Source organism: Trachemys scripta, chromosome 2 (genome assembly GCF_013100865.1).
Source record: "Trachemys scripta elegans isolate TJP31775 chromosome 2, CAS_Tse_1.0, whole genome shotgun sequence".
NCBI classification, from domain to species: domain Eukaryota; kingdom Metazoa; phylum Chordata; order Testudines; family Emydidae; genus Trachemys; species Trachemys scripta.
Genome location: NC_048299.1, coordinates 179,579,239 through 179,701,134, shown reverse-complemented (window position 1 = coordinate 179,701,134; position 121,896 = coordinate 179,579,239). Strand labels below are relative to the sequence as shown.

The window sequence follows — 121,896 nt, the reverse complement described above, 5'->3', positions numbered from 1 at the left end:
TGATATTCTTATCAATAAACTAGGCAAATACAATTTAGGTGGAGCTACTATAAGGTGGGTGCATAACTGGCTGGATAACCATACTCAGAGAGTTGTTATTAATGGTTCCCAATCCTGCTAGAAAGGTATAACAAGTGGGGTTCCCCAGGGGTTTGTTTTGGGACCAGCTCTGTTCAATATCTTCATCAATTACTTAGATATTGGCAAAGAAAGTATGCTTATTAAATTTGCAGATTATACCAAACTGGGAGGGATTGCAACTGCTTTGGAGGACAGGGTCATAATTCAAAATGATCTGGACAAATTGGAGAAATGGTCTGAGGTAAACAGGATGAAGTTTAACAAAGACAAATGCAAAGTGCTCCACTTAGGAAGGAACAATCAGTTTCACGCATACAGAATAGGAAGAGACTGTCTAGGAAGGAGTACAGCAGAAAGGGATCTAGGGGTTATAGTGGACCACAAGCTAAATATGAGTCAACAGTGTGATGCTGTTGCAAAAAAAGCAAACGTGATTCTGGGATGCATTAACAGGTGTGTTGTGAGCAATACATGAGAAGTCATTCTTCTGCTCTACTCTGTGCTGGTTAGGCTTCAACTGGAGTATTGTGTCCAGTTCTGGGCACCACATTTCAAGAAAGATAAATAAATTAATGGAGATATCCTATCTCCTAGAACTGGAAGGGACCTTGAAAGGTCATCAAGTCCAGCCCCCTGCCTTCACTAGCAGGACCAAGTACTAATTTTGCCCCAGATCCCTCAGTGGCCCCCCCTCAAGGACTGAACTTATAACCCTGGGTTTAGGAGGCCAATGCTCAAACCACTGAGCTATCCCTACCCGCAGCTCCACAGAGGTGGAGAAATTGGAGAGGGTCCAGAGAAGAGCAACAAGAATGATTAAAGGTCTTGAACATGACCTGTGAAGGAAGGCTGAAAGAATTGGGTTTGTTTAGTTTGGAAAAGAGAAGACTGAGAGGGGACATGATAGCAGTTTTCAGGTATCTAAAAGGGTGTCATAAGGAGGTGGGAGAAAACTTGTTCACCTTAGCCTCTAAGGATAGAACAAGAAGCAATGGGCTTAAACTGCAGCAAGGGAGGTTTAGGCTGGACATTAGGAAAAAGTTCCTGTCAGGGTGGTTAAACACTGGAATAAATTGCCTAGGGAGGTTGTGGAATCTCCATCTCTGGAGATATTTAAGAGTAGGTTAGATAAATGTCTATCAGGGATGGTCTAGACAGTATTTGGTCCTGCCATGCGGGCAGGGGACTGGACTCAATGACCTCTCGAGGTCCCTTCCAGTCCTAGAATATATGAATCTATGAATATCCTTCACCTCCTGGGTTCCAATCATGCTTCTCAGCATGGCAGGCTTCAGTAATATCCGTAAGGCCTGCTTTTTCCTAACATATGGTTGCTGCAGTGACTCATCCTTAAAGTGTCAAAACGTATTAACCCAAGAAGGGGTCTGGGCAATATGCTAGAATGCTCAGTGTTTGTACCAACCCATCTTGAATGGAGCTCATTGCATGCTGATCACCTCTCCTCCCAGTCAAAAATGTTAGATGATGATAAAAGTGCATGTTTAAGAACATTCTGTGTCCATTCAGCCCTTGTTGGAAAAACTATAATTCATTTGAAAGTTGGATTTTCATTCTGATAAAGGTTAGTGTAGAGATAGGAGTAGCTAATAGATATTAGAACCATCATTTTAATCTCCTGTAGTGAGCTATACTGTAAGACCTGAAATGTCACATTTTCACTATTCACAATCTTTAATTAAACTTCAAGTTGAAAAAGTTAGTGTCCTGTCTCCCTGCTGCCCACACACTAACAACCTGACAGCAGTGAAGAAGCGGCGTAGTAAACAAGCCTCCTTCTGACATGAAAAGAGCTAGATAAGGACTTATGCTGCTGTTCTACCTCTTGGCTATAATGCATAGAATAAAGAACAAGCAACTGTGAATGATGTGTTGTTTATCACACACCATATAAGCAATCATCAGAACTCTCCCCTCCCACCCCCATGAAACACTTGCAGTCTTTGCTTGTTTTATATAATCATAGAAACATAGAGCTGGAAGGGATCTCAAGGTTTTCTAGTCCAGCCCATTGTGCTGAGGCAGCACCAAGTATACCTAGATAATCCCGACACGTGTTTGTGACCTGTTCTTAAAAACCTAACAGATTCCCCAATCTCCTTGGAAGCCTATTCCAGTGCTTAACATGCCTTATAGTTAAAGTTTTTTTCCTAATATTAACCTAAATCTCCCTTGCTGCAGATTAAACCCATTATTTCTCATCTTACCTTTCATGGGCATGGAAAATTGTTAATCTTCTCTTTATAGCAGCCATTAACCTATATGAAGACTCAGTCGTCTTTTTCAAGAGTAAACAAACCTTTCCTCATAGGTCAGGTTTTCTAAATATTCTATCTTCTTTTTTTTTTTTTTTTTTTTTTTTTTGCTCTTCTCCGGATTCTTCTCAGTTTGACCACATCTTTCTTAAAGTGTGGCACCCAAACTGCATCTGGTACATACATCTGATTCCTGCCCTTGTGTCCCACACCTATTACCCACTCATCCTCTCCTCCCTGTGAACTACTCTTGTTTTGAACATGGGTTGCTATGTGCTTTTGCACTCCAAGTTGTGGGTGCCAATAAATTGTCAGTTGTACACAGAATTTTATTCTGTTTCAGTCTGTGCAATTTCTTGTTTGTGATGGTGTCATCATTGTCCATCTTACATAGTGTTGGTCCTTAGGCATTTCAAATATGTGTTGCTATGGTAATCTACCTTGCTGTGTCTGGCTGAAATTTTTCTTAGCATCATCAAGTACAATTTTCTTACTTCTATCACCATTCATAACAATTATTCCAGTTTCAACTCAAAGAAAACTCCCCAAAACCCTCCTTCTGGTTTCTGCACCTCCAAAGTCCATGAAAGGCTTTGCAGATCCAGAACTTTTGAATGAGCATGGCATGGAGCACAGCCACCTCCAGACTTAATCTGGATAGCCAGAGTTTTCCATCCTGAATCTGATTCAATGTCATTGTCACCAATTTCCACACTATGCATGAAACTGGCAATGCGCTTCATGCACAAAGGGCATCAACACAAACAGGTTCGCTTGTGCTATGCAGCTATATGACTTCATTTGCTGATTCATCTTTGAAAATGATATTTTATGTTTTGAAAGGAAAATAGTTACTTGAAAGGACTCGCCACAAAATTCATGTTTGGCTTGTTCATATAATTTTACTGAATCCATTCAAAAAATAAACAGAACTATAAGGTGGAATGAATTGTCAGAGAATACAAAGGTCACATCATTCTTTACACATCATTAATTTAAATCCATAGATTAAGAGGATGAGCTATTTACCTCATATGAGAACAAAATTAAGTTTCTTTAGTGAAAGGACAAATATTCAGGTAAGCAGCCAGACAAATGTATTCCGGTTAAGGAGAGCTTACTCTACTATCTATAAAAATAGAACAACATTTTAAAATTTCTTTAGATAGATTCTTTAAGGTCAACTAATGGGATTATGTAGAGACAGGACACAGCAGGCTAGGAATTTCACTTTAAACCCGTGGTCTCCAACCTTTTTACCCCCAAGATCACTTTTTTGAATCTAAGGACAACTCAAGATCTACCCCACTCCATTCCCCCCTCTCCCTGTCGCTCACTCTCCCCAATCCTCACTCACTTTCACCGGGCTGGGGCAGGGGGTTGGGATTCAGGAGGGGATGTGGGCTCTGGGCTGGGGCTGAGCGGTTCGTGGTGTGAGAGGGGGCTCTGAGCTGAGCCTGGGGCAGGGGGTTGGGGTGCAGGAAGGTGTGAGGGGTCCAAACTCTAGGAGGGAGTGTTGGGGTGCAGGCTCCAGGAGGGAGTTTGGGTGCAGGAGGGGGCTCCAGGCTGGGGCAGAGTGTTGGGGTGCAGGAGAGGGTACAGGGTGCTGGCTCTGGGAGGGGGCTCAGGGATGGGGGTTGGGGTGTGGCCTCCCGCCGGGCAGCACTTGCCTCCAGTGGCTCCCAGTCAGCAGTGGGCACAGCGAAGCTAAGGCAGGCTCCATGCGTACCCCGCCCCCCCCGCTGCTCCCGGAAGGGGCCAATGCGCCCCTGCTGCCCCTGGGGTGTGGAGGGCAGAGGACATGTGGCTCCGCGCCCTGCCCTTCTCTGCAAGCACCGCCCCCCACAGCTCTCCCAGCTAATGGGAGCTGCAAGGGCGGTGCTCGCAGGCAGGAGCAGCAGCACACACGGAGGGAGACCCCTGCCCCTGGGGCCACAGTGGCCGCTTCCAGGAGCGGTGTGGGGGCAGGGTAGCCTTAGGCAGCCATACTGTGCTGCCACCGGAAATCGCGATCGACCAGTTGGTGACCACTGCTTTAAACCATAGTCTAATTCCCATCCTGCCAAGGCCCAAATGTGCGTTATGAGTTTTAAGAATGTTTGGCAAAGACTCATGATGAGGGACACCACACCAAACAACCAATGGGGAAATGTGGAGTTTTTTCTTAATTAAAATAGGATGTTTCATAATCTTGCTTTCCTTATTTTGTATTTGTTAATAAAATTTGGTGATTTTAAAAAGGAGGGATGGTGACAAATTTGGGCCTAAAATTATGTTTGTTTCCCATATGGAAACACTGTTGGCTGATGTGCCTTAATCAAAATTGGGGCAGCATAGGTTCTTCTGTGTGAGAGACCTAGAATGTGTACATGTACACTCTTATTTTTATAGAGACTATTGAAAATGACAGGACTACAAACATGGGTAAAGAGGGCAGGATATTACCCCATGTACAGCAGGACTGGAAAGTGAAAGAACACCAAGTCTAAAAAAAGTTTTAAAAACTACCATAGCTAAAAAAAGAACACACCACATTTACTTTAAACAGAGCATAATTTTGGATGGCCATGATACAATTGGTATAAAAATGCCCATTTTTCTCAAATGACACAAACTGATAAGAAATTAAAAATCTTTTTTTTCCCCCTCCAGTGTTGTTGTAACCGTGTTGGTAGGTTGACCTAGATCAACATAGGTGAACACTTGTTTACACAATTCATATATTTGAACGTGTATACATTATTCAAAGCACTAATCACCTAAACTTCCCTCATTTGCCAACATTTAAATTCTGCTAGATAAGGTTTCCAATCAGTTCCCCTCTTACAGAGCAGAGTACTTGAAGCTGTACTGTAAATACAAATTCATATGCTCACAAAGGCTGACCTTTTCAAATTAAATGATGTATAAATTAAAAAGGGAAATGTCAGGTTTCTGATAAAGGTTGGACGTTTTGAACTTTGGACAAAGTGACAGGTATCTTCGATTCTCCTGGTGCTGGTGCTTTTGTGACTGGGTGTGCATGGGCTTTTATATCTGCTATTCTCTCTTTAAACCTTTGCTGAAGGTACTTTTCTTCTTTGGAGTAGCTTTTAGCAAAAGCAGACATCAACAGGCATGCTGCCATTGTGGTCCCGCCAATACAAAATAAGATCGCTCCTGCCAGCTTACATATATCAAGGGCTCCGTTAAACTGAATGGCATGGTTATCCACAACAACAAAATCATCTTCCTCAAGGGCTTCGATTTTCGGTGGCACAAGAAAACCTACTACAAGAACTGTTAACCCGATCAGCATAAAAACCACCCCAGAGATGAGTCCGACCTGGAAAACAAACAGGGTTAAAAATTAATGTGGCCTCATGGTTTGTAACATTTTCATTGTCTACACAAATATTTGTCAATCCTACCAGGAAGCAGACGTTGTCTTCTGAGCCCTGATTCATAGAATTCAAATATGTGGATGAATTGTTATGTTAGAATTGTTTCTACAACTGATCTTTGTTTAAATCCACATATATATGGGAGCTTTCAGGAAAAAGAAATAAGCATGGGTAGAGGCTGTAAGCATGTATCATCACTGGATGATTATCCGTTCTGTTCATTCCCTGTAAAACACCTGGCATTGGCCACTGTCTGAAGACCGGATACGGGGCTAGATGGACCATTGGTCTGACCCAGTAGGGGCGTTCTTATGTTCTTAACCTATTACTGCTACTAGGTGACAAAGCTCCTTCTTTAGCGCAGGTAGTGGAGGTCTGAGCTTTGGCACTGAAAGTCTTGGATTCAAACCCTGCTGAGGACCCATGGTGGGGTCATTACGTATGACCACCTCCTGTTTTCTGTCCATGAAATGTTTTATCTTGCAGAGGTTAAAAGGATGGTGTGGTAGAAATAAGTCACAATGTTGCATTTCCTTCCCAGTTTAAATAATAAGTGCAAAGATTGATTTCCACAGGATCCCTAACTTTTTAGTAAACCAAGCCCTTATTGTTTCCCTGATAGTTTGATCATACACCCACCTATGCTTTTATGAATGTCAATGAAAGCTATGTGTGAATGTGTTGAGAGAGTCATTTCTCTACACTTTTACAAATTACAGCTAAGATTTCAAAAGTGACTTGAGTTTGTGTGCTTCAATTTTTGATGCTTAACGGGATATATATGTTAAAAGGGCCTCATTTTCAAAGGGTGGATGCTCAGCAATTACTGAAAACTGGGCCTGTACCAAATAATAGTTTCTGTAGAGTGATGAGTTGTACCTTCCAGAATGCAGAGCTCCACCTGCTAGGTGACCTCTGGATCTGAAAATCCTCCTCATGCTCCCAAATTGAAGCTGTGCAGTCCTCATAAAATTGATGCAGATAGGATCGAACTCCATAGCGTTGATAACTTCCCTCCGTGCCGCTCTGCGCTTGCTTGGAGCTGCAGATATCCGCATATGAGCTCATCCTTCTCACCTGCAATGAGAGATTTCACACAAGACAGACTCAATCAAAATGGGCTGCAAATAATCCCTTGATATGAGCTCTAGAAAGAGAAGAAGCCCTGTAGAGTTATCTCCATCCCACACTCCCAAACTAAGGGCTCAATCCTGCTAAGTGCTGAGCACTCCTGGCAGGTGTGAGGGCCCTCAACTCCTATTGAAGTCAGTAGGTGCTGAGAGCCCTTGACACCTTGCAGGATTACACCCTAAAGATGGATCCGTGAACACTCAACAAAGTTGTTTTTTACACGTAGCATTTCCAGTGCCATAATTCATGATGGAACATCATTTAATTTCATGTAAATGTAGAGACATTGCATGACTGCGGGGCTGAGTGCCTCGATCTCTGATACAAATGCCATTACTATTAGTCATGTTAGGCATCACTTGCTAGCTTTATCTGCTAATTTGGAACATTTCACAAACTCTTCTTGATGGCTTCATTTTTTCTTAAGCCTGTAAAACAGAGACATAACGGTGGGATTATATATAACTGTGACATAAATAGCCATGGGGGACCTGGTCATGAAGACTAGCCTTAAAATTAGTTTTTCTGAATAAAAATACACTCAAGGATGGAACATTTGTTCTATTATCTATAAATCAGAAAATGAAAATTATTACAAATTAACAAGCCTATTTTAATTTACTAGATGCAGATAGTAAATTTGTGAAGTAAAGTCTGGCCCCATTGACTGCACAAGGATTAGGATTTCACTCACTGCAAAAAGTAAATGCAGTGTTCTAAATTCTTTCCATTGTAATAAAGTACTAGTAAAACAAAGATTTTCTGTTTTAAATATCCAGGGCCTGACTCTGACCTCACTTATACAGGTGTAACTCCACTGAATTCAGCAGAGTTGCAGTAGTGTAAAATGAGTGTAAGTGAAATCAATCAGGCCTTTTAAAAATGAGTATGCCACTTTAATATGACATCTGTAGATGAGTATTTTAGAAGTATTATAATGCTTTTGTTATGGATTTAGTAGGATTATATGAACCAAAAGGTATGAATGAGACCTAACATCAGCTTCAAGTAACACACCTGACTTCATAAAACAGTGCAATGCAAGCATACCTAACCTGTTTGTTTTAACAAGGTTCTCCCACTCCAGCCCCCTTTTCTTGCATTTTATAGGCTTCTATCCCTTTCAGTAACTAGTGCAATATCCCAAATGCACATGATTTCACTCACTATAGAATACCAGCTCCCTCTATGTTAAATGAGATGGACAAATACTGCATCACTCACTGAAATTATGTAAAAATCTGGAGCATGCTAATTAAAACCAATGGCAGAATTCGGCTCTTGGTAGGTACAGAAATTGGCATCGCTATGACACTAATCCTGTAATCCACTGGTTGCTTTCATCCCTGACTGTTTTCATGGCTCAGTGTTGAGGAATCTTATGCACTTTTCTCTGATAGTAGTAGCTTTTCTATTCCCCGGATATTAATGTATTCCTGCCATTCTAGTTTCATAAGAATTTCTGTGGAAAGGCCTCAAAGCATTCTGATATATCAAGGCCAAATGGATCAAATCCAGTATCCAGGAGGCCTGCAAGCATGTGGAAGTTCTTTGTCCAAGGAGATTTGGAGCCCACTCCATGACCACCTCCTGCACTGGAGAGTGGAGGTGCTGGTGAACAAGCTTTGCAAAGCTGCCACCCAGCATTCCTAGATCCTCTCTGTTAAGCATCCGGATGTCTGCAGATGCAGCCCTTGACTTCAGAGTGCTTAGAGCAGCGCTTCTGTGAGAAGCTCTCCCTGTGGGGAGTGGGATGGGAGTCCAAAGATTCCCATTCTCTTTTTTTCCCCTTCAGCCTCAAGACTCTTGTTCTTCCTCCCTAGGGTGTTTCCTCACAGACCAAGCCAAAGAAATAATATTCTCATTTTTCTGACTGATTTTATTTCCGTTGATTGGTTGAGATGGCACAGACTCCCAGCCTAATGGTCTTCAACAAGAGACTCCCCTTAGTTAAAGAGGAAGGTAGATGTCTTTAAATCAGACATAATAAAGCTGGAGGCAGCCCCCAGAAAGCAAGACAATTCTATATGATTATTGGTCATTATCCTGTCTGTCTGATTCAAGGGAGAACCACACATCTGAAACACAGAAAGCAAATTAGCTGGTACACAGGTACATGCCTTTCCCTGGTGATAGAGTTGCAAGGATATCAAGATGTCTTCTTACAAACCTTTTGAGCAACTGCAAAGCATTACTAGACAGGCATTGCAAATAGGATAATTTTTTCACGCAATGCACTGTCAACCTCTGGAACTCCTTGCCAGAGGGTGTTGTGAAGGCCAATACTATAATGGGGTTCACAAGGGAGCTAGATAGATTCCCGGAAGATAGGTCCCTCAATGGCTACTAGCTAGAATGGGCAGGAATAAGTTAATGGTAGAATCCAAAATGGACCCAGGAATCATGGCCTCTAATCCTCTGCACTTGACTGTGTACTGCACTAGACTATAAAGTGGCTGTATGAATAACCATAGCTTCCTTATCTGCACAGCCCTTTCATAGCTAGATTCATACTGTCATATATTCCTTCAAGGATATGACACAATAATATCTTATAATATACCTCAAACTGCCTTGCAATGAGGGGTAAGCATTATTATCCCCAATTATCAGATGTGGAAAATCGAGGCATGCGCAAATTATTATGAGGCTTAATTAGTATTTGTAAAGTGTTTTGAGATCACCTGAGGGTGTGCCAAAAGAATTGAAGTGCACTCACACAAATTAAGGGATTGACTAAGGTCAATATAGAGCATCACTGGCAGAGCAGGAAGTAGATTGCCATCCCTCCAATACCAAATAATCTCCTGATTCCCAGTCAAGTCCCATATCTCGCAGGACAAAACTGTGTCCTCATATAAACTGTATGTGTGAGTCTCCACTGACTTGCAACTTGTACAATCATTTTTAATTTGTGCATAGTGAGATCAGAATGGAAGTATTTTACTCGACTTTACACAGATGTAAAGGACAACACAAGGTCAGTGGTAGGGGAGAATGAGGCCTAATGGGTCAGTTTGATTAGTGTGTCTGGCTGCTTTGTGTTGCTCTGGTTGTGCACAGCAGTCTCCTGGGGAAGTTAAGCTAGGCTGATAATTGCTTTGCATCAGCAGAATCATGCAAAGCAACTGGAGCATATCAGTGAATCTGGCCCAATATCTCTAGTGCTCTTCATTCTCCTCTGTAATTTACTGTAATTAATTCAAGAAAACATAAGGTAATATGGCACAGATTGACTAATTTGTAAAGATCAGCATAAATTAACTATGTACCACATATAAAAAGGTACTGTATAGTTATTTTGCACTAACCACATTGTGTATCAGGAGATATGTTATAAAATCTAATTCCTCACTGTGGGATTAACCCATGATAACCACACAATCTGGGATTACTTATTTTATATGTAGATTGTTTTCTATACTAAAACAAGTTTAGAGTGGAAATCTAGAATGTTTATAGTTGCATTTGATTATTTATGAGTTAAAATGTAGATAAGTGTATCACAGAATGAAGGGTAGCAGACAAAAAAGAAAATTTTAGTCAAAAGAGTGGAGCATAGTGTTACTGTTTTGACAGCTAGTTCATCAAATCATGATCTTTTTTTAGAATGAAAAGAAATAAACATCTGATTCAATTTAGCCAGTGCTACTGGATGCTTTCATGAACACCTTTATAACCCCTGCCCCTCCCCCCCACACTCACCCTAATCACTGCTCAAACACACAGACAAATAAGCTGTTACATGTGGGCAAATCTATCCTGGCCTCTGGTTCTTCATGTAGAGATACTATCAGTTCCTAGACAGAGGAAGGAGAGGTTGCAGAAATTTTCAGTCCCCAGTGGTGATTTGGAGGGGTGTAGTCTGTCTTCTGAGCTGCAACATGAATGTGGCTCTTGCTATATGAGAATGAGGCAGTGGAATTGAACAGAATGCTGAAGGGAGGTGAGGTAAAGGAGTCCACAATAAATAGGTAGGGGAGCGTTCAAAAGCACCCATTTCTACCAGATCCATATAAATGACAGCTACTGTGTTGGGTTGTTGAATGTATTGGCATAGGCTTCACGTTTGTGGATGTGGTTATGAAGGGCCAGATCCTTAAAGGTACTTGGGCACCTCACTCCCATTGAGGTGCCTAAATACCCTGAAGGATTTGGGCCTAAAAGCCTACGCTTGGGGATCTTTGGCCCGAAAGTGGGGTAAACATTGTTACCCTATATCAGTGTTTTGGTCTGAGCTTAGAGCTTGTATAAAACCAAGGGACAGCTGTTCATCTTTAGAACTATTCACAGCATAACAGCGGACCAATGTAATCATTATCCATCTCTAGAAATACAGAGAAGATACAATCAGAACTTCAGAACATGCAACTGCAGTGTAGCAATCCCCTAGCAACTTTATTCCATGGGGAAAGACTATCCTGTGTTTATTTTGTGCTTTATTACACTGCACGGATACAGCAGGCGAGGGGGTACGAGGGTAGTGATCAGTTTTGTGAATAGATGGGTAAAACATTGAGCATATTTCAGGAGAAACTACTGAATGAATTTTCAAACTGCTTCATGATAAATTAATTGTTTTAAGTATTAAATGTTTACCTTTTAGAAAACTGAATTTGAAAGCTATGCTAAAACTGAAGAAAATTACTCTGCAAATGTAAAACACAAATTAAAATAGGTTCTTACGTTTTAAGTCCTTCTCTTCTTTCTGATGTTAGACACTCTGACCTTTCTGTTTAAAGGCTCATCTTTCCAATCTTTACCTACAGGAAAAAGAGACCCCCCCCCCCCTAGAAATAGTGAATTCTGGAGTAAATAACATAGATACTGGATAATAATTCATGGGATAATCTTGATGCTTACAAAATCTAATATCCATACCTAATGTTCCCTTAGGATAGAAACCAAAACAAGGCAGGCTGGGCCTGATCCAAAGTTCATTGAAATCAGTGGGAGTCTTTCCATTGACTTTAGTGGGCTTTGCATCATGCCTTTTATGTACAAGCTTCTTTTCTTGTTGAGGAGTCAATTGTGAGCTCTGTCACACATCCATACAGAGGGGAATGTGGACATAAGGCACCCCATTAATTTCCTGCATGGACTACACCCTTTTGTGCTCAGGGGATTGAACAGCTGCTATTCCCCAGTCTGTGCAGGTGGGTGGAGCCTGACTTCAGCTAAGGCAGCACAAAGGAGGAAGTAAACTACACCAGGGAGAGAAATGGCACAAATTACTTCCCTTAGTCAAGAAGGGGGAAGCAAAGACCATATTGTGATTATGTGAGGCCCCTGGTCTGCTCTGAGATCCGTGCAACTAGGCAGTACTCTTTACTAAGGGCTCATGGTAATGCCACAGTCTCACACTTAGTGCATCACAACTTTTAAATAATGCTTCTTGCAACAGGTTAAATCTATTTTATCCTGGTGAGTAATTACAATACAATGCACCATACTGTAAATGAAAGTAATCATGATTTCAAGTTTCCTATACTTACACGCCTTTAGGAACAAGTAAGGAAGGCTATTTTTTACTTTTTCTTTGTTAAACAAGGTCGATGGCATCCCCCCAGAAAAACGTCTGATGTACTTACTGTATAGTATAGCTCCTGTGAATATCTGTTGCAAAGGAATTCAACCCCCCATTCTAATCACATCAACAATCCCCACTCATTACCCTTCGTCTGCCCCAGGAAGGCAGGTTAGCCCCTCTTTAAAGAGATTTGTTTACATTTCAGTTACTACTTTCTCCACCTTCCATAATTATATTCACTAAGGTATCAGCAGAATCTCAGAGATGGCTGAGGTTTAGTTTTATTTTGATTAGCTGATAAACATTCCAGCTGCAGAACGCCCTCCAACAATGGAGAAGACCATATTTTCCTCTTCAGGTTAATCTACAGAAGACATAAACAACGCCTGAATTACTACTTGTTTTTGGAGCAGGGAGAGGAGTAAATCTCCAGTGCCACCGCTGGCACCAACAAGGAGGGAAGCAGTGCAACCCCCAGAGCAACTGGTTTCCTTGCACGCTTCGGATCTGCAGGAGGAAGTGGCCTTCAGTGCCCTTCACTGCTGCCTGGAGCGCGCTCTCCATGGTGCTGAAACCCAGCAGCGACTCCCGGGAGGCGAGCCGGCCTCACCATTTGCTGTCAAGCGCTTCCAAAGCATCTCGCGAAGCAGCCGGCTCCCAGCAACTGGTGATTCGTTTTCACTTTGTTCTGCGGGGGGTAATTTACCGACGCACCCTTCCCCCAATACGGTCTGCTCCCAAAGACCAAAATATGAAACGAAAACGCCCTGGGCTTGTCCTGCACTTTAGCCGGCGCGGTCTCCAGTCCCAGCTGTGGAACCAACCCAAGAGCCCCTTTCCCATCGCAGGGCTGCCGTGGCGCCCAGGTTAGCAACGACGCCGAAGCGTTTTGCAGCTGCCCTCTCTCCGGGGGCAGGGAGAAGGGGGCTAATCTGGAAGTTCAATACCGTCCTGTAAAAGCCGGCGGCGGGATCTGCGGTCTGACCCGCCGGTTACTAGCACAGAAACGTGCCGCCTCCTCAGCTCAGCCTCCCCCCTTGCAAAACTGCCAGGGGCAAGTGCGTCCGCACAAGCCCGGCCCAACAGAGCCTGGGCACAGAGGAGTCCCCCCCCCTTCCTCACCCCCGGCCCCCCAGCACTGCCCGCGCTCGGCGCTGGTTACCTGAGCCTCCCCGCTGCCGGCTGAGCAAGTGCAGCTGGGCTAGCTGCAGATCTCTCGCGCGGCTCCCATCTCCGCTCTGAGCCGCTCCGCGCTCAGACACCGCGTCTCATGTGTCCCCTCCCGCCGAGCCCGGCTCGCCCTGGGCCTGCGCACTCAGCCGCCGCTCCCGGGCGCTGCCGCGGCGGAGAGGGCGGGCGCAGCCGGGGTTGAGCGAGCGGCTCGCTTAACCTAGCCCGCTGCTGGAGACCCGCTCCCCGGCGCGTGGGCTCTCCCCTCCCCATCCCTGCCATTGCCCCACAGGCGCTGTAACTTCCTTTCCCATTGTTCACAGCGCCTCACAACCCGGCAGGCGTGAGAACTAACCGGGCAAAGCCCCGTCCCCTGGGAGGGTGCACGAGGGGCACTAAGCCAGAGATTCCCCCCTTCTCCCTCCCGTGCAGAAGGATCACAGGTCATGGATTTGAAACACAAGATGTCTGGCTTTGGCTAGGGCCCTTAAAGGTGCTCCCCTGGTCCTGGAGAAGAGGGGCTGCTCGCCTGGAGCCCTGATCGACAAACTCTGTCACTCAGCATCCTGTGCCACCACCCAGCCGCTAGGGCTCAGTGGGAAATGCAAGATCAGGGGCCTGCTCCTTGGTGGACTGGGAATCAGCAGACTTGAGTTCCAATCCTGGCTTCTGTCTCTACCCCACTGTGTGATGTTGGCCCAGTCACTTCCCTTTTGTGCACCTATTTCACTTCCTTTGTCCCGCCGGTCTTCTTAGACTGTAAAATCTGCAGGGCCAGGACTAGCTCTCAGGATCTTATAGTTTATAGCCTGCCTACAACAATGGGGTCCCCGTCGGGGAGGGGGGGATATCTAGGCACTGCTGCAATATAAATAATAAATGATTAAGTTGTGTATCTGTCCATCTCATTGTCCACTTATGGTGTGTTAAACCCAAAGGAATCCACGCTCAGTAACGCCCAAGCTTGCAGGGCTGCTTCCATATTGTGAGCAAGAGGAAACTGTATCATGTGTCTTTATAATAATGATCCCAGACCAATGGTATCTCGTGTATACAGGGCGCTGGGGCACTGCCCCACCTGTGTGTGTTTAAGTATGAATCACAGCTTGCTATAGATTTGCTGTGTGTGAATCATATGTAGTAGTAGGGCATACTTCTCCACAACCCCTGTGGCACATGCCGTCAAGGCCTGATAGGAGGCAAAGCTGTGGCAATCTGTATTGGGATTTCGGCCTCTGGCTTCACTATCCAAGCCACAGGCTGCAATGACTGTAGAATGCTCCCACCCCCACAGTGGTGTGTCAGGGAAGCACTGTGTGCTAGGACTGGCTCTGGTGGTAGGTTCTTGCTCATTCTCTCAGGATCTGCTGGCTGGGGTTGTGTGGCTCACTGCTGCACTGAAGGCAGCAGAGCTACTGGAGGGAGGCCTTGCCCCTGCAATGAAGGTGGAGATGCTGCTGAAGGAGGCTTCACCAGGCAGGGTAGGAGGAGGCAGCAGTGGAGAGGGGGGATGTGACAAGAGGGAGAAGAGGAGGAGGTTCCCACGAAGGAGGTCCAGGCAGTCCCGGGACTGGCCCAGCTAAGCCAGGGCCCTAGCCAGCATAGGAAGGCAACTTTCCTAGGGCTGATCCTCCCTTTCTCTAGGGTTGGGGGTGGTGCCAAATCAAGTGGCCATGATTTTTATTGTCTGCTACACCCCACTTGCCCCAAAGTTCACCAGCTGCCACTACCTCAGACGTAGGACTTAGTAGTGCCATAGTGGCAATGAATTTGTCAGGGGCAACTAATTAGAATCCTAGTCTGGATTTCATGTCTTCAGGTTGGTTGGCAGATAACTTCTGTAGAATGGCATTGACAAAGCAAAGGAGAACAGTAGTGTGCCAGTTCACCACCTGTACAGCACCTTTCATACCTGATAATCCTTTTTGGCCTCTGCTTGCTCCCTCCATCAGTGCAAATAGCACAAGTCCATTGATTTTGGTGGCATGACACCAGTTTACACCTGCTGAAGATCTTGTCTCTGGTGTTTCTGTTGGTCTGTCACCATGTGGTGTGGATGGGGAAGCAGTCTCTGGTTTAAATGGAGCTACTGCTGTCTCAGCCTGAATGTGCAAGGTCTACGTTCTTTAGTCCTGTCTGAGAATGCTTCTTAAAACACAAATGTAATATTTTAAAAGTGCTGTAACTTGATGCCTTACAACATTTTTCTAGAACACTAGAAGGGCAGCATCATTGTGGTTCCTAAATTACATTGCAGATAGCTTTGAGAGTCAGAAAAAGAAGACTGCAACTAATGGAGAATCCATTCTGAAATAACTATCTTACAGATAAGGAGAAAAGGAATGAGGCTGTGAAAATATGTGGGAAGCTTTGCACCTGTGACCCCAAAAAGAAGTGGATTATCTGACAGCAAAAGGATTTCAGGAGAGGAAATCTGGGGGGATTAAGTAATCTAGTGAACGAGCTGTTAGAGAGGAAGCATTAAAACCCATGGATAGCCAGGGATTTTAAAAATGTGCCATAATTAAGATACAACTAACCATTCCTCTGGGAAAAATGAGAACGTAAAGAAAAAGAACAGACAATATAGTGTCACAAAAGACTGAAAAAGGATCTGAGGTTTATAAAAGCCCACCTATACTGAAACAGGAGAATGGGGGAGTAGTCAACCAAACAAGAATGCAGAGCGTGAGCCAAGGCTTTTAGGAAAAATATAAGGACACTAAAACAGAATGAATTAATGCTAGCCAAGGGGAAAGCAGGAAGATTTTATAAATATTTAAGCACTTTTAATAAATGAGGAATAAAATGAGATTAATGATGAGTTTAAAATAGCTGGGACACCAAACTCCTTTTCTAAAAATCTGTCTTCGCAAAGAAAGATAAAAGAAGTTTGGATAGTTTGGAAATAAGGAAGTCCTTGTTAAAATAGCTATTGATTATGTGCAAATAAGGGAATGAACATTTGAATGTATAAAAATGAGTTGGCCTAGATGTCATGAGTTGTAAATTAGTGTGATGCTTTTCATGGTTACATTGAAGACAACAGGGCTACAGGTAGAACAAGGTGCTACTCGGCATGAGTAATGGTATCACAATCTGACCCTAAGAGAATTACCTAATGAAATTTCTGCACCGTTGACAATTATTTGTGAAAAATCATGGAGATCTGGGAAGGTGGCAAATAGGAGAAAAGCAAATAGAGTACTAATCTTCAAAATAAGAGAAGAAGAGAGTTCCTGGTTATTTGTCCTGTAGGTCTAAAATCTGACTTTCATTCACTACCAACCTTTCTGGACCTAGGAATGAAAGATGTTCTATTCCATTCCCAACCTTATGAGTCATCTAGTCCTCTATAAATAAGTACATATGCTACTTTCACAAAACAAGCTATTTCTGCTCATTCACTTTATTGTCAAAAGGGAATAAATAGAAGAAAATATGAAATACCTGTGACTGCACATCAACAATCATAATGTCACTATATAAATACATAATAGGCCCACACCTTGAATATTGCATGGAGTTCTGGTCATCCCGCCTCAAAAAAGATATATTAGAAATGGCAAAGGTACAGAGAAGGTCTACAAAAATGATTAGGGGGTATGGAACAGCTTCCATATGAGGAGAGATTAAAAAGACTGGGACTTTTCAGCTTGGAAGAGAGACCGCTAAGAGGGTGTAGTGGGGCAGTTGCCCCACTTTGGCAGAAGAGGGGTTAACAGCAGCCCTTGGAGTGGCTATGCACAACCCAGCCAATCAGCGAAGGGCAGAAAGGCAGCCAGTCAGGGCCAGGCTTGGCTCTATATAAAGGCTGCAAAGCAGAAGCGATAGGAGTCTCTCCCTGACAAGCAAGGGAGGAGGACTGGCTCCCAGGGATAGCACCTTAGAGAGAGCAGTGTTGGGCAGGCTTAGGGGAGTAGAGGGAAAGCTCCATCCTGATACCTGTCAGGGTGATGCCCCTGAAAGAAAGGGCTGAGAAGGTGTAAGGGCCAAATGGAAGTGGCCCAGGGAGCATGAGCAGTAGAGGGGAGAGAAGGAGGGCAGGACATGGCTGCTGCTAGAAGGTCCCTGGGCCAGGACCCAGAGTAGTGGGTGGGCCTGGGTTCCCTTGTACTGCACCTGACATGGAGGAGTGTGGCTGATACAGACTGCAACTTGCCCTGAAGTGAGGGGCTAGACTTTCAGTTGTGGTTGGCCACTGAGGCAGGTACAAGCCGAAGGGCTGCCGTTACCCCTGGAAAGGGGTGTGTCCAGAAGAGGACACTGCAAGCTAGGGAGCAATGCAGGTCTCAGACAGCACAGCTGAGCAGGCAATGGGTGGGCACCACCTGCAGCGGGTGCTCTGCAGCTAGGACAGAGCTAATTCTTGGAGCGACCAGCAGGAGGTGCTGCGGGGGTGAGTCTGCAACCTGCTACAGAGGGGTTCTGATACAAGTCTATAAAATGATGAATGGTGTGGAGAAAGTGAATTAGGAATATTATTAACCCCTTCACATAACACAAGAACTAGGGGTCACCCAATGAAATTAATAGGCTTTAGGTTTAAAACAAACAAAAGGAAGTACTTTTTCACACAATGCAGCGTCAACCTGTGGAACTCATTGCCGGGGATACTGTGAACAGCAAAACTATCACTGGATTCAAAAAAGAATTAGGTCAGTTCCTGGAGGATAGGTCCATCAATGGCTATTAGCCAAGATGGTCAGGGATGCAACCCCATGCTCTGAGTGTCCCTAAGCCTCTGACTGCCAGATCCTGTGACTGAGTGACAGGGATGGATCTCTTGATGATTGCCCTGTTCTGTTCATTCCCTTTAAAGCACCTGACATTAGCCATGGTTGGTAGACTGGATATTGGCTAGCTGGACCATTGGTCTGACCCATTATGGCCATTCTTATGTCACTAGCAGTACTAATTTGTTTTCTGACACATGAATAATACTCAGTGAACCAAGACAGCTATTGGTATTGTATCAAATGGGAGAATTATAAAATCAGCTATTATTATTAAGCATAGGTACATACAAGGTCAATTTCAGCTCTCAGTAACACCAGTATAATTCAGAAGCACCTCCACATATCCTTACTGTTTACAAAGTGAACTCAGTGGAGTACACCCGTGTAAAACTAACGGGAGATGAGAACCAAACCCATGGTCTGATTCATGATATGACTTAAGGAAGCTGATTGCTATAGAAAATACTTTATAATGCCAAGCCTTTCCTGGCTTCAGTTTTAACTGAGCATTGAGGCTTAGGCCTTGGTTACACTGGGGAATTCACCCATCAATGGTGTAGCTGAACAGATGCAAATCTCTACTACAAACAGGCTACAATTATCATCACTTCAATTTTCCCTTGCTTGAAACTGGAGTAAACTACACCAGTGCAACTTGCAGCTTATAGCAATTTTGCCTGTCTACACTAGGGATTTGTCCTGGCCACCAATGTTTGTACTGGGGTAAATCCCAAGTGTAGTCAAGGCTTTAGAAATCTATAGGCAGTGTTTTCCCTGCAGCTACTGCTGCTAGATCCACTGGCATTTGCTGTTTTGGCATTTATAAGCCTGTCTCTGGTATTGAGAGGTGACGGGATTGCAACTGCTGGCTTGGTGAATGAAGCCTATTAACTTCTGTGAACCTATGTTCCTTCTTGTGTTCAATAAGCAGGAGCATCAGGTCCTGAAAACATCTTTCTTTCTTAAGCAAGAGGCTGCAATTGGTATGAAATTCATGTTCACTGAATTGCAGATGTCTGTCAGTATTTGCTGCTTAATGACAATGGCAAGCTTCCAATGACCATTATCCCATTTCAACAGGCACACCAGGGATTAGCAGTTCAGCCATAATAATATTTTTGGCACTGATGTTTGATTTTCTGATGCGCCTTGCTCTCTAGGTGAAGGTGAATGTAGAAATACATTCGGCCCATAATAGTCCAGCTTTCTGAAAAATTCCAGCATGTTCTCAGAGGATCCCTTTACAAAAGAAAAATGAACGGAAATGCTTTAAGTTCTCAAATACCTAGCAGAATATGGTCTACATTTTGACTAGTCTAACACAGAGGTAGCTTGGTGTAGGGTTCAGCTCCCTTTGTGCAGGACTCTGAGCACTCTCTGAGCTCCGAGTCCTCCCCATCCATCTCCCCAGCTGAAACTGAGTGGCTTCCTCACACAAGCAGGGGAGAAGCAGCAGAAATTGTTCAGAACTCGTGGGCAGTTATACAGAAAGCTTCTCCCTGTCCCCTGCAACCAGAAATGAGAGCTCTACCCTCCTGCAAAGTGGGGAGTTATTTAGACCCAGTGGAGGCAGGGTGGCTATGCAGGAGACCTCCACCACTACAGTCCAACCCACTGGAATGGAGAACTCCAAGTAGGGGAGAAATGTTTGGTTTTGATTTTCTTTTCAATATTTTGAGGATGTTTTTTTATTGATCATTCTGGCCTCTACCTCCTTCATTCCCTGCTCCTTGGCCACGGTGAGAGAGTAGGTTTTGGAGGAAGAAGAAATGTAGGTGGATGAAGTGGACACTGCCAACCTTGCTGAGCATGAGGAAGGGGCCGGGGGAATAGTTAAAACAAAGCAAAACAACAACCTAGAACTAAGAAGTGGACCTAACAACTTGGACCACTTTGCTTATCTGTCACTCTTCCTTTCCAATCCTTTGTGTCTTTCTCTTTGGATCACAAGGTCTTCAAGGTGTGTGTGTGCGTTGGGGGTCGGGGGGACGGACTTTCTTTTACTATGTGCTTGTAGAGACCTCAGCACAATGGAGTCCTAAATCTGACTGGGGCTTTCTGGGTGCTGCTATTGTAATATTAAATAACAATAGCTTGAGCTGGCTACCATGCTGAGAGGTATTCTACAGTCCAAGAGTGTGTGGTCAGCTGGATGGCCCATTTCTATATGCCTGGTGGCTTTCTTGAGACCTGAAATGCTGGTGAAACTTGTCTGGGCCCTTAGCAATGGCATCTGAGCATTCCCAAGATTCTCAGATCAGTGTGGTATTTTTTTGTCAGCCACTCCAGTTTGATCAAGCACTCCACATTGTAAACCTTTGTAGTCACTTGTTGCTCCATTAGATTTTTATAAGCTGTTTTTAGAACATGCTGGGACTGCACGCTCTGATACTAGCTTTATTTGTTCCAGCTTCCTAACTGAAATGTCTGTGATAGAGAGACATGCAGACATATATTAATCCATCAAACTCCATTTTGTTTTGTGAAGGACATTTTGATTGTAAACTTGTTCTGCACCTTCACCTTGGCTCTGTACGCTCCAAATTGAGCTGGAACACTCAGGATGTGTCAGGAGACATTCTTGCACTTAGCAGAAGGCTAACAATGGAGGGTTGTTAAACCCCGATGACCTATCATTCAAAGCACCCTTGGACAAAGAGCTGGCTGCTGCTCAAGGAAACCATCTCTCCCAGGTGAGCTAGTAACCAAGCAATGGATCTCCTGATGGGAGATTTTGATCACCTGAAAGGGGCTTGGGCTAACCAGAGAGGTCACCTGAGAGAGGGGACTGGACATTGAGAAAGGACAAGGCCTGTCTGCATTGCTCTCTGTCATTGATCAGGAAACAAAGGCAAGGCAGAAGGAATGAAAGAGGAAAGAGAGATAATAGAATCCTGGGCTTCCTGAACAGACGTTGACCAAATCCCGAAGGATTCTTGGCCTGATGAGGAACCAGCAGCAGGGAGTTGAGTACAGGTTTTATTATTTTTCCATAGATCTGTTTATAGCTTGTGCTGGCTGTGAGTAAAGAGTGATCTGTTTAAAATTTCTTTTGCAAAGTTCCTGCTTCAACTGTCAGGTGTCCCTGAAGGGTTAAACATAAGCCAGAGGATCCATGAGGGAGGAGCTCTGGGGAGGGTGTCCTTGACTGACAGTGGTGTCTTGGGGTGGCGGGAAGGAAGTCAACACTGGACGTGGGGGACTAATGCAGTTGGACCACAGGGTTCCATTCCCTAGAAGTGCTACAAGAGAGTCTGTTCCCAGGAAGTTGTGCCTGAGAGGCCAGAGACTGTGGCTAAAGTCTGCTGAGACCCAGCTGAGATCAAAAGCATGCCCAATCTGAGCCTAGCAGCCTGATGAGAGTACAGTAGGAGGAGCTTGACCAGGTGTGTGGGGGTGTCAACATGAGAAAGTATCAACATGTGCTTGTCTTCCACATGACATCTCTGACCATTGCCCTAATATATCACATCCCTCTTTGTAGTCTCAGAGATATTTGTGGTTGGTATGTGGTGGTCAGTAATATGAGTAACTTTGTTTGGTTCAGATCCACAATGCTGACTTTTGCAAAGTGATCCCCTCTTCTGCATTTTTTCTACACTAAATCTTTTCATACTGTAATGGCCTGATTTGCCACTGCGTTGTACCTTGTGTAGTTATTTTACAGCTGGGCTAAGTGAATGCTGGGTGGGGGTGGGGCTGTAGAATGCTACCAAATCAGAATTCTCCATTCCCTGACATCAGTAGCTGCACTTTACACCCCCTTTGCCCTCAAGTTTGCCTAGGTAAAATCACTATACAAGATGCCATACAAAGGAGAATCTGATCCACTCTATTTAGATATGGGGGTCTCGTCCTGCATAGTAACCACAATATTTCTGTTTCATTGGTGTTGTGAGGCTCCTTTTGTTATTGTGCACCTCTGTAGATGGTTTTGAATGATACTGTTTATACAATATATATGTGCCAGTGGTTGCACATCACTTCCCATCTATGTGGGCCTGCATATTCTTGGGTTGCATATGACCTGCAATGTTAAGGTTGTATCTGTCTGACTTCATGGTGCCAGGACTGTATCAACCTCCTTTTCCTAAGGAAAGTGCAGAGCTTTCATTGGACAGTCAGTGTTCTACTCCAATGGTGGTTTCACTTCAGTGCATTAAATTAGTCTTCTTTAGAGTATTTAGTTTATAAAGCATTTTGGGATGAAAGGTGACTTATGAATGGAGGATATTTTCTCAAACTCTGGGAGCATTACTGCCAATGACTCCCTTGCTAGTCTATCACTGATAGCATAAGCTGCAGTTTTAACTAAAATCTGAGTTTGGCTGCATGTTATTTAAATATCACTGAGACTGTTGGCACTTTCTTGACAAATTTCTAGCTAGCAAAAATTAAGTTAAACATGACTTAGCTTTGTACTTAGTACAATAATTTGTAGTACCATGGCATCTTTTTCACTGTGTATAGTGACTCCTGAGCTAAGAGTACAGTCGGCCTTTTCTTTCCTGCCAATTCAAAATCCTAAGTTCAAGCATTTTTCCATCCTGCCTTGAAAGTATATGGAGTAGGAATCATTGGTTTCCCATATTCTCTGAATCCATTTTATGCATTATAAAGATGGCTAGGTTCAAGTCCTTTCAGAAACCGTTTTTGGTGCTAATGGATTTGAACTATTCTGATCCTATGCAATATTTTGTGGCATAACCAATCTAAGAAATTGATAGACAACTTGCACAGCTGAGCTGTTTCATTTAATAACAAAAACAAAAACAACAGAATCTAGGACAGCAGTAAGCTCCTGTAAAAGGAGGAGAGTTAGCATCTGAGAGCTAGACTTGATGCAAATGGGCCTTGAGAAAGGAGCACAAGAAGTATTTCAGTGATGTGACTGTGCACAGCGGCTGGTTAGTCATGGCCCTTGGGTTTGCTGAATTCAGGCAGAAGATAATCAGTCAAACGAGACCCTTTTTGTTTTTCCAGGTCAGCTTCACAGTGACAATGTCTTCAGAGTTGTGTGCCTCGGCAAGTCCCCCTCCCCCCAGTAAGGGATACAATGAGCACTGGATTTTCAAAAGAACTCAGCTCCCCTTTAGGCACCTAATTAGGGCCAGATCTTCAAAAGTATTCAGCAACTGCCACTGTAGCTCTCAGGAGGGATTTTCAAAGGAGCTCAACACATAATGTGCTGAGAACTCTTGAAAATCTGTCCACTTATTTTGGTGCCTAAATGGTAGCTGAGCTCTTGAAAATTTGGTCCCAACTGTGAATGCTGAGAGCCTGGTCGTTAGTGACAATCATCAAAATGTTACATAATCGGAACACTCTTTGGCTAATCAGCATTCCAGAAGTCAGCATGCTATTACCTAGCAACTTTTGATAAACTGGCCACACTTTATAATACAGTGCAACTGCAATGTAATTATATTGTGGTTATGCTTTTTCATACCTATAGTTAACTATAACTAGAAGAGGAGTACTTGTGGCACCTTAGAGACTAACAAATTTATTAGAGCATAAGCTTTCGTGGACTACAGCCTGTACTGGGCTAGCTTGATTATCACTTCAAAAGTTTTTTTCTCTTACTTAATTGGCCTCTCAGAGTTGGTAAGACAACTCCCACCTGTTCATGCTCTCTGTATGTGTGTATATATATCTCCTCAATATACGTTTCACTCTATATGCATCCGAAGAAGTGGGCTGTAGTCCACGAAAGCTTATGCTCTAATAAATTTGTTAGTCTCTAAGGTCCCACAAGTACTCCTGTTCTTTTTGCGGATACAGACTAACACGGCTGCTACTCTGAAACCTATAACTAGAAGGTTACCTCCATAACTGAGTGAAATACAGTGCAAATACAATTTAATTAATGTTAATGGATTCTAAAAAACATATCTTAATTATGAAACCAAAAAGGTAATACAAAATAATGCACTCCAGTTCTGTCATTATTATCAACATTTATGTTGTGATAGCATCTATAGGCTAACCAGGCTGGGGTCCCATTATGTTAGGTTCTGTACAAATCTATAGAATGCCAGTCCCTGCTCCAAAGAGTGCCTTCTAGTTCAAATTATTGGTATTTAGTGATTAAAAAGCATAGCCATATTGATGTAATGATACTACAATTGTAATATCAACTACAGTATAATTGCAGTACCATAACTGATTAGTCCTTTGTTAATTACACACATCATGTTCAATAATACCACTGAATTTCTGTAGCTGGAGTGTGTGATTGTTTTTGTCTCTTTCCTTCTTGTTTTTTGAAAAATTCCTCTCAGAACAAAGTGCATGAGTCCTTGATGCAACACACCAGGTTACTTCCTAGAGAACATGTCAAATTACAAACAAAAAAGACAGTGCAGGTAGCATTAAGGGACTTTTTTGAACTTAACCTCTGTTCAAAAGTATTGTCAGCTGAAGAAAGCACATGCCAATACTTCATGTGATTTATAGATGTTATGACAAAATAAATGTCTCTCTGGTGTCTGAACAAAGAGATGAGAGAAACAATATTTCTTTTTATTCTGCATAGTAAAAATTTTGTTCAGCCTTTATCCCAATAGACTTTCTGAAGGCATTGGCCCAATGGGATTGCACACCGATAAAAGTAAGCAGAGGAGAATTTAATATCTTATTTCTGTATTAAAAGAATAAGTGAAGTTCTGTACTAGAATTATCACCCTTAATTAATTGATGCTGTTCAAACACAAACACATAGCAATTATAAGCTGTATCATTTCATTCATACAGTAAATGGGCACAAGTCCTCCTTCCATCTCCCTCTCCCCCCCCCCACACACTGTCTGGCTTATTAAACAGTGAGATTCCAATTAGACTATCATCCTGCTGACATTGTCTCCGGTTGCCATTTAAAACATTGCTCACTTTTTTGAGAAGATGTCATGGGGATGAACTGGCTGATGTAAATCTTGTGCCTGTGCCTGCAGAGTTTAAAAATCTCCCTTTTGAGGTTTGTCCTTAACCATATGTCAAATGACTGGCACAGTCAACAGAGCTAAATTCACTGGAGATTCTTTTCTGATGTTTTCTTTAAATCCTCTTGAAGAAAGAAAATATCATTGATTTTCTCCATATTGCTCCCAGAAGATGAGTTTTCTCCAGTGTAGCCTGAATGATATTTTTTTTCATTTACTGCTAAGGTATGCAACACTAAAAATGTCTTTGGATTGAGAAATGTAATGGATGCATACAGGCCTCATCTGGAGACTGCCCTCCTAAATAAAATCTCTGGTTATTTGCTGCTTTTCCTTTCCATTTCCCTCATCCACAGGGTATTATGAACCAGTTTCTCATCTCACTTATGCTGATGTGAATCAGGAGTAACTCTATTGAAGTCAGTGGTGGAATAACTAATTTTACACTAATATAAGTGTGAGGAGAATCCGGTTCTTTGTGTCACCACAGATCTTGCTTTGGACTTGGAGAGTAATTCCTTATTCACATACCTGTTTAGCAGCACTACGTTGAGGTTATCTCATGAGTTCTACTTATCTCAGGTTTTCTGAGTCATGAGGCTAAAGACCAAGGACTGGACTCACAAGGGGGACTTTGGTGCCTAACAGCCCCTTTCAGTGGCTAAGTCCAACATTTAGGCACCAATGGCATTCACAAAACTGTTCAGCTTCTGCCTAACCCCATAGGTACCTACATTCTCTAGGCACCTATAATGCAGTGTATAAACTCCACACTGGGACAGAAGGGTTATGGAGCCATTCTGGGCCCAGCTGACTCCACCCCACTGCACCTGCAGAAGCTGCTCTTCTTGGAAGAGGAGCCTAAAAGGGAGCCAGACAGCTCAGAAGGGGAAGACTGACCTATTGCATGCGAGAATGCCTGAGTAAGGGCATAGCAGAAGCCCTTACTGAAAGGGAGAAGCCTGCAAGCAGCAGCTACCACAGGCCCTAGAAGAGGGCCAGGGAGGAGACTCCGGTGAGAGATAGCTTGGAGCTTTGCCCCTGGGGCTGGGAGCTGAGAGAACCCTGGGAGCCTGATGGGAGAGTGGGGCTGATCAGGACATTTAACCTGCCTGAAACCCTGGGAAGTCTGACAGACTCAGGATGGAGGGAGGTGTTGTGCAGCCTAGGACCCAGTGTGAAGCTGGGGCTAGCCTGCAAGGAAGATGGCTACCAGCTGGGCTGAAGATTCAGTTGTTTTTTTCCCCTATTTTCTGTTGGACTTTAAGTGAAGGACTTGGCGCATGTATATTTTAATGGTAATGGTGCCTACGGGTCAGCCCACCCCATCCTGTGGTGTGGCCATTTTAAGATTTTGGAATGCCTAATATACCAGGACCTATGAAGCACTGGGAAAGAGGAAACTGTCCAGGGAGTAAGTAGTGCTTGGGGAAGGGGGGGATCCCCTTATGGTTTCCTTAAGGGCCTGGGATTAGGACAGGAACCTCACAGAGTTGGTGGGACAAGGTCCCTCCTCCCGTCCCCCCCTCAGGGATGAGTTTTAGGAAGGGGACAAGCATATATGCCTCCTCCTCCCTCATAGCAAGGTAGCCATCAAGAGAAGTGTGACTTGCTGAACCCTCGGGGCTTAATGGCAGGGAGGGCCAGCTGAAGGTGAAGCTGGTTAAGGCCCTACAGCTAGCCTAAGTTACAACTCCAGCTCCAAGAAGAGGTGTGGGGCTCCTGCCTTAAGGAGAGAGACAGACGGACTGTCTGAAATCCATCCACAGCTCCAGAAAGAGGGTTGGGACAGACCACGTCTTAAGGAGGGAAACTAGAAGGACTGCTTGAAATACAGCCCAGCTGCTGCCATAGAAGTTGGGAGTGTCTCCGAGGAGCTCTTCAGCAGCTAGCTGGGAAGGAGCCACAAACCTAGGGTGGGAATAGCTGAGTCTGTAGAGACCCAGTGAAAATGCTGACAAGTGGGGAGAGGTAGGAGCAGCCCATGGAAGTGGAAAGGGATTGAAGCAGGAGTCCTTAGCCACCTAAAACAGGGTCTCTGGGGTGGAACCCAGAGGTAAAGGTGAGCCTAGGTTCCCTGCCTCCCCACAAGATCAATACAGAGGGGAGGTATTGGTTTCAAGAGGGAAAGAGGCCAAGAATGATGAATCCCAGATGGGAGCCAAAGACCAATAGACTTTGGGTTTTCCTGTTTGTGGACTTTACTGTTAACCCTGGAAGGGGAGTGGACTGAGAGGTGACCTTGCTAGAAAGGTAGGCCACAAGTGGCTTACTTCCCCTAAACCAGGATGGGCAATGAGGTGCTAGAGTGGAAGACCCCTTCAGTGTTGTATCTGGACTCCAGGGAGTACTCTGAGGTGAGTGCACACCATAACAGAAGTCCAATGGCTGGAAGCGAAGGCTACACATAAGGCACACATTTTTAATCCAGGGTAACTATCCACTAGAACTACTTCTGCTTGAAGTCTTTTAATCAAGACTATGGGTGTGATCCAAAAAGCAACTTGGGTGTCTCATCTCCAGAGCTAGGTGCCTAAGCCCCTGTGTGTGGCCACTGCAATCTATGAGACTCTCACTTGGTTTATAGGTGCCTAAACTCACTCAGTGCTTAACTTTCCACTATAAAAATTCCCTAGGTGATTATATTTTAGAGATGGGGCATGCATGCTGTTGCCTGCCTCTAGATGCTCAGGTGCCCCTCTCCTTCTGAAGCCCCAGAGACCCACGGAAGATAAATGTTTGTCCACCTCAGTCGTGTGCTGGGCCCGATCTGGTAGATGTGCTCAGAGGCTGCCTACCAGATTGGGTCCCACTTCTCTAACCACAGAGCTAAGAGGCATTCCAATGGGGCTTTTCCAGTAACTCCCATTCATGCTGTTCCACTCTGGATGAATAATGAAAGAATTGCTGGAGCAGGGTGACTGGACCCAGAGTCACCCACCTTCTAGGTGGGTGCCCTAATCACTGGACTACAGAATAATTCTCTCTCCCTCCTCTGGCCCAATGACTCTCAGTCCAGTGTGTAGAGCACTCACCTGGGTGTGGAAGACCTCTGTTCAAATCCTCTCTCCCAGCCTCCTTTCTCCCACATTTCAGGTGAGTGCTCAACCCACTGGGCTAGAAGTAATGATGTGGGCTCCTTTTTCAGCTGTTTTGCATGAAGCAAGACAGGCACCTAACTCTTTCCTGCAAGAAGCACTGTAGGTGCCCAAGTTGCCTGACTGCAGGTGGCTGGTTCCCATTGGTGTCTCTCTAGCAGAAATAAGTGCCTCTCTGCAGCCTGGACTTGGGTGTCTATTTCTGAGAGAGGGGAGGGACTTAGCACACACCCTCTGGTCAGCCTCTTCCATTGGCTAGCTGAGGTGGCTCCCTACCTAGCACTGTGCCTTTTATGGATCATGTTCTCAGGCACCGGGGCTCCTTACATTGAGTGGGGAGAAATAGGCACCTAACTTGACTTTGTGGATCACAGTGCTGTTCCTGTGGTGATTTTGTTTTTTAGGTGCCTAAAAGGTCAGTGCTGTGAGACACAGCATAGCAGAATTACAAGTCCCTGTGTGAATTCCACCCTATTGCTTTTTTCCTAGAAGATATGCTCTAGCTCAGATAAGTTATGGGCTTGATGCAGAAGTTACGAGCTGGGGTTTTCTGGCCTGTGTCATGCAGGAGGTCAGACGATGTTATTATAATGGCTCTTCCTGGCCTTAAAACCTAAAACTCTTTCATTCTATGTGAAATCCTGGCTCCAGTGAAGTCAATGACAAAACACCCACTGGTGTCAATAGGGCCACAATTGCATCCACTGCCTCAATGGTAACTGCTTGTTATACTAAGGTAATTGTGTGCAATAAGAGCTGAGTTTACTTTTGCCTGAAGACAAATTTCTCATGAGGGGCTAAAAATGACGTGGTTAAAGGTTCAGCTCTCTGTAAGATTGCTGTAGGGCTGGGGTTTGTTTACACAGTTAAAGCAGCTGAGTGAAGTGAGATTCGTTCAGCACCTGATCCTCAGCGTTCCCAGGCCTGGCACAGAAGTACGCCTCAATCCATCTGATGCATGATGCTAGGTACTTTACCAGCCAGATGGGCTACCACAGGGTACTTGTAGAGCTGCCAGTGGTAAATAAATGATGTGGAGAGATATCCCAGAGCTTGCATTTTAGGCAGAGTAATTTATATATTGTTAGCTGGGTTTCTTCAGGGCTTTCAGTGTTTCTCCCGGGGATGTATCACTTTATTTTCCCCTTAAGACCACACTAAATAATAAATGTTTCATTTCTGTATGATAAATCACAAAGGAAAAACTGGCTTAATAGAAAACCCAATTAAAACAGGCTACCATGGTAGCTCAAGGCCTCTTCAATGGATGATTAACATTGCTACAGCCTTTGACTTTCCGTTAATAGGTATTAAATATTATGCCATCTAAACCCAAATTCAGAAGCCCTGTATAATGCTACTTAGTTAAACCTATTGCCTGCGGTGTGCTTCTACTTAGCAAAGTCAGCAGTAGGGTTGGGATGGGATGGAGGTGGAGTTGGCAAGGCAACACTTTCCCTTTCTTCTCTAACTGTATCTGGAGAGTAATGATATTCAATAGTCCTCCCCAGCATGAATTTGAGCTGCCCATTCCAATGAACAATCAAACAAAGCATCAACTTCAGACTAAGCTTTCTCCCCAAGTTCAGTTGTTCCTGGGGATTTCCTTGCTGTACTTCTGTCCTTGACCTCCCTTGGCTTAGGAGAGAGGCTCTAATCTCTCCATCCTTGTTGGAGCTAGTTGTAGCCACCTACAATAGTACTAGGATGAGTCAGCAATAATAACTGCACCTTCACACAGGGTTCAAACAACTGCTAACAGAATGACTCAAGAACACCTGCAATGCAAGACCCTAGAGTTTGCTACCATTTTACAGATATAGTCAGAGTCCCAAAAGAATAGTCTTCCCAGAAATCCATGCCAAGGGAAGACTCTTGCATTCAAACACCTTTAGCACTAACTCCTCTGGCTTTAACCTTGTCCATCTTCTCCCACTACAGTCCCTACTCTCTTCTCTTCAACATTCAGCTTTTTATTACTTTTATTCTCTTGAGCGTTAGCCACTGAGCAATAACCACATTACACTCTGTTAATGAACAACATCCATTACGAAAAGGCCAACAAGAATTTTACACCTCTTTACCAATATCTGTATATTGTAACAAATGTATTTGAAACTAGGAATTCTTTTCTTATCCTACATTTGTTGCATTTTCCTTTTATTTGATGCTCTGTACTCTCCATATTTTCTGACAAATGAAATGAAACACTGCAACCCCCAAGATAAATGTTTATTTTAAAAAACCCTCAGGCCTTTTTTCTTCAGCTCTCATCTCAGAGACACCAATGTAATTCAGGAGTAATTCCAATTAAATCAATTGGCGTAAAACAAGTAAGTCAGAACGTAAGTTGGGTCCATGAATTTGATTTACATTCAGAGCAAAAATTTTACAAGCTTCTTGTGTGTTTTGTCTTTAGAATAGGTTCTCTGTTCCTGGCAGTACTGGGTTTACCATGGCACGGGCGCAGAGTCAGAAGGGGCCCCGGCCAGGGCCGCCCGGGGTGGGGGGAGCAAGTGGGGCAATTTGCCCTGGGCCCCACAGGGGCCCCCACGAGAATATAGTATTCTATAGTATTGCAACTTTTTTTTTAATGGAAGGGGCCCGCAAAATTGCTTTTCCCCAAGCCCCCTGAATCCTCTGGGCAGCCCTGGCCCCGGCCAGCCCGATCCCTCAGCCGGCTGAACCGGACAGGAAAGCTGCCTCCGCCCCTCTCCTCCCCAAATCCCCTCCCCTGAGCTACGTGTCCTGGGGGACTGCAGCAGGGGTCAGGCCCACCCTGCACTCACTGGGCAGCGGGAAGTGGAGCGACCCGGCTCCAACCCGCTCCACGCCGCCGGCACCCAGCCTCGCTGCCGGTGAATGCTGGGGGACGGTTCCCCTTGCCCCCCAAGTCCTAAGGCTAGGAGCCAGGGGAGCAGAGCAGGCTGGGGCCAGGTCACTCCACTTCCCACTGCCTCATAGGGTGACCAGCTGTCCCGATTTTATAGGGACAATCCTGATTTTGGGGTCTTTTTCTTATATAGGCTCCTATTACCCCCTACCCCCATCCTGATTTTTCACGTTTGCTGTCTGCTTACCCTACCACCTCGTGAGTGCAGGGTCGGGCCTGCCCTGCAGTCACCGGGAGGCAGGAAGTGGAGCGACCAGGCGGCAGGAAGTGGAGTGACCCGGCCCCAACCGGCTCCACTCTGCCGGCTTGTGGTGGGGGCAGTTTCCCCACTGCCCCCCGAGCCTGGGGAGGAGATGGAGCAGCAAGGAAGGGGCATGGGATGGGGAAGAGAAGGGGATGGGGGAAGCAGGGGCAGGGGGAAGCTGGAGCCCAGCATGCGGCATTCCCCTGGCAGAAGCTGGGGCTCTCCTGTTAAGCAGGCCTATTGAACCCTCACCCTGACAAGCTCCATCTCTCCTACATCTGTACCACGCTGATGAGCCCCCCCAGACACCCTCCCCACTGAACTCCACCCACCTGCACCCTCAAATACCTTCACCTGGATCCCTGCAGAGTCCCATTGCCCCTGCATCTGGAACCCCCCAATGAGCTTCTGTGCATCCAGATCTTCCACTGAGCCACCCGCATCCAGACTGCCCCACAGAGAACTCTTACCCCCACCTGGATCCCCCCCCACACTAAGTCCCTTGGCGCTTGGATCCTGCTGCTGGGCTGAGCCTGCTCACACATACCTGGTGCACCTGGCACAGGGGGGCAGGGCCCCAGGGTGTTTCTGGGGCAGGCCTGGCCCTTGCACTGTGTCAGGGTCGGGTGCGGCCTCACTGCTGAGTCCCTGTCCCAGGGTGGGGTGGGGCGAGGCTGCAGGGTAATCTCCCACCTCCATGCAACCAGTGGCTTGTGCTCCCCACTGCCATGTTGGAGCCTCCATGTTTGTTTATTGACCAATAAAATTTGCAGAATTTTAAAATATTGTGCATAGAATTTTTAATTTTTTGGTGCAGAATCCCCTCAGGAATATGGGGTGCTGTGCAGCTGTGATGGTGGGACTGTGAGGAAGGTGGTGGGCAGTGGGGAGGTCTATGGGCGGAGGGTGCTGGGTAAGTGGTGTGGTGTGCAGGGTGCTGTGCAGTTGTGGGGGGAGGTCTCTGGGAGGGGTGGGGGCTGGGCATAGAGAACTGTGGTGGAGGTCTCTGGGCGAGGGGGCACTGGACAAGGGGGCGGTGTGGTGCAGACCCGTCCTCGAGGGAAAGGGGTATGTTGGTATCACAGGGCTGGGCAGGCCAGTGTGCATCTGGAAGCTGCAGGTTTGTAAACAGTGTTCTCCCGCCACACTGCACCTCATTGCCCCCAGCCCGCCCTTCACTCTGGAGCCTGACCATCCTGCCCCCTGGCACCTTGCCCCATGGGGGCCAACAAATATGTTTGGGGCTGGACCCACAAAAAGTGAATGCAGCCCTGGTTCCTGTTACTTCACTTCTTCCACATGCGATGCCTTAAGTACATCTTGCGGGCAATATTGGGAATTATGCTCTGATTCTTGGCGAAGATGATGAAAAATAAACTCTTTCCTTGGCGCATGGTGAAATGAATGTTTTATCACTTCATTTATGGACACATTTTTGAAGTAGTAAATACTTGTACCCACTGTTCTTTCATTGAACAATGTTCAGCTCCAGAGGCAGTGAGGCAGTTAATTTTCTCTCAGAAAGAGGAAGATGTCTTTTCAAACACAGGTATGAAAACGAATTCTCTCCCTCACCTCAGACAATTAATTAAACAAATGACTAGAGATAATGTAACCAGGGATATAAAACTGAAAAGATAGAGTTATCAGAGCTTATTTCTTAGTCTTGTGTGCTAAGATTCTTGATTCTTTAATCTTTGTAAATCATATCTTGTTAGCTATTGCAGCAATCATTCAGAATATAACTATAAGTAAATTAGGGTCTTCAATAGGATTTGAATGAGACAAGGTATTGCATATGAGGACACCAATTTGTAATTTTCTGCTGACCTGTAGGAGATCTAGTGGAAAAGAGAGGCAAATGGACTGATTTAGTAATCTATTATAGTAGCACCAAAATGTGCTAGGCACTACAGAGACACATAGGAAGACACAGTCCCTGCTCTCCCCCACCCCCCAAAAAAGCAAAGAGCCAAAAAAAAAAAAAAAAAACTGTAGCACAATATGTTGAATAACAATGTAATAACACACTGCAAATGGCATTTCACTTGCCAGGGTATTTCAAATGAATTAATAGTAATGCCCCACAACTCACAAGTGGCTCCTTTCTGCAGTTTTCTTTGATATATCAATTCAGGCACATCTTGTCTGTGTCTGGCATGGGCTTGACAAATGGTTTAGCTGAAAAGTCAGTTCAAATAACCAAGAGTTTGATTTAAAAAAAAAAAAAAAGTCTTGGTGGGCTCCAGGGATGCGCACACAGCATTTTAGGGTATTGCAGTGCATCTCACAAAGCTTCATTAGTATAACTAGTTCAGAGACTGGTGGGCAGAAGGACAAAAATCTGAGTGTCATTACCTACCAAGATGCTTGAGCCAGAGATAATTAACCTTTACAAAAGAGCGATGTGCCAGGAATTAAAAATACTATGATAAAAATGTTCAGAAAATGGCTGGCAATCTGTCAAGGTAACAGCTATGTCATGTCATAACTTCAGATGCTCCCTGTCTTATGCAAGTGTTCCATTCCGTAATGCCTTGCGTAAGTCAAATTTTGCATAAGTCGGGAATGTATACCTGACAATTAAGGAAAAAAAAAAAAGCTTATGGAACTTTTTCCGTAAGTGCAGATTTGTGTAAATCGGGTTTGGGTAACCCGGGGAGGGTCTGTATCCCTGAGAATCAATCCTAAAGGAGGAACAGAAGATGTATAATCAAAGAATACATACAAAGGAGGATACTAGCTTACTGTTTCTTGAGGACATCCAACTGTGCTGATAGCAGTAATGTACACCCAATTCAGGCATTAACAATGAAAACCACAAGGAGAAGCAAAAATGGATTTAGGTGGTGGAGCCTCATCAATGGCAGAACAAGCCACTGCACTGTTTATAGTAAGGAGTGACCATGTGATTATAAAACCAGATATCATCATTAGAGAGCATGCACAGATGCCAATATTACATGCTACAGCTGAGTTTTTATATGTAAGCAGTTCAGTGGGCCATCTTCCATTCCTGAGCCCCTTGATGCCACAATGTACTAAGCTCCTCCTGAAACCTATCTGTCTTTCTCCGGTTTCAGTCACCATATTAAAGTGTTTTGATCAAATTTCTCTTTCCTTTCATTGCTGTGCAGGGTACTGGTTGAGTGGTGCCTCTATCCCAGAGGCGGCTGCATTTCAGTGGTGCTGTACATAGAATGCTTGCAAAGCATCTTTAGATCTTCAGGTCAAAAGGTGCTCTATAAATGTACAATATTATTTTCATTTTATTGACAGCAATTAAAGGGACAGCATTAACCTGACATCTAATCCATTTTAAAAGATGAGTTAAACGGAGTTGAAGGGCCAAAATCTATGTGCTGTATATGTAAAATCCTGACACAGGCTATGTTAGCAACTTTTCACGGGCCCAAAGTCCAAAGCCTGGTCAAAGAGGCCTAGAGGCCTAGCAAACAGTGAACAATATTAGCTGAGAGAAGCTGAACAAACAAGAGACAACCTTCTTTTTTACTAAGATAAGCATGGTCAGCAAAACGCCAGATGGCAAGCAGTAATTGTTGTCTTTATCAGAAGCTACAAACAAACCAAAATATCTATGTCCACTCCTTCTGCGGGAAGAGAGAGCCATACCCTCCCCATGTACAACCGGCACTTCATGGAGAGGCTCAAGCATGTCAGTATGAGATATGACATCCCCCCTTCTAATTGGTGCACCTCTTTCCTCTCAGATGTGAATGTTAGCCTTTAGAAACACAATGAGCAACCTGAAAAACAATTTCTATTGCCATGTACTTTTCAGTGTCTTTTTGCTTTAATCCCCAGGAATGTACCTGTTGGACAATCAGAGGAGCTACCTCATTCCTATGGACCCCAAATCAGAATTCAACATATATATTTTATACTTATACACTTTATACATTGTTTAAAGGAAAACACCTGTGTACTAACAATATGGTATATGTTAATCTGAAACCATGGGCGGAAACATTATGTAATCTTTAACCTACTGGTTTACTGTGCTTATCTTGTCTTGCTGCAAGACCTATCCAGGGGCTTGGGACCTCTCACCCCGTCACTTCCTTCCGCCCATGAAGATTCCATATAATCCATTGTAATCAATTGCTTGGCAGTGTCTCTGAGCCTAATAAGCTAAGTGGCACTCCGCCAGTGCTGTGCGTAATAAACCCATGTGCTTGATTCTACACGGTGTCCATTTTTGTTCCTTCTGAGTCCTAAGACAATTTTTGTGATTTTTGCAGTTATATTTAAAAAACCATTTCTCTCTTCTGTTGCTGTATCAGAAGCTCACATGAACAAAATGGAAAACTGATTATACAGGGAAACAATGAAACTCACTATGCACAAAGTGCTGTCAAATGTACAAAGTAAACCAACTGAATTTTGTACTTATTGTTACAAGTAATACATCTAAGAGTACTAGAACTCTAAAAGAGATTAGAGGATAATGTCTCTCTTAGACAGAAGCGTGGTTTTTAAAACTGAAGTCTCTTTAAAGATCTGCAAGTTGTGATGTTCTCTGTTGAACATGGCCAATGTATGCAGTAGGAAGCATGACCCTACGAGCTTAGCAGTTAGGTCTCACAAGCCTCATTACATGTTTTGCATGGGCACTTCAGCAGTGGCATGTCAAATAAAGTTGGCAACAATGCTAGAAATATTAGTTTAGCGTCAAAGTCCAGCTGGAGTACATTGAAATAGCTGCACTGAAATCAACGAAGCTATGCTGATTTTCATCATCTGGCCCTACGTTTAGACTCCTCTAAAACTTTGTATAGCCTAAAGAATGTTAATTCTCATTGATGCGTTTGACCTAATGTAGTGCTTTGTATTTCAAGGTGACTGACTGGAGTTTTAGGAGAATCAGTCCAGAACAAGATGGCAAGCCAAGGGAAAGGAATAGTTAAAAAGCAATATCTCTTGGCTAAGAAGCTTCTCTTCAAGAAATCATTGCCAAGGAGGACTTAAGAGGGCATGAAATGATCCAAAAGAGAATGCTATGGGAGAAATCAATAGTTATATAGGGCATTTCATCAGATCTTAAAACATCTAGAATATGCTGGTGTCACTGCACTGCACCAGCTATTTGATCACTGAGATGTCTGTGATCCAAGATGTCACCAGAATGTCTAGACAGCATCTTCTGTATCTCTTGAGGCCCTAGGGTCATGAGGCTGCCAGCTCAGCCATCAGAGGTGTCAATCTCTTCAAATGCTCAGTTTCAAATTTTCAGGTATCTTGCAAACTGTTTCATTTTTGTCAGTGATGCTGCTTGTATCTGACTCTGAAAGAGTGACCAATAATCAGCAGCGGTGGTCAGCTAGTCATCCTTATCACACTCCAGCCAATCAGAAACAACACTTTGCTATGGCCGCTGTGAGAGGAAGACTCCTCACATATGCTTCTTTCTGTGTCCTCTTGCATAAGTTACCAGTGCTTTATTTGGGGATTGTGTTCTCTATCTGCTGACTCACTCGTGTCCAAAATAATTTTTTTCTAGGCCAAGGAAACTTTTTTTTAATAGCGCTTATCTCTTGGAAATGGGGACCATTATCTCTGTCATTCCAGCACTCCTAAACTTCAGAAAAAAATACCCCAGAAGGGCTCCATTCATGTCAGTGGCAAAGTTCCTATTGACTTCAATGTGGGATGATTGTGCCTTAAGCACATACTGTACATCTGTTCAGTGGTCCTATGGTTAACATGCTGTATCGCCATAGGAGACAGTGACATTGAGTTCCTGTATCTGAGCCTTGAAGTACTGGGCCCAGGAGAGTGAAGGGAGGGAGAAGCTCCTGTGGGAGCAGCATTATGTGACTCCAAATCAAGTCCCGTCAAATCTTTCTGGACCAATGGAAGTTGCTGTCAAGTGAAATGTTGAGGGGTATATGAGTAGTGGCAGAGGTACTCTGCTGAGGACAAAAGATAAAAAAGAATTGTGTTCCATTGGATTACTGAGCTTAGGATCTATTTTTTGTTTTTTTCTCTTTATATGTTAGTTCTCTTCTACTTACAGGTAGATATGTCTCTCAGAGTCTTTTGAATTTGCTTTTCTTTTAATCTCTGAAAGTCACATGCTTCTCTTTCTTTGAAGTGACGTCTGCTATAGGCAACCCGCAGCCAAGCAAGAGAGTGGACCATCACATATATTTCTATTTTTGGTATTCTCCTTTGTATTCTTAGGGGTGTGGGTACACCTGTCTCCTTAAACAGGCTTGTGAAGAGCTAATGGTCTGACTCAGTACAGCTGAGCCCACCTAATTACATAAATGGATAAAATAATCAGCTACTTAATTAAGTCACTCTGCAAAAGCTCAAGCTTCTTCATATTTCCTTCTATGTCACCTGTGTCTGTTAAAATCATTGCTAATCAGGAAATAATTGCTTAATTGCACAAAGAGTCTATTTGAGTCTTAGAAGCATTGAAGTTTTCAATTATCTAATCCAGACTCTGCTGTGACGTGATAATTATGCTTTAAAAGCTAACTGGATTACTACAGAGATCTCTCCTGATGGGCATTAAACACCTCACTGGGTGTTAAGGCCACAAACTATGCATTTCTCATCACCCTTTACAGCATCTTTTTCTCAGTATCTGTCCCCAATTCACAATACTTTACTTGTCTTTGCAATTTGGTGTGGTCCACTCCCTCTGGGGCACCTGGCATTGGCCACTGTCGGTAGACAGGATACTGGGCTAGATGGACCTTTGGTCTGACCCGGTATGGCCGTTCTTATATTCTTACGTGCTCCGAGGACATAGTCAAACTTATTTACAAGAGCTGCTGATTTAAAAGACTTATAATATGTTGCAAATATCTGATTGCTCTACAGACCCATTCACTTATTCACCATTGCCTATAGGCACAATGGTGAAACTTGAAGCTTGTGACTACTGCTGTAGGTATTTCCTTTCTAATTTCCACACTCTTCTTTTTCAGGCTGTGTTAGCAGGATTTTTCAAAAGCACCTAAGCAAGTTAGGCCCTTGATTCTCATAGGTAACAGAATCCCACTGAGTTTCAAAGTTCCCAAGTTACTTTTGAAAATGGGACTTAGCCATCTAAGTCTTTTTGCTCAGCGTTGCAAGGTCTATGACTTTCAGGGTATGTCTATGCTGCAGTTGGAGGTGTGATTGCAGCTTGGGTAGGTATATCCACCCTAGATTGTAGTGTAGACAGTACCCTAAAAATCTAGGTCCAAGTGCCTGTCACTTTTGAAAATAGGACTTAGACTCATACATTTTTCAAAGGTACCTATGTGATTTAACCCTGCATGCTTATCAAGGTCTGTCCCCCCCACCCTCCAGCACATACCTTGCATTCATGGTGCATAGGCATTACAAATGCTGCTTTGACTAGACTGGTTTTGAGGAACTGTGGTCCTCCATCTTGCCAGTTCATATTGGTGCAGTACCAACATGCATGGAGATCATTAACATAATAGTACTCATGTACATAACTGTACAAAAATTATGGTCCAAATAGTCTTCCCGCTACTGTTCCACAGTGTACTGGACACTGCCTAAGTGACCTGTTATGGTCCGCTTTCTGCACTCTGCTGCATAGGGGCCAGGTTGGATGAAAGCTACTTAAATGTACACACTGTGGAATGGAGTTGCATGCTATTTTCACAGAAAACTACTTTTTTATTTGACTTCTTTAGCTTCATCTGAGTCTCAAAAGGAAAAGAGCATTTTCTCAAATGGGCAGAAGTCAACAGGTATGATCTGATATCTTTGTGAGGAGAGGACAAGATCCAGGGCCAGCTGAAATAGGTCATGTTCAGTACAATAGTGTCTGACCAGGTGGCTGAGATAGGTATCACAAGGAGATGAGCCATTGTTACAGGAAAATCAAAGGCTGCAGGGTCCAGTGCAGTAAAGCACTGGACACCACAAGTCAGCCAGCTCAGAGCAGAAAATGTGCCCATTTTACAAAGAGCTGGACCAAATCCTTGGGATTCATCCTTCCATTCAGCCCAATATGCTTTCTGGACAATAGAGGGAACATGCAGTGCATTGGTGAGGAATGAGGAGGATGTAGAGGAGAACAAAAGTAACACAAATCAGGCAGATTGATGAGCTGTGGAGCCAGACAGAAAGATGCAGAATACACTGCCAGGATCCCAGAATCTCTTTTTGGGATTCAGGGACAGCAGCTGAAAAAATTTCACAGGGGGAGGAGAAACTGAGGGATGAAGGAACCTTCTATAATAGTTATTGCAGGATTTTTTTTATTGTTGGGCTGATTTTTTTTTCAAGTGTAGGGGCTGGGGACAGGTATTCTGTGATATTGTCCTTGATCGACATAATTTCTCCATACCCATTCTTATGGGGGTAATCTTTTTTTAATTTCTCTTGGATTGTAGTTTAGATAAACTTCAGTAAATTTACCAAATAACTACTAGGATGGAACTGCCCTAGCCTATATATATATATATATATATATATATATTATTTTTCTTTCTGTTCTACTTTTTATTTTATTTCTTTCTATTCCGTTTTTACACTTCTGATTGTCTATCATTCTATGCTGTGCTTACTGGAAGGTCAGACTGAATATGTGGTTCTATGAAGCTTACCTTTTAGTCTGTCCTTTAAAAACATCATCCTGCTCTGCTGTTTCAGTCCTCTTCTAATTTTCTTTTGGAGTGAAGTAATTTACTGCATAGATTCTCTTAAGCAGAATAATGTCCAAACGTCTTAGTAGTTAAAAGTCTGATATTTACACATGCATCTACTCCAGTGTATTCAGTTTGGAACAACTTCAGTTGGTGAGAGAGAGAAACTTAGAGTTCTTCTTCAGCACCTGGTCCAATAAAAGATATTCCCTCACCCACCTTGTCTCTCAGGTATCCTGGGACAAATATGGCTACACTAACACTGCATATTCAGTTTGGCAGTGAGCTGTAGATATGCAACCAATGTAGCTTTCTTTTCTGAGGATGTGCTGTTTCTTACAGTAAGAAATAAATTTAGTTTCACTTTAGGTTTCAGGGGTTCTTCTAATACATCACACTACTATGCCATAGTGCTTATGGTCCTTTATCTAATTTAGCCTTTGGTTTTGCATTTACAAGTTCCAGATCTACACTCAATGCTCTCATATTTTTTACAAGACATCCACTGCATAAACAACCAAAATAAGTGTCACCTGCATCCCTAGTTAGCACAAGATCGATTCTGCATTTCTGTACATGCTTTGTGACAGATTTGGACAAAATAATGCAGCTAAAGATGTTGTCCAAATCTTTATCCATGCCCGTGGCATTTAAAAATGCTCCCTTTTTATTCCGCAATGGTGCTTTCTATTTAGGTTAGCTTGTAGATTTCCTTTCTGACAAAATGCGGGTGATGTGGCTCCATTTGTTTTTTATGGGTAAAAACAGGTTTAGTCAGGGCTGGATACAACTCATTCAGCATTTGACTGTGAAGCTCACTAATCCTTCCTGCCACTCTGTAGCTAGAGATTGCAGAATAAGAAATGATGAGCTTTGTATTGGAAATGTGCAAACTATTTGGCATGAATAAAAAGCAGCATGCAGCTGCTCAGACTCGTAGGACTTTACTCCCTTTCTCAGCTCTGTTATCTATGCATCCACAGATTTTAGGCTGACCTCGAGTCTTCTTTTATGTTAAAGACAAGCCTATTGCAAATAACTGTTTTACTTGCATTAAAGTACTTGCCAAACTTCCTAGGAATTTTTTTTTAAAATCTTTTTGTCTCTGCCAGTGATATGGAAAGGGGGCTTTATAGTCCTAAAATACTGAGATTTTTCTGGAATCTGATTTCACTCCCCAAATGGCTTTCTCCATGCCTGACCCCCAGCATAAAGACATTAAACTGCATGCAGTTTACTTTCTGTGGTCTATTGTAGGAGTTCCTGATGTCTCTGTCTGGAAACTAAGGATGAGGTGTGTGGTGTAAGTTGTGATAGTCTAGAACAAAGACAGTTTAGCATTTACCCCACCCACTGTGTGTAGGGTCTCTGTAATCACTTCATGATGTCAGAACAGGACTGAATAAGAACCCAACAAATCCCAGACACAGCAGAATATTTTACCCCCACAAGTACACCCCACACACATTTTGGCTCCTTTAATGCTGCGTAAAAGGCTGGAGTGGCATAAAAATCCTGGTTCTAGCTGTGAGAGGATTCCCCTGGCATAAGCACTGCCGAAGACAGACATAAAGCTGCCTTCTGAGGACCCCATTGCAAACTCTGGCAAATCTGACTAGTTGCTTGCCTGTCTTTTAGGTGGTAGATTATGGGCTTTTCATTGGTTTCCCGAAGAGATGAGATAGAGGGAAGTTAGTAGAAGCAGAGAATAGATACAAAGCTAAATTCAGCTTGTTGCAGTATGTTTTTAGTTAAGACTCTGGTCCTGCATCCAAACTAGGCAGTGCATCTGGAGAAGATGGAGAGAAAGTGGATCCATTTCTCCTCCACCTCCCTCATACGAGATACCAATGGGAATCAACCTGTAACTTGAGGGGGAAGAATCACGTCCTTTATGAGTATAAGTGCCAATGGAAAAGATAAAAGGGGAGAGAGGCTTTAAAATAACATGGGTCAGACTCATCCCCTGCACAACAGAAAACACTACTATGGAGGGACTGAATTATATGCTGTGTGCTAAAACTGGTGACAATTCTAGCTGTAGGTTAGGATTTTTTTCTTAGTTTCTTTTTAGATGCAGAAGAATACACTTCGTTTTATCTATTTTGTGAATTAGAGAAAGTAAGTGAAGTCAGGGCAGCTGACAAAATCAAAATGGAGAACAAAAATACAAGGAGCGGAAGACAAAGGATGGTATATGGGGCAATACTCTCAAAGGAGAGAAATAATATCACTTGAATGGGCACAAGCAGATTTTCACCACCTAGCCTTCCTTCAGTATAAAGAAGGAAAGTAGCAATAAAAGGCAGGAATAGACGTGGCAATGACTTCAAGTTATACAGTACCTGCATCTCTTCCTAAGGGCCCGATCAAAAGCCCTTTGAAATAAATGGAGACGCATTACAAATAACATCAACGGACTTGGGATCAAGCCCTAAATCTACATTTAACACAGGAATAATCTCACTCCACTAGCACAAGCTATGTCATTCCATCTTCTTCCCCAGCAGATTTCAGCCCAGCACAGCTGCATTGCAAGAATCACCCAAATCCTCCATCAAAGTCATTTGTGCTGGTAACCTCTATACACTTAAAAGGTGAATCATCAATCTTCTTAAGTGAATCTGAGTCAGCCGCAACTCCTGACTGCTTCCAGTGAAGGTGCTTTTAATGGCATAGGCAGGGACCTCAGAACTTTGCAATTTTGCATTTCAAAGGTGCAGGTACTCCTGCTGCAAGCATTGGAAAGAAAATTAAGAGTGACCAAAAGTAATTATTCATTTGATGGCCGTTCAAGGAATTCAAGGTTAAATGAAAAGCTTTCTAAAATTAAAATAAATGCATTCCAAAACTGTTTCAGGGGCCAAATCCCTAAGAAAATACACAGGCACCACCCCCAAAATTTGAAAGAAATACATTTTACACGTAAATTGAAGTCTAGTTTTCTTGGTTTTTTTATCCTGCAGGACCTGAATCCAGCACCATAAATTTCTCTGTCCGTCTTGAAGCTGTACATGTTTGTAAGGTGTAAAGCAGTACAAGAAATTGCATTCCCATGTAGTTTCAATAAGGAATATCCATCTTCCATAAGCAATGCAAGTCTATTTCAGTTTTACAATGGTGTTGTTTATAGTGATGTTAAAGAATCCAGATAGTGGCTGCAACAGTTAGAGATATCCTGATACTTTATCTTAATTACATTGCTAATGTTGTTTTTTTAAATATCATACTACATTCTGCTTTAGGTTTTTGAAAATGCAGTCATATCTTCGCATTCCCTTTACTTCTATTTCAGGTTCTCAGGAGTAGGACAGTACAGAATTAATTTCTGTTTCTAAATTCCTATGTTTTGTTACTTAGTAAAATTCTCTTTCCTATCTGCTGGACTGGGTTATGTTCTCCCAAATCCTTAGAGGCCAGTTTATTAGAATACCATGAAACAGATTTTAATTAGATCCTTTAAACTGTACTCTTTACTCCTAAAGAAGTATCATGTTCTCTTTTGAGTCCTCAGGGCAAATTGCTACAGAAACATCAAGTGCTGTGCAAGGATTCAGCTCCATTACACAGACAATAATTAGCAAAGTACTGGAAACTACACACACCATTCTTTGCAGTTCACTTGACATTAGTGTTTCTACGCCATTTCTAGGATGGCGACTTAATCAATCATTAGGAAAAGTGCAGGCCGGTCTTGGTAAAAAGGGCAAAAATCCAAGCTGTACTGTATAAAAAGCTTCAAAGTTATAAGTGTTGCTTTTTCTTTTTGATCTAGCCTACAAGTACATCTAGTGTCTTCACTGTTTTCATTTCTTTGGACACTTACAGGGGAATAGAGGCATTGTATAAACTACACTTGCAATGTGTTTTGTTTTTCACTAGAATAAGTAAAATCCAAGGAATTAAAAGAGGGGCTACATATTGTTTCACGTAGGTAAAAGGGCTCTGCTGTTCAATGGAATAAAGACACTGAGACACACAGCTGAGCAGCTGGCTAAGTAACGTAATGCTGGAATACCACAAGAGGAATCTGAATTCAAAAATTAAAGTTGCAAGCCCACTAGCACTCAGGAGAACTGTGCAGACGAATGGGCCTGATTCACTATATTTACCAGGGCAAAATAAGTATCTTACATTCATTTGGCAGTGCACAGCTGCAAGTTATTAAGGCAAATAGGAATTGGGCCCAGTGTGCTCAGAAATGATGGAGAAAGCAACTTGCATTGCTCTTGAGCCCCACAGATGATGGTGATGAGCTAAGGGGGAAGTTGCACATTGCCCTCCATGATCAGATAGAGGGCTTGCTGTCAGGGAGGAAGGAGCGAATTAAAGAGAAAAACACACCAGATAATGGTGGACCACCCACAAAACATAAAATCCCCAAAATCCAAACAGACTTTCAATTTCACAGGCTGAGCAAATCAAGCAATGATTAAAGGTGCAAGGGAATCTATTTTATATTTCTAATATGGGAGCAGCTGTCTGACTGTTCAGTTGCCTGTGGATTGTTTGGTTGGGGAGGAAAACAAACCAATCCAGGATCTCAGCTAGTGTAAATCAGTGCAACTCTCAAGTCTATGGAGCTACACCAATTGATACCAGTTCCATACCCTTCTATTATGATGAGTTTTGGAAGCTTGATAAGCAGATGTGAGAGTGAATGAGAAAGAGCAAATAGAAAATTTACCAAGTGGACAAGAAGGTCTGAAAAGAAATTCAGAGATTCTGGATTTTGATTGTTTTTTGCTGGAGAAGTGATGGAGGGGATTATTTCTAAAGGAAGCCCCACTGTTATATCTCTGAGCATTTGTTGCTTTTCTTATTGAGAACGTAGCTTCAGCCTAAATTGTTAGGTTTAGCTAGTGCAAATTAGCTATTTCTGTCTTTGTGAGTACAATATTGGGGCTTAGATACTAAGGTGGTGGGTTCTACAAAAAACTGAAAGATAAATAGAATAATATACAGGGACTTGTGGTTCTAACTCTAGCTGGACTTTTTTCTTTGTACATATTCAGGTTTGCACCAACTGCCTCATCCCTTGTTGTGTTGCCCTGCCTCCTCTATGCCACCCATGATGCCAGGGTCGATGTTACATTCATCTGTATCTCCCACAAGTACATATATGCACTTTTTTTTCATGCTGCTCCAGTGCATACACTGGCCTTGTTACTCTATTGCTCCAAGTTACTGACTTCTCTCCATTCAGGTGCTTCCTGAAAAGGCAGTTCTTCCATGATGCCCCAGCAATTTGGCAATATTCACTGTCATATTGTTTTCCTCACTTTTTTTTGTTTGCTGTATGTTAAATTGCAGAACAAAGAAGAAACAGAACCACCACGCTATGCTCATGACTTATACTGAGTTAATGTATGGTTGGGTGGTTTTTTTTTTTTTTTTTTTTTTTTTTGCTGGTTGCCCTGATCCTTCCTTGCCTCGTCACCTTCAATCAGGACCCAATCCTGTACCCGTTAAAGTGAATGGAAGACTCTACTTGTGCACTCATTGTGTATTTATTTAATTTAATTTAGTTTTTATTTAAGGCACAAAGCCAGAGCTTTGGACACCTCCCAAAACTTAAAATCATAGCTGGAAAGTCTAAACCTTTTCAGTACAATACTTATTCAATTTTCCAATTCCAAATTCTCCAGTTAGTAGACTCCGCTACAGAAGAAACTAAGGATATTCAACTATATTGTGGTATCAGAAGAAAGGGAGCAGTCACACAGTAGATCCACACAGCAGTAACTGTAGGAACACATTTATTCAGGTACCACTTACTGAGTATGTGACTTGCTGATGGCCCGGAGTGGACTCCTTGCACTTTCATAAGTCTGGAGGAAGGCACATAGGAAGGTCTCAGAGGGATCAGGTTCTAAAAGAGGCAAACATTACAAACATTATTTACAGATTTAGAGGCCAGAAGGGACCAATATGATTATCTAGTCTGATCTCCTGCACATGGCAGGCCACTGAACCTCACCCACCAATTCCTGTAATAGACCCCTAACATCTGGCTGAGTTACTGAAGTCCTGAAATCATGATTTAAAGACTTCAAGTTACAGAGAATCCACCATCTACATTAGTTCAAACCTGCAAGTGACCTGTGCCCTATGCTGCAGAGAAGGGCAACCCCCTACCCCCCCAGGGTCTCTGCCAATCTGACGTGGGGGAAAATTCCTTCCTGACTGCAAATAGGGCAGTCAATTGGACCCGAGTATTTTGGCAAGATCCATCAGCCAGACACCTGGGAAAGAATTCTCTGTAGTAACTCAGAGCCCTCCCCATCGAGTGTTCCATCTCTGGCTGTTGGGGATATTTGCTACTAACAGTTGTGGATGGGCCATGTGCCACTGTAGGCAGTTTTCTCATATTATCCCCTCCATAAATTTATCAAGCTCAATCCTGAAGCCAATTAGGTTTCCTCCCACTCTCCTTGGAAGGCTGTTCCAGAACTTCACTCCTAATTTCAAACCTAAACTTGCTGATAGCCAGTTTATATACCTAATAGACTAATTATTACTATAACTACAATAGTATGAGGGCATGGCTACAGTTGCAGATGTAGAGTGCTTTGAGTTAAACCAGCCTTTGTAGAGCGCCATAGGGAAAGCGCTGTAATCTGTCCACACTAACAGCTGGAAGCGCACTGGCGTGACCACCTTAGGAGCTCTTGCAACAGCCACAGAGAGCAGTGCATTGTGGTAGCTATCCCAGCATGCAAGTGGCTGCAATGTGCTTTTCAAATGGGGTGGGGTGGAGTGTGACAGGGAGTGTGTTGTGTGTATGTGGGGGGAGAGAGATTGGGTTTTTGGGGGGCTGAGAACATGTCAGCATGCTGTCCTGTAAGTTCAGACAGCAGCAGACTCCCCCTCACCCCTGCCTCTCTCTCTCTCTCACACAGCATTCCACAGTAATGGTTGCTTTGTCTCGGAGTAGATAAGCATGCCGGCTGTCAGAAATGGAGCTTTCAAAGGGCATATCTGCATTCCTGGAGTGATTACAAAACAATGACAAGAGTGGCCACTTGACTTAAGGGGATTATGGGATGTTTCCGGAGGTTGATCAGAGCGCAGTAGTGCAACATCTCGTTCACACTGACGTCCAGATGTTTCACCCAATGCGCACCAAGTGTTAATCTTCTCGCCGAGGTGGAGTACCAGGAGCGCTCTAGCCCTGGAGTCAGAGCGCTGTATGTGCCTTGCCAGTGTGGACAGGTAGTGAGCTAGGGCGCCCAGGGCTGCTTTAATGCGCTCTAACTCGCAAGTGTAGCCAAGCCCTAAGATGCTTAGAATATAAGGCTCTTATCCTGCCCCCATTTAAGTCTATGGCAAAACTCTCATTGACTTCAAAGGTGCAGAATCAAGCACTAGTGAGTTTGCGGCAGAGACTGTAGGCCTGATCCTCTGTTGCCCAACACCTTGTGTAATCATTTACTGTACACCACTTCAAAGTGGATGTTAAATGCTACCAGATCAGGATGATAACATTTTACATCCACTTCCCACCCATTTTGCATTGCTGTAAATTAGTACAGGGCAAGGAAGAACCTGGAGCAGCATCGTTCCATGTTTTCTGTAAAGCACTTAAGGCTTTGTCTACATGCCGGAGTTTTACTATTTATATAGATATAGTTATGCAGATGTAATCATATGCATATGATTCCCCCACTCCCTTGTGGCCAGATTTACATTGTAACATGAGTGTCTGCATGGGTTGTGCGTGTTATACTGGCATAACTATATTGGTTTAAATTTGCCGTAGGTTATACCGAACAAGCTTCCCATGTAGACGAGGCCTAACATACTTTGGGTACTATACATTAATAAATAATTATGATTAGAAATGGCCTAGTGTCTTTTAATTCTCCATAACCTAATCATTCCTGTATCAAGTCACACCAAATACCTACCTTTTAAAGCCTACTAGAAAAACACATTTGAGAAGGGATTAGTTTAGTAATGCACTTAGTTATAGGCTACAAATTGTTAGCAGGATTAAAAAAAAAATGACTGGATGTTTATATGGCTGACAAACACCTAGGATTATAGTAGCAGGGATTAAAAATGAAAATATATAAGCTAAAATTGAACGCTAATTTACACCAGCTGAGGATCTGACCTCAGTTGTTTGAGAAGGGATATGAACACTTATGCTTCAGGGCATAAATTAACCTCTAACTGATGAGCGCTAAGAGGAAGCTTTTCCTGTAGGCAGAGTATTCATAACTGTCAGCTGTAGGTTTTTTTACTCCTTCCTCTGAAGCATCTGTACTAGGCAGTTTTGGAAACCGGACACTGGAGTAGATGGACCACTGATCTGTGTTCTTATGCTGGAACCTCTCACTACAGGCATAATTGTGTTTAGAAATCGTACACACCTTGCATTCTAAATATAGTTTGGCTGTTTGCCAAATGGTTGTGGGTCTGCAGCTCATTCTGATTCAACACTGTAATTCGACAGCCTAAGTAAACAAGACACTTGAGGATGCAATCAGTGGTGTCTTAAATCACTGCAGGATTCCATATTTACATTGTTAATTATTCAAGTCCTGACTTAAAAAAAAAAAAAAGCTTAGAAGGAGGAGGCAGTTGGTGAGGATTTAATTAAATATTCAATTTCTGTTTTGAAAACTCTCCAGCTTGAAACTGTTTAAATGGCCCCTTCAGTGTGAGGCAAACACTCAGCTATACGTCTCAGTATTAACATAATTTATGGACAGTCCAGTGGCTCAAATATTAGTTGATGGTTACTGCATAGGTTTCCATTGAGTGGAATTTATTGTCCAAGCTGTTTTGAACACATTACCAAAAGATGCATCGTTATGTTTATGAAAGTAAATGGGCCAGGCAGGAATTTCACAATTTTCACAAATTGCTCTGGCTACCACTAAGTGTGTAGAAAATGAAAGGGAAAGATTGAGCTATAATGTTACATTGTTTGGGTGGTACATGCCATTATATTGCTGACAAATGCTGGCAGGATTCCATGGGTAGAGAGGTTTTCAGAGCCACGTTCTAGCCTGCTGCTTTAGTTCAGTGCCCATGGTAACGCCCAGATGGAAAGCAGTGCTTACCAAAGAGAGAAGGCAGAGGAGGAGGGGAAGAGGGAATAAGCTTGATAACGAAGTCTAGGCACTGGAAATATTAAAGTCTTGTGGTGCTGTAATTTTTAAAAAAAGGCATAAATTCTGTCCTTTTGACGAATGATTTTTATATAAAGAGGCAAGTATATATGCCACACTGAGGGCCCAGTCCTGCAACACCTACTCATAAGGGCAGCTTTACTCATGATTCGTCGCATTGGCTGAGGAGCAAACAGACCAACTTGGGAAGAGGGTGTAAAGGTGGCATTAAGCCACTCTCATGTACACCCAAGGAGCTCTTATGGCAGCTGGTGATAGCCAGGGTGTAATGATGCACTGGCCACAATCCCTGTGTCAGCAGCCACGGCTGTGTGGAGCTGTAATGTTGGCTGTACATCATCAAGGATTCCCTTGCCCTGGGTTGGTGCTCGCTTAGCCAGCTATTTGGGGAGAATCTAGGCCACTGAGTAAAGTTGCTCAGGTGTGCCGATATTGATTTGCAGGAATTGGCACTTAGCCCATAGCATGGGGACTGTGAAGAGTAATTAGGATTCTGAGATTTAAAAATGGAAACTAGTGCTTTTATTTAGATTTCTACTAACAGAAAAGGGTGAAGAGAAGGGGAAACTGCCTGAATAACTACACACCAGTCTAACTTCAGGTAATAGGGTGCAGCAACTATTTCTCCTACAAATTCCTTTACAGGAAGATTGTTGCTCAGGAATGCTGGCCCTTTAAGACCTGGCCTGAACTGGCTTAAGTACAGTATGGGCTAGGGACCACTTTTAGAGAGAAATGGGGGGAAGTGGAGCCAAATAGTCTTTTATTTCGAATCCCTATGCAGATCCAAGCTGGATTCCATGGGCCAGGCTGGCTCTGAGAGGCAAAATCATATCCCTTCCACACAGTGCCCACAGAAGCAGCTGTGCCAAGGAGGGGATGAGGATTCATGCCAGGGGAAGGATGATTTTACTTGTGGCTGGTGCCATAGAAAATCAGCATTGGAAGTCGCACAGACGATGCATCAAACAGCACATTGCAAGGCTTGCCAGGCTCACCCAATGTTGGAGTTGTGCTGGGTGGCTCTCCACCTCCATTTAGTTTCAGCTGGTCAGTCCCTCTCTCCTTACCATGATCGTTCTCTTTTTCCTTTCTAAAACCACCGTAAAAACAACCTGCCTCCAGAAGCCCCTCCTGTTAGTGGGGCAGAAGGGGACACTAGCAACCTGGACCAATGAAGGCAGAAGAGAAGGAAAAACCTAAAACAAACAACAGCCAGCCAACCAACCAAAACAAACAACAAAAAACCTCAAGGGAAATGATATTTTTTAAACCATAGACTAAACACCAGCAGGTAGTGTGGTTTCCCATCCTTTTTAATGAGAGGTTGCAGAACTGCATATCTGTCCCTAGGTGGTGCTGTGCGAGGTTACAAAGAGCAAGTACTTTGATTAACATGGCAGCTCCCTGCGCAGTAAGCAGACTCTGGGGTGCCCTTGGATCCTAAGGGGACTTAGAACACTGGTTCATGCATCCTCTTTAGGAGATAGCTTATCTGAAGTAAGAGAGTGGCCTGACTTTTATTTCTCTAGTGTAGTAGGCAGTAGGTCCTTTATATATTCCAACTCTGCATCCAGGATTTTCATATTTGAGCTTGAGGAAAAGGTCTGATACCATTGGGTTCTCTTCTGGGGTAACCCATTCCATGTTTCCTCTGCCCTGTTCAGCCGTCCCGCCCTCAGGAATGGATGGTTCTCTCACCATGTGCTTAGGGTGAAACAGGAGGTTATTTTGTTACTGTTTTCCCATTTGGATGCCTTGTTTACTTGTTCTCTCACCCGAATAAACTCAAAACATGGGTAATTTGTCTGTGAGGTTGACCACATTGCAAAGGAGAAAAACTGAGGGATCTGTGGTGGGGAGAGAAGGAGTATGTGGGGAAAAGTTGTGATGGCATTCAGGAAGGTGTATGTGGAAAAGTGGAAAGACAGATGCCGCCACTCCTCCTCAGTCCACACCCATCCACTTGTATCTACCTTCCCCTCTTCCAGCATGAAAAAGCAGGGCACACTACAGTAATGGGTAGATTTGTAAGTGTGAGGTACTGTATTTATCTTGCATGACTGAGTCTGAACTTTTATCTCAAAGTAAAGTCCAGTGAGGGACAGCCCCTGGAGTTTTCATTGAACCACAACAGACACACGCCAGTGACAATTTAGTTTAAGCATCCTGAAAAAAGGAACAAATATTTCTGAGCTTCTTAGGGTTGCAAATCTTGCAAGGTCACTCGTGCTTGTGATATTCACAGTTCTACCAGCTTCTCTAGGTTTGACAAAAATAAACTTTTCTCACAGTCTATCAATACTTCTGCTTCCCTACAAAAGGATGCATTGAGGCACTTCAACATTTACAGTTACAACAAGAAAGCTAATCAGACATTTCTGAACCTCAAAAAAAGTTTGGTTTAAGTCTGGGGCAAAGGTTTGTCTCTTCTTAAAAGCCAGATTGGTTCAACCCTCCCTATACTTCAACTCAACCTTTAAAAAAAAAAAGGTCAACCAAAAACACCCCACAGCCTTCTTTAGCCCATGGTAAAGGGTTTCCAGATCAGATTATGGAATATCTCTTGATAGCCTAGCTAGAGTGGGCCTGATTCTCCACTACCTTGGACCTTATGCAGTCATTCATAACAGCACAAAGTGAGAGCAAGAATGCTACCAAACATCACACTCACCTTGCAGTGGTGTCAATGACTCCTCAGGGGCCAGGTGGATTAAACAATTACACTGCATGTTTTGCTTTAACGAATATTATTTTATCTTGAAATTGTTAAAGTAAGTGTCTTTTGTACCCTTCATCGTAAAGCGTCCAACATCTGTTCTTTTTTGTCTTCTAAATCCTGACAAGGAGTATTTGTGACACTGGCTAATCCCTGTTACCCCATCTCTCTTTTTTATTAAAATTTCCAATCTGTCCTGATGAGTACAATGCTTTCCTGCTGCAATCAATCACATTGTCTCATTTCTTTTCCCTGCTTTCTATGGTTCATTCTCTAATCTATTTCAAGGAATAGAGAGATTTCTCCTCTTGATGGTCACTGCATAATGGAATCCTAACAGACCAAAGAAGGGGATTGCCTGGGTTGTAATTATCAAAATATTGTATGGATTTTCTGACTTTTTCCTCCGTGAAACAAAAACAAATGCAATTCCAGCTTGGGGGCTGGGGTGGGGGAAACCTGTCTTGCTCCAAACGGGCTACATTCCATCCTGAGGCAAATCAGGGAAAGTTCACAACTTTTTCCTGTGGAGGTGTGAAAAGTTGTTGCAGTTGCAGCAAAAGGTGTGTTTGCTGCTGTAAAATGATACAGTGATGGCTTCATGAAAATCGCAGAATTCTCACATGAAAACTGGTAACTTCACACAGCTCTGCTCTCACCCCCAGCCTTTCACTCACTTGTTGCTTGTTTTTCCTTTCATCTTTGTGATATGCTCACAGGCTATCGTATAAAAATGATCTCTGAGATAAAGTTGCAGTTTTCCTTAACCATATAAAAATGTGTGGAAAATAAAGGGAGTCTTTTCTGGCTCTGAATACACCTAGGTCTTTGGAGTAAGAAAGTGACCTTTTTGACAGTCCCTGTTCAGACATAACATACTTTAAGTACCTGAACCTTTGGAGATGTTCTTTGTAAACTGTATTTTTCTCCTCTTTAAAGCTGGGGACTAGTGGTAGGGCATGGATGCCCAACACTCAAACTAGGCAAATATATTGGGTGTGTCCTATCCAAGTTCCCGCCACACACTCACTCACACTGCTGTCTTTGATGGCTCTTGCTGTGTCTGAAGGGAGTGGAGCGGACCTGTGATGAGGTGTAAAAAACCAAAACACATGAAGCTGGAGAGCAGGTTAACCTGGGCTAAGGGAAACCAAGGGGTTAATACAGGCCGGGAGGAACCAGGAAGTGGAGCACCTTTGTTGTGACACACTATCAGAGAACATTCACTCACTCAAAGTGGAGAGATGAAAGCTCCTTCTGGGAGTGCTGATGGAGAGGGTTTAAGGCTATGGAAGCTGCAGGACTTTGCAAGTGGCTGAGCTAGGAGTGGCTGGTTTATTTTGTTTCTTTGGGGAATGACTGGCTGGAGTAAGCCTCCATTTCTATTCTTTTTTTACTTGGAGCTGGGCTGCAGGAAACACCAAGGTGCTCTCCTTTCATCACTCTGGCATACCCCATGCGAGGAGGACTCTTTTCATTTTGGTCAGAGAGCCAAAAAACTCTACTTATGAAAGGGAACCACAGCACAGCCAGAGGGAAACTGAGGCAGCAGCCATTCCCTGACCTAAAGAGGTAAGGCACTTGTCTTCAGGGGGCCATTGATGTCTCCTGGCTTGTTTGCCAGGTTGAGGAATAGGGAAAGGCAGGAGCTTCAGTCCTGCACAGGTGGGAATGATTGTGGAAAAACAAGCATGCTTGATGGCTTCTTTGGCAATGTAGCTGTGACAACCCTGTGGCTTGCTTGCCTTTCAAAATATCTTGAGGCTGTCCCAGCTTGCCCTGGGCTAGTGTGAGAACTGGAATGGTCTTGGGACTTGCAGGGGAGGGAAAAAACCCCAAAATAAACAAGCAAAACCCAAAACAAACACCCTCCCCCACACTTAACTAACTCTCAGTTCTCACATAAGGTTGGGCAGAGTTGAAAGATCCTGCACTTGCACCCACCAAACTCAGTGTGGAGCTTAGAAAATAGGAGTTGATGTGTAAATGGAGATGAGGGAGAAAAGAAAGGAGAAAAAGAGGGGGGTGAGCCACTAGTAGTCCTACAAGAGGAAACGAATGTCCAAGCCAGCTGCGGTGCTGGTGTGTGGGATGCTTGCCAGTATTGTCATGTTTTATTTTGAGCACAGCAGGAGGGCATAGCTAGGACAGTTATTAGTGTAGATCTGTGGTGAATGGAAACACTTGCCAAGTCCTGTAAGTTCCCTTGGCACATACCAGGAGATCCAGCAGCTCTGAGCTGCTCCTAGCTTGCATCCTTCATTGCCAGCTACCATGAGTTGCTTCCTTTTCCCTGTCAAAGGTGTGATCATGCTATGGGGGATTTGCAGCTCCTCAGAGTAGCAGTAAAAGTAACTGTATTTCTTACTCTACATCTGTTTGGAGGGGAAACATGCTGTGCAGGGTGGCTGTTCTAACTCCCCTCTCCCTCTCACTGACTTTCCTTTCCAGCCTCTGCTACGGTGTGACCGTTGCTGGAACTGAGCATGGAGTGGCTTTTGGGGGACAAAGCTGTGTGTGGGGGGGGATGATACTGCATAACCACCCTATTCTCCATGCAGTTGTTGTAGGCCCTTCTCAAAATTGAGGGTCCTCTGTTTCCTTCCATGCTGGGTAAGGGAAAGGAAGCATGTGCAATAGGACTTTCAAAAGCACTCAGTGTTGGCCTAACTCTGCTCCCATTGGAGCCAGTGGACTTTTACTCTTGACTTCAATGGCAGCAGAGTTATCTCAGTGGGGAGTGCTTTGAAAATTCCACCCATAGCTCCTGCAATGCAAACAAATGGCAGTTTTTCTGAACACAAAGACAGGTCTGCTCCTTCTGGCTTTCTTAGCTTATAATTTGTAAAAGGGAGGAGAGGTGAGGGCGGCTTTGAGGAAACATGTAACAAGCCAATTATAAAAACTTAAAGGATTCTAAAAACAGGTTCCAGCTACATCTAGAATGGTTTTGTGACCTGTGGAGGCCTGGTGCGACATTGCCATGGCAAAAGCCTGGATAGAACTAGAGAGAGATCTTTATGCATGTCTGATCATCTTTAAAAATCCCTTTTTTATGAGAGAGCTGTTTGTAGATAGGTTCCAGTTTAGAACGATAATGATGAACTATTGCTGCTCTTGGGAAATACTGTAGTGCATAAATTCAAAGTAAACAGTTTCCAGAACCTAAGGTACCATGGAGAAAGCACTACAAAATAAAGCATTGTAAACAGCAACTTTATAGCGTCTATAACATAGCCCTAGAGGGATGTGCTTATCATATATAAAAAGAGGGGGTTGATTTCAGTATTGCTGTCCACAGTGCTCAAATCATGAGATTGTCTTAAAAATCACAGTATCTTTTAAAATAACAGATTTCAGAGTAGCAGCCATGTTAATCTGTATCCACAAAAAGAATAAGAGTACTTGTGGCACCTTAGGGTACGTCTATACTTACTTCCTGGTCTGGATGTAAGTGATTGATCTTCTGGGATCGATCCCGGAAGTGCTTGCCGTTGACGCCGGTACTCCGGCTCAGCGAGAGGAGTACGCGGCATCGACGGGGGAGCCTGCCTGCCGCGTCTGGACCCGCGGTAAGTTCGGACTAAGGTACTTCGAATTCAGCTACGTTAATAACGTAGCTGAATTTGCATACCTTAGTCCGAAGTGGGGGGTTAGTGTGGACCAGGTCTTAGAGACTTACACATTTATTTGAGCATAAGCTTTTGTGGGCTACAGCCCACTTCATCTGATGCATAGAATGGAACATATAGTAAGGAGATATATATACACATACAGAGAACATGAAATATAACAAGTTTTAGGGGTTTTATTGGTCCTCTGGCTTTGGAGTCTTTAGGGTACACTCAGTGCTTACTTTATAATGAAAGAGGTGCTGGTGCTCAAGCAATTTTTTTATTATCATAATTGATGCGGCAAGCCCAAAGGTGCAGGGGCTATGAATTGTCAAGACTAGAGGTGCCAGGGCTCAACCTGGCTAGTCCTGTATGCTGAGTTTTCTTTATAATCCTGAGTGGTAGAAACTTTTCTTTTTATTAAAGCTGAGACTCTTGTCTAATCACATGCCTCCAGGAGCTGGCACTTTAAAAAAACCCACCAAATACTGTGAGATTCACAATAAAATGTCAAGAATTGACAACACTCTGATTCTTGTTTACATTAAGGCCCCTTTGCCCTGCTCTGGCAGTGTAAAAGGGCCTTACAGTGTTAAAGGGGCCTTCTTATAAATGGAAGTCAGGCCTCTAGTCTTTAAACCCTCACACGGACATGTTTCAGGGCAGAGTCAGTATCCTCTTATTTCTTTTTGAGCTTTGGTTGGTTTGTGTTTTCTGTGTTGCTGGAGGCACAACGGGCTTTTTCCCTGTTGGATTTATTTGGTCAAATTGCTGTAGTAATTGAATCCCCCTTATTTCAGTGCTGATGGACTAGTCTTTACAATTCTGTTCATTTAAGTGCAGGTGTAATAAAATGATGGAAAAGTGTTTTCAGAGTGGGAATGTTGCTCTTCTCTCCTGCTCATTTTTGGATTTATGTCAGCAAATTGCCCTAGATATATTAATTTCTGAGCACCTAAAAGTATAATTATCACACAATTACCCGGCCAAGTAAAATCTCTAATCCACAGGTGCAATATTTCCCATCTGTTGTAGTTCTGGATGGTTCTACCCAAACCTGCATATTAAAAGATTTGTACAATACTTAGATTTCCAAGGGGAGTCATATGTATGGCATTTAAACTAAAAAGGTGTTAGGCAGTACACTGATGAGGGAGGGGTCGAGGTAGAAAGCAGGGTGATACAGCTGCACAAAAAGAGATGGCTAAGAGATTCCTAGAGGATTTCATAGTTATCACAATCATGTTGAAAGGAATACATAGCTAATAACCCCGTATTAAGTTCCATGAGGATATAATTATTGAATTCACTTCATTTTATTGCTGATTTGAGCCTCTTTATTTCAGTGCAAGACTTACTTCAATGCAAGCTCAGCAATGACATCTTGACCTTGCAATGAGCTCCACGTGAGCACAGGGGTCTGTCTGCATGGTGCTTATTACAGGATCAGGGCATAAACTGTTACGGACTAATGTACACTAGCTGCTCTTCTAATACTAATGCCATTTATATTGGAAAAGGTGTATTTTCCCACATAGTTAGTGGCTGGATTAAAAGGACAGGTTATGCATGTGATTTGTTACATAAAGGACTTTAAAAATCTTCTAAAACAGAATTTTACCAATTATTTTACCAATTTACTGCCTACTATTTATTTTGTTTCACTTTTTGCAGGTCATCCTGGACAAAGAAAATAAGTTAGTAATTTTCATGTTTGGGGACACAGCAATCTTCTAGCATTTTACTTTTAGGCTCTCATACACCATCACAATGCTTAGATTTCAGACAAGTGAATGTCTTTGTTTATTTTAAAATGTTTCCTTTGGGATTCTCACACACTAATCATGGAAGTATTTCTATTGGCTTAAGATTTAAAAATGTATTTTGCAAAGTGTAACCTCCTGTCACTTACTATCACTACAGCAGTTAGAGCGGTGCAGCTGTACTGATGCAGCTGTAACACTTCTGGTGAAGATACTCTAAGGGCTTGTCTCCACTTATGGGAGGATCGATGCTCGGCAATCGATCCACCGGGGGTCGATTTAATGGGTCTAACTGACTGCCAATCACTCTCCCATTGGCTTAATAACTCCACTTCCACGAGTGGCGGTAGCTATGTCAGTGGGAGAAGCTCTCCAGCTGGCATAGCACTGTCCACACCAGCATCTCTTAGGTCGGTGTAATTTATGTCACTCAGGGGTGTGGATTATTCACACCCCTGAGCCATGTAAATTATGCTGAAGTAATTTGTAGTGTAGACATAGCCATAGGTTTTAAATTGATGTAAATCCATTATGTGGAGTTACTGGTATCTTACAGTGATGTGAGATCAAATCTGGGCCCTGTGTGTCTGATCCTGCATTCTCTGTTGACTGTGGGAAGTGCAAAACTGGGCCTTGTAGGGTCCTGTCTGTATACTTAGAGCTTTGAAAACTACACTTGCTAGTTTTTTAATCTAGAATCAAGGATGTTCTGAAATGGTTACTGGATGCTAGCTTATCAATTTTGTTTAAGAGTTAACATCATTCCAAAACGTTTGCCATTAACAACATTTAATACTTGCATTGTACTTAGTGAGTGGGGAAAAACTGCTCAAATTACAATCGGTGCACTAACTAAACCAATGTTTTGCATGTCTGCTTTTCTTTCTGTCAGAAAAACAACCATCACAGTTACTTTACATAGCACTAAAATACATAACTGTCTTGCTTCAGGGTGTAAACCAAAATTATCTGCCTGAAGCTAGGAAGGAACCTGTCTGGACAGGTTATCCCATAATTGTCTATCTTGTGAAATATCTGGTATTGGAGAGTGCTGGTGACAGCAGAATATTGGAGTAGATGAACCATTGGTCTAATATGTCCAACAATGGCTATTAGTCAGGATGGGCAGGGATGGTGTCCCTAGCCTCTGTTTGCCAGAAGCTGGGAATGGGTGATAGGGGATGAATCACTTGATGATTATCTGTTCTGTTCATTCCCTTTGAAGCACTTGGCTTTGGCACTGTCGGAAGACAGGCTACTGAGCTAGGTGGACCTTTGGTCTGACCCAGTATGGCCATTCTTATGTTCTTAATACATTATGGCAGTTATGTTTCTATGTTCTGTGTGGCTCTTCTCTTTTACACCCATTAAGGGGGCTCCTTGTCAAAGTGCACAGATGTTTGTGGCTACCACTCCTTCCAGATAGTCAACAAGATCTCGTCTAGCTTTTCCTGGCAACAGTTGACACCTCTGCCATGTGTCTGAGAGGCTTTGTCACTTCTAACATCTTTTAGAGCGCGAACTGTCTCTGTGAGCTATGGCTCCAGAAGGAGATGGTGAATGTTCTGTGAGGCATCTAATGCTTACAGACTTTGCTAGACAGTAGTGGAAACATAAGCAAATATGTTTTTTTTTTTTAAACTGAATGATTCTGTAAGAGTGAAGACATATGTTGTCTATTTTTGCCTCCTCTTCTGAACCAATTAGAGCGTGATATTGTTTCCCAGTTAATGAGGCAGACACGCTCTCATTTTGGTTCAGCTCTGGAAGGGCTCTTATTGCTCTGCAGGTTTCTGTACAGTGAGAAAAGTAGCTGCTGCAGCATTATTGACTACCCCATATGGCCAATAAGCCACACTAAACAATGGAGGCTTTCTAAACTCGGCACCCTCTTGCTGAAGAGTGTATCAGTTGTCACTTGACTGGGATTTCAGTGGTGACTGTATAATTCTCTGCATTTCAAAGACCCCAGGAAAGAGGGCTATAGGGTAAAGCCCTTTTATTGAAGTCAGTGGGGCTTAGCATGTGCTCGAGGGCTTTGCTGAACTGGGATGGTGCTTTCCTGAATTGGGGCCATAGTGAACAACACTGATAAGGAGCAGTGCATTGGGATCCATAGCAAAAATACTGCTGGGTCAGGACAGAAGAGGGGCACCATTAATGAGATTGCTACAGTGGGAGGAAAGCTTGTGTCAAAATTGGGAGAGTCCTGAGTAACCAAAATCCTACGTCTCTCCCCCTAATAAATCACCCTTTTGTGCCCTACCATCCTTCTTGCATACTCCAGTAGTGCAGAGCTGAGGGAGAAGGGGAGCGTGGTCAAGATGAGGGTGCTGCTTAACTGTCTGCTTGGGCATGTTTGAAGCTAGCATCTGCCTGCTTTAAGGGATTGCAGTTCAGGTTTAAGAGACAGAAGGGCTCACTTCATTACTATGAGCCTCCCTAGTAACCCAAACTCCTTATGTAAGGGGACTTCTCCTTCCCAGTTCTTAATCTTTGGCCACTGAACAGTCCCCAAACTATAACACTCATAGCATTGGAAGCACAGCCCCCTCCTTCTATATGACGGTGGTCAGTGTAATTTAACCCTCTTCTGCTATTTTACAAGGATTGGATGACAGAAAACTGTGCTTTGCCTTTATTTAAGAGAGGTAGTGAGGTCCAGTGGATAAGGCACTAAACTGAGTCTTGCGGTGGTGGGGAATCTGGGTTTTATTCCTAGTTCTGCCACTGACCAATTGTATAACCTTGGGCAAGTAATTTCACATCTATGCCTCGATTTTCTTGTTTGTGACATGGGCATAATACTTACCTCCTTTTGTAAAGCACTTTTGAGATTCAAGCGTGAAGAACACTATTATTCAGAGGTTGGTAGGTAGTTTAATATTTCCACAGTTCCATTCTCCAAATACCCTCTGTGCTTCCATTTGACACCCACTCAGCAGGGAATTAACACCCTGATAAACAGCAGGCTTGTTGAGGCAATGGCTTCGGGCCTACTGTTGCTCTTAACCATCTAATTTGCTTGCGTTGTTATCCACTCCGTGTAAAGGTCCCAGTACTGCTTCATAATGGCAGCTTTGCACAATTCCCTGCCTTATTGTTTTACTCCGTTGTTTTAATTCATTCCCTTTATTTTATCCTATTTTATTTTCCAATTTTAAGCAATAAATTATTTTAATTTGTTGTTGTATCAGTTGTGTAGTACTGGTGCACTCACTTGCTGGTTCGAATCTCTTTTTAAAATCATTTTTATTCATTAAAAATACTGTTTGAAATTGAGTCTTGCTCACCCATTTATATCCTTCTGTCCACCAGACTGGAGCATGGATTAGCTGCTGTGAGTAACCAGGGCAGGGCAGGTTATCATGCTTGTACAGAAATAGCATCTCTGAGCCAAATTTAGAAGCACTGTATTAAATGTTAATGAATTAACTTTCACAGTAACTCTGAAGTAGAGAATATTGATCTGTAAAGTGGGCATAATAAGAAAAGTGAAGCCTGGAGAGGTTAAGAGACTCTGTCCAAGGTCACATGGTGAATTTATGTCAGGGCCCTTAGGTCTCAGGATCTCTGAATCCTAGGTTGCTGCTCTAACTACTAGACACATGACCTCCCATTAGATAACAGAGAAGAGCTGGTTGCCAATCTTTGCAAAGAACCTGAGTGGCACCTTTGCCAGTGTTCTACTACTGTAGGTAGTAAGGGCAACCCTACGCTATTGTCTCAATTTTCTTTAGGGACCATGAGATTCGTCTTTTGTTACTAGTCTATATTCAGATAATGCATTCTATTTTTGTACTTAATGAAATAATGTTAGTCATGGTTTCTAATAAGGACAAATATGGGAGGAGAAAAAGATGATGAATGTTTCTAATTTCAGGTTCTCTCTGAACTCATTGAGAGATCTCTAGATTTCTTGCAGAGCCAGCAGCTGCATTGCCGTTGCTCCTGTTCTGCAAATGTGCTTGTGGTACTAGGACTTTTGTTGTTTTTATAGTAGAGAGCCTTGATGCAGACTGGCAGATGTCCTCCAAAAATGCACCATAGACCTATAGGGCTGCTTCCTCCTGGCAAAAGCCTGTTAATCTGACTGTAGCATCAGATTCAAGTGTTCCCGTTAGCTGTATTAAATTATCTAGATTTGTGTGCGTCACTGAGGATGGGTGGGGGAGGAGGGTGTCAATAAAATATTCATATTCAGCGTATAGCATGGTAATATATGGGAGGCAGACACTTAATTGGTGTAATCTCTTCTCTTTCTCAGAGATTCCACAACCCTATAGTACAGCAGTATATTTTATGGGGTTTAGTTTTGTTGCATCAGGTGAATGTTCTTTAAGAATGGGAGAAGGCCATCAATAATGTTTTTGTTGGGTTGGGTCTTCAGCCTATTTCTGTGTGTGTGTGAGAAATGAAAATTTCGGGTGGACTCATGTCAGATATTGCTTCTTGTACCATATTCCATTGCAGCTCAACCCCCATTTTGTGCCAACATACAACTACAGACCAATCTTGTTCCTGTCTTTCATTGTAGGGGATGTTGTAATGGTTCTAACAAGGATTTAGCTGCTTCATTTGAAGCTCAGTGGCTTTTGCCATGTTTCTTTCTACACTCTCAAGTCTGAGTCTTGGATCCTCACCTCCAAAACTGTTCCCTATGCCCCTTCCAAAACTCCTTCTCCCCCAAACACTCGGTCTCTCTAACGGCCATCTGTGGAAACTTTTTAATGTTCTTTCCCCATCGATTCCAGGAACACTTTTTCTTTCAGTTCTCCTCCACTTTCCTGTGGCAGCTGAGAACCAGGTACTTGGTTTTTCCTTGTTTTGTGTCATTCGCCTTCAGATTACTAGTTTTGAACATGGGGGATTCGAGGATCCTTTCTTAGCCTGTTTCTGTCTCTTCTTTCAGGGGGTGTTTACACCGGTTTTTTCTCTGAACCACTTCCTGCTGTTGCAGACACTAGTGCAGCTCCATAGGTGGAAGGAGCAGTGAGATTGCAGCATAGGCAGGGCTCCAGGCAGCATGTTAATCATGGTGCCATCTAAACCTTTTCAGTGCAGATCTACAGAACATATGTGCTAGTGGCTGCCCACTCCTTGTCTATCCTTTATGCCTATCACCACTGCTCTGGACACGAGCTGGACAAAGCCTAGAGTAGACAAGATCTTGTTCTACTTGGCCTCACTCTACTTGTCTATCACTGTTTAGCTCTGCAGATCGGACATCTTCAGGATCCAGTACTTTGTTCCTGGAATGCAGCTTGTGTAGTAAGGGTTTTAGGACTGTGGGGAAAAAGAACTAGGTAGCCTTCTTAATGACAACCAAAGTAACACCGAAGGCCCAAATTCAGGCCCTCTGACAGAAGCGGACTACACAAACGGCCTTTACATAAAACAGTACAGGCCAGAACCTGAACAAAACTAGGCTATGCAATCCCCTGCCAAATACGGTCATGGGCCATGACCAGAGGAGGGAGGGGAAGGAAGCCATGCGAAAGGCCTTAGCAACGTGATAACTGCTTGTTGATGGAAAAACATGATAACTGCTTATTGATGAAACATAGTAACGGCTTATATGAAGAAATTGCTTCTAGTAAAGGCCAGCTCCTCCTATAGTTCCAGCTACCTGCCACCAGCCAATCATATATCATCTTTGGGCATCCTGTAATAAACCCCCCCGGAAAACAATATGTACCCTGACGAAAAACAACACCCCCGCTGGTGCCAAGTACCACCCATGTCAAAAACCACCAAGAAACCCCTCACCCAATAGGCACCCAATTCTCATAAATAATGAGGAAGGTACTGGGAACAGGGGACAGACCCCAACTCTTATTTCACGCAAATGACATATAATTTGTACTACGCTTGCGGTTAGACGGAATAAAAGCAGCCTGCGTGCTGTGCTATTTGTCACAGTTTTCGGACTGTTATCCCAACGCGTTGGAATGTATTGCAATAAACTGGCCTCAAGATTGAGTCTGTGAACTAAAATCAATGCGTCGATGACTTTTTCCACGACAGGACCAGGCACCAAGCTGTTAGGCTTTTCATGAATTGGGCCCTGTGCCAGAGTAAGAAGAGCATTAGCCAATCCCAACGGAGGATCACTAATCTTGTAATCAAAGCTAGTGTTTCTAAAAGCTTTAGTTTTTCGCTCTGAGGAATCATGCAAAATGTTCCACAAAACCATATTGGCTCCCAGTTATTCCATATTCTCAGCAGGCTGAAATTGCTTTAACTTTATGGGCCTGGTGGCCCTGCATTTTAGGGTTTGTCTACACATGAAAGTTAATCTGTAATAAGATAGGGTATGAATTTAAAGTGGATTAAGTATTTACCATTTGAGTCCACTTCCAAAGTGGTTTAAGCTAGTTTGGGGCTTGTATACATGAACATTTAGTTTGCTGCAAGCTGGGGTGTGCATCTACCTGGCACTAATCTGTGGTGATTTATCTGTCTTTAAAAACACAGGAGTACTTGTGGCACCTTAGAGACTAACAAATTTATTAGAGCATAAGCTTTCGAGGGCTACTGCCCACTTCTTCGGATGTCTTTGTGGACCATGCTGATGCACATTCCTATGTTACTGCATTTTGTTAGTCCTGTTTCAAAGAGGACTAGATCAGTGCACGTTAATGAACTGTTAGTGTGTGTCAGCAGGGTCCACCCAGTTGATCTGCAGCAGGCTACTGCGGGGAAGGTAAACAACCCAGTTTGTGGCAAACTAAGGCCTTGTCTACACTGGCAAGTTTCTGTGCAAGAAAGCCGCTTTCTGTGTTGTAACTCCTGAGGTGTACACACTGCCAAGCCACTTAGTGCACAGAAACGGCACAGTTGCAGCCAGGGTCGGCTCTGGCTTTTTTGCCGCCCCAAGTAAAAAAAAAAAAAAAAAATCTGGGGGGGCAAAACAGCAAAAAAAAAAAAAACCCAAAAAACCCTGGGGGCGCAGCGGGGGGGGCAAAACGGGGGGCGGGGGGGAGCGGGGGGAGAGAGAGAAGGGGAGCGGCCAGGGCTTCAGCGGGGCGCTCGCCACGCAGCCCCGACCACTGCGCCGCCTGCCGGGAGGGCTCCAGGCTGCTCCAGTCAGCGGGGAGGGAAGGATGTTGGCTGCCCTGCCGGGCTTGCTACAGACGTGGCACCAGCTGGGGCAGACAAAGCGCGCAGCCCGCTCCCAGCAGGGCGCTCCCCTCCTCCGCGCCGCCACCCTCTACAGGGTGGTCAGATCGGCAAACAAAAAAACAAAAACAAAAACAAAAAACAAACAAACAAAAAAGCAGCCGTGCCACCCTAGGATTGGGCAGAATGCCGCCCCGTAGAATCTGCCGCCCCAAGCACGAGCTTGCTCGGCTGGTGCCTGGAGCCGTCCCTGGTTGCAGCACTGTAAAAAAAACCACCCCGATGAGAGGCGTACAGCTTTCTGCACTGGGGCTACAGCACCGTGGTGCCAGAGTAGACCTCCTGGTCGATTACAGCGCTGCGACTGGCCGCTGGGAGGTGTCCCACAATGCCTGTTCTCGCCTCTCTGGTCATCGGTTTCAACTCTACTGCCCTGCCCTCAGGTGACCAACTGTGAGCCCCACCCCTTAAATTCCTTGGGAATTTTGAAAGTCCCCTTCCTGTTTGCTTGGTGAGGTGTGCAGTAGTCTCAGCGCATCTTTCCAGGTGACCATGCCTGCTCCACACACCAGGTGATCCCCCGCTTGGAGCAATGCCGAGCTGCTGGACCTCATCAGCATTTGGGGAGAGGAGGCTGTGCAGTCCCAGCTGCGCTCCAGCCATAGGAATTATGATACCTATGGACAGATTTCATGATGCATGACAGAAAGGGACCATAACTGGGACACACTGCAGTGCAGGGTCAAAGTGAAGGAGCTGCGGAATGTCTTCCACAAGGTGTGGGAGGCAAATCACCGCTCCAGTGGCAGCTGACAGTGTGAACACACAAAAGTGGTTTCCCTTCAGCGCTCTCTGAACAGCGCTGTAACTGCCAGCACTGTAACTCTGCCAGTGTAGACATACCCTAAGGGTTTGTATAGACAAGGGACTCTTATTCTGGAATAAGAACATGTGTTATGTTCACAAGATACCAACAGAGAAGTTAGATAAAAACATACAGTACTCTTGCTGGAAGGTTGCAACATAACACTACTTTTATTCTTAGAAACCAGAACAGTCACACACAGTAGCCAAAAAGAGAAGGAGAAAAAGCAAGCTAGCCCCTAAGGCAATGAGGCACAACTCACCCCACTTTGCTCTATGCTGGCTCTTTCCAGGCTGACTCTGATCTCAGACTTTCCTACAGACCCCCTAACCAGCAAAGAGGACACTTACCTAGTTTTAATAGGTCTTTCTCTCCAATTGATGTGCAGTTTAGCCTGCTTGCATGAAATAAATGGCTTATTACTGATGGACTCAGTTCTCTCTTCTGCTGCAAGAAAAGGAAAGATCCCTCCAAAGATGTTCTCCACCCACCCCTGGAGATTAGGATTGTCAGTTGGAAAACAGACTCATAAACTAGTGAAAAACACAGTTAATTGGAAAGATTTATAGGCTTGTTAGTAGGAATGTTTTTTAATTTGAAATGTCAATGTATTCCCTGAAGGGCAACATTACTTCTGCTGAAGCCATAATTGGAGTGAACTAACTTTTAGTGATAGGAGGAATAAAAACAATCTTCACTCTTGACAAAGAAGAGAGCCAGTTAAACTTCATAGGCCATACAAATGTCACATCCATCACTCATTTTTAGGACTCTCTCTAGAGACTACAAAAGAGATTGAAAGATGACCAGGGTAGACGTGAGAAGAGAGGGTTTTTAATGTCTAATTCTGGCTCTAAGTAAAATACTTAATCTGGACCATTTCACAAATTTAATTTTCCTTTATGGTTAGAAAGTGAAGCTAGCTAGTGTTTGGGGGTTATTTGCTGTGTGCTGAGCTTGTGTTTGTCAGTCTTTTTGTTTGGTTGGTTGGTTGAAGGACTGTGTGCTGTGGCTGGCAGTTGGAAGCTGTGAGCTTCAAAGGAGCCTCTGGTAATTGGCTGAGCCTTAATTAGTGGGCGGGGCATTCACACAGGCCGGGACTTTATAAAGCAGCGCACAAATGACCAGGGAGCTTTTGCGAACAGAGGCTGCTAACAGGGATTTTGCAGGGGAGTGGGAAGGGAGCGGGGGTCCCTTGCTGGTTCTATCTGTTTCCCTTTATTCCCCTTAAAACCCAAAAACCAAACTACATTCAAAACTTCTTGCTGAAACAACCCTTTCATTAACTAGGAGACAATGCAGGCAGAAGCCCAGCTGCAGAGTGGGGGCTATTCAGTGTATTGCGCTGAGTGCAGCATGTATGATTACCTGCCCCGTGGGCGGGTGGCGTATGTGTGCATTCGGTGCAAGGAGCTCCTGGCCCTCAGAGACCATATACGGACTTTGGAGGCCAGGGTAGCGGAACTGGAGGAGCTAAGGGAGGCAGAGAGGTATGTTGATGAGGCTTTTCAGGACACTGTAGAATTGTCCCACCTCCGGTCAGACAGCCCCTGCACTGTTGAGGAGGATGAAAGGCCCAGGGAAGCAGAGCAGTCAATGGGAGCAGAGGGAAACCTTCCCATAGTTGGGACCCTCCTTCCAGATGGTGCTGGGGTTGCCTCTCACACTGAGGTTACATCTCCGGGGGAGGGAACTCCAGTCACTAGGAAAAGGCAGGTGTTAGTAATGGGAGATTCGATCATTAGAAACGTAGATAGCTGGGTTTGTGATGACCAGGAGAACCGTATGGTGACTTGCCTGCCTGGTGCGAAGGTTGCGGATCTCTCGAGGCATCTGGATAGACTTATGTGTAGTGCTGGGGAGGAGCCGCTGGTCGTGGTACATGTAGGTACCAATGACATAGGGAAGGGTAGGAGAGATGTCCTGGAGGCCAAATTTAGGCTGCTAGAGAAGAGACTGAAATCCAAGACCTCTATGGTGGCATTCTCAGAAATGCTCCCAGTTCCACACGCAGGGCCAGGTAGGCAGGCAGAGCTTCAGAGTCTCAATGCGTGGATGAGACGATGGTGTAGAGCAGAGGGGTTTACATTCATTAGGAACTGGGGAAACTTTTGGGATGGGGGGAGCCTATACAGGAGAGATGGGCTCCACCTAAACCAAAGTGGAACCAGACTGCTGGCACTAAACATTAAAAAGGTTGTAGAGCAGTTTTTAAACTAGGAGATGGGGGAAAGCCGACTGCTGCAGAGGAGCATGTGGATCAGACAGAGACTTCTCTTAGGGGAAAGTCTAATGATAGAGAATCTCCAGGTTATAGTCAGATGGAGGAGGATAATGTAAGGGCCAGATCAGATGATAAACATTCACATAAAAAAGAATCTGACAATCAGAAAAGGGCAGACAAATAAACAGTGACAAGTTTTTAAAGTGCTTGTACACAAATGCTAGAAGTCTAAATAATAAGATGGGTGAACTAGAGTGCCTTGTGATAAAGGAGGATATTGATATAATAGGCATCACAGAAACCTGGTGGACTGAGAGCAATCAATGGGACACAATCATTCCGGGGTACAAAATATATCGGAAGGACAGAACAGGTCATGCGGGGGGGAGTGGCACTATATGTGAAAGAAAATGTAGAATCAAATGAAGTAAAAATTTTAAGTGAATACACATGTTCCATAGAATCTCTATGGATAGAAATTCCATGCTCTAATAAGAATATAACATTAGGGATCTATTATAGACCACCTGACCAGGACAGTGATAGTGACGATGAAATGCTAAGGGAAATTAGAGAGGCTATCAAAATTAAGAACACAATAATAGTGGGGGATTTCAGTTATTCCGATATTGACTGGGAACATTTCACTTCAGGACGAAATGCAGAGATAAAATTTCTCGATACTTTAAATGACTGCTTCATGGAGCAGCTGGTACGGGAACCCACAAGGGGAGAGGCAACTCTAGATTTAGTCCTGAGTGGAGTGCAGGAGCTGGTCTAAGAGGTAATTATAAGAGAACCACTTGGAAATAGTGACCATAATACAATAGCATTCAACATCCCTGTGGTGGGAAGAACATCTCAACAGCCCAACACTGTGGCATTTAATTTCAAAAGGGGGAACTATGCAAAAATGAGGGGTTAGTTAAACAGACATTAAAAACTACAGTGACTAAAGTGAAATCCCTGCAAGCTGCAAGGGCGCTTTTTAAAGACACCATAATAGAGGCCCAACTTCAATGTATACCCCAAATTAAGAAACACAGTAAAAGAAATAAAAAAGAGCCACCGTGGCTTAACAACCATGTAAAAGAAGCAGACTTCCTTTAAAAAGTTTAAGTCAAATCCTAGTGAGGCAAATAGAAAGGAGCATAAACACTGCCAAATTAAGTGCAAGAATGTAATATAAGAAAAGCCAAAGAGGAGTTTGAAGAACGGCTAGCCAAAAACTCCAAAGGTAATAACAAAATGTTTAAGTACATCAGAAGCAGGAAACAACCAGTGGGCCCCTTGATTATCGAGATACAAAAGGAGCGCTTAAAGATGATAAAGTCATTGCGGAGAAACTAAATGGATTCTTGGCTTCAGTAGTCACGGCTGAGGATGTTAGGGAGATTCCAAACCTGAGCCGGCTTTTGTAGGTGACAAATCTGAGGAACTGTCGCAGATTGAAGTGTCACTAGAGGAGGTTTTGGAATTAATTGATAAACTTAACATTAACAAGTCACCGAGACCAGATGGCATTCACCCAAGAGTTCTGAAAGAACTCAAATGTGAAGTTGCAGAACTATTAACTAAGGTTTGTAACCTGTCCTTTAAATTGGTTTCTGTACCCAGTGACTGGAAGTTAGCTAATATAATGCCAATATTTAAAAAGGGCTCTAGAGGTGATCCCGGCAATTACAGACCAGTAAGTCTAACGTCAGTACCGTGCAAATTAGTTGAAACAATAGTTAAGAATAAAATTGTCCGACACATAGAAAACCATAAACTGTTGAGCAATAGTCAACATGGTTTCTGTAAAGGGAAATTGTGTTTTACTAATCTATTAGAATTCTTTGAAGGGGTCAACAAACATGGACAAGGGGGATCCAGTGGACATAGTGTACATAGATTTCCAGAAAACCTTTGACAAGGTCCCTCACCAAAGGCTCTTATGTAAATTAAGCTGCCATGGGATAAAAGGGAAAGTCCTTTCATGGATTGAGAACTGCTTAAAAGATTGGGAACAAAGGGTAGGAATTAATGGTAAATTTTCAGAATGGAGCGGGGTAACTAGCGGTGTTCCCCAGGGGTCAGTCCTATTCAACTTATCATAAATGATCTGGAGAAAGGGATAAACAGTGAGGTGGCAAAGTTTGCAGATGATACTAAACTGTTCAAGATAGTTAAGATCAAAGCAGACTGTGATGAACTTCAAAAAGATCTCACAAAACTAAGTGATTGGGCAACAAAATGGCAAATGAAATTTAATATGGATAAATGTAAAGTAATGCACATTGGAAAAAATAACCCCAACTATACATACAATATGATGGGGGCTAATTTAGCTACAACAAGTCAGGAAAAAGATCTTGGAGTCATCGTGGATAGTTCTCTGAAGATGTCCATGCAGTGTGCAGAGGCAGTCAAAAAAGCAAACAGGATGTTAGGAATCATTAAAAAGGGGATAGAGAATAGGACTGAGAATATGTTATTGCCCTTATATAAATTGATGGTATGCCCACATTTCGAATACTGCATACAGATGTGCTCTCCTCATCTCAAAAAAGATATACTGGCACTAGAAAAGGTTCAGAAAAGGTAAAATGATTAGGGGTTTGGAATGGGTCCCATATGAGGAGAGATTAAAGAGGCTAGGACTCTTCAGCTTGGAAAAGAGGAGAGTAAGGGGGGATATGATAGAGGTATATAAAATCATGAGTGATGAGGAGAAAGTGGATAAAGAAAAGTTATTTGTTTATTCCCATGATACACGAACTAGGGGTCACCAAATGAAATTAATAGGCAGCAGGTTTAAAACAAATAAAAGGAAGTTCTTCTTCACGCAGCGCACAGTCAACTTGTGGAACTCCTTACCTGAGGAGGTTGTGAAGGCTAGGGCTATAACAGCGTTTAGAAGAGAACTGGATAAATTCATGGTGATTAAGTCCATTAATGGCTATTAGCCAGGATGGGTAAGGAATGGTGTCCCTAGTCTCTGTTTGTCAGAGGGTGGAGATGGACGGCAGGAGAGAGATCACTTGATCATTGCCTATTAGGTCCACTCCCTCTGGGACACCTGGGATTGGCCACTGTCGGTAGATAGGATACTGGGCTAGATGAACCTTTGGTCTGATCCGGTACGGCTGTTCTTATGTAGCAAACTACTATGGTGTGGCCTGAGTTTGCGTGAATCATTTTGTGGTGGAATGTTACCGCAACATAGAAGGTGAGCAACCTTTATTACTTGTGGGCTAGGTATAACAGAAATATCATACCAGCCATGGAATTAAATTTGTGCTTCAAAGATGATTAACTAGTATGTGTTAAGTAGGCTTGGTCTCTATATTTTGGAACAACACAAGAGAAAGAATGTCTGTAAATGGGTTGGAAACGGAGCATGGAATGAAGATAGTCTACAGTCTTCATGTTTGCTTGATATGCAATAGTCCCGTAGTTTAGTATTTATTTTTCTTTAATTTGTTTTATCCCTTAATTTCTAAACATCATCCTGAGCCTTGTTTCAGGTTGGGTTATTAAGAAGGTGTAACATTTTCCATACACACAGGATCACTACATAATTTCAGAATAAATAGCACGTAATGTAGATTAAGGGGTGCAATAAAATATGATCAGACAGAATGGCCCTTAGAAAGCTATTGCTGCCTCAGCAAGTTGGAGCAGCCCTTTAGAGTTGCTAGTATTCGGAAGGGATAGTAGGTGGAGGAGAAATGGAAGGATGGCAGAAAATCACTTGGAACTGAAAAGTCTGAAGTCCTCTAGGGCTATCTGAACGTGCCTTGTCTTAATTTATGCCGGATGGGGGTGTGATGTGATGAACAAACTTTAAGTAGTAAAGCCCAGATCCATAAAGGTACTTAGGTGTTTAAGGCTTTGTCTAAACTGACAATTGAGAGACAAAACTTTTGTTGTTCAGAGATGTTAACGCCCTCTCCCCTCCCGCCCTCCAAAAGATAAAAGTTTTGTCGAGGACAAGTGCTGGTGTGAACACGCTTTGTCAGCAGGAGGGCTCCCCTGCCAACAATGCTAACTGCTTGTTGAGGGGAGGAAGTTCCTTGTCGGCAGGAGAGCTCTCTCCTGCCGACAAACAGCGGCTACACTGGGTGCCTTTCTAGTGGCCTGGCTGTAGCGGCACAGCCGTGTTGCTGAAAGTTGTGTAGTCTAGACATAGCCTAAGTCCCGTTCTAGGCACCACTCCAATCCACAACTCCGGCTCAGCTACCACCTAACCTCATAAGTGCCAAAACTCACTTAACACCTATGTTTTGGTTGTAAAAGTTCCCTAAGTAGCTAAGTTTCTGCCTCTGGGCATGCACACTGCTGCTTCATTTTAGGCATCTGGATGCCTGTCTCCTGCTGATGCTCCAGAACGATCCACAAAGCAGGGGAAGACAGACAATCCTCTGCCTTGGACCCCTATTCAAATCCTACCTCTTAAGAGCTAAGGGATATTATAACCACTGAGCTTTGGCATATTCTGATGTGGGGCTCCTTCAGTCTCTCCCACTGAAGCTGTTCCATTTTGGATAAATATTTAAATAGTCATTGGAGCAGGAGGACTGTACACTGGGTCTCCCACGTCCCAGGTGGATGCTCTGAACATCAGGCTACAGAGTCATTTCTCTGTCTCTCTTCTCCCCCTCCCCGCACGTGACTCTCTCTAAGTATTTATACACAGTGGCTCAAACCCCAGAGAATAAGGGAGTGCCTAGCTCTAGGGTTGCCAACTTTCTAATTGTACAAAACCGACCACCCTTTTCCCTGCACCTTCCCTGAGGCCCTGCCCTGCACCTTCTCCGAGGCTCCACCCCTGCTCACTCCATCCCCGCTCCCTCCGTTGCTCGCTCTTCCCCACCCTCACTCACTAGCTCATTTTCACTGGGCTGGGGCAGGGGTTTGGGATGTAGGAGGGGGTGAGGGTGTCAGCTGGGGTGGGGCTGGGGATGAGGGGTTTGGGGTGTAGGAGGGGGTTCCAGGCTGGGTGGTGGGGTCGAGGGCTTTGGTGCAGGAGTAAACTCCGGGTTAAGGGGTTCAGTGTGTGGGAGGGGACTCTGGGCTGAGGCAGGGGGTTGGGCTATGGGATGGGGTATGGGCTCTGGGGTGGGGCTAGAAATGAGGTTCAGGGTGTGGGAGGGGATCCAGTCTGGGCCAGGGGATTGGAATGTTAAGTGTCATAACACCCAAGTCCTTTTGTGGACTTGGGCCTAAGTTCAGAGAAGCGCTCAGAAGTTCAGGTCCTCTTCAAACTGAGCTGGAAAACTGAGGAGAGTTCAGGTACTTCGTGCTTCGATTCAGTGTATTTCCAGTAATTCCCATGATTCTTCGGTGTTTACATTTCCAGTCTGACTAGGATTTGCAAATAGAAGAGACAAAAAACTCCCTCCCTGCTAAACGAAATTACCCCTCCCCCTAACATGGGGGTATGTCTACACTGCAGCATGTGTAGACGTATCTGTGCTAGCTTTGATCTAGCTAACTTGAATAACAGTCACAGTGAAGCCACAGCAGCACAGGCTAGCCGCTCAAGGACCCACCTAGGGTCACAGGTAAAGCCTGGTTTCCCCTGGCTTCACTGCTATTTTTATTCAAGCTAGCTAGATCAAAACTAGCTCAGGTATGTCTGCATGTGCTGCAGTCACACCTCTGATTGCAGTATAGACATACCCTAGGATGGAAAAAAGTTCACTGAACTTTGTTTCACTGTATTTAAACTCCCATCCCTGATTTGTACGCACAAGTGAGCATAGTCCCATGTGTTGACATGAGAAAGAGAACCCAGGATATATTTTCACTTTTAATGAGACTTTGAGTTTGAAAAAATCATTGTTTCTTATAAACTGCTTGGAATTCCCTTCCATCTCGCTGACCCTCCCCAGCAAATGTTGATAATTACTAGCTTAAGTTTGGTGCCTCTACTTAATACTTATTAAGCAATAAGACATGGCAAGCAGTGTATTTAAGGTCAGTGCACCCTGTATGTGTCAGGGGGCAATGTAGTCTTCAGCCAAGTTCAACAAGCCAAGCAGTGAGTTTTTAGGAGCATCCTGCAGCTACACTTGAGTGAAATTTTTTTTGCATGATATAAGATTATATGGGAATATGGTCTGGTGACTGTTTAGCATCAACAACTCCAGTGTGGAAATATCTACTAAGGCCCTCAGTCTGTAAACGCATTCCTCAGACTTGCTCCTTTATGCAGAGATAAAGGAAGAAGGAGGCAGGCGTCAGGACCCTAACTGGGCCCTGGGTGATCACTACTTCCCACCACCCAACACAGATGTAATGAGGTTGAGTAGTGCCCATATAAGAAAAATTAAAACTACTGATTATTCCTCAAAAAAGGTTTTTAATGACTTTTGACTATAAAGGCAACACAGACAAAATAAGAAAAGCAAGCATAAAGAACAACACTGAATAAGGATGAATATAAATGGCAAGTTATACTGAAGACAAGCACAAGTACATGTAAAGTTGTTATTCATCAGCTACTTACTACTATTCTTAACACTATAGTATCTATACAACTTGAGATCAATTCAGCTTGAGCAACCAGACTTCTTTACTCCATTAACTTACCCTGAATTCGTCCGAAAATACTTTATCCTTCAGTTGGCCATTTTCTGCACTGGCCAGGTACAGACAGTCGACAAGTGCACGTCCCTTCGGTTCAGGGGATGTGGGTCAGGTTTCCCTTATGACCGAAACACACACACACTCCCATGCCTTTGTACTTTTTATCTGATCTGTCGGCCGTGTCTTAAAACAGGCCAATCAATTAGGGTCAGCCAAATTTTTAATGTGGTTAGCGTTGTCGCTTTGGCTGTATAATTTATGCTTACTTATCTCCTTGCATCGCTTTGACTGTATAATTTATGCTTACTTATTTCCTTGTAGCCAATTGTTTTAAATGTGGGTTAGACAAGCTGTGCCTGGGGGCACAACTTATCTCCTTTTATAGGAGATAGAACGTGTTATCTGGTTGCAGCGCGTTTTGACCCAAGTCTTAGCTTACTTCTGCAAAGCTTGCCCTCTTCACCTCTGCAAAGCGTGCCCTTTTTACCTCTGCAAAGCAGAAGTTTGAGGCCTAACATTGACAATACCTTTGTTCATTTCAAGCTTGACAATACTTTTGTTCACAGATTAATCACACTTTACTCTGCTGTATTTTCAGAATAGCTTCAGATTGATGCAGTTCTTCTTGATTTACACCAATGTAACTGAGACTAGAATTTGGCGCCAGATATGTAACAGAAATTCTTTGAAGTAATGTGGAGAAAGAGGTGGAGGGAGGTTGCTGTTTGAATATAATAATGTGAAAAGGGCAAAATGATTTTACACTTCATGGAGATTTTCTTCATGTAAAAAATTGCTTTGTTCTGAGTACATAAAAGGGCTATTACAAAAGAGTGGCATTTTGTAAAGATATGTGAGCCCTGTCTAGATTATTTTGTACCTGATTTTACTGAACAGCTTTAATGTGCCCTTTAAAAATTGCCAGGAGAGTTTATGATTCCACCTGCATAACACTTTTGACAAACTCGTGTTCCTGAAAGCATAATAATACATAACATCTAGGGTTTAATTTACAAGTACTGCCACATCTGGTATAAAATGCTTTCTGAAGCAATAAATCAAATCTTCCATAGCAAATTGCCACTCATCCCGTGATCCCTCCTCCATAATTTATAGTTTGAGAGCAAAATGGGTGGTACATTTTAAATCAAATATGTTTTTTAATTAAAATCTCTCCGAAATCTGGAGAACATTCACAGACTTACTTGTGACTCGGAACAAGATTTATTGCTTAAAAATCCTAGAAGCCAGTTTATAGGTCCAAGGTCATTCTTGATGGTTGGGATAGGTGTGTTTCTAACTCAGGCTAGAAAAATCGCTGCAAAGTGATCCTGACAGTCCAAGTATGTATACCAATAAACACCTTACATAAGAAATGTCAGGGGGAAGAAGAGGAAGGGATAGCTCAGTAGTTGGCCTCAATGACCTTTCAGGATCCCTTCCAGTTCTATGAAATAGGTATATCTCCATTTATTAAAGAGTTAGGATTCTATACCTTGTCAACCCATTGAATGCAGGGAATCATAAGCCTATGTGAAGATGAAACAACACTTTAAAAGGGGGAGGGATAGCTCAGTGGTTTGAGCATTGGCCTGCTAAATACAGGGTTGTGAGTTCAATTCTTGAGGGGGCCACTTAAGGATTTGGGGCAAAAATCAGTACTTGGTCCTGCTAGTGAAGGCAGGGGGCTGGACTCAATGACCTTTCAAGGTCCCCTCCAGTTCTATGAGATAGGTATACTCCATATATTAATGTAGATTAGTTTAAAACCTAACAATCCCAGCCAGCTCCCACTTCTGCACTAAGAGTCACAGTAGCCATTAACTAAGTTGCATTGCCTCTGACACAGAGTTTTTTCATGTCAGACAATTTTGTTAAGCTTCTTACAGTGTGTCCTAAGTAGTGTCTATTAGCATCATCCTGTCAGTTTCCCTGGCAACCGAGCAAGTCAATTCAGGCACAGTTTAAAAACTGTGGAAAAGCAGCTGCATCTACAGTGACAGACAAAATTACAAAGAGCAGGCAGGCTATATCCACTTCTCTTTGGAAGACCTATATTTTCTTCTATGGCCCATTCTATTTTAATTTAATTCTAAGCTCTTTAAAACAAGGCATATTATTAAGCATAAACCTGTCATATGCTTGTTCCTTGACATTGTCCCTGAAGATGGGGGCCCAAGCTCAAAATCCCAGATCCAGCCTCTCCCAAACTGTGGGGAAGTTTGGATTTATACTTCACAGTATGAATCCATTTCTAGTTTCTTCTCTAAGTTTAGTGGATTTACTTGTACTCTTTCAAATTAATAATTAGAAAGCAGAAGGCAGCAGTAAGGTCACATCTTGGCTGTTGTTGCTAGAGAAAAGTGGTGGGCCGAGATGCACGTACATGCTTGCTGTGTTTTCTGGAGATAATTGGCTGTATCCATTGGGCTCTGCCTGTGCAAGGGGACAGAATCCAATCCAAGTGTCCCCAGTAGCAAAAACTCTGCCTGAAGAGGAGGCTACACAGATACTATTTACAACCATCAGCCAATTAGTGGCCCACAGTTAATCTGTGTAGCTCCAAAAGTGGGAGAGGCTGGGCTGGCTGGGAGATGCATTAATTTTTGTCTCTCTCTTATGGAGCTCCAGTCAAAATTTAAAGCTGATTTCTCAGGTGGAATGTCTTCAGGAGATGTTGAGGTAATTGGTGTCTGCTTTATCCTGGGAATGAATGCTGCCTTCAGTCCTGCCAGTTTCTGTTCCTTTTACCCCAGATATGAAGTGGTGCGACTGGCACCTTTTTTATATCTCTGGGGGTTAATCTGCATTTTAGTAAGTGATGTCTGGAACACAGGTAGACACATTTCATTTCCACAGCTTATATAGTGTTTTTATATCATTCCCTCTGATAAGTTTGGTCTGTTATTTTGACCCAATAGCCAAAGACCATCACTCTCCTTCTACAAAATAATAGGAAGAAATCAATACCTTTTAGTCTATGAGAAGTTAACTTTTTAACCATTCAGGATAAGCTGTAAACACTTTTTTTTAACTTTATAGCTCTTCTCTGGATGCTAGTGAGTGGTACGGTATCAATGGCCTTGAAAAATGAAGGCCTTTCTGTATCCCTGGACTAGATGCAGCCAGTAATTCAAGCTTCTCTTTGCTATGTGGAAATCTCCCCTGTAAGAGTGAAAATCTTTGGTCTAGCTTTCTGCTAAGGTGCCTAATGGTTCCAATTCATGCTAGTTGTAATGGTAGCTATTATTAGGTGTATAGCTTATCCACTAGCAGTTTGATTAACTTCATGGAGGCCACTCAACAGCCACCCAATAGTCACAGGCACTTAAGAGATGATGTGCCAGCCTGTGTGTGTTTGTCATTATTTACTTGAAATCTTTCTTTCTGAAAGTTTTCAGAGTAGCAGCCGTGTTAGTCTGTATCCGCAAAAAAGAAGAACAGGAGTACTTGTGGCACCTTAGAGACTAACAAATTTATTAGAGCATAAGCTTTCGTGGACTACAGCCCACTTCTTCGGATGCATATAATTTAAGAAGTGGGCTGTAGCCCACGAAAGCTTATGCTCTAATAAATTTGTTAGTCTCTAAGGTGCCACAAGTACTCCTGTTCTTCTTTTTTCTGAAAGTTGTTTGTTTTTCAACTATTTAGCTGGAGTTTCAGATCTAGTCATCATTTCCATCCCTCCCTCTAAATGAAGGCAGATGTATACCTAAAGACTTCATACACTTCAATATACCCTTTTCTTTATCCTAGCAGTTCATAATTATCAGAAGCTGGAAATGGGCGATGGGACGGATCACTTGATGACTATCTGTTCTGTTCATTCCCTCTGAAGCACCTGGCATTGGCCACTGTTGGAAGACAGGATACTGGGCTAGATGGATCATTGATCTGACCCAGTATGGATGCTCTGATCTGTTTCAGAAAAATGTGAATGTAGGGAAGTTCTGTACTGTGTTCTTTTGTTGTTGTTGTTCTTCCATGGTTTCCAGGTTGTAATAATTTTAAGGAGTAACATGAACAAACCCAAGACTTCTGTGCTTTTTATCTGATTTACTGACTTCAGCCTTGGCTCCCATTTATTTCTGCTTGCCATGATGAAAATCATCTGAACACCATTTATGGGTATCATCGCATTTATGAATTAATTTAATATTGCTGCAAACATGCTGTCCTCTTACTGTCCTCTTTTGTGTTTATAATTAATTGGTTTCAGGTTTTTTTCCCTCAAGGGTCACTTATCTTGTCTTTTCTGTGCTTGTTTTCTCAAAGACTTTCTCCAGTCACATCTCAACATTCTTATGATCTATCAAGTTTCCCTGAGCATATTTCTATGGTATGTGTTGCTTTTGTTCTTATTCACGTTTTTTCATCAATCAATGAACCTCGTGTACAGTAATATTCTAACAATGAGCTGGAAATAGATTTGCTATAATTGGCTGAGCAGAGAAATGTAACATTTAACTCACTTACATTTTGCCAAATTAGTTATTTCTTGCCACAGAGGGCAGGACAAGAGGCAATGTGTTCAGCATACTACAGCACAGAAGATTTAGATTAAATCTCAGGATAAACATTATAACTATAAGAACAGAAGGACAATGGAACAGACTGCCTGGGGAGGTGGTAGAAGCTCCTTCACTGGAAGTTTTCAAAAGGAGGCTGGATAGCCATCTGTCCTGGATGCCTTAGACACCTCAAATCCTGCATCTTAGCAGTGGGTTAGACTAGATGACTCTTGCAGTCCCTTCTAATCTCATGATTCTTTGATTTTACTGGATTGTATATTGCCCTGTAATAGAAGCCAAAGGGGGACTAGAGAAAGGAGAATGGAAATCAGCAGGGGCTTGAAAAAAGCAGGGAATGCACTTGTACCAGAATCCAAATAATGGAAATAGAATATCTTATTTGGTTTTTGTCAAGAATTTCAGAATCAGGTCTTACAAGCTGCTGATTTCAACGTCCATTGGAGTCAAGTAGAACAAATGAAAATGCAACTGGTGATGATTGAAATTGTATTATCTTCAACTACAGTCTGCAGCCATGTGTGTTACCTGAGAGAGAGAAACTCTCCCGTCCATTGCTTTCTCTCTCCCCAGGACAGGGGAACCCTACGGTAATGCTAAGGGAATACTTTAAGATGACCAGGAAAGTCATTGTGACTCATTCATGGGGGGGGGGAGAAAGGGGGTAATGCAATTTCTACACATACAGCAAACTGTCCCAACAAAGAAATTAAGTATATATAATGGATGTTTGTCATGTTGCTTAATACACTATAGAAAGTGTCAAAGTCAGACTCAGGACTCACAATTTGTCAGACCACTCTGTTTATTAGCAAAGCGCTCTGCTAATACACCCAGATAATGTGAGCACCATGCAAGACTCAAACAATCTTATTTATACAGATAAAAGGGCCCGAACTTAACAAGATAACAAAAGGAAGCAGAACTGATAAGATCCGAAGAAGTGGGCAGTAGCCCACGAAAGCTTATGCTCTAATAAATTTGTTAGTCTCTAAGGTGCCACAAGTACTCCTGTTCTTTTTGTGGATACAGATTAACACGGCTGCTACTCTGAAACCTGATAAGATATGTATGCCTAGCCTCAGGTAAACTTATTTCCTTACTAACTATTACCAATCTCCTGTTAATGTCCCACCATTAGCTTAAATGGACCCATTGTTTCATACCTTAATGTTTCTCTTCCTGACAACTATATTTCAACATTCCTTATTCCTGTTTAAAGGAACATACAGCATTTCTTTAATCCATTCTATTTTAACAATAGAATTCATTCTACTTTCGCAGAAGGTACTCAGCTATACTGTGATGAGGGTGGTAACAGAACCCAAATAGAACAGAAACATCCTCTCTAGATTCCCACCCTTATTTTTGGATGACCAAATAGGATACTACCTCCAGAGAATCCATCCCAGTTTTCAACCACTTGGAGAAAACTTTGAGGGCCTAATTCTTCATTGCTTTCCACTTTGTGTAGTCACATACACCTGTGTAAAGTGATATAAAGTACTACTTTTCTGATTTGGTGCTGAGAGCAAATGGCTACACAAATAGCAGGGTAAGAGATTTAGCTGTTGCTTTGTGTGCACTCATATAGTACAGGCCTGCTCAGTAAAGCTCAAAGATTATGTAACCAGTTGAGTCTCAGTGCATTGATTTAAAGAGCTCCCCATTACACTTTGAAACCACCTCTGTTATCTATCACTCATCTTGCGTCAGCCGTAGAAAGCTCTCCAATTAAGTAAGAGTAAAACCTGACACTCACATTGGCATTGGACTTGTGCTTCAATGTCAACCATAATATGTTTGTAATGTACTGTGTAAATAAATCTACATAAAATGTGATGGGGTAGGGGGTTATTGGCATGAGTGTAGGATGGTAAAACACTAGTTTCTGTGTTACACAAGTGTGAGTAAATGTAGTCCTTTGCATCCATTTGAGTTCAAATTATAAGATACAAACATTCAAGAACAGGTTTCAGAGTAGCAGCCGTGTTAGTCTGTATCCGCAAAAAGAACAGGAGTACTTGTGGCACCTTAAATTTAAATTTGTTAGTCTCTAAGGTGCCACAAGTACTCCTGTTCTTTTTACATTCAAGAACATAAGTTTTACTTTTGATCTCTTAATTTGTTCTGAAATATTAATATCAATACTCCCTTCTGAAGATTTTTTACACGGTACGGGTAGGTGCTTATACTGCTTAGACTTTTGTATTCATAAAACCTTTTTTCTTCTCAGTCTGGAACATTTTTGGTGCATTCTCTGTAAATACTCCATGTAACAGTAGCTGCATTTCTTGCAAATGTGATTGCCAGGAAAAAAAGGTAGCTTCATCTATAAGCTGAGAAACACAGAGGAGAGAAAGAGCTGCCATTTAGGCATGAGTATTTAGATCTTTAAGGATGGGCCTTATCCAAACCTACTACGTCAGGGCAAAAGGTCCCATTGATTTCAGTGGACACTGGATCCAGCCAGCCATACAATGCAGAAAGCAGAAATCTAGAGAACGGTAAACAACACAGAAGATGCCTCAGTAACTTACAAAGAGAAAAATGTTGCAAAATTTCATTAGTTTCCTACCTAACAACCTCTCAGCCAATGAGCAGTGCAAAAATGAATGCCAGAAAATTACATTGTTTTTGAGCTTAGTGGGTTGACAAACTCAGGTTGACAAGTCAGACTTGTTCACTACCCATGAATGTCAATAGCAGTATTTGAATTCCCAGAAATAGCAAGACATTATGGAATGAATCACATAGGCTTTTGTAGGACTTCCGTTTCCTCTAGAAACTTCATGATTCAGTTTATATCATTGCATTGACGTAACTGTGAAAGAAGCTCCAAATTATCACCATGTTAATAATCAAAAGCAATTAAAGTTAAGTGCTTATTTAGACATGAGCATGTCTTCCTTGTTGGAGAAATTGAAATAGTAGAACTTGTTGAGTAGCTGTCCAGCACAGTTACTTTAATTCTAGTGGGACTCCAATGCAGGGATTCCTCTTCCAGCTTGCTTATGACCCAAGCAAGACAATCTTTAATTCTTTAAATAAAAACTTAAGAGCAAAAAATATAAACTTGTGTTTGACCATTTAAAGAGACTTGTAAATGAGTTCTTCTACACTACCTCTTCTGAATTTATATTTTCCAACAGTATTTTTTATTTTGCTTCTGACATTCAGTGCATCTACTCTACTATTCCATTTTCTTTGCCCATTTTATGTGTGCGTGTGTGCAAAATAGCTTACCACATAGATAAACTGAATAGACAGCCGCAATCTAATAACTAATAACAAGACCAATTTATGTTCTTTTGTAAACATCTTTTCTCTCTTTATTTTTATTTTTTTCATTCGCCTTATAAAGACACTGACAAAACCCAGAACAATGATTTAAAGTAGCCTCTTCTTATGGGGAATAAACCACACAAAAACTCCTCACTTAGTCATTACTGAGTTAACAGTTAGAAGAAACTGCACATTTTACATAGAGATCCAATGTTTGCTTGTAGGCACTATGACCTTGTAAATAAACTATGCTGAAGTGCCTAAGTACAGGCATCTGACTCTTGTGTCAAGCATTGAATTAGGCATTAGTGATCCAAAGAGTCCAGGGTGAGTTTTCTGGGGTGGCAGTTAGAATTCTTCCCCACTGCCCCACATCTCTTTTCCGGTAAAAGATGTGGCAATCCTTGAGTGACAAACATATATCCAGACAAGGCCATTTTTGGTGTCCCTTTTCAGAATGGAATCTCACTATAGGCATCTGAACCACTGGGTGTTTACTAGACACAACTTTTGATCCTTTCAAACCTGTGGATGTTCGCCCATCATAAAGTGTTCAGGTTCTCTTAAAAGATGGGGGAAAACATTAGAACCAAATAACTGTTTTGAGATTAAAGCAATTTTTTCCCCCATGTGGGTGGAACACAGTACTGTAGCAGGTGTTTCCATCCAACATCCTCTCTGATGTTCACATCCCCCCCCTCTTACATGGCGATAGGGAACCTCTGTAAAATTTATAGTACTCATTGACACAATACAATAGTATTGACCGAAGCAATCTGGACATCTCAATGTACATTTCCACTTGATACATCCAGGTATCTTATTCAAGGCTACAGTTCAATAACTGTAACCAACAAATAACGACACATGAGCTAAGATGGTTCTTGACTTCAAATACAATTCATACACTTACATTTTTTAATAGTGTGCATTGCGATGTGCTTCTGACTTTAACAACCAGAGGGTGAAAATATGAATAACATAATAGGAAATGCTTGATTTTAAATTTACAAAGAAATATGGAGCAGGACGGATGACATAAAATAAATGGCATGGAAGGATAAGCAAGTACATAGACAAATATAGTGAGCTCATATTTATTTGACATTATGAAAGAAATGTAGCTAATGAATCAAGCCACCAAAATACACATTGTTTCTTGATTATATTCTGCCCAGTGCAGTATTTAAAGAACGAATATGTACATGATGAGATCTGCTTCATTTGGTTTCTTGCAGGATCACTGAAGTAATGACCTGCAAAGAGGTCAGTGGATCCACAAGGCAGTAAACCTAGTGTGTCATTATAGTTTGATGGAAGTGGGATTTTTCAGAAGTGGCTATATGACTTTGAGTACAGGTTTCATTGAGAATCAGTGGGTCTTGTGTTCAAAGGTCACTTAGATGCTCTTAAAAAAATCTAATTCTTTGTCTACTGGAGAAATAAGGTGCTCCTTGAAATGGGTAAGGGTGACATAATCTAGTTTCAAATTTTATGACTTGCGGCACAATGTGCTTCTAGGAAATGAAAGTAGAATGCTCCTTTTTATTCTAGAATATTTTGTTTTTAGAGAAATCTGTGTTTTAATAATGTTTTCTATCTAATTTTCTTCTTTTAAAATACACTGATTCAATCAAGTGAATTGATATGTGGTGGGTTTTTTGTCTTTTTTTCTGGGAGCTAATCTCAACTGGATTCATTTGCAAGGGAATGAAAATGAGCTAGCAGTGCTACCAGATTAAAAATGGGTAGAAAACATCAACAGTATTTAGATAGATGAGGAATTGAAATAAGAAAGTCTGCTGATCTGTCATATATTGGGAATTTGCCTGTAAAAAGTGATTATATGTTCCATAAATAAAATGCAATGTGCAAGCATCATCTTTTTGGGATATGTCTGATACATGAAGAGACATAATTGGAACTTTCAGCTACAGAAAAGTGTTGATATAAGGTTTGATGTTTTTGTTCCACAGCACTAACCTTTATAAACCATTCTCCTCCTAGGAACTACATTCCATCTCGCTATAGATACTGTGTTAAGACAACATTGCCCTAAGTGCTGTGAGCAATCATCCTTAACATGAACGGCTATGTTAACCGTACTGTGAAATGAGCTTGTTGGAAAAGAGCAGCCTGGAATGGGAGGTGACTTAGTTCTTGCCATCTGATACAGTGCTGAGGTGCATTCAGATTGAATTCTGTCCCATGATACAACATACAGCTCACTTGTTTAAATAGCCCTGCTGGGGGAGAGTGGCCATTAGCCGAGCAATGATCCTGCAAACAAGTTTTCTCTTCTAAGCAACCTCTCATGCTGTTTTCCAAAATACTGTAAAAAGTAAAAATAGCAGGGAGAAGAGGAACTCTTATCCTCTTTTGAGAGGTTACTGCCTAGTAAAATTGAGTTATTGGATTTTGCTTTTAAAGAGCCTTTAAAAGTGCTTCACTGCTGGGTGAAAAGCTGTCCCCACATAACAGTACATACATCTTGTCTTGTTTTTGTGCTCTGTGAGGATCTCCATGGCTTTCTATTTGCTGCCATGTTTTAATTTTGACTTTCTTTCTCCCCACCCATAGGTACAAGAAGATAAAGCCCAGTTGTAATGCAGGGGAATACTGGTTCCCCATCAAGGCACAGAACTTCACCAGAATCTGTCACAATATCTTGTAGGTGCAAATAAAACAAAAAGGCTGCAGGCTCCACTGTCTTGCCCTGCGTGTAGTCACTTGACTGTGAAAAGTGAGTATAAAATCAGCATGTGTAAAATGACTCATATGAAGTGCCAGGCCGTGGGGAATCAGGCTTGTGCTGTGTGGGTTCCTGTCTTTACTCCCTAACCTTGCAACTGCCACAGACGTGTACACATACACACCCTTTAAACAGAAGGTTTTATCACTAGCTTCTACACAAGGTGTACAAGAGTGCGTAGGTTTTTTTGGTTTTTTTTTTGTTTTTTTGTTTTTTTTTAGCTGAGCAACTCCCTTTGAGGCTAGTGGAATAGTATTCAAATAAAATCCCCCCGCACTGTTTTATTGCGATGCTCTACTGCTCTCAACTGCTCTTCAAGAAGAAATGGCTCTTCTCAAGTTTTATTAGGTTAGCAGTGGTATAGCTCTACCTTTAGGTGCTTGCCTAGTAAAATATCTCTAGCAGCTCCCCAATGGGTTTGGTGGTGGAAGCTATTTATGCCCCCAACATGACTAATCAGAGTAGGAAGTGCTGATAAGAGAGGTTGGTGGGCCTGGCAATTACCTCCCACACCAGGGGGTATAATCAGGCTTCTACCATAGAAGTATTCTGAAATCTTGCAGCTCCTGTGGAATGGGCATGTACACTTATAATGTGAAATTGAGCAAAAATGTGCGTTTGTGGGATTGACGTCCCTGCAAGTGTGCCTTCCTAATCCAGGGCTGAATGAACCAATTTCTGCTCTCAGTAAGAGCATGCATCATCCACTCCTGCAAGACCAGTTAATTACCTTAACATAAGGTAATTATTCATTTGACTAGTCAGTGAGTCTCTGAAGTCTGTGTTTATTGCCTCATCCTTATGTTTTCCTTGGGGACTAATCCTGTGGGTTTTGGCTAATCTCATGGAAACTACTGTCACAGGGTCAACTAATTGTGTTATTAGGGCTCCATTATTTATACACTTCATTTTTCATTTCTGGTTTGAAAAGGATCAATGGAACTGACAGCCACAAATTACCTTTCCATAACTGAAATAGAAGAGATCAGATTGGGTGAGGGCTTGCCTACTGTCTAGTTGATAGTCGTCCAGTGAAGAGAAATATATGGCAACATTTTATGTTAATATCTTGACACTTAAAATCCTATTTGTCAGATTCCACAGAGAAATTACATGGATCCTAATTTGTACTCTGCTTATTAGTGTAGAGTTGATATTCAAGGCGTCTCTGGAAGGCAGAAACTGCACACGGAGGCTCTCTTTATGTAATGTTTGCAAAACAAGGTTATAATTGATGAAGCATTCAGGCTGCTAATCCACCACTTAATCACTGCAAGACTTAGCATTTTTTGTTTCTGAGGTGATGGCTTTCCTATGTGCAGTGCTAAATTTAGCATTCAGCTCACCAACTGATTCTGTAGTCCCCTTCAGATCCTGCTGAAATAACATTGCCTTTTCACTGTTTTGTTTTAAGAAATATAGGCTGCATCAGAACCTGTTCTGAGATCCAATATTTCAGTTTTGGTTCACCCATACATTTTATTATATGCCAGTAAATTAAATTCATTAGAAGGTGTGATAGCAGCTGGGGGGTTTTCTATCCACAAAACATTTTTTTTATTTAAAAACAAGTTTACCGCTGCCATGTAGTTTTGCAGGAAGACTCAGCTCATTTGCAGAATATGGGTTTCGGGTAGGTCCTATTTTGTACTCCTTTTTTTTTTATAAGCATACTTGACAGCTGTAAAGAGATGTAAGGAAGGTCAGAGAGCATGCTGGTCACACAACCAGATTTGGGAATTTTGTAGTGCTATATAGTTGGTTAGCATCAGACTACTACTGAACGTTATGTCCTTACTAGTACTGTTTTAAGTACTATGACTGGCTGAACATAAGAATTAAAATATTTTCCCCCAGCAGTATGTGCTACCAGTATAATTTAAAACGGATAAAATAGCTAATGGATGTCAATGGAATTACAAACAGTCTGAGTTCAGAATCAGGCCCAATATAGCTTGATGGCATCAAGATGCCTATTTTGCCTATTAATATTGTTTTCTAGCAGTACACGATATGTTATACATCTATCTTTAATGTTAAAACAACTACAGTATTGTGTGATAAATTCCTCCCTCTTCTCTCCCCTCTCTTCCCCCCCCTATAAAAGTCTGTATTTGAGTAGTTGTGACTGGTGACTGACTCATGTTATATATCAAATGTAAATAGATCTGTGATGTTTATACTTGAAAATCTCCTGCAAGAGCACCACATGCTTGCTTATACAGGCAAGAAATATTGTCAGACCAAGCTCCTCAGCAGTCATCCTGGCAATTGTATTTTATAGCATCTAATTCATTCTCTAACCTCAAACCAATATTAAAGCTCCTTTTTCCAAGTGTACTAAACCTTGTAATGATGTAAGCAATGGCACAAATGAATCCCTGGAATGATCACACATTTGTTTATACGTGGCTTTGTCTGTAGGGACGCTGTGGCAAAGGTGACTGATATAGGACATGTTCATCTATGTGCTACACTGCATGTGTGGGATCATGATACACTAAGGATTATGTGCACTTCCTCAGGGTATGGGGACTTGGCACTAGTCTCCAGGCCTAACCATAAGGAATGAAGGGGATACTACCGGAGCAGTCTCTTTCTGCACACTTTGTCACAGCCCAGAGAATTGGTGGGTTATTTCATTGCCCACTGTAGCATCCTGGAAAGTCAAGTCAGGTAGCCTCTGCATCAGCGCTGCAAAAACGATTCAAAAGTTTGGATATTTCTGTGTTGGGTAAATGTTGACTCTTTCATGGCATTCACTGTATGCTGAATCTCGAGTTTATTTGCACCAGGTTACAGCAGTGCTAGTTCAATCAAGAAACAGAATGCATAATGGTTTATAGAAGGGATAGGACATCCTGGCATTGGATTGAGTTTCACCCAAGTTTATCAAGTTTTACTGAATACCTTTCTTCTTTGGTTACCCACACTATGTTTTTCTGAGGAAATTACTAACTACATGGAATGTGTGCCCTAAGAAAAGAATACAGAAGAACGTAGTGCACATTTACCTAGGGAAATACCACAGGATCAGCCCCCTAAACTTTAGTTTCTAGCTTCCTGTGTTTTAAAAAAAATTATGAATTGATTAATTGGAGGCAGTGGGTCCTAGTGGATAGACCACGAGACTGCAACTTGGGATTTCTGGTTCTGCCACTGACCTGCTGTGTGATCTCAGGAGACTCACATCTCCTTTGCTTCTGAGTTTCCCCATATATAAAATGGGGATAATGATACAAGTCTCCATTTGTAGAGTGCTTTGACATCTACTGATGGAAAACACTATGTAAGAGCTAGGTATTATGTGAAATATGATGCCTACAAAGTTATGAGACATATTCTGCCTTAAAATGCATACAGATGGCTTCCTTTAGATCTCCACGTACATATGTCCTTGGATTAAAGTATATTGAATGAAATGGAAATGGCAGGTCATTAACTATACAAAATTATCTGAAATTTTCATCCCAAGAAAGAAGAAAAAACTTGTAGGGAAAGGCTCCAGATGCAGCTGGATGAATAATCATCTCAAAAAGGTTATTATGAGTAAGCGTCAAGCCTACAGGGAGTGGAAAAAGGAGTTGTTCAACAAAGAATGCTACATCATGGAGGTTAGAAAATGTAGGAATAAAGTGAGAATTGCTAAAAGTCAAGCTGAACTAGTTCTTGTCAAGGAAACTAAAATAAGCAGTAAGAGGATTTTTAGTTTATATAAATAAAAAGTAGATGGAAGAATGAGGTTGGGCTGCTATGCAATATGGATAGGAAGAAGATTAAAAATAATTTAGATATGGTCCAAAAATTAAATGAATACTTTGCCTTTGTTTTCAATAATGATGATAACGTGGAACTTGTGCATGAAGGCAGTATGGCTGATGGAAATGAGTGTCTAGAGATGGACATTACCATGCCTAACGTGGAAGAGGAACGTAAAGATCTTAATTATCTGGTCCCCCCACTGTGAGTGCATTTCCATTCTTGTATACTGAAAGAACTGGCACGTGAAATTGCTAGTCCAGTAGCAAGGATTTTAAATAAAACTATATGGGGGCAGTACCATATGACTGGAGAGTATGGAGAGTATGAATGGTGTACCTATATTTAAGAAGAGGGATGGGGAAAAGTGATCTGGGAAGTTACAGACCTGCTAGTCTGACCTTAGTAGTATGCAAGGTTTTAGAGAAAATTGTGAAGGAAAGAATAATCAGATTTGCAGAGATAAATGATAAGGGGGATGTAATGCAACACGGGTTTACCAAAGGTAGACCATGACAGACTAACCTGATTTCCTTCTTTGAGAAAATAACTGATTTTTTTTTAAACGTAAGGGAAGTACAGTAGGTCTAATATACTTGGACTTCAGTAAAGCATTTGACATGGTACCACCTGGGAAATTATTAGTTAAATTAGGAAAGATGGGCATCTGTACAAGCATTGTAAGATGGATAAGGAATTGGCAAAAGGGGAGAAGACAGTGGGTTGTGCTGAGGGGTGAATAATCAAACTGGAGGGATGTTACTAATGGAATTCTTTAAGGATTGGTCTTGGGGCCAATCTTATTCAATATTTTTATTAATGAACTTGTCAGAAAAAGTAGTGCTAAGGAAATTTGCTGACGATACAAAGATGGAAGGCATCCTCAATATAGAGGAAGATCGGAATATTATATAGGAAGATCTGAATGCCCTTGAAGATTGGAGTGAGAGGAAATTCAATAGTACAGTGTGCAAGATCATGCACTTAGAGTCTAGTAATAATAATTTCTGCAACAATCTAGGGGCTCATCAGTTGGAAAGGTCAGAGGCGGAGAGAGACATGGATGTGTGGGTTGATCACAGTACGACTATGAGCCACCAATGTGATGCAGCTGTGAAAAGGCAAATGGGGTCCTAGGATGTATCAGGCAAGGCATTTCCAGTAAGGTTAGAAAAGTATTAATGCCACTGTACAAAGGTATTTGTAGAACCTCATTTGGAACACTGTGTTCAACTCTGGTCACCCATGTTCAAGAAAGATAAATTTAAACTGGACCAGGTGCAGAGCAAAGTTACTAGGATGGTCAGGAGAATGAAGGGCCTATCTTCTGAGGGGAGACTGGAAGAGTTTAGCTTGTTTAGCTTATCAAAAAGAAGGCTGAGAAGGGGATATGATTGCTCTCTATAAATACATTTGAGAGGTAAATACCAAGGAAGGATGAAGAGCTATTTAAGCTGAAGGACAACGTTGGCACAAGAACAAATGAATATAAATTGGCCTTGAATGAATTCAGGCTGGAAATTAGAAGTAAGTTTCTGACCATCAGAGGGGTGAGGTTCTGGAACAGCCTCCCAGTAGTAGTTGTGGGGGCAAACAACTTAACTAGTTTGAAGAGAGAATAAGGCAAATTTATGAGTGCAGTTGTACGATGGGGTTGTTTGTTATGGTAGGGGGCAGGGCTCAACAGCCCTGGGGCTCACTTCCAGTTTATGACTTGTGTTCCTAGAAGCTCACGCTTCAGTGTTTCAGATGGCCACCATCAAGGTGTCAGGAAGGGATTCTCCCCTCCCCCCCGCAAAGTATTCTGGAAGGGTTTTTTATCTCCTTCCTCTGAAGCATCAGGGATGGCCCCGGAGGGAGATGGAACATTGGGTGGGGAGGGTCAGGACTCTGAGATGATATGGATTATTCTCTCTCTCAGGTGCCTGGCTGGCTGGTACTTGCTCATATGCTCAGTGTCTAACTGATCGCCATGTGTGGAGCTGGGAAGGAATTTCCCCTCAGGTCAGCAACCTTGGGGTTCTTTTGCCTTCCTGTGCAGAGAGTGGGTGTAGATTACCTGCCAAGGTTATCTGGGTATCTCACTTAATCATTCCCCTGCCATTGTGGGGGCCTCAAGCATTGACGCACGTTGGGCCCTCCAGTTCTCTGCCTGTGGCACATAATAGTCAGGTCTCCTGTGGGCTGTAATACTTTGGTCTCATTTTGGTTGTTGGGTTTAGTGGGTAGGTGCTGGGTGATGTTGGTGCCTGTGATAGATAGGAGGTCACACTAGATGATCTAGTGGTCCCTTCTGTCCTTAATCTCTGACTCCATTAATCTATCTCTGCATACCTTATACGTACATAATTAACTTACAAAAATATTCCTCATTTCTTTTCTTTTTTAATTTTGTACAGTTTTTCAATTAATTCAACCAGCTAGCAAATCTTTGAGTTCTTGGAAGTCTTGACATACCAAATAAAGAGATGAAAGTTTTTATTTGAAGATGGGGTGGGGGGAAGTTGTGTCCTTTATTGCTCTTTTATGATGGATAAAAATGGCCTCAAATGGCCTTCAGACTTGTTAAGTCAAGACCTGTTCTTTCTAAAGTAAATTATCTGGCTGGTGGTTTTTCTTCTTTTCTTCACAAAGGACTGGAGAGATGCTGTAGAGCAGCGACTTTAGAATAGACTAAAACTGGAATTTCAGAGTTGGTTTATACTGGGAACGTACCTCGGCATAGCTACATCTCTTCGGTTTGAGAAATCCACACCCCCAACTGATGTAGCTATCCCGACCTTACTCGGGGTGTAGATGCTTCTAGGTCGACAGAAGAATTTTTCTGTCGACCTAGCTCATGTCTCTCGGGGAGATAGATTACCTACACCCATGGGAGAACCCCATGTATGGCTTTTTTTGACAATATAGGTAATTACTGAAGTGTGTATATGTGTGAGTTGCTGCAGGAGGGGAGCAGGAAGTAGACTGTGTATAATCCCGCTACATAATATTACAAAATCTCCAGATGGCCTTTAGATTATGATCTTCACACATCCATAGAGAGAACTTTTCCACTTGATTATGTGTTTCATTACATTTATCCAGAGTCCTATACTTTTCTGGATTTGGATTCTCTCCCGTAATTGTGATGTGTTCTAGTGCTTTTTAATACACTGAGATGTTACTGCAAATGTTTGGTTGCATAAACCGCCTTGGCCATATTTTAGCAATGGCATGAGCAAATATTCCATCGCTGCACATTTTTTGGGTGCTAACAGGATCATGTTAAGCAACAAAGACAGTTTGTTTTTCTCTTGTGCATTTATTTTCCATAAGCAGATTGGTTTCTTGTAGTAGTGCTATGCCCACTCTTCCCTGTGTAGATAATGTAAGACTTTTCAGTAAAACCATTAATCTGTTCACCACACAAAAGCTAACTTGGAAATTACATTCTCTGATCCTTGAGATCTTTTCTTTTGTAATTAAATTCAGTGTGGTTACATGTAGGTGGGTCATATGGAAATGTATATAACAGTTATAAGAAAGAATGCCTCTGAAAAATTATAGATTCAGAGAACCTCCTCAGTTAACATTTGGAATCACCATAGGAACTGATTTTTAATCAGGCTATGGGTGATAAAAGCTTTGTCATCTGATCTCTAAACACAAGACTGATGCACAGCATTGCAAGAACTCTCCAATATATTGCAATGTCAACATGGTCAGTGAAAATACAAATCTGCATTTCATCATTTTAGCTCCCCTTCTTCAGAAAACACACTCTAATATTGGTTAGAGTGTATTTCATTGTATTTATCTCTCTCTCTCCCTCCTTTGTGTTATTGCCTAAGGCTTCTTTGGCATTTCTTGGTCAGAATAGGATTCATCTTCTCTTGCCTCCTGCCAAAAGCTGGTAATATTGCAGGAATTTCAGATAGCAGAAGAATTGAATTATACTTAGGAGCATTTCATGTCCATCATAGACAGATTACTTTGGACTGTTATCATGCTGTAATAAAGATATCTTCTGCCATCAGCAGCATTGCCTGTGGAACTTACCAGATAGCCGTAGCAGGTTGGCTCCTTCAATAGCACATTTAGCACTGAAGAACATCAGGGCACAAGAAAAGACTATGTGGAAGATGGAATCTAACTTTTATTAATACAGTATTTTCCCCAAGACAGCACCTAATTACATCTTAAGTGGTCCCAATTTTTGTCTCCATAGTCTTGCTTCCGAGCCAGCTACAGCTGTCTGTTTTTATCCTGTACATCATGTCCGTACTGAATGTGCTGAACTATTTATAGATCAGCACATATAAAAATTGCTGCTTTCATTGGTTATAACCTGGAGGAATAATTTCATATTCCCTTAATTCGTAAAGATCTCAAGTTTTTTAAGGTATTAGTCTCTTTCCCACAGACACAAAATGAGCCAGTTTGGAAAAGACTGGGTATCCAGACACTTCCTTCCTGTTTCACAGGGCTCACATTGTTTTCTTTTCTGAACTTAAGACAAGATGACTTTCAAATGAGGGGAGCGAAGAAATAAGCCTGTGTACATCCAACTTCTATTTTATTGATGACTTATAATCTGCCCTTTGCTTGGGATGAGTAACCTTCATGACTCTTGTCTCTTCACTTTCTAATAATTCTTTTTACACTTTAATAGTCTCATAGGTGTTGATGGTCCTCTACTGACATATCTTCCCAGTGTACTACTGAAATGCCTAAATACTTGGTATTCACAAGTACACATCTGGGGGAAAAAGCCATTACAGGTTCAGAACTGTGAATATGTCTCTTCCAGTCATACTTTCAACTTCACATGTGGTACAACAGCAGTCGCTTGCTGGAAATGCATGTTGACTTCAAAATATGAGAAACCAACCCCCCTCCAGCTTCAAAATTAGCGTTATGCTTTTGCTCCCCAATCTTTGCCAAATTTTACTTTTCATTCTTGGCATGATGTCTGTGCTGTTTTGTAGCAGTCGCACACTCCAATTCCATTTCAAAGGTGAAACACAGAAATGAATAAATAGACTAATTTGAGAAATGGGTGTACAACCTTCAGATAGTGTAAAAACAAGTGTTCTCCGAGATAACATGTTTATGATATATTGCAACCCAGGGTGCATTCACCAAACCTCCTTCCTGTCCAAGTAAGGCATGGGAGATTTTAAGGGATTTTAAATACTAAATATTCAGAGTGGATCAGCACAAAAATATTTAACATGTCATATGCGTGCCCATTTTAGGAGAATTCAGTGTTTGACTATGAATTTGTATCCTCCTATCTCTGTAATGGTCTAGTCAGTATATGAGGCTGTAATATAAAAAGTTATGGCTAACTCAAGGCTTCTTTGTTACTCTGTTTTGTGGTTAAATATTTTGTAACTGTAGAGAGGATTATATGCTTATGACTGATGGTTCTTTAAATATCTCATGTCTTAGGCATCACAGATCAGGTGACAGTATGATTGTGAATGTAACTGCAGTTCTGTATCATAGTACATTTATTCCCTATGTGCCATGACACATCTGAATATCTCTTGCATATTACTCATTTGTCACCTCTGTCTCTTCACATAAGGCCTTTTTAGAGCAAGTGAAATAACTAGGAGTGTAGGAGGCATAAGAATGAATTAAATTTACTAAAGATTACTAAGTCTTTCTGCATCAGATGTTTGCTATTTAATTTTCGTTCATTCTGACTTTTCATGAGTAAAAAGTGCGAATAGCTAAAACAGATGTGTTCTTTCTTTGGTACCAGGAGGGTTGTGGTAACTTGCTGGTAACTTTCAGCAATACAAATGTGTACTAATGCAGATGTATGTAGTCTTTTATTTCATCTCTAATCATCTAAACTTTTCCTTTTTTCAAAAAAGAAAAATAAAGCTAACTGGTAAAATCTTCACCCCTGCTCCAACACCTTCATGCCAGGTGAAAGCGCAGAGGGGCATAAAGGGATCCGGAAACTTCCAGATTCAGCTGAGGTAGAGTTCTCCCAGCATAGGCATTGTAAAAGATGCTGGAAAGTTGCCTTCCAATGACCCTGTTCACAAACCCTGGTGTAGGGGGTAGGGCTGAGGTGGGAGTGGCGTGCTGAGTGCATATCTCTGCACTGTTGAGATTCTTTGCAGTTCTGTGGCCCATAGGGCAGCCGGAGGATGCTTCTGTAAATCAAACAGTCCCCCACGATTGCTACTTAACTAAACTAAATATTTGGTGTAAATGAAATCCTCTCTCTTTACTGGTTGCCACATTCACCTTTCCTTATTATACCTCTTACTCACTAAATCCGAATTTTAAACACTTCCCTCACCCTGATGTTCATCAATAGCTGTTAGCTGCAAAATGTTTTTCCATAATTGTACGTATCTTGATCACACTTACCATGAAATAACATGTTTGCCCAAGTGTTTCCTTTGCTATCATTTGTCTGAATATGGACAGGCTTTATCTGACCCTCTTCTACAATTTTGAAAACTTCAATTAGGTTAATATCACGGCATCTATCTCTTTCCATAAAAATATTAGAAATGTGTATGGAAAATATTATCCAATATTAGGGTTCTCAGAGTTCCAAATACCCCAATGTTTGTACTATTAATTCCTATTCAAGTAGAGCATTGTTACCTTTATTATGGTAATCTCTATCAGCATTATATATATGCTAACACTAAAATTTTCTGCAACTATTTGCTGTAGTCTATATATTAATTTGGATTGGCTGTTCTAGTGTCTCTTTTAATGTTGATTATCAACATATTAATGTAATCTAGTTTTATTACCACAAACATTCATGAAAAATTAGTTAATTTTGAGTTACATGGGCAAGTATTTGGTAGAATTGCTCACACACTTATCCAGTCAAAGAACCCAAAGAATGACCTGATTTAGGAGGATAATCCCATCTAATTACCACTGGATATTGAATACATGCAGAGAAATGGTTGTGATCCATCTATAGACCTAAATTGCAATAACAAATTTTTGTCACTTCAAATGATGAATACAGTAAATGTGAGGAAATCGTGATCCTGCTTGTTGGTATTTTGCAAACAGAAAAAGGCTAAATTATTCATAAATTACTACCCCCGCTCTAGTCACCATATGTGAGGTCTAAGCACTGATATGTTGACACTCCCTATATGTTTTATAGTCCATTTAATGTATATACTCCAGTATTCTGACCTCTGTTAATGCAACTGTGTTCTTAATAGTGATTTTTAGTGGGTATCTGGCCAAAATTCAGGTACCATCAGACCACTTAAAAATGGAAACGTTTTTCTGCCATTGGCCTGTATGGTAGGATATTGTCTCTTATCTCCTCTAAGAGCACACCTCTGAAGATTGGTGTTTCAGTCAATGACATTGTGATAAGTCCTCCTATACTCATCACATTATTTGACATTCATTTTCTTATCTGCATTGTCTGTCTTCTAGGCCCTCCTACAGTGTATAATGATCCAAATCCTTTGTCAGGTGGCTTTTTAACTTTTTCTTCCTCCCAATTTAATGTCCTCTATAAATCATCCTTTTAGTAGCTCTCATCTGTACGCATAAATAAAGTGTGAGGTTCCTTACAGCAGGAATAAATGTTGGCTGTCCCATTTGTAATCTCTTTTCACTCTGTTAATATTTTTCTACATTTTGAAGATGTCAATCAAGCTCAGATTGTGCTACTTACTCAAAAGTGTAAACATGAAAAATCTATTTGGCTTTCTCGGTGCTAGCCTAGTGATTTGATAGTGATTTGGATTTTTGGACCTGACTCCTATTCTGCATGAACTTTAGGTAGAGCTGGTTATGCTTCATAGGTTCCAGGGCCAGAAGGGGCCACTGTGATCATTTAGTCTGATTGCCTGCAAGCCATAGAACTCCCCCAAAATAATTCCTAGATCATATCTTTTAGAAATGTAAATTGATTTAAAAATTGTCAGTGATGGCGAATCCACTACAACCCTTGGTGTAAATTGTTCCAATATCAGGGGGTAGCCGTGTTAGTCTGTATTTACAAAACCAACAAGGAGTCTGGTGGCACCTTAAAGACTAACAGATTTATTTGGGCATAAACTTTCGTGGGTAAAAACCTCACTTCTTCAGATGCATAGTTATTCTCACTGTTAAAAAATTATGCTTTATTTCCAGTCTGACTTTGTCTGATTTTAACTTCCAGCGATTGGCTCATGTTATACCTTTCTCTGCTAGATTGAAGAGCCCATTATCAAATATTTGTTCCCTATGTAGGTACTTACAGTTTATAATCAAGTTATCCCTTATCCTTTTCTTTAAACTAAATAGAAGGAGCTCCTTGAGTCTATCACTATAAACGACTTGTTTTCTAATCCTGTAATCATTCTTGTGGTACTTCTCTGAACCCTCTCCAAATTATCAACATCCTTCTCTAATTGCGGACATCAGAACTGGACACAGTATTCCAGCAGCGGTCGCACCCATACCAACTACAGTGGTTAAATAAGGTCTCTACTCCTACTTGAGATGCCTCTGTTTATGCATCCAAGGATCGCATTAACCCTTTTGGGCACAAATAGGAGCTTGTGTTCAATTGATTATCCATGATGATCCCAAAATATTTTTGAGTCATCGCTTCCCAGGATGGAGTCCCCCATCCTGTAATTATGGCCTACGTTCTTTGTTCCTAGATGTATATATTTACATTTATCCATAGTAAAATGCATATTGTTTGCTTGTGCCCCGCTTACCAAGTGATCCAGATCACTCTGTATCAGTGCTTTTATCTTCATTATTTACTACTTCCCCAATCTTTGTGTCATCTGCAGATCTTATCGGTCTTGATTTTGTTTTTTTCCAGATCATTGATCAAAATGTTAAATATCATAGGGCCATGAACTGAACCCTGCGGGACCCTACTTGAAACCCACCTGCTTGATGATGGTTCCCTGTTTAAGATTACATTATGAGACCCATCAGGTAGCCAGCCTTCAATCCATTTAATATGTGCCATGTTAATTTTATATAATTTTTATATAGTTCCTGTGGTACCAAGTCAAATGCCTTACAAAGTCTAAGTATATTACATCAACACTTGTCTTTATCAACATAACTTGTAATCTCATCAAAAAGATATCCAGTTAATGTGACTTTATGATATAATATTTTATAATAATATTCATAATATTTTCCATGAACCCATGTTGACTGGCATTAATTATAATACCCTCCTTTAATTCTTTATTAATCAAGTCTCAGATCAGCTGCTCTATTAGCTTGCCCACGATCAGTGTCAGACTGACAGGCCTATAATTACTCAAGTCATCCCATTTTCTCTTTTTAAATATTGGCACAACATCAGCTTTCTTCCAATCTATTGGAACTTTCCCAGTGTTCCAAGCCTTGTAGAATATCAACATTAATCGTCCAGGGGACACCTCAGCCAGCTCTTTTAAAAATCTTGAATGCAAGTTATCTGGACTTGCTGATTTAAAAATGTCTAACTCAATAACTCTTGTTTTAACATCCTCCTGAGATACTAATGGAATGGAAAGAGTGTTATCAACACATGGCAGCACATCATCTGTTCCCCCCGCCCAAAACAGAAATATTTGCTGATCACTTCTGCCTCTTCTGCATTATGATTAATTCTGCCATTTCCAGTTAGTAATGGACTAATACCATTGCTAGGATTCTTTTTGTTCTTAATATACTTAAAAAACATCCTCCTTGTTGTCCTTAACTCTGCTGGCCATAGACTTCTCCTTGTGACCCTTTGCTTTCCTTATAAATTTTCTACAATGCCTGGCTTCTGTTTATATTGTTATCAGCTTCCCCTTCCTCCATTTGTTTATATATAAAAAAATATTTTATAGCTGTGTTCACTTCCCCTCTAAACCAGGTTGATATTTTAGCCAATATGGCCTTCCTTAATTGTGTGATGGTAGCTTTTTGGCGCATAGCAAAGTATTCTTAAACAAATCCCAAGTAGCATTCACATTTTTTCTGATTAAAATTCTTCTTCCCACCTGATTTGGCTCATAATTCTTTTCAGCTTTGTGAAACTAGCACTTTTAAAGCTCCAAGTATATATATTATGATCTGGACTTTTATTCAGTTTACACATTATAAGTGTGATCAAGTCATGATCACTTGTACCTAAGCTACCATTAATTTTTAGTTCTATGATCAGTTCCTCATTACCTGTGAAGATGAGGTGGATGCAACACTTTTGGGGTTAGGAAATTGTCATCTATAATATTTAGAAATTCCAAGAATGATTTATTACTGGTAGCATGAGGTGTTCAGCATATATCACTCAATTTGAAGTTCCCCATGATCTCACACTTGACCCCGCACCCTACAAATTATTGATAGGTATGTAAGAAGTCAGTGACCTTATTTAAAAACTGTGATTTGGTGGTCTGTGTCTGACACACACTAATACCCGATCTTGTCCTTTATCTGTTAGGACATAGCCAAATTTCTTTTTTAATGGAAAAGGCCTTTGAGAAAATAATTTTTTTCATGATAAAATGAGTTAGTTTTGTTAGACATTTTCAGTGTATTTTTCATTTTTTCCCTTAAATTTCTTTTAGTTTTGGTGGGGACTCCAGCTTTCTTTCTTTTTCCTTCCTCATTGATGGAAAAAGGGGGAAAGTGTGTTTTGTGTGGTGGTGATTTGTTTTGTTTTGTCCTTCTCCCATAAACACTTCTTTTAAACAAAATTCAAGAAAGTTTAAATGTTTTGTGGAATATACTTACTGTTTTTTTTTTTTTTTTTGGACCAGCTCTAATTACAGGCTTTTTTGGGAGGGAGGGGGGTGTTTATTTGATTAGTGGGCATTGTGCATTGGAGACTTTTTAAAAGTGTTTTTCACTTTTTGCATTCTTTGGGGTCTTAGTGTCTATTGAAGTCCATCAGGGATCTTTCCATTGATTTCAGTGGACTTTAGATTGGCCCACAAATTCACTTAGGGCCCAGTCCTGCTCACACTGAAGTAGCCACTGACTCTGATTGGAACAGAAGTGGTCATTGCTACCCCAGAAGATAAGATGATAAGTAATAGTCAACATGGATTTGTCAAGAACAAATCACACCAAACCAACCTAATATTTTTTTCTGACAGGGTAACAAGCCTTGTGAACAGGAGGAAAGCAGTAGATGTCATATATCTCGACTTTAGTAAGGCTTGTGATAGTCTCACATGACCTTTTCATTAATGATCTAGGGAAATATAGCCTAGATGAACCTACTAAAATATGGGTGCACAACTGATTGATAACTTCTCTGGAAGTATGGTTTTCCAATGATTCACAGTGAAGCTGGAAGGGCATCTTGAGAGGGGGCCTGCAGAGATCTGTCCTGGATCTGGTTCTAGTCAGTATCTTCATAAAGTATTTAGATAATGGTGTAGACAGTACACATAAAATATGCAGATGATACCAAGTTGAGAGGGGTTGCAAGGGCTTTGGAGGACAGGATTAGAATTCAAAATGATTTTGATGAAATGGTCTGAAATAAATAGGATGAAATTCAATAAGGACAAGTGCAAAGTGCTACATTTGGGAAGGAATAACCAATTGCACAAATACAAAATGAGGAATGACTGCTTTGGAAGGGGTGCTCTTGTGGATCACAAACGAAATGAGTCCACAATGCAATACTGTTGCCGCCAAAAAAAAAAAAAAAAAAAAAGGCGAATATCATTCTGGGATGTATTAGCAGGAGTGCTGTAATCAAGACACGAGAAGTAATTCTTCTGCTGTACCGAGCAATGATGAGGCCTCAACTGGAGTACTGTGTACAGTACTGTGCACCACACTTCGGGAAGGACAAACTGAAGAAAGTCCGAGAACAACAAAAATTAGTAAAGAAACATGACCTACAAAAAAAGATTGAAAAAACCTGGGAGACTGAGAAGACAAGACTGAGTGGGGACATGAAATGATCTTCAAATACATAAAAGTTTGTAATAAAGATGAGCATACTAAATTGGTCTCCTTAATCACTGAGGATGGGGCAAGAAGCAATGGGCTTAAATTGCAGCAAGGGAGATTTAGGTTAGACATTAGGAAAAACTGCCTAACTTGTAAGGGTAGTTAAGCACTGGAACAAATTAGCTAGGGAGGTTGTGGAATCTCTGACATTGGAGGTTTTAAAGAACAGGTTAGAAAAATAACTGTCAATGATGGTCTAGATAATACTTAGTCCTGCTTCAGTACAGGGGATTGGACTTGATGATCTATTGAGGTCCCTTCCAGTGCTAGATTTCTATGATTCCCACCCCCACAACTTTGTATGAGTTCTATCCCACAGCTGATCTGTAAATGGAACTCAATCAGTTGCTCAGACATTATGAAGGCCATATACAGGTACTCAGAGAATGGAAATTCTGCATGTGGAACAACTATGATCCTGATCCTGCAACCAATCAAGCATGTGAAAAGCCCTATTAACTCCATTAGGGCTATTCACTTAGCTAAAGTTATTCATATACTTGTGTTTGCAGGATCAAGCCCTTTGTGATTGGGCCCTACAAATAATGAGAAGCTTCTAAATGATAGAGCGAGTCTCTTTCAAAGGGACGTAACAACTGCATTTAAAATCAGGCTTTTAGAAACTAAACTAGCTAACCACTTTTATGCAGTCCTGTGAGAAGAGCACACATACAGTAAGAAGCCAGGGAACTAAAAGTCATGCTACTACATTCCGCAGCATCTTTGTCATTCTCATTTTGGCACTCCCAGGGAGACGATGATCATAATGAAAAGTGAACATAAGCAGAAAGATATGGGAAACTGGAAATGGTGGGACTCCAGGTGGCTGCCATTCTAGGGAAGGATACTGTAGATGGTTGTCAGAATAGTCCTCTTCAGTGCATGGTACTTGTAGCTATGTGACTTTTATTCTGTAAGTTGTCAGTTCAGTGACTTAGCTGATCAAATACTTTGTTGTCTGGTGTCATCTTAGGCCAAGTCTGCACTAGAAAAGGTTTGCTGGTATAGCTATAACATCAAACCCTGCTACTATAGTCACAGTTTATACTGGTATGAAAGTGCTTTTGCCAGTATAGCTTATGCTAGTTCCCCAAAGGAAAGAAGCCATATTGGCAAAGTGACTTTTTTTTTGCCCTGTGTCTACACAAGGGCTTTTCTCAGAATAAAAATGTGACCAAAATCACATCCCTAAGCAGCCTTAATATACTAGTAAAAGTTTCTAGTCTAGACCAGTCCCCAGATATCTGTGAATAGGAAATAGCTTACTTTTATGCTAAATACTAAAGTTCTGGAAGAACCTTACAATGGTGAAGTAATGGCTGTGTTTTCTTTCTATAGAAGCAGAGCAAAACTTGGTTCATTATGGCTGCCCTATTGCTGTACACACAACTCCCATTGTGCACAGCCTGGGGCGATGTATGTAGCAGAATTTTTTTCCATACTTCATGTTGCACCAATTAGAAATCTGGCTTCATTAGTTGGGCAGTGCCACTCTAGTACAGTCCTGCATGCTGGTGCACAACCCTACCAGAGGTAATCTCTTTGGAGCGGTGTGTAGTGTTGTTGGCTTCAGAGCATTCACGCATTAAGCTTCTGGAGTGCAGGCAGCAGTAATTTGGTTGCCTCTGGTACAGATTGGGAAAGGAGGGTCCTTCTTCCCTCTCCTTCCTATTGCCCCTATTCAGAAGCTGCCATAACTTATCTCATATTGTCTCAGAGAAGGAACTTCTCATAGACTTGGCAACAGCTCACTTCAAGAATTCATCTTTGTTTTATCCACCTAAAAATGGAACAAGTCAATAAAGACTCCAACTGTTGGAGAAGCTGGGGTTTTCTAGCCATTTGTGCCATCTAAGCTCACGATGCTGTTCTGCTAGTCCATGTGAAATTCTAAAACAGGGGTCGGCAACCTTGGAGAATTGGTGTGCCAAGTCTTCTTATTTTACAGTAAATAAATGATTTTGCATGCCAGTAATACATTTTACATTTACAGGGGCTGGTGAATGGAACCCCAGATCGGCAGCGGGGTTGGCAGATGGAACCCCAGACCGGAAGCAGGTGGGGTCCTGGCCACTGGCCCCACTCAGCCCGCTGCCGGTCCGGAGTTCCATCCATCGAGGCCGGCAGAGGGCTGAGCGGGGCCAGCGGCCAGGACCCCGGCTGGCAGCAGAGTGCCACTAAAAATCAGCTCATGTGCCGCCTTTGGCACACGTGCTGCAGGTTGCCGACCCCTGTTCTAAAAGGACTCCATTGCCTCTGATTGTAAAATCATCAATTATTCATTTTTAAGTTTTCATGGATAGTCTGCCCATAGAAATGATTGCTTAATGTTGGGTGAAAAAGCACTTTGGAAATGCAGTGCTTTGCTGCACTTGCAAAAGTTTAAAAAAAATACTCAAATGTTGATTGTTAACAAAAAGCCCTTTTCCTCAAAGCACCTGAAAGCTGAGCATCTCATTATTTTGTATTCTGTGCTCCTTCTCATTCTCTCTGGAAGCTGACTACCTGCCCAACTAGGCATGCACACTGTCACAGCTGAGGTGACCTTAGTTCACCCTAATGTGTTTTTGTTTTTTAATTTTCTGTAGGTGTTGTTTGGCTTCTTCAATAACTCTTCTGCGGTTGCCGGATATAATGTTAGTGGGCTGTAATTCGGTAGGTTTCTATTCATGTGTAGTCTTGTTTTTTTCCCTGTGAAAGGACATTTCTTTCATTTCTGCAATTAAAAATGTAGTGTGAGACTAAGATCAAGAGGATAGATGCTCTTTCCTGTCCTTCTTGATGTGTATTATTATTCACCATCATGTTTTCAAGGTGTGATGGGTGTTTTCTTTATTTTTGCTTGTACAGACACTTCTGTGCCTTTTTTTTTGTCACCTGAAGCCTAATGTCAATAAAAGGAACTTTATGTTCTCAATAATCCTCAGTGACATGTTACTGACAATGTCTAAGAGAAACTTTCTGTAGCATTCTAGGTCCGTCTACTCCAGAGAAAAAGCATAGTGTCTTTGAATTGGGGATCAGTAAATGTAGAATGGATGTATTGTTTCGATCCCTTTTGGGGGTGTTTAGCCCCATTTTAGATGATTAAACTGAGGGATAGGAAGATTCTGTTCAAAATCATGTACTCAATGTGTGGCAGAGTTGTGATTTGAATTTAGATCTCCTGAGACCCAGCCCAGTGCTTTAACTAGTCTTTCTGCATTGTTCCTCACATGTCCAGCAAATACCTTACTCTGTCGGTCAACAGTGTTTGTGCCAGAAACAAGTGTGCTGTGTACAGAAGCAACTTGAAATGACTCTGGCACAGTTTCAGGATAGCACACAAGTCTTTCCCATGGAGCTTGACTGAACTTCAGTAACCTTGCATTGCGCAACAAGAGGCCAATACACTTTTCATACTTTATTAAATGGCCATATTCTTCACTGTGTCAAAGATGATACCTGCAGGAATAAGCAAGTGTTAAACAATCAGGCAGTTTTGTTTTAATTTCTCCAATATATTTGAAGCCAAATCCAGCAGCTGTGGAAAGTCCAAGACTGAGCAGTAACATCACATTTCCACTGGGTTGAGGCATTGTCAGGGTGTACTTGCTGCTGAATGGCGCCCAATTCTGGCAATGAGATCTGCTCAGTTCAATGGCTCCTCTCTTCTTTTCCACCATTGCACTTTTCTCCTGCTCACAGAGTCGCAGTACAGCTCACCGGCCAGGTCACACTGTGTTTCCCCTTCAGGGGGAGTCTTTCCAAGTCTCTCTACACAAGCAGCATCAGGCAGTCCTCATGCCCGCTGCCCTGACTATGTCACTCCACAGTCTTCCCATTCACTGCCCCCAAGCAGTACCACTCTGCAGTGGATGTCAGGGGAATCCAGGCCTGCCCTCTGCACTGGGTTCCAATCTAGGGCCCTATAGCAAGCAGTTAAGGTCTGGGTCCTCACCAACCTTATTGCTCTCTTCCCTGGACTACCTCTCTCTTAGGCCTACTAGGTAAACCCTTCCTCATGGGTTCCTATCCCCCTTCTTTCTCACTTAGTTATGGAGAGAGACTGCAAGCTTCCTCCGCTCCGCCCCGCCCCCCCACGCCCATTGCCAGCTCTGTTGCCAGCCTCCTGGCTTTATAGAAGCCCCACTTGTTCCCTCACAAGTGAGCTTCTTTCTAATTATCTCCCTCCATACAGCCCAAATCTTCCCAATTTGCAGCTTAATTGGCTGATTTGGCCCACCTGGCCCACTTCATCTTTTTCATGGCTGGTGTGGGGAGTACACCCCATCACAAGTGTTTAGGAAAAAGGCCACACAGTGGACTCTGTAGCTTCCTGAGAGCCATAGCACTGTATGTGGATAGGCCTGGGGAGAGGTAGAGTATGCTCAATGGTTCTGCCCTGATGGGCAGTGACTGCAGAATCCCCAATTACCCCATGCCCTGCCCCAGGGTTGTGAAGAAGATTCCATTCCCCTCCAACAGTGTCTCTGTTTTACCTTTTTATTAGGTTTTGTGTGCAGAGAGCCAGGATTTTACCTTGAGAAGTTAGTATTGTATTATGCTAATTAACAAATGCTTTATAAGAGAACACTAGCCCAGGATTACAGAATTAAGTTGGAGCTTTCAACCTTCACACTGTATTTCCTGACTTTAATGTGCTTGACTTCACAAATTTAATATTGGATTAATGCAAGGAGGCTGTTTTTGCACGGAGTAAATCTCTTATGTATAGTCTATTTTGGTTATTTTGTGCAGGTGAACTGACTGCAACTTAGGTTTTAGAGAAGTTGAAAATCATCATCAAAACAAGTGTTTTTCTCCCAAAAATAGAGTGGTTTTGGAGAATTAGCATAATATTGTCGCTGAAGAATGAGGGAAGCTATTTACTTGCTTGGTGGATGTTTTTCCAAGTCTATTCAGTGACTAAAGCTCATCAAAATGTGCATAATCAGATATTTCAAATGAATCATCAAATGCCATGAAATGTCTGAGCAAAAAATTGCTCACAGGATAGAGTTATAAAACATTCTGCATACTGATTTGCATGGCTATTCGTCTATTTGGATAAAAATATAGGAGCAACGATAAGAAGTGGAAGACCACCAAAGGGTTCATTTCTTTAATCCACCAAGATGTATTAGAAGAGTACATCTGAGCTAGAAGTGCATTGCCACAGATGTGGTTGATTCTCCCACTCCTGCTGCCCCCAAACACGCCTCTGAGATGCATAGATGTGTGTGGAGGATTCACTTTACACTGGTCTCCTTGTGGGGATAATCGGGCCATGATTATTTTTGTTTTGGTACAGGCTTGGTACTGTGTTTGCTTTGTCATCACGTATGCTCAAAGGAAGGAGAAGAGGACTGATGTTGAAAAGAAATTGGGTTATTTCCAAGGGTTGCATAATAAGAAATAGTACACTAATAGATTTATAAAGCTAAGATTACATACAACAAGCTGCTCTCGTAATTTGCTCTAACAACACTGATGTCATAACATGAACTGCCTATAGTGTTTCACATACAGTGTTTTATTCTGTCTGGATCCTTAATGACTCATATTGTCAAATCAGTTTTTGCCTGATTCTTATTCAAAATGCTTTCAGATATTGCACGTTTCAAGATCTTCTTTGCCTTTTTTTTATTACCTGCATATTCTGTGCACATGTAATCTAATATTTTGATCACCTCTCATCCTCTGAGGTCTCTTTTCTGGTCTGTAATCTGTTTTGTATTTCCGTGGAAGCAACTCCAACTGCTTGTGTGAGTGTGTATGCATGTGAGTGTGCGTGCATGTATATATTTTTGCCTTTGGTTTCATTATCTCATTTGTTTACATTGCATGGCATACTCTGTATGATCCACCTACCAGAATTCCTAATTTGTTACTTTAGCCTTCTGTATTTATGGTTGTCCAGACTTGGACAATTCTTTTACCAAATCTGGATATGTATCAGGCTATAAATATGTACTTTCAAAAAGGGCATTTGTGTACCAAAAAAATGTGGCCCAAATACAGATCTTTGCAGATTTCATATGTTCTTCCACCTTAAACTGTGCTTTTAAAAATTTCCTTTTGTTTCCTATTCCTACATTTTTTTTTAAATTATCTGATCTTTAAATCAGTCAGTAGCAGACTGGTCATGCCAGGGTCCTTTAGAGGTCATGTGTCCCATTCCCTATATTTTCTGGTTCTTTAAAGTGACAGATCTTTCCCTATCCCAAAGTTGCAGCAATGTCTATCCAGCTGTCTTGAACAACTAACCAAAGATCAAACCGGGGTGTAGCTTTATTACAGCAAAACGAAAACAAGGTGGGTGAGGTAATATTTTTTTTTTTATTGGACCAACTTCTGTTAATAAGAGAGACAAGGTTTCAAGCTTACACAGAACTCTTCTTCAGGTCTGGGAAACTTATTCAGTGGCACAGCTAAACACAAGTTGGAACAGATGGAATTGAAAAAGTTAAGATTACACTTAATTTTAAGTTAAACTGTTCTGTCTTGTATTTAGCTGTGGCACTGAGTAAATTTCCCAGACCTCATAGACTCATAGACTTTAAGGTCAGAAGGGACCATCATTATCATCTACTCTGACCTGCACATTGCAGGCCACAGAACCTCACCTACCCACTCCTGAAATACACCCTAAACTCTGGCTGAGGTACTGAAGTCCTGAAATCATGGTTTAAAGACGTCAAGTTACAGAGAATTCATCATTTACACTAGTTTAAACCTGCAAGTGACCCATGTTCCATGCTGCAGAGGAAGGCACCCCCTCCGCCCCCTGGTTTCTGCCAATCTAACCCAGGGGAAAATTCTTTCCGGACCCTAAATATGATGATCATTAGAACCTGAGCATCAAGGCAAGACTCACTAGGCAGATACCTGGGAAAGAATTTGCTGTACTAACTCCAAGCCTACCCCAGCTAGTGTCCGGTCTCCAGCAGTTGGGGATTTTTGCTACTGGTAGTCGCCAATGGGCCACATGCCATCGTAGACAGTCCCATCATACCATCCCCTCCATAAACTTATCAAGCTCAGTCTTGCCCCCACTGCTCCTCTTGGGAGGCTGTTCCAGAACTTCACTCCTCTGATGGTTAGAAACCTTCACCTAATTTCAAGCCTAAACTTGTTGATGGCCAGTTTATAGCTATTCGTCCTTGTGCACACATGGGTGCTTAACTTAAATAACTCCTCTGCCTCCCTGGTATTTATCCCTTTGATGTATTTATAGAGAGCAATCATATCTCTCCTCAACTATCTTTTGGTTAGGCTAAACAAGCCAAGCTCTTTGAGTCTCTGCTCATAAGGTATGTTTTCCATCCCTTGGATCACCCTAGTAGCCCTTCTCTGCACCTATTCCAGTTTGATTCATCCTGTGATCAACCAATACACCCACATCTTTCTCCTCCTCCATCACTTCCGACTGATAATTCCTCAGCTTATTGCAAAAATTCTTGTTGTTAGTCCCTAAATGCATAACTTTGCACTATTAAATTTCATCCCATTTCTATTATTCCAGTTTACAAGATCATCCAGATCTTCTTGTATGATATTCCAGTCCTCCTTTGTATTGGCAATACCTCCCAACTTTTTGTCATCTGCACATTTTATTAGCACATTCCCACTTTTTGTGCCAAGATCAGTAATAAAAATGTTAAATAAAATTTGGTCCCAAGACCAATCTCTGAGGACCTCTACTAGTAACCTCCTTCCAGCCTGACTGTTCACCTTTCAGTATGACCTGTTGTAGTCACCCCTTTAACCAGTTCCTTATCTACCTTTCAATTCTTATATTAATCCTCATTTTCTCCAATTTAACTAATAATTTCCCATATGGAACTATATCAAATGGCTTACTGAAATCCAGGTAGATTAGATCTACTGCATTTCCTCTGTCTAAAAAATCAGTTATTTTCTCAAAGAAGGTGATCAAGTTGGTCTGGCATGATCTACTTTTTGTAAAATCATGTTGTATTTTATCCTGATTTCTGTTCACCTCTATGTCTTGAATTACTTTCTCTTTCAAAATTTGTTCCAACACCTTGCATACAATTAACGTCAAACTAACAGGCATGTAGTTTCCTGGATCACATTTTTTCCCTTTCTTAAAAATAAGAACGATATTAGCAATTCTCCAGTCATAGGGTACGGCACTCAAGTTTATAGATTCATTAAAAATCCTTGCTATTTGGCTTGCAATTTCATATGCCAGTTCCTTTAATATTCTTGGCTGGAGATTATCTGGGCCCCCCAATTTAGTCCCATTAAGCTGTTTGAGTTTGACCGCCATAATTTTGACCTCCATAGCCTCATTTCCATTAGACTCCCTGCCACTACCCGTAAGCTCTTCATTAAAAACTGAGGCAAAGTATTTGTTTAGCTGTGGGACCAGGCCTAGATAAGCTTTAATCTCCATCCCATCCTCAGTGCTCAGTGGTTTCACTTCTTCTTTCCTTGTTTTCTTCTTATTTATATGGCTATAGAGTCTTTTTTTACTATTGGTTTTAATTCCCTTTGCAAGGTCCAACTCTGCTTCCTTTTTGGCAGTTCTCACTTTATGCGTAGACTTTCTGACCTCCAAGAGGTAGCTTTCCTTGCTGATCCATCCCATCTTCCATTCCTTGTAGGCTTTCTGCTTTCTCTTAATCATCCGTTTGAGATGCTTGCTCATCCAGCTTAGTCTGCAACCCATTCCTATGATTTTTTCCCCCTGGCTTGAGATGCAGACTTCAGATAGTTTCTTCAACTTTGACTTAAAGTAATTCCCATCCTTTTCCACATTCAGATCCTTGAGTTCTTCAGTCTAGTCCACTTCCCTAACAAATTCCCTTCATTTTTTAAAGTTAGCTCTTTTTGAAATCAAGGACCCTTATTGCAGATCTATTTTAGTTTATCCTTCCATTTAGTTTAAACTGAATTAGCTAATGATCACTTGAACCAAGGTTTTTGTTTACAACAGTTCTTCTATGAGGTCCTTACTACTCACCAATATCAAATCTAAAATGGCATCACCTCTTGTTGGTTCAGCAACTATTTGGTGAAGAAATTTGTCAGCTATCACATCCAGGAAAATCTAGGCCCTACTATTATTGGTAATACTTGTCCTCCCATATATATCAGGGAAGTTAAAGTCTCCCATAATCAAACAATTCCCAGTAATATTTATTTCATTAGCAACATTAAAGAGGTCTCTGTTCATATACAAATTGGATCCTGGTGGTCTGTAGTACACACCAAGCACTATATCAGGGGAACATCTAGTAGTTTTCTTCCCCGAAGTGATTTTGGTCCAAACAGGTTTTGTCTTATCCATTCCCTCACTTCTAATTTCTTTATAATCTACTTCATCATTAATATACAATGCTGCTCCACCACCTTTGCCTTTATTTCTCTCTTTCCTGAACAGCACATACCCTTCAATGCTTGTACGTCAGTCATGCCTACTATTCCACCATGTTTCTGTTATCCCTATAATATCTGGTTTCAGTTCCTGCACCAGTAGTTCTAGTTCCTCCATTTTGTTACGCAGGCTTTTTGCATTGGTGTACAAACATCTTAGCTGTTGCTGCTTGGCTTCACCCACATTCCTTGCCCATTTGGGTACAGTCATTCTGTACATACAGTGTCGCATGTCTGACTGTTATCAGCACTATTCTTCCTCTTAATGACCATTCTCCTACCCGCTGATCCTTTTTCCATTGCTGTATCCTATCTTACTTGATTTTCCTCCCTCTCAATGTTAAAATCAGGGAGGAGATTACGTGAACATCTCCCAACAGTCTCTCCCGACTTCCTAGTTTAAAGCTCTTTTAATGAGTTGTGCCAACCTCCATACTCTGGTGGAGTCCATCCCATGAGAACAGTCCTCTATCCATGAATGCCTCCCAGTGGTCAAACATCCCAAAGCCCTTCTTATAGCACCACTGCCTGAGCCATCTGTTGATCATCATCCTGTCTCGCCTTCGTTCTCCACCTCTAGGGACAGGCAGAATCCCACTGAAGGTCACTTGAATCTCCATTTCCTTAAGCGTCTTCCTCAGCCTCGCATAGCCTCCCTTGATATGTTCCAGTGACCTGAAGAAGAGCTCTGTGTAAGCTTGAAAGCTTCTCTCTCTCACCAGCAGAAGTTGGTCCAATAAAAGATATTGCCTCACCTACCTTGTTTAGTCTAATATCCTGGGACCAGCATGACTACAACACTGCGTACAGCAGAGCAAAGTGCATTTCGGATGCATCTTTCCCAGAATGCTGTTGCTTCTGCTGCAGCATTTCAAGGGCGCAGGATCATTGAGATTGCAGTTTCCGTGAATATTCATACAAATCTGAAGTGAGGTCTAATTTACCCATTTAAAACACTTAAATAGTAGTTCAACTTTCTATCCAACCCTTCTCAAAGCCTATGAGTCTATTCTATTTGATATAGGATTTTACACCCAGCTCATCAGAGTACCTGAGCTCATTCCAGGAGTGCATTAAGCAACGTGACTAACATTTGTTATGGGCCATATGTATTCCCATTGAACTCGAGGAGAGTTGAATTGAGCTCTGAAGTAATATTTGACTTCCCTTCCCTCACATGGGCTATCCAAAAACCCTATGTGGAAAGCAGCCACTTCCCAAGTATGGCCCACATGGGAATTAGCCAGCTTCCTAAGACCTAATAGCTCAATATGAAAAATATTAAATTGTGCAGAATGTCTTTTTTCCCCAGAGCATACTTTGTGTGTTTAACCTGCTCCCCCAAAACAAACCTCCAGTAAAAAAAACCTTCACTAAGCTTGCATCTCCCACTTTCCTATTACTTTAAAGTGCCCAACATCTCATCAGAGGGCACCTTGGGTGAACATGTGGGAAAGACACACTCACAATACTCTCTGAATGATCACCCTTGTCAGTAGTGCAGTATCAAACGCTTTGAAGTGAAAATAAATGATGTGTGCAGATGTTCATTGAACAAATTCGTAATTACTCTTCCCATGAATATTTTGTAGTTTTTTTTATCTGATATTTTCAGTATCTTCCCTGCAGATATTTAGTTGGGTCTATGTAGTTGCCTTTATTCTCTTTCCCCCTCCCCCCCACCACCATTCCTTTGAAAAATCTAAATTTAACTAGTAACCCTTCAGTTCCTGGTTATCAACTCCTTCCTTACTGTGCTATCAAAAAGCTTTGTCAAAGCGTTTCCTTTTCTCTGGCTACTAGGCTTCCTTCTGAATCCTAGGATGTAACTCTCCTGGGTCCAGCTCTTTGTCATACTGAATAGTTTTTAATAATCTTATTTGTCTCAATACACTGGTAAATCCTTTTTAAACATTCACTAGTCCCTGAAGAAAACAGCATCTCAGTACTGGAGACTTCCTTCTGGTTTATTTGTGAATCCCAGGACAAAATAGAAGATCATTTAGACCTTCAGTGTTCTGAATATTTTCTGTCACTAACTTTCTTTTTTCGTTTCTCATAGGTCCTATTGTTAGCTTGTTTCTTACGTATTTAATTCTATATCGTTACTTTTAGCTGTTTGTTTCACTTGTTACTTTAATCTTCAGTTTTTGTCTTTACTCTCACTACTTGTCTCCCTTTCCTGATATTTTACATGACTGGTATTTATTTAACTTTACCCTAATCTGTGTATAATAGGACCAAAAGTACTGTAATCTAACTAGGCTATGTCTACACTTATGCAGTGTGTAGCGTATAGACACTGCACACCCCGCTAGAATGGGCATAATTAGTGGTGTAGACATTGAGCCCAACTTAGGTGAGTAGAATTAGAGTGTCCTGGATGCCTGAACCCACAGGGTATATACCTTCCTTGGCTCTCCACACCCAAGCAGTACCTCCCATGTCTACACTGCCATTTTTAGCATTGTAGTGTCCCTGTGCTTCCCCCGCTGCCAGAGCCTTTCACTGTGGTGTGTAGCTACATGTGTAGTGCCTATATTCTGTATCCTGCCATAAGCATAGACATAGCCTGAATGCATGTAAGTTAAGATGTTTGTACAGTGTCAGAGATAGGTCCCTGTAATCCTGGGTCGGTATTGTCTTTAAAGGCATTCATACTTTAATGTATTTTCTATTCTCATGTTTATTATTATATATTTTAGTTCTGTAAGTCTGGATAGAACTAGGGTTATTTAAACATGAAAACAGAAATTGCCATATGGGATCAGGTTAGTGGTCCATAGACTTGTCAGAAGCTGTGTTATGCCTTGAAGTGTGAAGGCTTGTATCCTTGGAACAGGTTGGATCACAGAACCCCCCTTGAGAACTGCCAACTGATGTGCCCCTGCTTTCCCTGCCAGTTTGGGACTCCAGCACCCTGTCTTGTTGAGCCAGACACGCCCATCTGCTCCAACACAGACCCAGGGTCTGAACCACGTGCCCCAAAGCTGCAGACCTAACTGAAAGCAACTTACAGAAGCGTTCCTGTCTTTAACACTCAGATACCCAACTCCCAATGGGGTCTACACATCAAATAAATCCGTTTTACCCTGCATAAAGCTTATACAGGGTAAACTCATAAATTGTTCACTCTCTATAACACTGATAGAGAGATATGCATACCTGTTTGCCTCCTCCCAGGTATTAATACATACTCTGGGTTAATTAATAAGTAAAAAGTGACTTTATTAAATACAGAAAGTAGGATTTAAGTGGTTCCAAGTGATAGCAGACAGAACAAAGAGAATTACCAAGCAAAATAGAATAGAGTCTGTCTAAGAAAACTGAATACAGATAAAAACCGCACCCAGTAAGCTTCCTTTTACAGACTAGTCTCCTTCTAGTCTGGGTCCAGCAATCACTCACACCCCCTGTAGTTACTGTTCTTTGTTCCAGTTTCTTTCAGGTATCCTTGGGGGTGGAGAGGCTATCTCTTGAGCCAGCTGAAGACAAAATGAAGGGGTCTCCCAGGGGCTTAAGTAGACTTTCTCTTGTGGGTGGAGACCCACTCCTCTCCCCTATGCAAAGTCCAGCTCCAAGATGGAGTTTTGGAGTCACATGGACAAGTCACATGTCCATGCATGACTCAGTTTTTACAGGCAGCAGCCATCGCTTTCCTGCTACCTTGAACGTCCTCATGTAGACTTCTTATGTGGATTGGAACCTCCCAAGATCCATTGTCCCTTAAGTGCTTCTTTATTGGGCACTTAATTTGCACATTCCTTTCTCAAGAAGCTGACCAAATGCTTTACAAAGGCTACATAAAAATCAAGCCAGTACACAGCCAATATTCATAACTTCGAATACAAAAATGATGCATGCATACAATTAGGATGAATAGATTCAGTAGATCATAAGCTTTACATAGATATGTCACATGGCATATGTAGCATAAAACATATTCCAGTTATGTCATATATACATTTATAAGCAAATTTCCATAATGCCTTGTGGGGTGCACAGTCACATTCCTGTCTATTTTTTCCTATCTACGATATCTGTATATGCTCTCATGAACCACATAAACATCTGATCCTTTTCTGAAAACCTATTAAGCTCTTAATTTCAACAATACCATGTGCTTATGTGAGTTCCATAAGTAAATTATCCACTTTATAAGAGAGCATTTTCTTCTGTCAGCTTTAAATTTGTTGCCCTCCAGTGTCATTGAATATCCCTTTGGCTTTTGTATTATGAGAGTGGACAACTAAATGCCTGATCTCCCTTTTTCAATACCCTTCATTATTTTTATCTGTTCCTATCTTGTCTTTTATTTGGGTCTGATCCAGGGTCTGGTGATATCAATGGAAAGACTCTATTGACTTGGGCACTGTATCAAGCTCTCTGTTCTTCTCCAGCTGGTTTAGACACTGTGAACCTGTCTGGAAAAAGGTCTGTGTTTTGATGCCTAAATCTGTACAGTAGTGCTATCTTATCCTCCTCATTCCACCCAATCACTGCAAATGACAAAACTTTCAAAAAAAAAATTATGTATTCTGCAACCAGCATACATGGAAATATTCACTTTACTATTTTCCCCTCTTTACCTTGTGCCTTTATTGCTAATGGTAAGAGGCTCAGATAAAGCAATTAATGGCCGAAGGAATGCAGTGCTGCTATATACTTGTACATATCTAGTCCATGTATAGATATAATCCTAAAACACTTCAGTGACTCTCACTTCAGAATGGGGTAAACCTTTGTGTGTATTTTGTTTACCAATATTAAATGGAATAAAGAAGCTCTTTCAATCTAATTTGAAGTTCAGGATGGAGACCTGCGATTTGCGGGGCTTTTTAATCTGTTGCCTACAAAGGGGAAAAAATGAAGGAGGGAGTCTTGATAGCAGCTCTTCAGAGGAACTTTTCTTCCTGTCACTCACCAGTAACTCCTGTTAACATAAGTGGGGTTACGTGTAGTAATGTGTATTTACAGAGCACACATCATTGTATCTGAGTGCACTAATTATCATAGTTGAGTATGTGGTCTAGTCACTAGGAACAGATAGAAGAATATTTTTGCACCATTTTCTGTTGTGTTTGCATGGGTATAACATGTAGGTAGCCACTTTCCACCTCCATGAGATTATTTGGAGACACAACTATTTTGGCAATATCTCAGTTCCAGAAAGAACTACACTACAGCTAACAAAAGCATTTCTCCCCAGACCTGACTGTCTATACTTTCTGTCTTCAGTTAAACATATAGGAATAGAGATAACAGTGTCACACTCTTACAGAGTTTCCAACTATCTTTTTGTAGAATCAAAAAAGAAAAGAAAATGCACCAAACTTCTTATTAGTATAGACCAGACATTTGCCAAATAATAAATATTAAATATTTAAGACAATCAGAAACCTTAGCAATTTGCTCCAACCAAATATTTCAGAACACTGATAACTTAACTTCAGATTACAATATTCAGATATAAACTTCCTAGCGAATGTTTATAGATTATTTTTTTGTTTGTTTCTTAGGTGATTTTGTAACATAGCATTGAGGGTAACATAACGATCGTCCATGTCTTTCAATTTGTACTAGTGCCATTTGGTGATTCTGAATAGTATTACAGAATAATGGGTCTGTAGCTTGAAACACAGAATGTGGAGTCTTGCTTAGCTGGCTAACTTCCTAGATTTCAGATTAATTAAAAATCCTGTGCAAAGACACATCTTGGATCTGTTCCTAAATATGACATAAGTCAATCTTAGATATATGCTTATGGTCCGTCTTTGAGGCTTGTATCTAGTGCTCATGAGTTTTAGCCTAGAGGCAATTAGTTGAAGCATTCATGGTGAGTGGAGATAATATACATCAGAGTTGGAGGGTCAGTCTTGTGTCATGGTCATAGTAAAATTGCCTCCCATCAGGTCCCCTGAGGTAAGCAGTTTAGCATTGTATGTTGCTAGCATTTGTATATGTAGTGGAATGTATTGTGGGAAGGGTTGAAGGTGTGAGTGTGGAGTGAGAGGTTCATTTGCAGGTTATGAGAGGCCGTAGAGGGAGGAAGGGAAAAGGGAATGGGTTAACTCGACGCTCCAGCTAGGTCCGAAGATAAGACGCTGACTCCAGCCCAAGGCCAAAGCACACAACCGACTCGCGAAGGCCAGCGAGGGGGAAACAACAGTTTTTTGCGTCCCTGAAGCCAGTACATTTTGGGAAAGCTGAGGAAGCCACGGAAGGCCGCTTTGGACTGGTACAAAGAGCATGGGGGACTGAGGTCCCTGAATGAGATGCCCCCAAAAGACCCCAGGAATTAAAACCTCCTGAGAGCTAAAGCAAATCGGAGATCGACAGCGGACCCTGGATGGTCTGTGCACAGGACAGAACTCTCATCCACCCTTCCCCCTCTTCTTCTTACTTTACACCGAGGCTTGGCCAGTTTTGGGTGGTGCGTGTGTGAGTATGAAAGTGGGTTAGGGCACTAATGCTTCCTTCCTTCCTCTGAGTGATGTGGGGAGCATCCCATACTCACCGCTGTTATTAAATTAATAAAACTTTAAAATTAGTCACTTGGTGTACTCCTTCATGAATCAGTTTCACACATACAGAATGGGAAGAGACTGTCTAGGAAGGAGTACGGCAGAAAGGGATCTAGGGGTTATAGTGGACCACAAGCTAAATATGAGTCAACAGTGTGATGCTGTTGCAAAAAAAGCAAACATGATTCTGGGATGTATTAACAGGTGTGTTGTGAGCAAGACACGAGAAGTCATTCTTCCGCTCTACTCTGCTCTGGTTAGGCCTCAGCTGGAGTATTGTGTCCAGTTCTGGGCTCCGCATTTTAAAAAAGATGTGGAGAAATTGGAAAGGGTCCAGAGAAGAGCAACAAGAATGATTAAAGGTCTTGAGAACATGACCTATGAAGGAAGGCTGAAAGAATTGGGTTTGTTTAGTTTGGAAAAGAGAAGACTGAGAGGGGACATGATAGCAATTTTCAGGTATTTAAAAGGGTGTCATAAGGAGGAGGGAGAAAAATTGTTCACCTTAGCCTCTAAGGATAGAACAAGAAGCAATGGGTTTAAACTGCAGCAAGGGAGGTCTAGGTTGGACATTAGGAAAAAGTTCCTAACTGTCAGGGTGGTTAAACACTGGAATAAATTGCCTAGGGAGGTTGTGGAATCTCCATCTCTGGAGATATTTAAGAGTAGGTTAGATAAATGTCTATCAGGGATGGTCTAGACAGTATTTGGTCCTGCCATGTGGGCAGGGGACTGGACTCGATGACCTCTCGAGGTCCCTTCCAGTCCTAGAATCTATGAATCTCCTCCCCTAATGATCCTGCGGCCTCAGCCTGATCACCTGATGCCCCAGGCAGATTGGTAACAGAGATCTGTCACAGTTGTAGGTAACTAAAGCCTGGACTTAGAAATCAGGGTTGGAAGGGACCTCAGGAGGTCATCTAGTCCAACCCCCTGCTTAAAGCAGGGACAATCCCCAGACAGATTTTTGCCCCCAATCCCTAAATGGCCCCCTCACGGATTGAACTCACAACCCCAGGTTTAGTAGGCCAGTGCTCAAACCACTGAGATATTTCTTAGGGCTTTGTTTCAGCTGGACATCTATTGGCAGCCAGGTCAGACAGTGGAGCTCAGGCACAATGTTTTTGTTTTCGTTGGCCCACAACACATGTACAATTTGGAGGCTCGTTCAGATTCATCTACCCCTATTGTTTTGGTTCTCTGTTGGGTTCAAAACAAGAAAATACAAATCTTAGTTCTTCAGGTTTTTAAACCATACTCATCACAGTGGTTGGTACGCGAGCCCCAAATGGGAGTTACATGTGTGCATCTAATGGCAGAAGCTGGCCCGTTAGCTCTTAACTACAATTTGTTTAGCGTATCTAAGGACCGTTTTAAAAAGCTTTTTGGATTATAACAACCATGTCAGCCCACAATAACGTGATTATAAAGTGGGTCAAAGTATTTTAAAATGGGGAGGTTAGTGAATAACCCCACATGCTCCAGGTGCCTATACGGAAATACTGCATAAGCAGCCCTAGTTTTGCCAACTCCTAGTCGCATAACATGTTTCTGTTATCACACGGTAACAGCTTGTTGAAGTAGTTGCATTTCAAATGCCCTCTCACTTTTTCACTAATATCTCTTCCCCGCCCCCCCCTCCTCCCCCAGCATTGCCCTTTGTTCATCATGAAGTGACTTAGAGGGACGGGTGCATCAGGGAAGAAACAACAATGATGGTGACAGCTGAATCATGGCAGAAGTAGCAAAAGACCCCAGCTGTTCAAGAAACCCTCCTTCTTGTTAGCTTTCTTTTTTTAGTCCTCAAAGCAGGATAACATTTAACGGCCATTTGGAGTTAGGCTGTAGATGGCCTTAACTTTTCTGTATTGCCTCTCTGAAGACTTGAAGAGAGGGTTTGTTTGCTTGCACTTACCTGTTTTAAATCTTCTAAGCTTAAAATGGGCCCCCCCAAAATCTGTCCCCTTCTTGTACGGCGTAAGTGCTGTGGCTTGTGTTAATCGGAGAAACTGGGTTCTAATCTGATTGCTTTGTTAACTTCTACTGTCAATTTTCAGTGGAAATAATGGAGTCTGATAGTTCTAATACAATATATATGGAGTACAGTGTTGGTTTTCTGTGCCAAACTACTTCTAACAAGCACCTGTGTGCTATACTATTTCCATGTAAATGTGAAGTTTGACATTTTGTTGGGATCACTGACAAAACCACTGTTAAAATTCTAAGAGAATAACAATCTTTCACTGAAAATCTTTTGATAAAAAATGTGTCTCCCCAAATATTGTTGGCTCTTCCTTTCTATGTGTTTGTATTTGGCCTTTACTTTTCATTCCTTTCAAATAGACAAAAAGCTTTATTTTATATAACCGCTGACCCCGAAAGGCCGATATTTCTGAAGTGCTTGTGACTTAAAGGAGCCTGATTTTTTTGAGGACAGATGCTCAGCATTTTCTGAAAATTGGGCCTTTAAGATGTCTCAAGTTAGGGTATCTCAGTTTTGAGGCATCCATTTTGGAATTCTTGGCCCAAATCCCCTACCCATCTGGATATGTGGGTTTTTTAATTGAAATTGGATAGTCTGGTGCATTAACATACATGTGTTGTCCCAATATACATGGATAATATACATAATTGTCTTAATAAATGCACCCAAAATGAAACTTTGCATTCCACTGAAATTTGGAGGCTCGTTCAGATTCATCTACCCCTATTGTTTTGGTTCTCTGTTGGGCTCAAAACAAGAAAGGGTCTAATTCCAGATCCAGTCTGGATACAGCCCAGGATGGTTTATCTGTTGCAACAACATATATCATGAGATTTTTATCATTCATGAAGATAGAAATGTAATGCGTTCTCTGCAGTTTTGTGCTATAATCCTGGGAAAACAGTTTGTAAGGTTGTGGCTCCTTTGAACTAGATCCCTAACGATGGGAAACTCTTACAGCACTAGTTAAGGAGATGCATTGCATACCTCAAATTAGGAAGAGGTATAGGAGTTCCTTTCTGAACCCTAGTTCAATCACAATGTGGACCTCCTCAGTTCCTCTCTATGCATGTATTCTTATGGGGATAAGTCCTGAAGTTCTTACGTGGATACAATTACCACCGAAGTAAATGAGAACTTTACCTGAGTAAAGACCTCCAGGATTTGTGCCATGGAGAAGTCAGTATCAATGATAATGAGCATATGAAATCGCTTTAAAATGTAACTGGTAAAGAAGAGCTACATTTTCATTTCTTATTATCTATCAATATTTTTATTCTATTTAAATGACTAGATGGCTAATTCTTTTAAAAAATAGCAAGGTCAAATGTTATAAGTAGCAACTGGAGTAGAGAATTCCAGTTCTGCTTGCAGATTCACTGAGGATCTTTCTATATTACCCAGTAAATACAAAATGCCAGGAGGGAAGTCTTAGTTTGATTTGGATCAGATACAAACATTGATCTGAATCTAACAGCTGCAACTAGAAGCTTTACATTTAAAACACAAGTATTGATTCTTTTTCTTCGCCAGCCACCAGCTGTAAAGCCTAGAATTCTGTAACTCCTAATTAAAAAACAAAACACCGTCCTTCATTGTGGTTCCAGCTTTGCAGTTCATATTATGTTCTTCTCTTCTGGAATAATATAGGGGATTGTAAGATTTATTGTGACATAGTTGCAATCTCTCAGTAGCCGTTAAGGCAACAATGCAATATTTTGATTTGGTTGGTGCTGTACAGTAATTTCCAGATATCTCTTGATGTCTGATCTTCGTTGGCATTTTGTCTGAGGGAAGTACTAATTTGACTCCAACAGAGGCTCTACTTAGAGGTGATGCATTACGCTGCCTAAAAATTGAACAAATTCAGTGGATTTAATTAAAATTCAAGCATAACAGCTCCTGAACTTAAAGATGACAGGAAGATTGGTCTAGTGGCTAAGAAACTAAAATGATATATTGGAAATGTGGGTTCAATTCCTGCCCCAAGTCTGCCCCAGACTTCCTGTGTGACGTTGGACAAATTGCCTATTTAGATTGTAAAATCTTCAGGGAAGAGACTGTTTATGTATTTTTAGTACCTATCACAGTGACTTCAATCTCATCTGAGTCCTTTAGGTACTATTAGCACCCAAATAATAGAAGGAAGAAAACGCATACCTTTCATATGTTAATTTAGCTCTTCAGTATATATTTCCTTGCTGTTTTGGTTGATGTGCTGTGTTACTTCCTCTCAAAACGGACATAGGAACAGGATTTGTTTTTCCTTGCTAGCCATTTTAGATATATCATTACCTAGCCTACAACCGAGCAGAAGTAAACTTTAATATGGTAACTTCTTCCTTCTGATTTCCATGCCACAATAATAGGAGAAACTCAGAATATTTTCTGGGAAATTATCCAATTTCCTCTCCAAGGAATCTTAATTCAGGCAATTTTGAGAATTCATCTAGCACTTTTTTTCAGTGTCACAGTCACAATGCCACTGATGGCACTAATTGATCTATTTACACAGATGCTTTATGGCATGAGATTTGGGGTAGCATTAATTTTAGCTACATTGACCACAGTGACATAACTGCAGTCTTGTCTCTGGACTAGCTGTTGCGTGGAATAGTAGTGTTGTTCCAGGGGAGAACTATGTGTTTGTAAGGTTTACATAGTACCACCCTGTGATCATACTTACTTTAATCCATTGGTGGTATAGTGGTGAGCATAGCTGCCTTCCAAAAAGTTGACCTGTGTTCAATTCCCAGCCAATGCAAGCGTATGTTTTTTGGGGGAGGGATAGCTTAGCATTGGCCTGCTAAACCCAGGGTTGTGACTTCAATCCTTGAGGGGGCCATTTAGGGATTTTGGGGATTGGTCCTGCTTTGAGCAGGGGTTGGACTAGATGACCTCCTGAGGTCCCTTCCAACTCTGATATTCTATGATCTGTTACCTCTTGCTTCCATGAGAAATAACAAATTCATTCACAGACTAAAAAACCCAGAACCTTCACTAACCTTCTTGCAGTTCAACTGAAGAGAAAGTTGTGAGTATTTGTTTCAGAAAATGCCACCTTGCATCCCAGCACATATAGGGTGACTATGTCCCATTTTGGCTGGTTTTGTCTCCTTTTTAAGCTCTGTCCCGGATGTCCCCATTTTTTTTGGCAGAACTGGGCATTTGTCCTGTTTGCTCATGCCAACTGATCATCAATTAGCAAGAGCAAATGGGACAAATGCTCAGTTTTGCCAAAAAAGTGGGGTGCGCCTCCCTAATGGAGTGCGTAGGAACATTCGAGGGGGGTGAGTGATGACGCCAGCCCCCGCATGGCAGGGCTTGGGGGAGCAGTTGAGACCAGCCCCATGCAGTGTCCCGTTTTCACTTTGAGAAATATGGTCACCCTAACACAGTCAGTGTGGTGATTTGCTGACCATAGTAAATATTTAAGTTCAATGAATAGTTGGACAAATCCTGCAATCCTTTAATTAACCAAAAATTCCATAGATATCAATGGATGGTTTTGCTTGAGAAAGAACAAAAGAATGTCATGTACTGTAGGTAAAATGTTATGTACCA

General features: G+C 42.0%; 1 protein-coding gene across 2 annotated transcripts; it reads right to left on the bottom strand.

Annotated features, from left to right (window-relative positions):
- Positions 1-4,339: 4,339 nt before the first annotated feature.
- On the bottom strand, positions 4,340-65,797 carry NRSN1 (neurensin 1). Of its 2 annotated transcripts, XM_034762414.1 has the most exons (5): positions 65,702-65,797; positions 45,904-45,997; positions 11,555-11,631; positions 6,617-6,814; positions 4,340-5,679 (listed from the first exon to the last, which is right to left on the bottom strand). In XM_034762414.1, the coding sequence occupies exons 4-5, from the start codon at positions 6,803-6,805 to the stop codon at positions 5,281-5,283; spliced, it is 588 nt and encodes a 195-aa protein (XP_034618305.1). In that variant the 5' UTR covers positions 6,806-6,814; positions 11,555-11,631; positions 45,904-45,997; positions 65,702-65,797; the 3' UTR covers positions 4,340-5,280. The 2 variants fall into 2 exon arrangements, with proteins under 2 accessions (XP_034618305.1, XP_034618304.1); XM_034762413.1 differs by lacking the exons at positions 45,904-45,997; positions 65,702-65,797 and adding an exon at positions 13,561-13,685.
- Positions 65,798-121,896: the final 56,099 nt, after the last annotated feature.

Bases quoted from the DNA above. Each gene is read 5' to 3' on its own strand.
- NRSN1 (XM_034762414.1), bottom strand. From the start codon at position 6,805: ATGAGCTCATATGCGGATATCTGCAGCTCCAAGCAAGCGCAGAGCGGC. The intron at 5,680-6,616 runs GTACAACTCATC...TTTGTTTTCCAG, and splicing joins GGAGCTCTGCATTCTGGAAG to GTCGGACTCATCTCTGGGGT.